General features: G+C 39.8%; 3 protein-coding genes and 1 pseudogene across 6 annotated transcripts in view; 3 read left to right on the plus strand and 1 right to left on the minus strand.

Annotated features, from left to right (window-relative positions):
• The window catches only part of NBEAL2 (neurobeachin like 2), a 21,923-nt gene extending 21,399 nt beyond the window's left edge, over nucleotides 1-524 (plus strand). For both annotated transcript variants that reach the window (XM_077777330.1, XM_077777331.1), the window contains one exon: nucleotides 29-524. In XM_077777330.1, the coding sequence (XP_077633456.1) occupies nucleotides 29-130 (102 nt within the window). In that variant the 3' untranslated portion in view covers nucleotides 131-524. The remainder of the gene's footprint in view (nucleotides 1-28) is intronic.
• Nucleotides 525-597: 73 nt separating this feature from the next.
• LOC144242399 (death domain-containing membrane protein NRADD-like) lies at nucleotides 598-4,229 on the plus strand. Of its 2 annotated transcripts, none has more exons than XM_077777325.1 (5): nucleotides 598-988; nucleotides 2,207-2,338; nucleotides 3,098-3,281; nucleotides 3,396-3,538; nucleotides 3,633-4,229. In XM_077777325.1, exons 2-5 carry the CDS (start codon nucleotides 2,248-2,250, stop codon nucleotides 3,950-3,952), a joined length of 738 nt encoding a protein of 245 aa, XP_077633451.1. In that variant the 5' UTR covers nucleotides 598-988; nucleotides 2,207-2,247; the 3' UTR covers nucleotides 3,953-4,229. The 2 variants fall into 2 exon arrangements, with proteins under 2 accessions (XP_077633451.1, XP_077633452.1); XM_077777326.1 differs by having other exon boundaries at nucleotides 2,273-2,338.
• Nucleotides 4,230-6,937: 2,708 nt separating this feature from the next.
• SETD2 (SET domain containing 2, histone lysine methyltransferase) lies at nucleotides 6,938-97,930 on the minus strand. 2 transcript variants are annotated; one of them, XM_077777316.1, is made up of 20 exons: nucleotides 97,909-97,929; nucleotides 91,762-96,128; nucleotides 88,062-88,193; nucleotides 86,073-86,201; nucleotides 83,965-84,088; nucleotides 82,967-83,044; nucleotides 81,190-81,287; nucleotides 78,501-78,627; nucleotides 69,889-70,023; nucleotides 69,532-69,651; nucleotides 66,423-67,085; nucleotides 43,149-43,197; nucleotides 40,207-40,390; nucleotides 33,739-34,408; nucleotides 26,912-27,046; nucleotides 23,895-24,034; nucleotides 21,144-21,255; nucleotides 10,029-10,109; nucleotides 8,085-8,186; nucleotides 6,938-7,759 (listed from the first exon to the last, which is right to left on the minus strand). In XM_077777316.1, exons 2-20 carry the CDS (start codon nucleotides 96,081-96,083, stop codon nucleotides 7,598-7,600), a joined length of 7,563 nt encoding a protein of 2,520 aa, XP_077633442.1. In that variant the 5' UTR covers nucleotides 96,084-96,128; nucleotides 97,909-97,929; the 3' UTR covers nucleotides 6,938-7,597. The 2 variants fall into 2 exon arrangements, with proteins under 2 accessions (XP_077633442.1, XP_077633443.1); XM_077777317.1 differs by lacking the exons at nucleotides 69,532-69,651; nucleotides 69,889-70,023 and having other exon boundaries at nucleotides 97,909-97,930.
• On the plus strand, nucleotides 58,021-58,498 carry LOC144242401 (sterol carrier protein 2 pseudogene; annotated as a pseudogene).
• Nucleotides 97,931-113,599: the final 15,669 nt, after the last annotated feature.

The raw sequence follows: 113,599 nt of genomic DNA on the forward strand, positions 1-113,599 counted from the left end.
CCACTTCTCCCCATCCTGCTCCCCTTAGGCGCGCAGCAGCCAGTTCGCGCGGAAGCTGTGGCGGTCCTCCAGGCGCATCTCCCAGGTGTCCTCGGGGGAGACAGAGTACAACCCTGGAGAGGCGCGCTGACAGCCGCCACGCCCCACAGCGCAGGCTCCTCCCCCAGAGGCTCCGCCCTTGGAGGCAAAGCCCAGGAGTCGGCGGGAACCCGGAGGAGGAGACTCAGTGGCGGAGGCCGGGGGTCGGCCCGGCTCCGGGGGTGGGCGGGACCCCACCCCCGCCCAGCTCAGGGATTGGTGGGCGGTTGACTCCAGGAAGTCCCGCCCCTCGCCGGCAGAGGGGCCGTCCGGAGTCTGGCACTGGCCTCAGCGGCAGCACTGCACTTTTTGCACAGTGTGGGGCGGGAGCCCAGGCTCCCCAGCCCCGCGTCCCGGCAGAGCACGGGGCCCGGACTGTGGCCTTAATCTCTAAAGGCGGCCCCTCGCTCTCCCGGTCTCGGCAATAAACTTGGCCTGGTTTTGTAGCTGCTTCGCCTCCTGAGTATGCGTGCGTGCGGCGTCTCCGCCTGCCTAGGCTACCGTCCCGGCCTCGCTTCCCTCTGGCCCATGAGCCCATCGGGGCGACTCGTTCCCTCCGCGTGGCCTCAGTTTCCCCAGCCGCGCCGTCCCGGTCCCCGGGGGCCTCGCCCACCGTTTCTCCCTTGCGTGTGGTTCCCAGCTCTCAGCGCGCCCACGCAACATCTCCGCACATGTGCGCGTCCCTGCGCGGGGCGGGGCCAATGACGGCCGCGCCCCCGCGCGCCCCCGCGTTCGGGCCTAGGCGGCTGCTTCGCGGGCGGCCCGGGACCGCCCGTCTCGCGCCGGAGTTGGCCTTCCCGGGGACTCCACGCACCAGTCACTGCTAGCCCACGGTAGCCTCGCGGCGCGGAGGCTGGAGCCCCGCCAGCCCGAGTGGATCCCGGGAGCCTCCGAGGGACGGCCGCTGCAGGTCAGGAGAGGGTTTGGGGACAGAGCCCTGGATCTTCCTGGACCTGGAGAGCCGAGGGCTGCTTTTCAGTCTCCCACCTCGAGGCCTGCGATCCCGCGGGTGCCGTCCATCATGCCGGCGTCCGTGTGGGCATGTGCGGGCGAGATTTGTGGCCTGGAGATGTGTGTGTGTGTGTGTGTGTGTGTGTGTGTGTGNTGTGTGTGTGTGTGCGCGTGCGGGGGTGGGGGGTAGAGGCTCCAGCGGGGTGGGTCGGGCAGAGACCGGCCTGGCTTGTCTAGGCGCTCTAGTCACAAGCCCACCTGCCAACCAGGATCCGGGAAGGGCCCCTTCTATGGTAAGCGATTCAGATGTACAAGCCCCACTCGTGGCAAGGGCCATCGCAGTCTCTGTCCCAGACCCACTTGCAGACTGGGCGGGGAAGTGAGTTTGGAGACAAGGCCGGATGTGGTGGTGGATGTCGGGGAGTTAGAGGGCCTTCCCCCAGGTTTCTTCTCCATGCCTTCCCGGCAGGATCCCTCCGCAGCCTAGACTCGGCTTCTCTTACCCAGGCCTCAGGAAGCAGGTCCCAGCAGGATCCGCTTGTAGGTCCACATGGGTCCTGGGACTGAGTAATCCTAGCCTGTAGGTTTCTGGCCTCAAGGCCGTCTCAGTTCTCAGATGAGAAAGGACCAGGAGGCCCCTTAGCCCATATATTCTCTGCCCGTGCTGAACCCACCAAGGAGCCCTCCTGTGAGGGCTAGATACCGACCCTGGAGGCAGGAGCCGGGGGGCCACGGGCACTCCAGGTAGCGCTGCCTTAGGGTGTTGGGTTCCCAGGCTCATTCTGAGAAGTCTGGGGGGGTGGGGACTGTCACTAAGCAAGCCTCTGGCCTGGCTCTGGCTGCAGTGGGGATGGGAGTCTCTGGTCCTCTCGTGCTGTCCCTGGACTCAGACCAAGGGTTTGCCAAGGTCTTTGAGATACAGGGTGGTTTCCAGCCTGCTCCCCGCCATCCTGAGCTGCACCCTGGCTTCTCCAGCTTTGGCCAGGGGGGCCAGCTCTGTCAACCCCACCCCCATCTGACCCAGGAAGAAACTGGTCCTGGTTGGTGAGTGGGGAGGAGGGCGGGTAACCAGCCCCGAGGTGAATCAGGATGGAGTGAGCCAGGGAGGGGGACAAGACTCTACCAAGGGACTCCTGACATCAGGCCTGAGGAATTTCTCCCGTCTCGCTACACTTAGCCCCTTTGGGAGTGTCCCAGCTCCTTTGCCTCAGGGTTGGAATGACACTCCAACATCTTCTTGAAGAGATGCAGTCCACGGGAGCGCTGCTGGCCAGCAGAGCCATGCTTCACAACTCCAGCCACAGGGAAGGTAAGGCGCATGTGGGTAGGAAACTGTCGATCCAGGTTTGGGGGCACTGGGTAGGTGGGTAGGTCACACACAAGTCCAGTTGCAAGCTCTGGAGTCCCTGTACCCTGCCTGCACTGGACTGTGCAAATCACTGGCTCCAGGCAGAAGTGAGCAGCAGCCTTTACTTGCCTTGCAGGTCAGCTTTATTTTGTACAAACCTACAAGGTCCGTCTCATGTGCAGAGACCCCCATGGGGACCAACATGAGTCTGTTGGCTCTCACGGACTTGGTGGGAGAGACAGGACACGCAGTTTAATGCCCCAGTAGACAGGGGAGGTACAACAGGAGCCAGGAAAGGGAGAGACTGGAAGAGATCAAGGAAGCCTTCCCAGAGTAGGTTGTNACAGTTTAATGCCCCAGTAGACGGGAGGTACAACAGGAGCCAGGAAAGGGAGAGACTGGAAGAGATCAAGGAAGCCTTCCCATAGGTTGTACCTGCCAGTTTGTCAGATGGAGAGAGTACAACCGCAGGAGCGGGCTTCTGGAAACCTGGGAGAAGGGTACACCTGGGAAGGGCTAGGGGTCCCAAGAGTGGCGAGCCCAGGGGAGGCTGTGAGAGATGAAGGCCAGCCAGCTCCTGATGCCATGCTATGCGTTTTTGACTCTACATAGTAAGGGACTGTTGTTTCAAATCTTTTTGGCAGCAAAGTCTAAGTGAGGCTACCAGGGACCTTGGCCTTGATTCCTTGCCCTTGATCCTGTTTGTCTTTTCCTGTACAGATAAGACGTGGAGGGTGCAGGACAGGGACAGGGAAGAGGTATGGGGAGGGGGAGCCCTGGCCCCCAATACCTCCTCCCCATTCCCCCCTGAGCCTCCAGGGGCCTCAGGCAGCATTATCCCTGTCTACTGTGCCCTCCTGGCCACCGTGGTCCTCGGTCTGCTCGCCTACGTGGCCTTCAAGTGGTAGGTAGTCTGGGCACTGCCCCGTGGCACACCCTCCCCAGTGGCCTCGCAGCTAGCTCCCTCTGCCTCAGTGAAGGCTGGAACAGGTTGGCAGGTGCCCCCTGCTCCCCACAGCTGGCGCTCACATAAACAAAGACAGCAGTTGGCCAAAGCTCGGACCGCAGAGCTGGGGACCTCCGACAGGGACCAGAGGCACGGAGACAGCATAGTCTTCCTGGACAGTCCTAGCAGTCGGGAGCCCTGCGCCCCCGGCCAGGGTGAGCCCCCTTTCCCAATCTATACTTTCGCACCTGGCTGTGTCATAGCACCTGGCCCACCCGACCCTCTCGTGCCCCTTGTCTCCCACCCCAGGGCCACATCCTGAACTTGGCTGCCGGCTCTACCTTCACCTCCCTCAGCAGCAGCAAGAGGAAGTGGAGCGGCTCCTGGAAGCGTCAGGAGAACCTGACAAGGGCTGGCAGGGCCTGGCGGGCCGCCTGGGCTACCAGACTGATGCTGTGGAGGTCATGGCCCGGGGCCAGGTGCCAGCCCACACCCTGCTGAGGGACTGGGCTGGCAAAGAAGGCAGTGGTGCCACCCTCGGGGTGCTAGAGGATGCCCTGGCCTCCATGGGCCGCGAAGACGTGGTCCGGGTCCTGCACCCCCCGGCTGAGGGCTGTTCTGTGGTGTGAGCGGTGCCGCCACAGCCCGGCCTCTCAGGGAATCTGCTCTGGTGCTTTTCCTTTCTTGGGCTTCCTGGCACTGGTGGCCTCAGCCTGCCTTGCTCTGGGGGGACCCAGAAGATCCAGCCGCCACTCCCCTTGCCCTGTTTTCCTCCAAGATGGGGACCAGGCTGTGGGGGGAGTTAGCAGTGAGGAGTGGTCCTGCCCTCCTCCCCGCCCCCCCCTCATTTAGCCTCAACTGGTTTTTCTATTTTTGTATCTCCTATTAAAGGCAACTTTGGACTTCTGTGCCGCCTCTGACTCTTTGGGCCTGAGAGACAGTTGGGTGGCTATGAGGCAGAGACCCAGAAAGAGAAAGAGGGTCCACGGGATGTGGGAGGAGCATGTGGGAGGAACCCATGAGCTGGCAGGCAGCATGCTCTTGGAGAAGATGTGAGCACTCTGGAGGCACAGGCCGGAGTTCGCATCCCGCACCTGCCATTTGCTGGCTGTGCGTGTCAGGGAGTGATTTTTACCTTTCTCAACTCTAGCTTTCTTAGCTGGAGAACAGTAACAGTAAATAGAATGGCGCATTTGGTAGGTTCCCCCCCACACCCCGCCCCTAGACTCTCAAACTGGCACTGAGGGGCCTTGAGTTTGAGACCATTTTTGTGACTTCTGCTGGGACCAGCACCAAGAGGAGGCTGGAGGCAGACTGGCCCTGGGAAGCCAGCTACCAAGGGCCTCAGGTCACCACTAGCTGAGATAAAGGAAGAAAGGCTCTCCTTGTAGGACTCATGCTCCAGACTCCAGAGGGTGTTCCAAACTTGCTTCCCAGCTGCTTTCGTGATTTCCACACAAGCCAAGGGCAGGCAGGTCATCCCACCCACCTGAGGAGCAGCTGAGGGCAGGCCAGCTGCGGCCAAACCGCCCGCACCCCACGCATCCCCTCCCACCCTGAAAGGAAGAGCCGGCTGGCTGGTAACGGCCTTTGGAAGGTTCCTACAGTGGACAGGCCCTGCTCAGGAAGGAGCAGTGGCTGCCATCATGGCATCAGTGAGGCTCAGGGCTCGAGCAACACAGCCACCCAAATTCAGGAGTCGTGGGATTCCATTGTGGCCCAGGGAGGCCTCAGGTGGCTCCTGTCCTCTTGCTGACAGGTGACGGGGCTGGCTGCTCTGCAAGTACCGAACAGCAGGCTGCTGCTACTGCCACACCTCCGAAACCGTTAGCCAGGACTGCTTAACCGTGGAAATCTTGTCCTTAAAATAAGGGACGCTTACAGCCACCTCCATCCTGAGACGACCCTTGGGCAATAACCCAGGAGAGAGCAGGAAAGGCTTGGCGTCCAGTCCGCTAAAGTGAGACCAGTGCACTTGACCTTGCAGCTACTTGGGCAGGGAGTTGCCAGCCCACAGGGCTCTCAAGGATTGGACAGGCGATGAATGTGGAAGCCTGTGCCGAGGGGCACCAAACAGCTTCTGGATTAGCTGGTACCCCTTCTCACAACTCGAGGGGACTGGGTCTGAAGGTGTTGTCAAGCGGTGTGTGGAAGGGGACAGAGTTTGAAAACAACAGGGAGCTAAGATAACAATTCCTCTTCAAAGGTGTCCTATCTGAAACTCGACAGCTTCCTGGTCACCACCCTTTAACATAAGGCCACCTAAATTTCCCTGGAAAATCTGACACCTAGAGCTTCGGGTCAAACCATGAGTTTGACTTGGTTGCGTGTGAGCAGCAGCAGATCACAGGGCCGCACCCCTGCACCACAAACCCACCCCAAAGAGAAACACTCCCTTTTAATGTGCACATTAACTGAAACATTTTCTGCAGTAACTTTAAAATGTTATGAGGGGAAATGTACCTTAAATAGTTTTGAAGGCTGCAGCAGCATGGGAAAACATTTTGGCTATATTGTTAAATAGTGTTTTGCTATGCTAATGATTAGGACTATAAAATAGGTGTTTTTCTCCTTCATTAACAATGAGGATCTGGGGCTCCCGGGTGGCTCAGTTAAGTGTCTGACTTCGGCTCAGGTCATGATCTCATGGTTGGTGGGTTTGAGCCCCATGTTGGGCTCTGTGCTGACTGCTAGCTCAGGGCCTGGAGCCTGCTTCAGATTCTGTATCTCCGTCTCTCTCTGACCCTCCACTGCTCTCTCTCTCTCTCTCTCTCTCAAATAAACATGAAAAAAAATGAGGATCTGAGGAACTGAATTTTCCTCATCCAAACAGCACCAACTCCTATCCTCAGGGTTCTAAGGATCGAATGAGCAGGATCTGAGCGTGAAAAGTGCCCAGTGTAACACCCAGCAGGCAGCAGGCGAGTGCTCAGCTGTCCACCCTGCCCAAGACTTCCCAAGGGCGTTGCTGCGGGAAGCAACAGCCCTGGTGAGGAAGAGATGGCCCCAGACCGGCCTGAAGCCTTGAGCCTCCAGTGCAGACCACTGGTCTGTCCAAGGGTGGTGGGGGAGAGGGGCTGCTGCTGAGCCTTGCCTCCTCCAGGAGCTGCCCACTCTCACAGCCTGTGCGCTGTGCCCCGTTATAGGGGTCCTCCCTCTAGTATCCAAGCCCAGTGTCAGGACTCATGGTGGGGGAGGTCAGAGAACCCAAACATCCAAAGAGCATTCCAGTGAGCTTGGGGAACTCAAGTTCTGGAGGGACGAGGGCTAATGCCAGCCTCAGTCAGGAGGTATAAAGGGGAATTCTCGAGCCCTTCTCCGGACCGACCTACTAACCGAAGTAAAGAAGCCCAGAGCCAGTGAGGCCCTTGCGCCCACCTCCTTTGCTCTGGAATACTTGTTAAAGCTGACTCCACCCTGCACACAGGCACAAGATTCCAGGGCCAGAAGTGTCCGTCACAGTGGGGACTGTTGGGAACAAGGCCCGTGATGAACTCCAAGCTCAAAGATAAACTCTGGACTTCACACACCTATGGCCACCGTCTCCCCTTTCTCCAGTGACATCACTATATACAAACATGCTTGACTAGCCTTTAGGGAACACGGATGCCAAGTTCTTTAATTGATTTTATTTTTTACATAAAAAGTTCAGTAAAAATTGGATAAAGTAAAGTGATTTTAAGCAGTAAATCAATCTTATCAACATAGCACAAGGCTGGCCGAAACCACAAGGCAGCCTGCTTTGGAATATTTACATGATAACAAATTAAACCTTGCAGGAAAACTTAAACTGTCCTTACAAAGTCTTTCTGTGATCTAGCACGTAGAGGCTAAAAGCAAAACGAAAAACAAACAAAACCAGGAAAAACAAATTATTTTCAATATATTCACATATACATTAAAATATAATACAGATCGTCAGGGTGAGGGGTCATGGGTGGGGGCGCGCATGGGTCTGTGCGCTGACAGCACCGCCAAGGAGGAGACCCAGGTTTGGGAGTGGGGCTAGGCCTGGCCAGGATCGTAGCGGGGTTCTTCCCTAAGCCCTTGCCTCTGATGGGGCTCCAGCCACACCCCAGGGATTACTTGTGGTAGATGGAGCTCGTTTTTCGTGGCTTTCAGTTGAAACCTGAAGGTCTGAATTCCCCAGGGCGATGCGTCACCAGGAGCCAGTAGCACGGCCCTGACAGAGGGCTGGGGCTGGGGGCCCGCAGGGTTTCTTCTCCCAAGTCTGTCCTACCTGCTCGCCTGTCCTCCCACCCTGGCCCCACCAGTCACTCTAATTCAGTGTCCTCTTTGGGTTTGTAAACAGCCCCAAACTTCTGCATGTACTTCTTAATATACTCCTTGGTTTTGTGTTTCACATTCTCATTGCACTCCAGGTCCTCAGGGTTCTTACAGTACTTCAGCTCCTTATTCATAACGCCATGGGTCAGCTGTCCAGGACACAAAAAGAGAGACCACAGCGGAAATGATTTCAGGGGGTGAAGGCCAGCCTGGTGCCTCAGGGCCCTTCTTACCAAGACTCGGGTTGATCAAGAGATGAGCTGGGGCAGCCCGGTGCTGGGGTCACCAGAAAGGGGAAGCTCAGCTCTGCAAGTCTGTTAGAGAACCACCAACCCTACCCTACCCTCTCTTCCCAGACCTCCCCACCCTCTTCCTGGGTCCCCAGCCTGGGCTTCCGGCAAGGAAAACCACTTTCTGTGGTGAAGGGTACATGGTTTGCCCAGAACACTGTCAGATCACAAGCACAGGGGATACCTTGCGAGCTAGGTGTTTGAAGTCTTCAGTTGTGGTGATTCTTCCCACTTTGCAGTCAGGTTTCCGGTAAGGGTTCAGGCACTGGACGATGAACTGGGACATCTGCAGGCACGAGAAAGTGCACACACTGCTCAAAAGTCCAGAGAGGGCAAGTGCCTGTGCTGAGGAAATAATCAGACAGCCCATCCTTCCCTTCTCGCCACTCAGGCTGGCTGGTTTAGACAGAAAGATGCTACTTGGCCCGGGGGGGAGGATGGTAGGTGGAGGTGGGGGGTAGAAGAGGATCCTAGGTTGGCCCCCTGAAGGAAAGCACTTCCTGGGAGAGACGGAGCAAGCCTGACTTCAAGCAGGAGAAGAAGAGCACGGCCAGGACTCCACTGCTGAATCTTATGGCAGCCCCAGGTTTCAGCTAATAAATTTGGTGCTTTTCTTGGCACAGAGAGAGCGGAACGGAGTTCTCTGAGCCCTGGAGGCATAGCAGAGAGTGTGCCAGTGCTACCACCAGGAGACACACAACCCCAGAAACACAGGCATTTTGTTACAGAAGGTCACTTAGATTTTGTGTGACACGTTTATTTTTTAACTAGGCTCCATGCTCAATGTGGACTTGAACTCAGGACCCTGAAATTAAGAGTCACATGCTCTAGCGACTGAGCCAGCCAGATGCCCCAGCATTACACCTCCTTTGATCCCTACCACACAATGTGAAGCATGTGGAAGCATGTGTGGTGGGACAACTGCTGGGAGAAGACCCAGGGTAGGACCCTCTTCAACACACAACTCCAGTGTCCTCCCGAGCTGTCTCTGTAGCGTCTATCCTACCCAGTAGCTCTCAAAAAGGTCAATGACAGCCATTTGGTCAGGAGGCACCCTGTACAGGGTCTACCCATCCCTGAAACTCAGGGAGGAGTCAGATGTTCAAAGGACAAGGCTTTATGATGAGGCAAGCACTAAACAAATAGTTGCTGGCTGGCTGAGCTGAAACACCAATAATTTCATACAGGGACAGCAAGAAACGAAGGTTTTTCCCTGGAAAGGGCTTTTATTCAACGTTTTTCTATGGTCTTCTGGCCTCCATACTCTCTTGGTTCAATCTACTTCCCCAAGTAGAGCCAGGGAATTCCTTCCTCCCAGTTCCAGGTCCCGCAGTGGGGCGCTGTCACTCCCATGAAGTGTATGAAGAAGCACAAGACGGTTCAGCCTCATCTTCCAACACTCCTCACATACCCTGTGCAACACCCCAGACTACTTATAATCCCTTGGGAGGGAGGAGGCTTTCTTTTGCTTCTGTATATGCTACAGCCTGAAGTTATGTGCCGCCTGGTCCATTTCTTACCCCCTACACAAGAGCCCTTCCTGACACGCTGAACAGTGACCTCTAGTCCTGTGGTGGCACACTCTTCACACAGCTGCCATTACTTATTTATTTACAGGTCTGTTTCCTCCAACAGCCAGTGAATCAAGACTGGAGTTTAAAACCTAGATGCCCTGACGCAGACCAGGCAAGTGTCCTGACAGTGGAAAACACACACTTCCAGTAGCATGAAGAAAAGCTGCTTTCTCCTAATCCTGTGAGGATAAGGCAGCCAACAAATAAGAAGTTGCAGAAACAGAACTGGACTTCGGGCCAGAGGGCCTGGATTCAGGTCTTCTATCTAGAACTTGCCTTCTCTGAACTTTAAGAGGTCCTCCACCTTGCGTAAGAAGAATGACAATTCCTGTCTTGCCTACCTCAGGAGCTGTTACGGGGATGAAATGACAATGGATATGAAAGTGCTTAATACCCACCTGTAAAGAACCACTCCACTGTGCCCTCATCACGTGACAACTATACAGTCACATCACAGAAGGGAATGCCCATTGACAGGCTAACCTAACACTTAGGACAAGAAAGGAAAGGGCTTAGGCTTAAGCCTACAAAGCTTAGTGCCCAAGAAACCTTACCTCTTTCCTGAATACTTCTTTGCTTTTCTTAGCCAGCTCACTGGAGGTGTCTGCTTCTGCTGTCTTGGGCTTTTTCGATGTCTACAAATGCAAAAGACAACACAGCAATGGTGGCGTGAGAGGTCATGTCAGTGGTGCCCTGTTGTCTGAGAACCCTCCTACTTTCCCCCAGCGGGGACACCGACTCCATGCAGGAGCCTAAGTGGGCATGGCTTGGAGTCAGCTCGGCTGCTGTCACCAGTCTTGCCACAATGTTTCAATCCTAGCATGTGGCTCTGGCCTCCCTCCTATAAACCAAGTTCTTTGCCCTAAGTCAAAGTTACATCCTTGACGCAGCTCCACATCTCATTGTTTCAGAGTCCCCTCTCCTGTGGAGGAATGTCCTGTGTGACACGACCACTCAGATCCCTGTTCTGCGCTTCAGTACCCACACTGTCAAGTGAGGCCTGGACTCGGTGAGCCCCACACCTCTCCTGGCTCTGACATTCTGGGATTCCAGGGACAAAGGAAAATGCTCTGAAGACCTTTCACCACACAACTGGAAGGTGAGACCACACCGTTGCCTTCCATTTAGGCCCTTCCCTTCCACTCCCCGTGGATACTCATCACCTCTCCTCCAAAGGCAGAACTGGCCAGACTGTAGGAAACAGTCTCAGCATGCAGGAGAGGGATGGGAGGAGGTTGGGATCTCCAGCCCAGGAATGGAGAGCTTAAAGACTTATCTCAGTACTGGGGGGGAAGGAGACAGGGTCGTCCCAATCAGTGAACAGATGAGAGGATGCTAAGACACAGAAGACACTCTGTCTGAAGCTGGGAAGATGATGACAAACTTGAAAGTGATCCTTTCCGGCTGTGCTGGAGTGAGCGGGCACTCCAAGCAGGTGAAGGGGCCGGGGTAGCTGTGGCATCTGGAGTGCCTGCCATGCCAGACCATCTCCCTCTGCCCACACCAAGTATCAAGCCCCTCACTCTTTTTTTAGAGACACACACACAGAATCTGAGGCTCTGAGCTGCCAGCACAGAACCCAATGCGGGGCTCGAACCCACAAACCGTGAGATCATGACCTGAGCTGAAGTCGGACGCTTAACCGACTAAGCCACCCAGGCGCCCCAAGCCCCTTGCTCTTAAATGTGCTTCTCCATGGAAAAGATCTATGAGCAATCCCCTTTGAAAGATTTCAGATGGACCCGGCAGCCACAGTTGCTATGACGGGTGCTTCATGTTTCTGCCAGCTGCTTAGAGCAGAGAATTTTTCTGCTCCCAAACCACCCCCAGTTTGGATTCCTCTGTTTCCATAAACAGTATGAAGGCGCTGGCGATGAAGGAGCTGTTCAGCTCACTTTGCTCTGGACCAACTCCAAAGAAAGGTGGAACTCCCTTGGCTTTGGGCTGCTACAAATCTGCTTTCTCTGATTTGTTATAAAAGCTTTACATATTTTCCATTTTTCTACTTTCTGAGGCTGTGGGAGCAGGAGGGAGAGGGCAGGGCAGAAAGAATATACAGATTCAACCTGTTTTCAGGAAACACGACTAAAAAGCACACTGTAAGTCTATTTTCAAATGTTTTGCTTTGGGATTTTGTGGTGATTTTTTCCAGTAGCAGGGAGTGTGGCTGTGCTTCACAATAAGACCTCAGGTAGCAAGGGATCAAGAATTGCCTGAATAAGCCAGGGAAACTTCAACACACCCTCAGCTGTTCTCTTGTAGCTCTTGAAAATCAGTAGCAATAGCAACGGCTACAGAAAGCCCCTGGAGGTATGACAACCATCTCAAGGCTCCTGATCCTAGAGGAGAGGCCAGGCTCTCAGTGAGGGTACTGTGTAAACAAAAATGTTCTGCTTCCTTCTGAATGGGGTATGTGTTCAGAAAGCTAAATAAATCTAGCGCACATTTAACAGCTTTCTAATTTAATCTCTGACTTGGTGAGGCAGGTAGGACTTTTTTTAAAAACAGTTACAGAGAGCACAGTCCACTGAGCTCTGTCTAGGAGCTTTCATGGTCCTTTTGAGTGCTGAGCAACTGGGACTGAGAAAGGAAACGTTCAAATGAAGGGTGCCTAACTTTACACCATGGAAATCATACACCAAAATGAAGTACTCTAGGGAGTACTGAAATTCATGTATGCCTCTTGGTCTGTGGTCTGCAAATGGCATGAGAAATTATTTCAGAAACTGGTTAACACTTACTCAATCCCAATGCCAAGCAATACCTGGAGCCAAAGTCAGAGCCAAGGATAGCACCTGATGGTCACTTACTTACTTACTTACTCCAGAAAAAACCCCCCTTACTCTAGAAAAATCTTATTTAAAATGTTAGTATCTATACAATACATAAACTTTTAAAACCAGTGTTAGTAACCTTCTCAAATGCCTAATGCCAATTAAAAATACTTTAGCACCAGAAAGACCATTAGCGGGTACCAATGGTCCCCAAAATATAATAGGCTATCTCATGGGGTTCAAGAACATCTATTTGTACTGCAAGTGGTGTTGCTGAGATTCCAGAAACCCATTAAAGAGGGGAAGGCACTCTGATGGGTGAAAAAGCAATGTTTTCTCAGGGCCTCAGCAATAATCAGGTTGCCTTTTCCATCTTTTCCATCTTTTCTCATACAGGGCATCAGCCAATGGAGAATTCTGGTGGGAATCTATGAAGAGTGGCCAGATGAGGGCACACAATCAGATGCAGGCAGAGGGCCCGGTAGATAGCCAGAATTTTCTGCCTTCAGCAGCTCACCTTACTGTCAGCCTTCATCTGGGGCACGTCTGAATTCCAGGGAAATCTGGCTGGAATATGACCAGATATGAATATGACAAGGAAGGCCCAAGTACCTTCACATGACCCAAGGTGAGGCTTCAAGTCTTTCTGGCTAGGAAGGGAATGACTTCAAGCCTATTGGTTGGCTCTGATAACCACACACTGGCTGTGTAACACGACAAAGGTGAACTCCATCCTTTATTATACAGACAGAGATGACCATGTCATGAAGCCCGTATGGCCTTGGAACTGAAGAGTGTGGGGCTGGCCGAAATGAGTCCTGCCAGAGAGAAAGCAGGATATACCCACCTAATGCTTCTCTCTGAATTTAATTTAAATGCCCTTTGGAACATGAAATGGAAGACAATGTTCAAAGAGGAACTTTATCTTTCAGGGCAGCATGAATCCGGAAGCAGAAGTTGAGCTTATCAGAAACACTACACACGATTCAACCAAATTACTGGAGTGTGTGAGCCTGTATACGTCAATTAAAAGGTTATGAAAGAAGGAGCCTTGAAAATAATAAAAGCTCAGTATATCCTGTTTTGGAGTTGACACCACCTTTGGTAGCAAAAGGAGCAAAATTATTTATTTCAGTGTTTGGCTCTAGATAAGGCATCACACCTCATTCTGTCAAGAGAAAAAAAAAAGGTAGGGGAGGGGAGGATTGGATAGGAAAAAAAGATCTTTAAAGAAGTTTCTAGAAACGGTGTTTCAAAAGTCTGACTGGATTACACACAGGCTCCATCTATTTCCCTCAGAGAAAAGCGGAGCCGAGAAACCTGGAACTAAGGTCCTGAAGGTATCTCTGCGAACCGGAAGGCCTCCTACTCTTTCCATCTGGCCCTGAGTGCAGCACAGCCCTGGGGGCTTCTCTCTGGGGCCCCAGCTAGCGAGGAGGCTGTGCTTATGGGCGACTTAACCATCTGCTCTGCAGAGATCTGGGCTCTGGTTTCTGACAAGCCTCTCTCAAATGTGATTTCCCGGTTCCCTCTCTCTTGCTGGGAAGTGATTTCATATGGCATCCTTTTGCGAACTGCCCCAATGCCAAAGATGGGACCATCAACTGAGAAAAGACTCATATCATGGCCCCCGATCCCATCCTCTTCAACTCTGTCAATCCAACAAACACTCTACAGCTACTCTTTTAACATAACATAGTTACACTCAGGACATCTACTATACTTGTGTCCAAATGTTAATTAAAAGCCAGAAGTAGATGGTAGTAAAAACTGCTGTCTCTCAATAATGCAAGCAGTCAGCAATGATTCATGTCTTGGGCCTTGGACTTGACACTCACCAAACGGCGGATGATGGAAGAGAGCACAAGATGAGCAAGAGGAAGGAACACTGGGGGAAAATAGAGAAGGAGGGCTCTCACAGACACTTAGTCTCAGCATCAAAGCTTTCAAAAACCACCCATCCAGCACCACATAGCACTCTTCAAAGAATCTCTGCCCGTTACACACTTCCCCCACATAGATACCATATACCCCTATGGTTTCAAAAAAAACCCCACCAATTTATTGATGTCTCAAACCTAGAGAGAACTGCCTACCGGTAATTCCTACCCCAAATCTTGTAAGGAGCTCAAATTCCACAATGAACTTCTTTCCAAACCTCTTGATCCTTCCTTCATTTCCTAGACTGAATTAATGGGATCTTATCCTACCAAGCAACAAATGAAGGTGGTGAGCCATCTTTGCCTCTTCTATACCCACTTGTTTGCAAAGCCTTGACCACAATGTCTCTCAAATGTCTTTGCATGAACCCCCAACATCTCCACTCTTAGTCCCTCACTTGCCTAAACTATTCTAATACTCTCCAATCTGATCTCCCTGCTACAAATCTCAACTTTTCAAATGAGCTTGTTTTGCTCAAAGGAAACAACACTTGCCTGTCCAATTCCCCTGCATTCACTGGCTCCCAAGTACCTACTGTACAATAATCACATTACTAGGACACCAAGATCTTATGACAATTTAAATAGGACCTTTCTCTATTTTTTGTCTTGCTCACTACCCCATATACACCAAACTCACCATACCCAAATACACTGTTTCCTATATACACTCTGTTTTGTCCTGACCTTATGCCTTTGCAAAAACTGCTTTCTCTACCTAGAATGCTCCTTCCTGCCCCATGCTGGCTATAAGATAAAATTATGTTTTGTGACATTTCACTGATGCATCTTCTCAAACCATTAATCACTGTGCTCCCTATAGCATTTTGTGCGTACTTTTTTTTTTTATATTTTAAGTAGGCTCCATGCTCAACATGGGGATCGAACTCACAACCCTGAGACCAAAAGTCATATGCTCTACTGACTGAGCCAGCCAGGCGCTTCTGTACATACTTCTAATATAGCAATTATCCCACTGTGTTCTTTGGTTTATATATGTGGCTATTTCTTTAGAATGAACTTCCTGAAGACCAGTATTCAGTTTTTTTTCCTATCCCTAATACCTCACACAAAACATGTAAATTAATGAAAATTCACAGTAGTACAATCTGTACCCTCCAAGAGGATTAAAATCTATACAAAAGCCCTAAAGATGAAAAACACCCCAGAGGCATCCTTCTCCTGTCTTTTGAGTTGTTAGCAAGGTGAATGCAGTTGTAAAGGTTAGGAAGGTTGGATCCAAGTAAGTCCCTAGCTATCCAAGTCAGAATACAACTTGATGTAAGACACTATGGTCTGGAAAGGGATACAAAGACTGACACCTCAAGCCTTTGACTTGTCCTTCAGGGCAAGTTTGGGTGGAAGATCAAAACTCATTTGTTCTGTTGTCTGTTATACCCAGATCAAAGGGTTAATAACAGAATAGATGCCTTTTGTTTACATTTTCTCATAGAAATACAAGAAATGGCTGACAAATCAGAGATAAAAGGCTCAGAAGCTAAGATACAGAGTAAATGTCCAATGAGATTTTTGCTGGAAGAACATGACCATTATGGGGTTTTTCTCTGGGTACTTGTTTCTATAAAAAGTCTCCTACAGAACCTTCACATACTGCTGGGGTAGAAATGTACAATGATATAGCTATTTTCGAAAACAGTTTGACAATTTCTTAAAAGTTAAACACAAATCAGTCATATGACCCTGAAATTCCACTAAGTGTCTACCCAAGAGAGCTGAAAATGCACCCGCAAAGAGATACACAGATGTCCACACAGCATTGTTCCTAACGGCCAAAGAGTGGGAATAACCCTAATGTCCATCAACTGGGGAATGGGTAAACAAAATGTGGTCCATTTATACAAAGGAATAGTGTTCAACCATAAAAATGAAATTCTGATATTTGCTACAAGGATGAAGTCTGAAAACATTACCCTATGTAAGAAACCAGTCACAAAGACCATATATTATATAATTCCACTTATATGAAATACCCAGAAAAGGCAAATCTATCCAGAAAGAAACAGATTGGGGAACCTGGGTGGCTCGATCAGTTGAGCGTCCAACTTTGGCTCAGGTCATGATCTCATGGTTTGTGAGTTCAAGCCCCGTATCAGGCTTGCTGCTGCTGTCATCCTGTTGGGGCAGACCCTGCTTTAGATACTCTGCTCCCCCTCTCTGCCCCTCTCCTGCTTACACTCTCCCCTCAAAATAAAATAAATATTTAAAGAAAAGAAAAAACAGATCTGTTGTTGAGCTGGGGGTAGGTATGGGGATTAGCTGTAAAGGGATATGAAATATCTTATGGGGGGGGCGCTAAAAAATGTTCTAAAAACAGATTATAGTAATGGTTGCATAACTTGGTAAATTAATTAATTAATATTTAACGTTTATTTATTCTTGAAAGAGAGAGACTGAGTGCGAGCAGGGGAGGGGCAAAGAGAGAAGAAGACACAGAATCTGAAGCAGGCTCCAGGCTCTGAGCTGTGAGCACAGAGCCTGATGTGGGGCTTGAACCCGTGAACTGCAAGATCATCACCTGAGCTGATGTCAGATGCTTAACCAGCTGAGCCACCCAGGCACCCCCAAGATCAATTTTCTTAAGAGCTGAGGGTGACTCAGCTCCTAACTGTATAGAAACGAATCTGACTGATTCTGTATGTGAATCGTGGACTGAAAATCCAGGACAGTTAACACAGGAGTTTCAGTGATCTCCCCATGACCAGGTAAGCTATCTGGGTGGTAGGGACTCAGGTCCCACCACTATCATCCCTTACCTTTACCCACAGCACAGTGCTTTCTGCAGGACTCCCAACAATCACTGAGCTGTTCTCCTTAAAAGAATTTCCAGATTTGACTCTTGACTTGTTTACACACAGAGAGAAGCAGAATCAGACTCTAATAATCCTGACACCATGATCTGAGCCACAGAATCTAGCCATGCCTAAAGCCAACACCACTCTTGACTTTCAAGTTACACAAGCCAGAATGTCTCTTTTTGTATTTATGCTGGTTTCAGCTACATTTTTGTTATTTACAGTTGAAAGCAAACATTCACAAATACAAAGGTGTAATATTAAATATGCCACAAACAATAAAGTGTTTTATGTGCAAGAATAAGGGAGAAAAAGTTTAGACAAAAGCAAAAAGCCACAGGAAAAAAGTTTTCTTTTCTTCTGAATTACATGGCTAGAATGTTTCGAGCCGGTTACCAAAGGTGTCATTTACATAAAATCAAACATTAGGTATAAAAAAACCTCCTCAAATTGATTTTTATCTTCTGCTCAGATACAAATGGTACAACTATTTTTTGGTTTATGATTCCATTTAGGAGAAAAGACACCTCTTAGCTTCAATTATTTGCTCACAATAAGAAGTATACTTGGCAGCCTAATTACATTGTGCACTCTCATTATTGTGATTTGAATTCCAAGAGAGTTATTTATGTATTTGTACTACCTTAAAGAATAATGGAAAAATTTCTCTCCTATTTTCTCTGACATCTTTAAATTTCCATTAGAAGTCTCACTATGTATAACCTCTCTGAGGCAATTAAGAGCTAGGAGGAATGTTTCCTCTTTATAATTTTCTACTCCTTCTCATCTTTATACATGTGCCAACCCCCATCCCAACATATAGGAGCATTGTTATATAGGAGAGTCAAATTTGAATTAAGCACTGGATTTAGATTTGCTTTTGCAGACCCTTGAATGGACTCCTTGTTGTTTGCTGTTTAACATTCCTGAAATAATTTAATGATATAACTGAAACAAATGTCAGGAAGCTAGCCTTTAAGAAATGCTAAAGAAAGGCTACACTATGTGGGTTGATTGAAGAAAATTCTGGTACTCTTATACATACATTACAGTGGAAGTCCTTCAGTCAAACACCTCTCTGCTATAAATGCAAATGTGCTGACTTCTTAGCTTTCCTAGTCTGTCCCTCTATACCAAATGAAGCACACCTTGGAGAATGTAATATATGCTCACATATTAAACAAAAAATAACAGTATATAGTTAAAATATCTTATTCTTTCAGAACCCCATTACCAGATTTAAAAAAATATATTAAAAACACATAGAGTTCTTTGTGGTCTTACTAATGGTGTTAAAGTCAAGCAGTATCTTTTAATAGTGCTAGTGAGTAGTGTGCTACAGTTATTTAGAAACAGAAAATATTCCCTCTCTTATCACTGACATTTTAGAAAAGCACCAAGGAACACTCTTCCATTAGACAGTGGAAATCCCACCATCTTAGTCACTCCCAAGTGGAATATCACCTTCAAAATCATCTCTATTATCTTGCTACACAATGAAAACAAAAACCATCATATTTTTTAGTTGGTTTAAACTCCTAAGTAGAGACCCTGTGAGAAAACACCTCTGCTGCCACAGAAAGTTCCTTAATCAGAGTCAAGTTATATCCACCATACTCTGACCAGTTTCCTGGCTGAGGTCTGGCCCTTCAAATTTCATACAGACTTTCACAATGTAAGCATGCAGCAAGAGCTTCATATTTACAATTCATGAAAGGGATAGATGATATGAATCCCTACACAGTCCACCTGTGGACTATTCTCTCCCAGCTTTCAAAGCTGATCGAACTAAATGTTTGTTATTTTGCCTTCTATTAACAAAAGTATTAATCTAATCCTAACTTGAACTCACACTCCAGTATGTTCAGACAGATTATAAAGTAGAACAGTTTTCCACTAAAACCTAATTATTATAGACTCACATATTTTTCCACAGTTGTCACTGGGAATATCATGTTAATTTAGGGCACTGCAGCTTTCTGGGATTCAGTGTATATATTTACTATAACTAATCTAGGGCAGGAGTTGAGAATCCACAGCCTTTACAGAACATGTCACTTGCCTTCTCTCCATGTTATCAGATACAACCTGCTAAAAAGACTCCCTCTGAGTGGTATGCATACAGTGAGCTTTTGCAATTATACTTCTCCTACGGTTAATCAAACAGTATTCTATACCAGACCAAAACACTGAATCATGATTAATGGCAAAGGTGCAAAAAGTAAGGTCTCTCTTGACATTCTTTATAAACTTGGTCTTAGAGCTCAGCTGTATTCCTGCACCAGTGATCTCTTCTCAAACTTTGTTTTTCAAAAGATATAACTAACATAGCTACAGAAGTCTGCAAAGAGGAGCTGTTGTGGTTTTTGTTTGTGGTGTGTTAGCTTCTGGATACTTTAAATGGCAGTTGCCTAACAATCCTGGGCATATTCCTAAATGATTCAAGAAAATGTGACAATACCACAGCTACAGTGATGTGGTTAAGTGACTCCAGTGATTCATTTGAAATTTAGCAGGCTCCACGTGGGTTTAACTGAAATGCTTGTTTTTTGGCAAATACCAAATATATGGTGAAGGAAGAAGAATGCTTCCCCTAAGTGAATAAAATGAGAGAAGGTGTGTTGTTTCCACTTTGATTCTTTCACTCCACCTCCTTCCTTTCTACCCTCTTCCCTCTCCCCTACCTCTCCACTGACTTAACTAGCTAAGTACGTCTTCTCATTAAAAAAAAGAGAAAAATTTGAATACTATTCAGATCTTAGGACACAGAAGTATGGTCTTTGGTTTCATTGAAGACACCTTAACCCCAGGAGATAGTGGGTCCTATTAGAAGTGGACAAAATGGTGGATAAAAATGGTTATAATTCAGTCACTGTGTATTTCATTTGCTTGACCTCTAATCTTAATTACTGTTTTGTCAGAGGGAAAGACCAGGAATAAGCTCTTTTTTGCCTTCTTTGTTTCTAAAATAGTATTTCCATAGTAAAATATTTGTCCCAAATCTTAAAAAAAAAAAGTGTGTGTTGGGGAGGTGGTGGAGGATACTCCTTTGGTAAGGTTTTAATGTAAACAGTTAACTTTTTCCCAGACCCATGAATCCCAAAATGGCAGGACACTTAAACACACCATCTATAGAAGATTTCAGTTAATGAGCTAAAAAACATTTAAAATGAAACATAGAGCATCAAGAAGAATGTAGCAGATCTACAAGGGAAGAGCTAAGACAGATATTTTTTAAGATTTTATTTTTAAGTAATCTCTACACTCAACATGGGGCTCAAACTCACAACCCTGAGACTGAGAGTTGCATGCTCTTACTGACCCCGCCAGGTGCCTCAAAGAGCTAAGAAATATTAAAGGAAGTTACAATGGAATACAAATACTATGATTCTATTTGTGTGTTTAAAATGAAAAGTAAGAGGCACCTGGGAATAACCAGTCAGTTAAGCGTCCGACTCTTAATTTCCACTCAGGTCATGTTCTCATGGTTTGTGGCAGTGAGCCCGATGTCTGTGCCAACACGTGGAGCCTGCTTGGGATCCTCTTTCCCTGCCCCTCCCCTACTCACATGCTCATTCTCTCTCAAAATAAATAAACTTTTAAAAATAACAACAAACAAATAAAATGAAAAGAAAAACACTTGTGTGTATACATTTCCCAGAAAGGTCTGAAAGAACACATACCAAAGTAAAGTTACACAACCCTGACATTATTGACATTTGGGGCCAGTTCTTTGTTAGAGGGGGGACTGTCCTGTACATTATAAGATATTTGGTGAATCCCTGGCCTGTAGCATTCCCTCAGCTGTAACAACCAAAAATGTCTCTAAATATTATCAAATGTCCCCCAGGGAGCAATATTACTCCCGGTTTGAGAACTCCAGCACTAGTTAACATTATCTATCTCCAGAAAGGGAAAATGATAGGAGAGCAGCTGAAAAGAAATTAAGGGCTTGTATTTTTTGTTCTACATACCATAGGTCTGTACTGTTTGGATATCCTTGGCCTCTCAAGCATTTATTACATGTGTTAATTCTCCAGAATACGGAAAATAGAATCACAAGACCACATGGTTACAGGCCCAGCAAAATAACAGGGCACAGACTCCCAGATGATCAGGAAGCATGCAGAAGCCATACTCACCTTCATGGGGTTTTCATCATATGTTGGGGTCCCCAGGTCCATCTCAGCTTCATGCTCAAGACTGGCATCATCACCTGGGCTTTCCCAAGTAGGAGGATCCCACTGAGTCTGCCTAGAAGAAGGTAAGAACAGCCATGCTGTCATGGCCAGAAAACAGAGAACTCTGGCACAGGCATCTCTGCTCATATACACATAAAATATAACATATGTAATGAGATATAGAGGAAGTCAGCTTCGTAAGATAGAAACATTCTTTTGCTATCTCCCAGCAGCCATGATTCTATCCCACAGACATACATGTTTAGCCCACTGTATTTCTCTAGCCAGTGAGGTGGCAATGTTTGCCTTGTCGAAGAGAGGAGTAAAACCAAACACCCTATTTCTCACTTGGCTCTTAATGTTCTGAAAATAGGATTCAGCAAAGCCTAAAATGCACATGGAGTCAGGCCTTGCCTATGCCTTCCCTCTGCAGGTGAAGAGATCAACAGCGATTATATCTAGGATTTACTTGGAACAAAACAAAATAAATCACAACACAGTCTTCACAATCCTTGGTCACATAGAAAATTGTTTCTTGCTTTGGGAGCCTTGTCTGTGGTTGTGCCCCTTTGCTTTAATGACTCATAGCATGGAAAAGACTTCAAGTTAAAAATTTGTGCCCCTGACCTCAAATATTCTCAATTGACTGCAAGAAGGGTTCTACCATGTCAACTCATTACATGTTATAGCTGTTTTAAAAATAAGAATGCATTGTTGGTTTTTTTGGTTTTTGGTTTTCTTTCTTTCTTTTTTTTTTTTTTACATCTAAATCTGTGAGGTAACAACTGGAAGTAAGGAAATTCAATTCAGGAGTCTGAAGTCAGCTATCACAGAGAAGTCTAGCAGCCCTCAAGCATGGTGAACACCAGCCAATGACATCAAGCCAATAATCGTAAATCTAGCTATAAGGACAATCACTTAAAATGTCAAAAGCCTCAAGAGAAGTAGCAACACATCTGGTGGGTCAATCCTGCTGCCTTTGCAGTCTGGTGCTTTCCTACCACACCAAACTTGTCAGCAACATCAGAGGCACTTGAAAAAACCATAAAGGAAAATATTTGACTATGAAATTTTTTAAACTTGTAAGACATTACAAACAAAAACATTTGCATACTCTTGATAAAGAAATCTAACAATAATGACAGAAAATGGGTAGATACCTCAAACAAGCAATTCACAAAAGATGCAAATGGCTAACAATAAAGATGGTTCATTTCAACAATAAAAGAATTGGAAATGAAAGTAAGATTTCTTACCAACTATACTTACAAGATTAAAAGAAATTACATGAAGAAAAAGGTATTATCATGCACTTTTTATGGGAGTCTACATTTGTACAATTTTTTTTAAGGTAAGCTGACAATTATCAATTTAAAGTGTCTATCTTTTTTGACCAACAATTTTACCTCCAGAAATCTATCCAAAGAAGGTAGTAAGGTTAGTGTCTACAAGGATATCCAGGGTTAGAGTTATATATAAAACAGTGAAAATCCAGGGGCGCCTGGGAGGCTCAGTCGGTTGGGTGTCTGACTTCGGCTCAGGTCATGATCTCACAGTTCATGGGTTTGAGCCCCATGTCGGGCTCTGCGCTGACAGCTAGCTCAGAGCCTGGAGCCTGCTTCAGATTCTGTGTCTCCCTCACTCTCTGACCCTCTCCTGCTCTTGCTGTCTCTGTCTCTCAGAAATAAATAAAACATTAAAAAAATTTAAAAACAAAATAGTGAAAATCCATCAATGAGGGTGGGTTAAATAAAATTTTGTATAGCCATACAAAAGAACAGGAGTTGGCAAACTTTTTTCTATAATGATTACAGAGTAAATATTTTCTACTTTGTGGGACATATGGTCTCTGTCACAACTATTCTACTCTTCCACTATGGTGTGAAAGCAGCTATAAACAACTCCTGAATAAATGCGAGTGGCTGTGTTCCCCCAAAAACTTTATTTGCAAATGCCAGTGACCTATGGGCATAGTTTGCTGATCCCTCAAAGTATAAGCACGCACTAAAAACACTGTAGTTCTATATTAATTGATAACATTCTATACAGATTGGTAGAAAGATTATAAAACATGTATCCCAACAACTCACATAAGATTGTATACCAATGAGTACACAGACACCAACACACAGAAATTACATATATTCACATAAAGCTATCTGTTGTCTAAAAGACACATGTACTTTTTAAACTTCTAAGAAAAAGATGAATTGAACTTTCTATAAACAGCAGGGGTCACCAAAGTATGGCTCAGGGACCAAATCTGACCTATTGCCTATTTTTGTAAATGAAGCTTTATTGGGCAGACATGACTACTCATTTATATATGATTTATGGCTGTCTGCACAACAATGGCAGAATTGAGTAGTTGTGTTTGGCTGGCAAAGCCTAAAGTATTCACTGTTTGGCCTTTTACAGAAAAGATTTACCCAGGACCCCTAATACCCAAAATGTTAGATAATTTTTTTTTTTTTTTTTACAAACTCTTTAATTTTCTCCAAAACAGGCCTGCAGATTAAAAATATACCAAAATTTATCTATCTAAAAGGTATGACATAACATTTAAGGTGGTATTCTGGAAATCTAGCAGCCCTCAAGCATGGTGAACACCAGCCAATGACATCAAGCCAATAATCATAAATCTCCCTTTATGATGGCACCTTCTTTGACCAACTGAAACTGATTTGGGGATACCCACATAGCACTTCTTACCTTGTGATCACATGGTAGTAATAAATCTTCCCTTCTGGATCTCGTGCTGTCTTCCAGTTGGGAGGTAAGACAATGGTTTTTGGTTTGGGAGGAGAGGGGGGTGGCAGATCCAGAAGATTATTTGTCACTACCATTTCAGGCTAAAAAGAAACACATACACAAACTCTTCATCAGTGGCATCTCTTCTAATCTAGCTAAAAAGGACAAAGTAGCCTACTTAAGCAATATGTACAAACGTATCTCTATATCTTTAAAAAAAAGATAAAAAAGGAAGGTTCAATCTGGGAAATGATCAGAGATAGAGTATACAAACAGGTTTAGGGATCTATCAGAAAACTGACAATTGGATGGGGTGCCTGGGTGGCTTAGTCGGTTAAGCGTCCGACTTTCGCTTAGGTCATGATCTCGCGGTTTGTGGGTTCGAGCCCCGCGTCGGGCTCTGTGCTGGCTGCCAGCTCAGAGCCTGGAGCCTGTTTCAGTCTGTGACTCCCTCTCTCTCTGACCCTCCCCTGCTCACGCTGTCTCTCTCTCTCTCCTAGAAATAAATAAAAACCATTTAAAAAAAAATAAAGAAAGAAAGAAAACTGACAATTGGTTCCAAGTTTACCACCCAACGTATCACATTTTAAAATATTCAGTGGCTCACTATCTAGAGCAATATCTTTCAACCTTAAAAAAAAAAAAAAATGCTCAGGGGCACCTGGTGGCTCAGTCAGTTAAGCATCCTACTTCAGCTCAAGTCGTGATCTTGTAGTTTGTGAATTCGAGCCCAGCACTGGGCTCTGTGCTGACAGCTGGGAGCCTGGAGTCTGCTTTGGATTCTGTGTCTCCCTCTCTCTGCCCCTCCCTGCTCACGCTCTCTTTCTCTTTCAAAAATAAACATTTAAAAAAAGTTTTTTTAAATGCTAAATGGCATATACTAACTTCTGGATCCTGATTAGCTGAATTAGCTTTAGACTGATCTTTTTTATTTTTATTTTTTATTTTTTTTATTTTTTATTTTATTTTATTTTATTTTTTATATTTTTATTTTATTTCTAGGATAGAGAGAGACAGCGTGAACAGGGGAGGGTCAGAGAGAGAGGGAGACACAGACTCTGAAACAGGTTCCAGGCTCCGAGCTGGCAGTCAGCACAGAGCCCGACGCGGGGCCCTAACCCACGAACCGCGAGATCATGACGTAAGCGAAAGTCGGACGCTTAACCGACTAAGCCACCCAGGCGCCCCTGACTGATCTTTTTTAAACAAAAAGGCTGACGGGAATGCAAATTGGTACAGCCACTCTGGAAAACAGTGTGGAGGTTCCTCAAAATATTAAAAATAGAACTACTCTATGACCCAGCAATTGCACTACTAGATAATTATCCAAGGGATACAGGTATGCCGTTTTGAAGGGACACAGGCTCCCCAATGTTTACAGCAGCCCTATCAACAATAGCCAAAGTATGGGAAGAGCCCAAATGTCCATCGATGGATAAATGGATAAAGAATATATGGTATATATACACGATGGAGTATTACTCGGCAATCAAAAAGAATGAAATCTTGTCATTTGCAACTATGTGGATGGCACTAGAGGCACTAGAGGGTATTATGCTAAGTGAAATTAGTCAGAGGAAGACAAATATCATGTGACTTCACTCATATGAGAACTTTAAGATACCAAGCAGATGAACATAAGGGAAGGGAAACAAAAATAATATAAAAACAGGGAGGGGGACAAAACATAAGAGACTCTTAAATATAGAGAACAAACAGAGGGTTGCTGAAGGGATTATGGGAAGGAGGGATGGGGTAAATGGGTAAGGGGCTTAAGGAATCTACTCCTGAAATGCACTGTTGCACCATGTGCTAACTAGCTTGAATATAAATTATAAAAAATAAATTATAGAATAATAAAAGAAGAAAAAGACAAAAAAGAAAAAAAGCTGAAAAGCAGTATGACAGAATGTTAACATTTAAAGCTTATCTATTTTTCTGTATGTTTGAAACTTCATATTTATATTTTTAAAAATTTAATGTCACATTTTGGAAAACATGGACTGAACTATATCCCCCAAATTCCTATGTTGGAGCCCTAACTCCCAATGTGACTATATTTGGAGACAGGGCCTCAGAACTTATTATTGATCCTTCCCACATTTGGGAATGATTCTGTGCCTCCTCCAACTTTCTGTACCTTTTATGAAACTAATCTCTACTTTTAGTATTATTCATTGTGATCCTTAACTCTCTTATTGGAATGTTAGCTTCTAAGGATAAGAATGGAGTCTTAGGTTTGTATTCAAAATTCCTAGAAGGGCCCAACTCCTTGCAAGCCCTCAAATACCTGCTGTAAGTGCACATTGTCTCATTCCCCAACTGTCTCACACCCAGTCTTTATCTCCACTTACTGTCCCACCTGTCTAAAGTCACCATCCTCACCGGCCTGCTGCAGGAGCCTTCTCTGGAGCTGTCACAACCTCAAAGTGCTCATGTGATCAAGTTATTCTGTTTAGCCTCTTGATTGCTTCCAATGCCAGGCTCCTATTTCCCACTTCATCAAGATTTCACCACATCCTTCTCCATATGTTGCAGAATACCAAAAGTTTCTCTTACTACATATCGTACAACGTGTACAGTGAAGTAGTTCATTTCTATACTCGGAGTCCATGGGTCTAGTATGGTATCATATTCTAGTACTCCACAAAGTAAAATAGCTACTCTACAAAATTGTTACTTGAGAAATTCATAGCAAAGTATAAAAATACAAGGTCAGTTTAAATTATAAATAAAAAGGATACCAGGAGCAAAATATGTATCCATCAACAGAGTTGTAAAATCTAGAGAAATTTTTTTTAATGGTTGAGTAATGCTTCCTCAGAGACACAAGCCGTTGAGTGAAAGTGGGGACGGCCAAAGTTAAAGAACAAAAAACAAAGTGAAAGAAACAAAAATAAAAACCTAAACCAAAAGTATACCTTCCTAAGATAAGGTACACAGCCAAGGAGTATTTTATCACCTGAAGGATTTCTTACCGGCTGTAAGGGCTGAGGCTGTCCTGGTGTGACTATCGCGGTCACGGCTGTGGCTGGCTGTACGACCACGCCTTGAGGGTGAGCTGTGAAAATCTGCTGTCCCTGGATATACTGAAGACTTGGTTGGGCATAGCTCTAAAAGACAAAATGAAGAAATTCATAATTTATACTCTTCTGGCTCTGCAGTAACTGACTTCTCAGCTGGCATCTTCTTATTGGAATCCATGATTTTTTTTTAACTTTTAGTAAAGAATACTTCGATTAAAATGTGTAAAACAATCTTTTACTTCAAACACAGAAGGCTTTTTTTTTTTTTTTTAGTAATTTCCTTGTCNCACTTATTTTGGTTTTACCACAACACACACACACACACACAGAAAAGGCTGGGTGGGGTGGGGTGGGGAGGCTCATAAGAGCTGTCCAGCTGTCCAGCTTCCAGGGAGACCGCAGTAATAACTGAAGGGCCGCACCTAGGATAATCAAGACACAGATCCTCAGGGCTCTTCTCAGAGAGCCTTTTTACTACCAACTCCTAAAAACTAACAGGTTGTTCTGACTGGAAAAGGTCAAAGAGAGTGAGTGATTCATAGCAGAGGAAGATGGTGATCTAATTTTAAACTAGTTGTTTAGCTTTTTGTAGTCTTCAATAATACAAGTCCCTCCGAGAAAGACAGCAGAGTTCATTCTAGATAAAATTCTTGTCAGCACTGATTTGTATAGGGCCTCATGAGGCTTAGAAAGCCCTTTCATGTGTATGATCTCATTTAGTCCTGACCACCATCAGGTGAGGATCTCCCCCACCTGAAGTCACATAAGAAATTACGTACCACGGCTAGGACTTAAACCTACGCTGGCATTAGCTCTCATCACTAGAAACACCGCTTAAAGGGGCGCCTGGGTGGCTCAGTTGGTAGGGCGGCTAACTTCTGCTCAGGGCCTGATCTCACAGTTCGTGGGTTCGAGCCCCGCGTCAGGCTCTGTGCTGACAGCTAGCTCAGAGCCTGAAGCCTGCTTCAGATTCTGTGTCTCCCTCTCTTTCTGACCTTCCCTTTCTCATGCTGTCTCTCTCTCAGAAATAAATAAAACATTAAAAAAACTTAAAAAAAAAGAAACACTGCTTAAAGAAGAGGTGACAACAAGCCCTGAAAAACATCCCTGTTGTCTCAAGAGGTGAGGAGGACTACCAAAGGGATGAACAGAGATATAGCCTGTACTTGAGGACAGAGTTTTGATCCTAGGGACTGAGATTCCACCACAGAAAATAATTTCAGAAGCAGTAATAGATAAGTACTCAAAATATAAAATAGAATCATTCCAAACGATACCAATAAAGACCCAAATAGTATGAATAGGCCCATGGAGCTACCAAGGAGATTTCTGTATGGGTAGGTACCGAGAGAACATAGAGAAAAAGAGAAGAGGAAGAATACAACATACCTGACCCTTGAACAATGTGGATTTGAACTACACAGGGCCTCTTATAACAGATTTTCTATAGTATAGTACTGTAAACGTATTTTTCTTATGATTTTCTTAATGTTCTTTTTCTCTAGCTGACTTTATTGTAAGAATACAGAATATAAAACATGTAACATACAAAGTATGGGTTCATTGACTGTTTAAGTTATTGGTAAGGTAAGTTACGTTTTGTGGGAGTTAAAAGTCATATGCAGACTTTTGACTGGGGAGGGAGGTTTGGCACTCCTAACCCCTACATAGTACAAAGGTCAACAGTACTTGATTCAGTATTCTGAAACAACTTAATCTACACAGAACATAAATCCACATTCAATGGTCAAAGCAGAATTATTATCAGAATAGTATCACAAAATAGAAATGTTTTCATATCAGTATTTGGATACAAGATGGGAAATCTGTGCAACATCAAAGATTTTGTAGGAACAAATAATATTTCCCCACCTAATTCCTGTTCCAAAGACCGAAATGTGGTTGAACCCAAACAACTTTTTTTTTTTAATTTTTTTTTTAATGTTTTATTTATTTCTAGGAGAGAGAGACAGACAGCGTGAGCAGGGGAGGGTCAGAGAGAGAGGGAGTCACAGACTGAAACAGGCTCCAGGCTCTGAGCTGGCAGTCAGCACAGAGCCTGACGCGGGGCTCGAACCCACGAACCGCGAGATCATGACCCAAGCGAAAGTCGGACGCTTAACCGACTAAGCCACCCAGGCGCCCCGAACCCAAACAACTTCTTAATACTGATACATACACATCCAGACAATAGTGAATTGTCAGAGGTCAGTACATCCAGAGGTCAGTACAAAATGAGGTATTAGCAACAAAGATGGTAAAAGAGTGTTTAAGATATTTAAAAGTGGTGTGTCTCGGTTGAGAGTTCGACTTCAACTTAGGTCTTGATCTCACAGTTCATTGAGTTTGAGCCTCCGTCAGGCTCTGTGCTGACAGCTGGAAGCCTGGAGCCTGCTTCAGAGTCTCTCTCCCTCTTTCTGCCCCTCCCCCACTCATGCTACGTCTCTCTCTCTCTCTTTCAAAAATAAACATTTTAAAAAATTTAAAAAAAGAAATTTAAAAGTATAATCTCAAAGGTAAAGTATAAATAATTCATACAAAGTTCAATTTCAACTTTGCTAAAAATAAGCTTTAAATGAAACATATCTAACTGGGCTCTAGTCTATGATCTGGCAAATGAATTTGCAAGGGCTCTGATGCCCCAAGGAAGCGTCCTGAAGAGTGGATACAAGAGGCAAGTTACTGTGCATGTAGGGGGTTAATTAAATGCACTGGTAAATGTGATTCTGAGTAAAAACAGTTTCTAGGAGGCTGAAGAAGACAGTAAACTGATAAACATGTTACCTCCAGAATGATCAGGAGGTTAAGCACCCAAATCTACAACAGAAAAATGCTAATATTTTGGAGGCTAAAAATTCTTTTGACTCTCGGTGAAACTTTGTTCATGAAGAATTTGTCAGACAAGATCAGAGATAATAAGGCTCATCTAAAGGATTTGATGACTGGGAAGTTTTAAAGCTATAGTCTCCTTGGCATGAAGACTCTGGCTCCAAATACTGGCTGTGAGAAACTTCTGACCTGAAATGGCATTATCCAGCTTGAGCACTCCCTGTATTTACTGGGTGAGGCTCCAGACAAATTTCACCTGTTTCTAAAATACAAAGATATATTTAAAGGATAATAATTTATCATCAGGAAAGAATGTGACACATATTGTAAATAACTTCCAAAGGAAATGCCAAAAATATCTGAACATCAGCCCTGCTAGACTAAAAAAAAAAAAGTCACCCAAGATAGCAATAATTATTTAGTGGTACAGTGTTTAAAACTCAATTGTCAAAAAGAAAGAGGAAAATAAAGCACTTGGGTGACTCAGTCAGTTGAGCATCTGACCCTTGATTTTGGCTCAGGTCATGATCTCATGGTTCGTGGGATCAAGCCCTGTGCTGTCAAACAGAGTCTGCTTAGGATTCTCCCTCTTCCTCGCTCTCTGCCTCTCCCTTTCCCCTCTCAAAATAAATAAACTTAAAAAAAAAAAAAGAAAAACGAACATTCCTCAGGGTTCTATTATATCTATCTAAACAAGCTAACAATCACATGGCAAAGTCAAAACTAACAACAGTAATAAAAAGGGGAAACTGGTTTGCAATCCCCCTGAAGTTAGTATGGAAGATGGAGACACTTGTGAGATATATCTAAACAGCATAAACAATCTCTCTATTTGCTGGGGGGACGTCTGTAGGAGATTGGCTCCTGTTCAAGAGACCTGAAATTACACAAAAGCTAATTTCTCAAACACAAATACAGTCTAGAAATATCTTTAAAATAGGCCTTCTAATGGGAATTACAAGAGAAATCTAAGGAGGTCCAAAATGTTATAGAAGAGAAAACATAATTATTCTGCTCCTACTTCTAGAGGGGGAAAAATCACTATTACTTATATCTGAGTCACTTCACTTTATAATGTGAAAAATTATAGTCTTAGCACTCAGTTTTTTTAGATGTGAGTTAGTATAACGTTTTAAGAATAGGTCACTAAGGGGCACCTGGGTGGCTTAGTCGGTTAAGCGTCCGACTTTCGCTTAGGTCATGATCTCGCGGTTCGTGGGTTCGAGCCCCGCGTCGGGCTCTGTGCTGACTGCCAGCTCGGAGCCTGGAGCCTGTTTCAGTCTATGACTACCTCTCTCTCTGACCCTCCCCTGCTCGCGCTGTCTCTCTCTCTCTCTCCCCTAGAAATAAAACATTAAAAAAAAAAGTTAAAAAAAAAAAAAGAATAGGTCACTAAGTAATGCCACAAAACCGCTGTAAATCAGGTGGTCTCAGTTGAAATCAAGCTTTTATGTTTAATAAGCAATTATGGGGAAAAATGAAGCTCACCTTCTGATAACATATCTGCTCCAAATGTCATAGATATTGCATGTGTACACACACACGTTTATATCATACCACATCGCATACTACCTCACTGTGAAAGCAGTCACAAATTCTCAGTAGCCCATATTGGTATGGCCAATACTACACTTGAACACCAAAGACCTCAAGGTCTCCTACTGGAGGTCAGGTCTTTAGTAGACCAGATACCAGATAGATAACCTTGACTAGGAGCATTTCACACTCCACAAATACCAATACCCTCTCAGTATCATCAAGGTAACTAAATAATAACTGTAATTAAACCTTTAAGGTAAATGATGCTTTAATTCTGTCATTCTTCCTATCCATTATCTCATGCAAACCTCAACCACTCTGGGGCATTCTGCCCATTTCATAGATAAGAAAACTAAAATTGAATGGGAGCCTAGGTGACTCAATTGAGCATCTGACTTCAGCTCAGATCATGATCTCATGGTTTATGAGTTTGAGCTCTGCATTGGGCTCTCTACTGTCAGTGCAGAGCCCACTTGGGATCCTCTGTCCCCCTCTCTCTGCCCCTCCCTCACTCATGCTCTCTCTCTCTCAAAAATGAATATTAAAAAAAAAGCAACTAAAACTTAAGAATATAAGCTAAGCACCGGTCTCCAAGACACACATTAAATGATGGACAAGGACTCAAAACACATAAACAGTAACAATGCTCTACATTTCTCATAACCCAAAGCCCAACATCATCTCTGATAACTAATCTCACAGAGAAGTAAAGGACAATCTGGACTCTCCGAGTCCATTTATCTGCCACCTAACACATACAAAATAGATTAGGGAGCCAACAAATGACTCCTTGGGTAGGAACAAAATGAAAAACTATAAGCAAGCAAAATTGTGATGCTTGAGTCTTAAGGCTATGACTAAACCTTAGAGAAATCTTTTGCTCCATGGAATGAAAAAAATCGATTTACATTTTATAAGAATGGCCAAATGACCAGCAAACTCTCTCCTGGGGAGTCTTTAATAAATATCTTGCACTGCTATTGCTTAGACTCTGAAACCTAGGTTAAGAACATACTTCAGGAATAGAAATGGGACAGAAGTAGACCATGTTTGGGGCGCCTGGGTGGCTTAGTCGGTTAAGCATCCGGCTTTCGCTTGGGTCATGATCTCGCGGTTCGTGGGTTCGAGCCCCGCGTCGGGCNTGTGATACACATTCTCAGGGAAAAAACTCAAAATAAATGGCTTGGTCCAAGAAAATGTGGCAAGACAGCAAAAGTTAGAAGAAATTGTTTAAGATACTTAAAACACACACATATATAAATACAGAGTAACTTTGAAAAATGGTTAAGAATCACTGTTAAGTAGAAACACATAGGAAAAACAGTTTCAAGCCTTCAAAATTACAAATATATAAAATATAGAAGTATGTGGCTAAAGAGATCATACAAAATGAATATAGTTAGTACACTTAAGATTTCAGGAATTAAAGCTGGACAGTTTTGCCATGGCCTTACAAACTAAATTTTGATGCAGCTTCATCGCAAAAATACTAACAGAAGTAACTGATCAGTATTAAGTAATGTGTGCAGGAAGGATCCCTGGGAGTCTATCTCATTTACACTAATTCACCTTTAAGGAGTGAGATGGAGTGATGTGAGAGACATCAGAATGTGGTGAGGATGATGCTTTACATATATTTTTGTTTAAGCTTAAAATGTATTGCTGGATTCTACAGAAAAGAAGACTGATTAAAAAACACAAATTCAGTATACTCAGCTTTTATATTTAACATTACTATTGACTACCATAGTAAATATCCTTAGGCTAAGTGTATCAGAGTCACTCTGGCAAACTTCATGATAATAAACATGTAGGGGATAAAATACACAAGCTGGGTCTAAGAAAAGGGCAAGCCATCGCCTGCTCAATTACCATGACAGAGGGTTTTCCCTTTGAGAGCATATAAAAGAATAAATTGTATATTATTCACTGCCTATAAGCAAAAATGAGAGGAGTAATCCAAAAGCCTCTCTCTGATCACTTGGCTTTGCGGGAAGTCAGCTGGAATGTGGTAAGTAGCCCTACTGAGAGGTCCACGTGATGGTAAGAAACTGAGGCCAGTTAACAACCACATGAGTGAGCTTGAAAGTCAATCTTCTATCCTCTGCTTAACCTTCAGATGACTACAGCCTTGGTTAACAGCTGGACTGTAATTTCACGAGACTCTGAGCATGAACCACCCAGCCAAACTGCTTCTGAATTCCTGACCCACAAAAACTATGAGATAATAATTACTAGTTGTCCTAAGCTGCTAAGTTTGGGAGTAATTTGTTATACAACAATAAGTAACCAGTACATACACAATTGAAGAATATATAACAGTGAGCAATGGTAGGCTTCCCCTTCACATTGGATTTAACATCTTACAAACATCCTGTAAGACAAACAAGAGAGGTTCCAAAATTAGTTACCTGTACAATTGGTGGAGTTGTCTGTGAATAGGGTGATGTCACACCATAGACAGTTGGACAAGTCTGTCCTTGATAATATATGGTTGCTTGAGACTGTGCAGGAGAATACTGCTGGGGGACACTGACAGACTGTTGGTTTGAATCCCAAACACCATAATTCTGTCCCTGAACTGGGCCTGGGGCTGGCACTGGCAAGACGGTGACGCTGGAGTCTTGGTGTACCACACCATCACTTTGGGCCACATACTGTGAACTGGAAACTTCCACAGGAGCTGCCACATGTGGCACCACTGGCACAGGTGGAGGGGCAGCAAGGGGTTCTGTTGAATGTCCCACCAAGGGCTGCGAATGATCGTAAGGAGCAGGAGAACACACGGGGTCCATGCTAGGTGTAGGGAGGAGCACCTTTCCAGCGTTAGGGTTGCTGGGATCCACATACGCCTGCATGGGATAACCTGGTGGGTAGCCAGCAAAGGGGTGATGAGGGGCATTGTAGCCCAGAGAGTCATAGGGCAGTGGAGATGTCATTCCCAGGTTCTGCATCTGCTGCTGTTGTTTCTGAGCCTCCCGCTGAGCTACCTCTTGCTCAAACAACTTCCGACGCTCCTCTGTAGAAAGTTTATTGCGGTCTTTAATTCGTACTTTCTTCTTAGAAGTTGGTGTATCATATCTAGAAAGAAAATAGTAAGAGCATCACAAACGTTTTTCCCCTAAATTAAGGGCGTAATCAAAACCCTAATAAAAGTTATGTCCCTCAATACTCAACCATTAACCACACCAACTCCAATTTGGCATTGGTTAAAAAATCAGTCAATATTACTTAAGGAGTCTTGCAGATAGGAGAGAATCCCAAAGAAACATTTAGGTGAAAATAATAACTTTACCTTTATTCTCAGGTTCTAGAATATCAAATTAAAGATACATATAATATTCTAAACAGCTTCTTCTTTACAGTTGGGGACAGTTCTAGATCTAGAAATTCTGACATTAAAGCAAAGTACACTAATAAAAGCTAAAGAATTTGATGTATGCCTGACCACATTTATGATAAATATCAACAAAGGGTGGTTAAGTGAAAGATGAGAATGCACACATAAAAATATGGGGAGTCACATACTCTTCTCTGTGCAGGATCAAGTATAATGTCTTACCGTTGAGCCTAATGCCCTGTGATGGTTCTGACAAGGCCCACTGGAAACCATCGCTCTAACATTCAAAAGAAAAAAACTGAGGGTTTAAAAGATTCTGCAGCAAAGGTCTATGGAGTGAATCAAACTTATGAGAAAGTGCTCTTGGCAAAAATTTAAAAATGACGACTAACTTCAAGAGATTCCACTGCACAGAAATATCTTAAGAACATCTTCATGGACAAGGGCATAACATTTATCCAAACAGTAAAAAAAACACATGGTCTAAAACCTCAAAGCTGACAATATCCTTTAAAGTGTTAATGGTATGATAGTAACTTTAGTTGCTGGGCAGAAACAAATGCAAATTAGGCTATAGAACAAAGCACCTTAAACCCGGGTCTCAGTGAATTCCCACAGATCAAGAACATAATGAGTTCATTAGAAAATAAAATTATTATTTTATATAACTGTAAAATTATACATGTATATATACATGTATATATATGTGTATATATGTATATATATATACATGTATATATATGTGTGTATATATATGTACACACATATAAACAAATGAGTGGACAAGACCCACAAAAACTACTAGTACTGGATTGATCCAAGACGAACTGAAGAGACATTTAATATGTTTATGAATATCAAAGAGGCAATCAAAAATATCACTAAGGAATAGGAACATAAAAAACTATCAGGTAGATTTGAAAAAGAACTCCATGAACCATCTAGAAAGGAAACAAGAGTGGAAATTAAAACTCAATTATCATATGAAATTCAGCATGCACATACCCCACAAACTGAGAAGTCTATTCATTTACCCGACATTATTGCACATGTATATCACAATAGGTAATAGCACTATACATAACAGAAGTTTTACAACAAAATGTTATACAGAGCCGTGAAAATAAAGTACCCCCAAATTAAATGCAGAATGCAGCCTTTTCATAAAGTTAAAAACTNGGAAAGCCAGGGTATAATGAATACAGGATGTGAGATGATATCAACTCAAGTAGTAAAGGCAAGGGACAGTATAGGAAGAAATGAGTTAACTAGATTTATACAATGGTTAAGACTGCAGCACAAAAGCATTAAATATATGGAGAAGTCCATGCAGGGAAATGATAAGTGTCATGAACCAAGAAATAATCCAACAATCCAATGTCCCTAAGATCTATGGTATGGTTACTGAAGAGAATCAGTAATGTGGAAGATGACCTTCAAATTCAAAAAGTTCAATGAATTTCAACCAGATAAAAGAAAAAGAAATCCTCATATGAACAGAGGATAGTGATACTGCAGAACACCAAGCAAAGAGAACATTTTAAAAGCAGACCAAGAGAAAAGCCAGATTACTTAAAGAGCAACAATTAGACCAATAAGTTTCATAACAATAAGGGAAGTCAAAGACTAAAGAATAACAGCTTCAAAGTGTTGAGAAAAACTTAGCAAAACTTCCTTTTAAAAATGAGAGTCAATGTTCACATACAGACTCATACAAATATAAATCTTGTAATACTCTCAACAGCCATCACAAATGCCTATCAACTAATGAATTTGTAAACAAACTATGGTGTGCTATCCAATGGACTACCACTCATCAATAAAAAGGAGCTACTGAGATATAACATGAATGGACAGCAATTGCAATCTGCTAAGTGAAAGACTCAAATACTATCTAGACTATGATATCATATATATGACATTCTGAAAAAGACAAAAACAGAGCATCAGAAAGCAGAGCAATGGCTGCCAGGAACCAGGGGTAAGTAAAGGGGATTGACTACAAAGAGCTCAAGAAAATTTTCTGAGATGTCAGAAGTGTCTATCTCATGACTGTGGTGGTGGTTACTTAACTGCATGCATTTGACAAAACACGTTTAATTATACACTTAAAACTGAATATTTCTGTAAATAATTTGTATCTACTGATTAAATAAAATGGGTTTTTAAAACTGAAGGTGAGCAATGAAAACAAAGATTTTTTTAGACAAAAAAATGAAACAGTATGAATAAAAACTCATTAAAGGAAATCTTCTGTTGTTTGAGAGAGAAAGAAAGAGAGAGCATGCGCACGGGTGTGCACAAGCTAGGGAGGGGAAGAGGGAGGTGAGAGGGAATCTCAAGTAGGCTCCATGCCCAGTGCAGAGCCCAACACAGGGCTCAACCTCAACTGAAATCACGAGTTGGACCCTTAACCAATTCAGCTACCCAGGCTCCCCCAAAGGAAATCTTTTAAAGGAAGGTCTAAGGAAAAAGAAAGGAGAACAAAAAAACTGATTAATATATACAAACTAAATAAGTTTGTGTACATATAAAAAAATTAACAATAACTGACAAGGAAGAAGGAGCAACAAGACTTATAATGCTGAACAATAATGGCACATAAATTGGGAGGGCTAATGATCAGAGTTAAAGCATCCTTTTTTAAAAAAAATTTTTTTTAATGTTTATTTATTTTTTGGGAGAGAGAGAGCATGAGCAGGGGAATGGCAGAGAGGGAAACACAGAATCTGAAGCTGCCTTCAGGCTCTGAGCTGTCAGCACAGAGCCCGACGAAGGGCTCGAACCTATGAACTGCGAGATCATGACTTGAGCTGATGTCAGACACTTAACCAACTGAGCCACCCAGGTGCCCCTAAAGCATCCTAAAGTACTTATGTTGTTCAGACTATTGATTAGATTTAGGTTTTATTAAAGTGAAATGAGTTAAAAGACCAATCAGCTATAAACTATGTATCAGACACAGAAAAGTTGAAAGTAAAAAGGAAAGAAAAAATATCAGTTAAATCCTATCAATAGGAAGATAGCATACTTCTATTAATATCAAACAAAACAGACTATAAAGGAAGTCTCTAAAATTCTAAGAACTGGTAATATACAAACCAATTAATGGCAATTAAATTTGAAACTTAACAAAAATGGGGGTGCCTGGTAACTCAGTCAGTTAAGTGACTTTGGTTCAGGTCATGATCTCACGGTCCATGGGTTCGAGCCCTGCAGCTCTGTGCTGAGAGCTCAGAATCTGGAGCCTGTTTTAGGTTCTGTGTCTCCCTATCTCTCTCTTCCCTTCCTCCACTTGTGTTCATTCTCTCTCTCTCTCTCTCTCTCAAAATAAAAAAAAAAATGAAAGAAATTTAAACACACTGTAAAGCATAATAGTATTTAAAACTAAATTATGACAAAGCTGTACTATCAAAAGAGTACTTCAATGGTACTTATGAAGAAACTAAAGTCCTCAAACACTTTCATTTGAAGAGAAAAAATGCTAAAAATTAAGGAGCTGAGAGCCCCAATTATTCCAATTAAAAATTTTATACACACACACACACCCCAAAGAGTAGAAAAATGTGTAGCAATCAATTACCAAAATAAAAAATGCTGTTATTCTGTGATTTGTATTGGAGGTATTGCTAGTAAAATAACAAGAATAGGCAAAAGGATTAGAAAGGAAAAAACAAATTCATAGGATATGGACTGTTGGCAAAGACAAAAGAAAAAAAAGGGCAAAACCTCCAACACTTTGAAATATCACTGAGAGTTTTGTATGGTTGCCAAACATGAGATCAATATACAAAAGTCAACTGCATATGTAAACACCAGCAACAAACTGAAAATGTAACAAAAAAGTCAAGGTTTTCAGAAATGAATATACCAAGATACGCAAGTCTTTCTAGAGAAAATGTAAACAGTTAAGGAGATTAATGAAGAACTTAATCTTTATTTAAAGTTTTAAAGAAGACCTAATTAAACAGAAAATATCTGAATACTCAATCTGAATATAGGAATAGGACCACTCAAAACTGTAAAGATGTCAAGTCTCCTAAGAATCATCTTTTGGGGGATGGGTGGAGGGACTCTGACAAGCAGATTCGAAGGAAAAAAAAATTGAGAAAAGACATGACATCTCACAAGATCAAGTAGGGATATGCCCTACTTGCTATCAAGACTTAATATAAGCTACAGACACATTATCAGCCTCAAACCAGATGCTAACTTGTGGGAGAGAGAGCACACTGAAGATCAAGGAGAAAGGATAGGCTTTCAAGTAAATGGTGCAGAGACTGGGTACTCACTTAGAAAAAAAAGAAACCATATCCTGAGGCTTCACAACATATACAAAAATTAATCCCCAATAAATTAAGGACAAGAAAGAAAGAGTATCATCACCTCAAGAGTAGGGAAGGATTTTTTTTTTTAATTAAAATTTTTTTTAAAGTTTATTTATTTACTTTGAGAGACAGAGATCATGCGAGCAGGGGAGGGGCAGAGAGGGAGAATCCCAAGCAGGCTCCCTGCTGTCAGTGCAGAGCCCAACGTGGGGCCTGATCCCACGAACTGTGAGATCATGACCTGAGCCGAAATCAAGAGTCAGATGCTTAACTGACTGAGCATCCAGAAAGAATTTCTTAAAATACAGTAAAAGCACTAACCATGAAGGAAACATACAATATTTGTGATATATTCAATTACACCATAATTAATAAATCCTGTATATCAAAAGACAGAAAAGTCAAAACACAAGCCACAAACTGGGAAAAAATATTTGCAAAAATTTGCCCAGGCAGAATTATATTTAGAATATAAAGAATCCTTAAAAAAAAAAAATAGAATTCCTAAAACTCAAAAAGACAAATACTAAATGAACAGTACATATGAAAAGACATTTTACAGAAGAAGAAACAAGAATGGCTAATAAACATATGACAAGATATTCAATCTATTTAGTAATTAGGATAATGCAAATTAAAATCATGATGGATTTACTATTATAAACCCTGACAACCCAAAATTAAAAATTCGACAATTACATTATATGAATGCTATATCTCATTTTTTCAAAAAAATAAATTTAATTTAAAAAGAACATCTCTGAAATAAATGTTTTCTAGTCCCCAGTAAGCGGTCATGTGGTTTGTTATTCTACAAGCATGACAAAGATAGCCTCTAACACAGAGATCAACCAGCATTTTGACTGGTAAGGCACAAGATTCACTAAAAAACAAAGTTCTGGCTTTAGAAGATTTACCATTACCTATGAAGAGTCATCTCCCACCCACCTCCACTCCCTTGAAAAAACAAGTCTCTGTGGTTCCTCAAATAACATTTAAATGTTTTCAAGTAGAAACCATCCAAGTACTGAAATTCCACTGTCTTTACTGTCAAAAGAGACTCTAATTCCCTGTTTATCAGTAAAGTTTTATACTCATTCATCAAGAGAATATACTTATTCCAAAATCCCTTGGTGCCCCAAATCAGAAGTACTGACTTGGGAACTTTCTGACTGGCTCAGAAAAGAGAGTAACTCACAAAGGCCACTTACCTGTCATCTGGCCTTTTTGTTCCCCGCTCATAGGCAGAAGAAGGTGGTGAGAGAGAGCCCCTTCGTTTCCTTTTCTCTTTATTCTGAGTTTGCTTGTCTGGGTCTCTCTCTCTTGACCTGTTAGGAGTCTTTGGGGCAGCTGTTTGATCTCTGAAGCCAACAGCATCCCTTCCTCGTTCAGTTACTAAGGGAAAAGGGTTTTTAAAAATTTACTTGGTAGACTTATCTCCATCATGATAGCACATCAACCGTATCACACAATTTCTATCCAACAAATGGATCTATGGACTCCTCCCTCATATGCCCATCCTGAATTTGGATAAGACACAAGGTGTTGTGTGTGTGTGTGCACTCTATTTCCTGAAAGCCTCTGCCATGAATTCTCTTTTCCACCTTTCCTAAACTCTCAGTCCAAGCTTTCAACTTTTCTAACATTCTGTGGAACACGTGCATGCAAGATGTTCCTGTTACCTTTAACAAGGCAGTCTGCTCGCAGTTCAAAATGTAAAAGCGTTCTACTGTCCCTGTAACTCTGCATATTTACAATTTGTAGAGGAGCAGCCTGGCATGCTAAGCATAAAAACCTAAAAGGGAAAAGTCTCTTTAATTAAAAAAAAAAAAATGTTTCAAACACAAATAGTAATAGTTGATAACTCAGGAAGTTATCAAAGCCAGAGAATTACATCTTCAAAATAAGAATGCCATCTTCCTACTGAAAGATGATACTATTAAACTTTTCCACTCAGCCTCTTTATCTAGAATGGTCCTCTGCCAATTCTATTGTCTAAAGCTGTGCTAACTGCTACTTTTCACTGACCACACCTCTTAGTTTCTCAACCCCCATAAGAAGTCTAAATCCCACCATTGAATGTTTCAATATAAATTAACTGGTATTATATGCTGCTGCTTCGTGTATGTTAGCACTGCTACCTGATTAATCAGATTGTTTTTGTCATGTGGAAAGAACTTCTTATAAAATATTTCTCATAGCACAAAGTAGATTCTCAATAAACATTAAATGGTTTTTCTTCTTCTCACCTCAGGAAAACATGCTATCACTTGTTTTCTTCCCTAGCATCACGGTTAGGTTTACATATGCCATTCTTGCAGTTCTCCTTTTAGTGGGCCCAAAACTCCATTTCTTTGCAAAAACAGTTACTAATCAATGGCCACATATGAGCATTTATCAGTGAGAAGATCACAGAACTCCTCTACACCACACACTGGTAGAAAATGCTACACAATTAAAACAATTGTTCCAGCTCAAAAGGTATTAGCACAATATCCTTCTGTGAAGTACCTAGTTTCATCTGGACCTGCCCACAACTCTCTATTTCACTGTTAAAACAAGGTTCCATGTGCTGGTGTTAACTTCCTTAAAATGTGGTTATTTCTTCACTATATCCTGGTAAAATGAGAAAAGGAATCATACTAACAGTTCATATTCTGACTCTGCATCTTCGAATATGTGAGACAGAAGTCATTCCATTTATTCAGGCTGATCTTTTCATATTATAAAATGAAAGTAAAGCTAAGCTACATATTTCCCAAAATATTTTACAGTTCTTAGGAATTTCACAGGTTCTAAGCTTTTTAATTTCTTGACATTGAGGAGTAACATAGAAGCCAGGCTTGAATTATAAGTATTTCTTATAAACAAGACTGAGACTGGTTGGGGCGGGGGCACATATGTGAAGAAGAAACTAAAGCTGGTGCACAAAAGGCTGCTTCCTGGAAAGATTATAATCTTTCATTACAGAGGAATCTCAAAACGCATCTCTCTCAGAGGGCACCTCAGAGTAGATATTTGCAAAATATTGGGGGGAAACCCTCATAGGTATTTAAGCTTTATCCATCTTGCTATTGATTTCAACTCAGTGAGCCCAGAGAAGCCAGCCTCTGATATCAAGTTTACAGTGGTGCCACTGGTTTTGCCAACCAGCACTATACAACTCTGCCTTCTTTCCTATGGGAGGAATCCTTTCCAGCCCTAACTAGGATGTTTGGCTATGAAGAGACTAAACCAACAGTTAAAAATATTCAAACCAAAAACAAAACCCCAACAATGATGCAAAGTACACCTCACAGGGTGTTAACCTATATGATTATTTAACCAATAAGATTTAAGATTATAGAAAGCTCTTCATTTCAAAAATAAACAAACAAACAAGCAAAAAACAAAAAGAAAAAGACCAAAAATATGATCACACTGGTCCTTCACTCTATGTTGGGTCAATACTGGAAGGCTCAAGAGATCAATAACAGCCACTATAAGATCCATTGCTTTCATCTTTAAAGGAGTATGTTGGAAACACACCTAAGTAGTAAAACCCAGAAACCAGACTACCATGGCCTTCCTGTTACCTTTTCCGAAATGATTATTTTTGTTTGTCTGAGATTTTATTTTTAATTAATCTCAAAACCCAACATGGGGCTCGTACCCACAACCCCGAGATCAAGAATCACATGTTCCACTGACTGAACCAGCCAGGTACCCCTGTGATGACTCTTAACCTTTTGAGGAATCACTGACTCCCTGAGAACCTGATGAAAGTTTTGATTTTTCCCTAGAAAAGTGAATGTAAATAAAGGATTTTACATTTAAATATCTATGGGTAAAGACTTATACAGACATTTAGGAGTACAGGTTTAACAATGTCTGTTCTAGAGGAACAAATAAATGGAAGAAAAGCTACTAAAAGCAATGACTTCAAGGAAAGCAACAACAAAGGTAGTATAAAGAGACATCTCTTTTGTCAAAAATTCACTAAGAAAAAATAAAAAGACAAGTTTACAAACTTTTACACCAAATACTTCATTCACCTAATTACATACTGTTGGGTTCCAAAAACAAAATAGCTAAAATTCTTATCGTTTACCTCTGCATATTTCCAAAACAGTATTTGTAAAGCCATATATACAGAGTACCTCTGAATACCTACTTGTGCTCTCCTTTTCAGTTTGACTTTTCTTTGGAATTCGATATACCTCCTGCAAAAATAAACCAAAAGAAGGGTTATTAGTGGGGAATGGAAGTGGTGATTTTTTTGAAGCTGATTGATTTCACGTGGCAAGAAACAAATAGGAAGGAACTGGCTGGTATTTAATTATTCTCCAAAATCTGACTTACATCTAGCTTTAAGAATAGATCCTAGGGGCACCTGGGTGGCTCAGTCAGTTAAGCGTCCAACTTTGGCTCAAGTTATGATCTCATGGTTCATGAGTTCGAGCCCTGTGTCAGGCTCTGTGCTGACAGCTCAGAGCCAGAGCCTACTTCAAATTCTGTGTCTCCCTCCCTCTCTGCTCCTCCCCAACTCACAATCTGCCTCTCTCTCTCTCAAAAATAAATATTTAAAATTAAAAAAAAAAAAAAGATCCTAGTCCCTTAAAAATAAGTAAAAACTTATATAAACTACATGTACATACACACACATACACACATCTATTATGTGTATGTATATGTATGTTTTGTTTTGTTTTCTAAACACCTATCCAGGCTTGTCTGATCTCATTAGCCAAGTAGGAGACTAAGTAACTTGGACATTACATTTCTGGCAGGAATATACTTCCTGATAATCTTCATTTCTGTAAAGCTTCTACATATAAAATGAAGTCATCTATAGTTCCTTCACTGAGAGTACTCATAAGAAAAAGTCTAACCTCTCACTTGCCATCTCTACTTAAGGGAAGAAAGGTTAGTAATTACTCAGCTATATAAAAACACCTCAAAAAACTGTATGTCTAAAGACAATGCCCGTTATTTATATTTTTCTATAAATGCAAAACCAACTTGGCTAATAGCCAAATGTAATACCTACTTTCACATTGTTGTTATTTAAAAAAAAAAAGGTAAATATTAGATCATTGTCTAATACTGCACCAAAATTGTTCTTTACAAATGTAAACTGCTTTTCAGCCCTGAATACTTTTTCTTGCTGTATGAATCTAAGGCCTAGAACATGTTCTGTTCCCTGACAATCCCTCACTGTTCTAGTCCATCAAGTAGCTCCTGGGCACAACATTTCCTTATCCAGTCACCTTGGTAAGTGGGCAAATGGCAAATCTACACATCCTCAATGGCACATCACATGATAACCCCACTTTAGAGTAACCTCATAATATTGACCATACCTATATGAGCTGGCAATTCCATTGTTTTAAGCAACTGTAATCCAAGAAAATCAAAGAACTCCTCTTTCCACATGACTGTCAGTTCTAGCAGTATTTGTGAAAAATGAGAATTAACCCATATGCTATACAACTGAAAAAGTGTCAAGATTTAATATTCAGCTGCGATTAAAAATGACAAATACAGATCACAAAGATACATTCATCTATACGAATGTAGAGTTTTGTTGTTGTTTTTAAAAAATTTTTTTAATGTTTTATATACTTCTGTGAGAGAGAGAGGAAGATGGAGGCAGCATGAATAGGGGAGAGTCAGAGAGAGAGAGGGAGATACAGAATCCGAAGCAGGCTCCAGGCTCTGAGCTAGCTGTCAGCAGAGCCCGATGCGGGGCTTGAACCCACGAACCATGAGATCATGACCTGAGCTGAAGTCGGACGCTTAACCAACTGAGCCATCCAGGCGCCCCGAATGTAGAGTTTTTAGAAAAAATTCAACACCCCATGCACACTGACAAATTATTTAATAAAGATGAAAACTGTCCTATTAGATGTGCACCCATCCTGTGTGTCACGTATCACACTAGGCATTTCAAACACATTACTTTATTTGAGCTTCAAAACAACTCTATGAATTGAGTACTATCATCTCCATTTTAAGGTTATGATGCTTTCAGATGGTCTGACTCCAGAGCAATTTAATCTTCTGTACTAGACAACACAGGATATGGCAAACGGTGGCATTATTTGGGAAGGAGTACCACTTTAGGGACTTATGCATAAATGCAGGTGGCATCTTCTATTCCCCCAGCCCCTCTTTCCTGTGTAGGACTTCCATTAGAGCTGTGATTATCAACTCTGGCTGCACAATTAGACTGCTCCAGGAAACTTTTATAGAAATAGTGTCCCAGTCAAATTAAACCTAAATTCCAGGCAATGGTCCCAAGCATCTGTATTTTTTTTTTAAGTTTATTTATTTTGAGAGTGCGAGTGAGCGTGAGAGAGCGTGCAGGCACGAGTGGGGGAGGGACAGGGAGAGAATCCCAAGCAGGCTCTGCACTTGACAGCACAGAGCCTGATGTGGGGTTCAGTCCAACAAACCATGAGATCATTACTTCAGCTGAAATCAAAAGTCGGACACCCAACCACTGAGACACCCAGGGGCCCCTGTATTTTTTTTTTTTTAAAGCTCTCTAGATGACTCTGATGCCTACAGAAAGTTGGGAAGCACTGAACTACTAGCTTCTCGTAGCAGCCCTCACAAGGGAGAATTTGAGATAAAGAACTGTAGATGCCTGTCCTCAGCTCAAAGCCACCTGGGGGGGATCCTCTGAAGGATGCTTGGAATGGTCAAGCTGTCAGTGTCCAGCTATAATGGCGAATCAGGGATAAAGACAGTACAAAGCTGACACTCAGCTCTGTCCACTCCTCTGTCCACTCCTCAGAGGGGTTATCAAATCTGGGGAAAAATAAGAATGCCACTTATCACCACCTACCCACAGGATAAGGAAAAACACATATTCTACTCATTTTTAAAGGCTTCAAAATGACTGTTGCATTAGGTACTCTGTAAATCTAAGTACTCCAAAAGATAACATGTTCATTCACAAAGGGTGCTTAGAACAGACACAGAGATACATAAGTCTGCGTCAACTAAGGACTACAAAATGTTTACCTATTTAGTTTCTTTTGCCTAAGGTCTTGAGCATTACAAGTATTCATTACAAACGATTATAATAATTTATTACACAGACCCTGGGTTGGGACCCATTCTACGGTGGCAGTTAATGTACCAGAGAAAATGTTTCTCAAAAATATATTCTTAACTTCATTCAAAGGTTTAGAGCAACTGCTGAAGTAGAAAATGTATTCCAATGTTCACAAAATGGATGATTATTACTGACTCATGATCACAAGCTATTGACTTTCACAGTGTGTCTCACACTATGGGGAATAAGCTCCACTAACATGCACCCAAGCACTTGAGAGATACTAACTGGATCCTCGTCTTCATATAGTTAAAGCTGTAGTATATAAAATTAAACTGGAAACTGAGATTACTATTTTGAGGCCCTGAATTTTTCCAAAGCCCCACAATAATGTAAACTGAGAAGGAAGCAGTCATGTGAAGATTACTATACTATTTCTTAAAATCATTCTGTCTTAAGAATAAACAATGGTAGCTTACATGATATGGAACTTGAGAATAAGGTCATACCTGCAGGCCACAGAATCTACTGCAGAAAATGTTTACCTTCATTCACATTAACGCTCCATGTAAAATTACTTTCTATTCAAGAGACTACCATGTTATGAAAGAACACTAAACTGGGAGTCAGGAGACCTGGGTTCTGGGACTAACCCTGCCTTCAGTGGGGCCTAAAAGAATCTAGTTCCCCACTCTACCTAATATTCTTTACCTATCATCCTGCTATACTTCTTTGGTGTCTAGGTGCTGCTTCTCTCTCTCTCTCTCTCTCATACACTCAAAGCTGTAATTCTTAAGGGCCAAGACTGTCTTACTCTTTGCTATATCTCTAGCATCAAGAAAATGCCTGGCACAAAGGCAACACTCAACTGCTTGCTGAATGGACCCGTAAGCGAAATTCTACTCATAATTTGTAGAAATCAACCACAGAGTGCTAAATAAATTCAAAGTAGTGCATAGCTCTTTTTTTTTTTTTTAAACCACTAAATCTATACCATCATCCCTGGTAAGAATGCTACTTACAGGCCTCACATATAACCACAGACATTGCATATTTCCAGGGTCAGACTAATAAGTATGCCTCTATAACATTTTGAACTCTTTCCAATGCTTATTAGAACAGCTTACCCTTAGCCAATCAATCATTCCTCTTCAGTCAAAGGCTCTAAATCAATCTTCAGAAATTGTCTGATAAACACTGAATCGCTGATAAATTCATGCGCAAGCAATGCATCCAACATCCCTTATAAAAGTCTATAAATGTGCGTGGAGTTGTTTTTAATTTATAGACAAAGACAGCACAAGTTTTTTGGTGGCTATTTGTGGAATTCTAGTTTGTTCATTTTAGGTAATAACTAGGTGTTAAAAGCACATATTAAAGGTCTCCTATGTTTAAAGGACACTGGAGATACACAGTAGCAGCCACCAAGGAGTTCACAGGCTAACAATCATGGCTGACAATTCTTACTGTGTGCCATGTCCTTTAACTACATTCTCATATACTTTTACATTGTTATAGGTGAGAAGTATTTTTATTTTATCTACAGTACATATGAAACAGACTCAGAGAGGTTAAATAACTACACTAGGATCATACAGTGCCATAGTGGGCTATATATTGGACCCAGGATCTAATCATAGATTTGTCTCTGTCCAAAGCATACACTTTTTACCACTACTACTACTACCTCATAGGCACTCAAGGAAGAGAGAAAGTAAACATACACTATCTTGTACTAAAACTGGCCATAGGAGAGAGGACTGGAAAAACCATCCTGAAGGAAATAAATATTTGAATTGTCTTAAAGGGTGACTAGGAGTTATACATAGAAAGAAAGAGGCAGAAAATAAAAACATGGAGACCGACACGTGTTTATTCCAGCTCCATCCTGAAGTCCTATAAAACGGCAATGAAGAACAAAAAAAGTACAAACTCCTTAGTATTATCTTTTCTTCCTAAGAAAGGAGTACTGAATGTACATGAATAGTTAAATATCTTATTCGATTCTGTGTACTGTATTCTTTCATGTGCTTTCGTTTGATGATTCATAAAGAAAAAAAATACTATCAATGAAATAAGATGCTATTAAAAAAAAGACAGCAAGAATTAAGAACAAATAAGAACTATGATAGAAAAAAGAGTTGAATGTCACCCAGAGAGCAGAACAAGAAGAAAATGAAAGATCAAAAAATAAGATTAGAGGATAAGTGCTAGATGACCTACATCTAACACATATATGCCAGAAAGCAATGAGAGAGAAAACTGAGGCAAGTAGGAAAAACAACAACACACACACACACCAAAAGTTTTTAGAACTTAAAGACATGAGTCACCAGATGGGGGAATCAGAGCACCTACCACAACAAAGGAATCGAAATGGCATCAGACTTCAATAGACAGCAACACTGTAAGCTAGAAAATGATACAATGTCTTGAACATTTTAAAGTAAAATTTATTTTCAAATGATAATTATGATCTAACAAGCAAGAATAAAATAGAGGCATTTTTCAGATCTACAAGATTTCAAAATTTTATCTACCAGAAGAGAATGCTGAAAACCAAGTCTACTGAGGGTCTAAGATTCAAGATTCTCAATTCTGTGTCAAACATCTCATAAATTATCTACAGTGTAAACAGTACCATACTAGATACTTTAAAACAAAAGAAAGCAAAACAACTAGCAATTTCTGAGAGAGTGATGGGAAAATGCTGAAAAGCAGTGTAAATGATTTACTTAGCATTTAGAATATGACACAGGGGTATATTAATATATATTTGTATATAAATTCAACAAGTGGGCATTAAATACAGATCAAGTATCCAAGCTCTACTTTTGTGTAAATAACCAGGAAGTGGTGGCTGCTTAACACTTGCAAAAGATATAAGTGTCATTCAAACCTGTCATAATTTTGAAAAAAGTTATCTTCTAACAATACTGTCCCTTACAGGGGCGCCTGGGTGGCTTAGTCGGTTAAGCCTCCGACTTTCGCTTAGGTCATGATCTCGCGGTTCGTGGGTTCGGGCCCCGCGTCGGGCTCTCTGCTGACTGCCAGCTCGGAGCCTGGAGCCTGTTTCAGTCTGTGAGTCCCTCTCTCTCTGACCCTCCCCTGTTCACGCTGTCTCTCTCTCTCCTAGAAATAAATAAAACACTTAAAAAAAAAAAATACTGTCCCTTACAAAAATCTTAGTTATCTAGAAACAGTACTTTTAGTGTGACTGCTATATTTAGAAATAGCAATTTTTTAATTTAAAAAAGAAACGGATGTTTTGAACATGGGTTACTAAGAAAATGATGATGCTTTAATAAAAATGTCCCTCAGAGAATGATGATGCAGCCTGTAGGAGAAGATTAGGAACTTGCATCTAAAAGGCAAGTGGAGGAGTCAAAGCAAGCTGAAAGTATAGATCTGAAATTCAGAAAACAGGCTAAGGAAAGAGATCCACAATTTGGGAAAGACTTAGGAGACCATAACTTATATTGTGGTACTTAGGAGAATGCCAAGAGAAAAAGCACATGGAGAAAAATAGGCTGCTTTGAAAGAAAATAAAATTTAAAGGTGTATGGTCTTTATTCATAGAGTATGTTTTCTTTCCTTTTTTTTTTTTTTTTTTTTTTAATAAACATCTGCCAGCCATTCCACTTCCGGGTATATATCCAAAGGGAATGAAAACAGGATCTCAAAGAGAGCTGCAGGCCCACATTCACTATAGCATCATTCACACTAGCCACAATATGGAAACAACCTAAGTGTCCATCAACAGATGAATGGAAAAGATGTAGTGTACATATACATGATGCGATATTGTTCAGACATGAGAAAAAAGGATATATTGTCATTGATGACAACATGGATGATCCTTGACGATATTATGCTAAGTGAAATAGTGAGGATATGGAGAAATTAAAAACCTTACACCTTGGGGGGGTGTGACGTAAATGGTACAGCTATTGGGGAAAGAGTCTGGCAGTTCCTCAGAAGTTAAATACAGAGTCACTATGACACATAAGTTCCACTCATAGGTATATACCCAAGAGAAATGAAAACCAGTGTTCACACAAAAATGTGCACATAATTATTCACAGTAACTGTATTCCTAACACTCAAAAAGTAGAAAGACAAATGCCATCAGTTGATAAATGAGTAACAAAATTGGGTATATCCATATAAGGGAATACTATTCAGCTCTAAAATGGAATTAAGTACTGATACATGCTACAACATGGATGAATCATGTTGCTGAAAACATTATGCGAAGTAAAAACCAGATACAAAAGCTATACTGTATTTCATCTGTCCTTATCCACAGATTATGCAAATTTACCATCCCACTAAAATTTATTTGTAATCTCCACTATAAGCTAGAGAAAACTTTTCCAATTCTTCCCCTCAAAAGATGAGCCAACCACTATTTTTTGGTATACTTTTTCCAAATAATGGACTGATAACACGATGCCACTCTTTGCCCAACTCTCTCAGAATCCTTTCATTACTATTTCTAAAAATGCTTCTAGCACACAACTACTCTTGTATTCTTCCTTTCCAACTTCTTCAGTATCATTTTCACTGACTTTATGAGATCAATGGATTTTTATTTTTACACAACAATCCTTTAGACAAAGATAGATGCTAATGTTAACAGAGAAGGGATATTTGGATGACAATTTTTTTAATGTTCAGCTCATCAATGTTTTATGTCATAATAGTTGTTTACTAAACAATTTTAAAACCGTGAAAATTAAGATACTGAGAACAACATGTATTTGTATTCCTGTGTGTATGTAGAGATGACTGTGGATTTATGTATTTAATTACATATGAGACACAATATTTTTTTAATATTTATTTTGGGGAGAGCACAAGCAGGGAACGGGCAAAGAAAAGGGGGCAGAGGATCCAAAGCAGGCTCTGTGCTGACAGCAGAGAGCCTGATATGGGGCTCAAACTCACAAATCATGAGATCATGACCTGAGACAAAGTCGGATGCTAATGACTGAGCCATCCAGGTGTCCCAAGAGAGAAGTTTTTCCAGATATCTGAATGTATCTGAAAATGATTTCAAAATATCCCACCATATTCCCAAGATTTTCAGGCATCTATGAAGTTTTAGTGTCAAAAGCAAATATACCAAATATTTACCTGGAATTACTGAACACTGAAAATTTAGAAAAAGAGGTAAGAACTTAGAGAAACATACAACTTTGGGTAAGACAGGACCATGGAACCTGATCCACAATTCTATACACTAGCTTAAAGATTAAAAATTCTTTTTCTCAATTAACAAAGTCAAAAAATGAACAAACAACATATAACACCTCAGTGTCTATGGCCCTACACCACCTCATGGCCCAATCAAAGGAAAAAAACCTACTGGACAAATAGTGCTATGTACCCTAGCTCCTTTCCCGTCAGCATATATTCTGTAAAATACCTTCAGTGTAAGGACTCTATAACCAGGATTTAGTCTCCTTTAATAGAAGGAAGAACTGTTTCATTCCTGTCATCATGCCCCTGTAGAGCTTAAGAGTCTGGTTTTATCTCATAAACCATATTACAAATGATAGTCGCCAGGTCTCCATTAGGTCACAGAGATCTTGAAATCTGACTACAAATTCTATCTTCTAAATTCAGACAACTGGGCTCCTGTGAAATGGAAGGTAGTGAGATTCGATTTCAGTTTTCAACCATTCAGAAAAATGGACAAAACATATAGTCAAAGTTCTTAAAACAGGAAACAAAGATATTCAATACTTCATGCATAAGTGACATGCAAATTAACACTACAATAATCTTCTGTCTGTGCCAATCAGTCTGACCAAAGTAAAGTTACAGAGTACTCGTGCTGCCTAGAGTGTAGGGAGATAGACACCTTTGTGTACATACACTGCTGGTAAGAGTTAAACTGGTACAGAAACTATAAAGACCCATCTGGCAAGACCTAAGAATATGACAGATGACACAGACCAGGACTCAGATATACCACTTATAGTCATTTATCAAACATGTATATTCCCACATATGTGAATGTGTTCAAAATGACATATAAAAGCTATGTGCTAAGCTAAAAGGAATCAACCAAAATGGCAAAAATAGGGGACTGATTAATAGGATTCCAAGGAGGCTGATTATAAAGGGTGCCAGGGTGGCTCAGTCAGTTGAGCATTCGACTCTTGATTTCGCCACAGTTCATGATCTCAGGGTCACAGAATTGAGCCCTGCATTGGGCTCTGTGCAGAGTGTGGAGCCTGGTGGGGATTCTCATTCTCTCATTCTCTCATTCATTCATTCTCTCTCTCTCTGTCCCCTCCCCCGTCACACATGCTCTCTCAAAAAAATAAATAAAAATTTTTAAAAAGGGGACTGATGGGTGGTATATCTTTACAATAAAACACCATGCAGTTATGAAAACTGAATTCTTTATAAACTGGCACAAAACAAGTTTTATAATATATTAACTAAAAACTAGGAGCTAAAGAGTGCTGCCAACTTTATTTAAAAAAAAAAATACACACACGTAGTATGCACAAATTATCTCTGGAAGGATATACAAGAAGCTGGTTGTGCTAGCTGCCTTCAGGGAATAGGACATGGGTCTGGGTTAGGAGCAAAACATTGCACTGTATGCCTCTTGAACTTTGAATCATGTGCAGAAATGGCCTATTTAAAAACTAAAATAAAGAGAAAAAGATAACACCCCTCAGAAGAAGCTCTTGACGAAGCACCAAAAGATTTTTGGGTATAATGGCTGTATTCAAGGTAAAAGCCACCATCCACCTGAGGGCTGAGGCGTCTCAGGCTGAGGCCTCAGGAACCCGAGAAGTCTCAAGGCAACTTCTAAATGCAGCTCTTCAGCAAATGCCATACCTTAAAAACATCTCCCAATTCACTGCTATTCACTTTAAACTTGTCGCCTGGCCCTTCCTTCTGCCCCAGTCTTACCCAGCCTGACTCTAATTCAAAGTATCTACCTTAGTTTTATTCAACACACAGCTAAATTGTGCTGGGCTTATGCTAAGTACTGAAGCACAAGGTGAACAGCTGACAGGAGTCCCTGCTTTCAAGGCCTCTCTACCCAGTAGTAAACATGTGTAGAAAAATAAAATTGTTTTCATGCTATTAAGTAATCACTTAGGTATAATCAAGATTATGATGATTAAGTGTGTCTCAATTTCCAAGTTCTGTTTTCTATGCAAGTTAATTCCAAATCTAAGATTTTTCCTTACATTTTTCAAATGTAATTATCTCTTTTAATTAAAACTTTTCAAATTTTAAAACCACCACAGCCCTCCAAGTGATTGCACTGAAGTTATAGGTTGTACTGGTCAACCTGATGCTGCAGTGAAGAGTAGATGGTCATTATTTAACATAGTACTGGAAGTTCTAGTCACAGCAATCAGACAAGAGTAAGGAATAAAAATCCAAATTAGTTAGTGAAAGTTTTATTTCTTCCTACTTGTAGATGATATGTTACTACATAGAGAAAACTCTGAGGACTCTACCAAGAAACTACTAGACTGATAAAGGAATTCGGTAAGGTTGCTGGATACAAAATCAACATACAGAAATTTGTGGCATTTTTATACACTAATAATGAAGCAACAGAAAGAGAAATTAAGAGAGCAGTCCCATTTACAATTGAACCAAAGATAATAAAATACCTAGGGATAAACTTAACCAAGGAAGTGAAAGACCTATACTCTGAAAACTATAAAACACCAATGAAAGAAAGTGAAGATGACACAAATGGAAAAGTATTCCACGCTCATGGATTGGGAAAACATACATTGTTAAAATGTCCACACTACCCAAAGCAATCTACAGATTTAATGCAATCCATATCAAAATACCAACAACATTTTTCACAGAAAACAAACAATTCTAAACTTTTTATGGAACCACAGAAGACCCAGGATAGCTAAAATAATCTTGAAAAAGAACAGCACTTGAGATATCACAATTCCAGATTTCCAGCTATACTACAAGGCTGTAGTAATCAAAACAGTATGGTATTGGCACAAAAATGGCACATAGATCAATGGAATAGGATAAAAATCACAGAAACAAATCCACATTTATATAGTCAATTTATCTATGACAAAGGAGGAAAGAATATGCAACAGGAAAAAGCCTCTTGAACAAATGCTATTGAGAGAACTGGATGGCTAAATGCAAAATATTAAAACCGGACCACTGGCTTACACTATACATAAAGATAAATTCAAAATGGATTAAGGACCAAAATGTGAGACCTGAAACCATAAAAATCCTAGGAGAGCACAGGCAGTAATTTCTCTGACATTGGCTATAGCAACATTTTTCTAAATAGGTCTCCTGAGGCAAGGGAAACAAAAGCAAAAATAAACTATTGGAACCTGATCAAAATAAAAAGCTTCTGCACAGTAAAGGAAACAATCCACAAGACTAAAGGGCAGCCTACTGAATGGAGGGAGATATTTGCAAATTATATATCTGACAAAGGGTTAATATCCAAAATATATGAAAAACTTATACAACTCAACACTGAAAAAAACAAATAATCCAGTTAAGAAACGGGAAGAAGACATGAAAGACATTTCTCCAAAGATCCAGATGGCCAAGAGAGACATGAAAAGATGCTCAACATCACTCATCATCAGGCAAATACAAATCAAAACCACAATGAGATATCACTTCACACCTGTAAAAATGGCTAAAATCAAAAACATAAAAAACAACAGTGTTGGTGAAGATATGGAGAAATGGGAATCCTCCTGTACTATTGGCAAGACTGCAAACTGGTGCAGCCACTGTGGAAAACAGTTTGGAGGTTCCTCCAAAAGTTAAAAATGGAATTACCCTATAATCCAGCAATCATGCTATTGGGTATTTACGCAAAGAATCCAAAAACACCAATTCGAAGATATATAGGCACCTCTAAGTTTATTGCAGCATTGTTTCCAATAGCCAAATTATGGAAGCATCCTAGTATCCACTGATAGATGAAAGGATAAGGAAGACATGGTATACATTTACAACAGAATATTATTCAGCCAAAAAATGAAATCTTGCCATCTGCAACAACATGGATGGAGTTAGAGAGTATCATGCTAAGTGAAATAAGCCAGAGAAAACTAAGCACCATAGGATTTCACTCATATGTGGAATTTAGAAAACAAATGAGCAAAGGAGGAAAAAAAAAAAAAGGAGAAAGACAAACCAAGAAATAGGCTTTTAATTATTGAGAACTGATGGATTCCAGAAGAGAAGTAGGTAGGAGGATGGGTGAAATAGCTGCTGGGGATTAAAGAGTACACTTATCATGATGAGCACCAACTAATGTGGACAATTGTCAAATCATGCTACTGTAAACCAGCAATGAACATAACACTGTATGTCAACTATACTGGAATTAAAATTAAAAACTTAATTAAAAAAAAAAGGGATTAGGTGGTCAAGCCAGTACTCCAGTTAAGCGTAGGAACCCTTCTTGTTGTCCAGATCATCCAGAAAATACTTTTTGGACGTTGTAAAGATTATATGACACTCATTCAAATATTTTCTGACAAGCTATCAAATAAAATATACACACCACAGATTCCAGAAGCAGTGTGATACCATGAGAAAAGATGAACCTTTTTTTTTTTATTAAATGTTTTATTTATTAATTGAGACAGAGAGAAACAGAGCATGAGCAGGGAAGGGGCAAAGAGAGACACACACAGAATCTGAAGCAGGCTCCAGGCTCTGAGCTGTCAGCATAGAGCCCAACATGAGGCTCGATCTCATGAACCGTGAGATCATGACCTGAGCCAAAGTCGGACACTTAACTTACTGAGCTAGCCAGGCGCCCCAAGATGAACTTTCTTCTCGTCTTTATTCAAATATTTATGAAGTGCCAAACAACATATCCTGGGGAAACTCAAATGACCAAGACATAAGCATTCTTTGCCCCCACACTCCGTGCAAGTACCAAAGAAATATTATATGCTATGACTGGAAAGTATGTTATGAGAGCATACAGAAAGGGCAGGATACTCTCAGAGGAATGGGAATGGTTCTCCTGGAGAAAGGATAAAACTTAAGAAGAGACATCTAAACAAAATAAAGTGTTTTCAGGAAGGAGTGAATATGTGTTCATGTGTGTATGAACATTAGTAGCAGAGACCCCTTGGGGGGCCAGAATGACTTGAGGTGGGACTGCATACATAAATGAGGACCAGACTATATCATGGTATGCAAGCCTCATGAAGAAAAATGTATTTCATTGTAACAGTGTAATAAGGAACCATATAAAAGTTTTAAAAACTTAAAAAGTTTAAAAACCATATAAAAAATTTTATAAACATGATCAGGTCTGCATCTCCAAAACAGCTCTCTGGCTACTGACTATAGAGCACACATAGTAGTAATTCACTATTATTAAGGGGTAACTTATTATTATTATAACCACTATTTAAATGATACCATAATAAAAGTAACCCTTACTATAAAAATCAAGAAATAATCCTTGCCCTTGAAGATCTCATGGTCTAGTGAGGAGAAATAAATATCTGAGCAACTAATTTTAGTAATCTGTTAAGATTACTACCACTGTCTAGAAATACAGAAAAGGACAAAGCATCACAAAGGATGAGCTGCAACTGTAACTCTAAATAAAAGAAGATTTAAAATTAAGGGGGGGGTGGGGCAGAAAGAAAAAAACAAAAGATACTGCAAGCAAAAAGAACAGCATGTACAAGGCCATGGAAGGGTGAGTCTGTATGAACAGCCTGATGTGACTCATGCATTGAATGTGTAAGAAACTCTGTTTGGCAAGAAAGGAAGATAAACACAGAAGTACCTCTCATGCCATACCCTAAAGGCTCTGTTCTTGAATTAATGGAACTCTCTGTGATGCTACTAGAGGTTCCTGTTGATCACATCTATGTTTTTTTTCACTTTTTCATTTTTATTATTTTTATTTTTGAAAGAGAGAGATAGGGAATGAGCAGGGGAGGGGCAGAAACAAAGGGAGGCAGAGAATCCCAAGCAAGTTCCACACGTTCAGTGTGGAGCCCAACATGGGGCTCGAACTCAAGAACCATGAGAGCATGACCTGAGCCGAAATCAAGAGTCGGATGTTTAACCAACTGAGCCAACTAGGTGCCCCAGATCACATCTATGTTTTAAAAGATAACACCATAGCATATAAAGAACAATATGAGGAGGGGAGGAGTGGGAGCAAGAAGGACAAACAGGAGGCTGTTCCAACAGTCCAAGCAAGAAATGACAGGAGCCAAAACTAAAAACGGCAATGAGAAGTCAATGTGACCTATTTAACATGTGGGACAAAAAAATCTCAGGTGATCGAAATACCACCCTTTAAGGGATAGGCAAGATATGAACAACCAGAATCACAAGGAAATTCAAAAGATTCAGACAAGGGTATGGTCTCAGATTAACAGAAGTAAGACAAGACAAATGATAGGTCAAGTACATCATGTTCACACATTTACTCATACACATACAGAAATACATATATGCATAAATATGTATAGATATGGTCTGCTGACAGCCCCTACAAGCAATGCCCAGTAGCAATGACTTCATCTAGAGCCCAGATCTTGGTTTCTTAAGGTTTTTTTTTGTTGGTTTTTTTGGTCTTTTTTTTTTTTTTTTTGAGAAAAAGAGAGCAAGCAAGCATGNTTGATCTGACAAACCATGAGATCATGACCTGAGCTAAAATCAAGAGTCAGACAGGTAACCAACTGAGCCACCCAGGCGTCCCCAGATCTTGGTTTCTAAATTTCATTTCCCAGCACAGAAAGCAGAGTTTATTGGACAAATGGCCGATTCCAGGGCTGGGTAAGGGGAAGTACAAGATAAGGCTGGAATAGCATGCTGTACCAGGTTAAAATCACACATAAGGGAACGTAAAGGGTCTCTCACACTGGCCAAACAAGGGACAATAAAATTAATGGATCATAATTCACTGAACAAAACAAGAACCCATGAGGCTCTACAGCATAATTTAGGCACTGCAGGAGTTGTGGTTCTCACAATGTACCAGATGGGTTTTCCTGAAGCTGCTGGTCCTTTTAGAACTCATCAAATTGAGGCTGCTCCAACTGGCTCTGCAGTTGGTAGATTTAAGGTAAATCTTGTCTTTGAGGAGACTGAGAAGAAGCTTGAAGAGGAAGGGGTTTGTGAAGAAATTGGTAGTATTTTTGCCTTCAAGGTAAAGGACAGCCCTGGAGGTAAAGAAGCCATCAGGGTGGTCCATGTGAAGAATGGCAAAGGTTCAGTGCTTCCTAACTCAGATAAGAAGGCTGACTGCATGCAGAGTCACAATGGCTAGCCTGCACTTGCTGGCTTCAATGACTGGTAAAATGAATCCTCAGTTGGCCTTCTTTCAAGGCAAATTGAAAATCACTGGCAACATGAGTCTGGCTATGAAGTTACAAAGTCTTCAGCTTCAGTCGAGCAAAACTAAACTGTGAAGAATTCCCTCTACCTACATTTGAAAATTAAAGATGAAATATAAAGATTCCATGTATTTCATTGTCAGAAACTACACAATGACAAGTAGTGTGAGATTTGTTCTATTTTTAATTTTTTTTTAAGTATGCTCCACACCCAACATAGGGCTTGAACATACAACTCTTGAGTTTAAAAGCCACATGCTCCACCAACTCAACCAGCCCGGTGCCCTTAGATTTGTTTTTGGTGGCTGTGACCCAGGGGCCTGGGTGGCTCAGTCAGTTAAGTGCCAGACTCCTGATTTCAGATCAGGCCGTGATCCCAAGTGTCGTGGAATCAGGCCCTACATCGGGCTCTGCACTGAGCTCTGTGCTGAGAATGGAGCCTGTTTAACATTTTCTCTCTCTCCCCCTCTGAACTTCTCCCTCTCACACAGGTGTGTACACACACACTCTCTCTCTCAAAATAAATAAATAAATGCCTGTGACCAATTCTGTTTTTCCTAAACTTTGGGGGAACAGAGCGTGAGATATACTACTGCTTTGCAGAACCACATACAAATATACATTACAAAGCTAATACGGTTTGGCATAAAATTGAGTTTCAGAATAAAATTAGGAAGAGCAAAATCTAAGAGTTATAGAAACAAAAGCTCTCATTTTGCTTATAAAGTATATTTAAGGATCATTCTGCTGAAGATTCAATTTAAGGTTTCCCTGGGAGAACTAGGGAGGAAACAGAATACTAACAGCTGACCAGTAATTAGTCTTGTGCACTTAATGTTCTTCATCTATTTTTCATTAATAGTTTTAAAAGTTCTATACCAGGATGTTTAAAAGAAAGCTTTTAACTTTTGCATTTCATGCCATCAAAAATTTCTTCCCAAATCAAAACAAATCTGATCAGAACTTAGGGGGAAAAAAACTATAGCTGATTGCAGGACTGTTTTTAAAATAAAAAATTTTACTGGGTTTCCTTCTCGAAAAGTATTTTTGTTAAAAAATAATTGAACAGGGGTGTGTGGGTGGGTCAACTGGTTGAGCGTCCAACTCGATTTTGGCTCAGATCATGATCTCACAGTTTCATGAGATCAAGCCCTACAATGGGCTCTGGGCTGACAGCACGAAGTCTTCTCTCCCTCTCTCCTCCACCCCCATTCCCTGTTCTCTAACAAAAAAAATAAAAGTAACAACTAAACAAATACAGCTTGCTCTGAGATGCAGTTTTCAATTAGAATCTCATATTTAATCAAATGTGTAAAACTCTTAGTCCTTTGTTATAATTTCCTTCTTCACAGAAGTTTAGTTTAATTATCCACATTTATCATTCTTTGTAGTTTTTCTAACGCTAATGTTATTTCTTATAACTATAATGGGATAAAATAATGCTTTTGGAAGAATGTTTCATAGAAAATTAAAATAAACTACAAAAAAACCAAGAATGCAGGAGTCTAAACTGATAAAAGTCAATGAATACAGAACTACCTAGGAGAGCAGGGAAAGCTCTTGCTTATGAGAGGGCCACAACCAAAACAGAGGGGAGCAAAAGGAATTGAAGGGTTTGAATATCACCACTTGGCAACCATCACAGCTGTTAAGTGATTTGGGCAAATTCACTGGATGTTGAAACTAATGAATAAATCTGATAAAAACAGATTATTTACAACTTCCAAAGGTGTTCCTATAGGATACTTTTTAATGATAAGGATCAAACAGTACCTTTATGTTAGAAAACCTAGCAGACACCACTTTAGCCAAGGGATCAGAGCTGACAGTTGCCAGTAATGGAACAAACCAACATCATATGAAGGATACCACTTACTATTCTGGACAAAAATGTATAACCTGAATCCAAAAGAAAACTTCAGACAAGCTCAAAATGAGGAATATTTTTAAAAATTCAAAAATATTTTAAAAACTTGAAATTTATGAAAAGCAAAGACAGACTTAGGAACTATTCCAGATTAAAGGATACTAAAGAGATACAACTCAATGTAACACTTTAGCTCAGATTCTGAATCAGATTTTTTCCCCTCCTGCTATAGACAACATTATGGGTACAACTGGTAAAATGTGAATGAGATCTGCTACTCAGACAAGAGTGTTTTGTCACTGTAATTTGCTAATTTTGACCAATATACTGTAGTCATATAGAGTAATATCCTTGTTTTTACAAAATATACACTAAAATATCTAGGGGTAAATGGGTGTCAGATCTGTAACTTTATTTTTTAAAAATGAAAAAAAATTAAGAGAAAATGATAAAGCATATCTGGTAAAATGTTAACATTGGGGAATCAAAGTGAAGGGATAAGACCGATTTTTAGCTGACTTTTTCCCTACATTTGTCACTAGAATATGTATTACATGCAGAATACACAGAACAGTATTCTTGTAGTTTTCCCGTAAGTCTGAAATCACATCAGAAAAGTTAGGAATATTAAGAAGGAAAATTTATACACTTTTATTATGGTTACATATAAGACTAAATTGCACCAACTTATCTACACTCAAAACCTCCCTTAAGTTTCCACCTAACCTGATCATGGTCCTGAGGGAAAAACAACATTGCATAAAGGTCTCTTCTCTACCACTTCTCAGACAGCCTTACATCCAAAGTATTTAAAGTAACTTTTCCTAAATAGAGGTAAGATTTTTTTTTTTTTCAAACCAACTTTATGAGCTATAGAACCATGACCATCACGTCTTTAGGGAAACAGAATTAAGAGCTCATCCAAAAAACTAAAGTATCAAAATGACTTCACTCAAAATCAGAATGTTTCAAGCAGCCAGACTCTGAACATTACCACAGTTGGTGGTAATGCAAAATGGTAAATGCAAAAGCAGCCATAGATAGTACGTAAATGAATGAGCATGACTGTGTCCCAAAAATCTTTACAAAACAAGCAGTGGGGCCAATATGGCCAACTCATGGTTTAGATTAAAGGATTTATCCAGTAGCAACAAAATGGACTACTAATAAGCTGTAGACCATGTTTGCCTTTTACCAAGTCTGATACTTGTGCAAAAGTTTTGGGGTGCTTGGGGCACCTGGGTGGCTTAGTCGGCTAACCGTCCGACTTTCGCTTAGGTCATGATCTCGCGGTTTGTGGGTTCGAGCCCTGCGTCGGGCTTTGTGCTGACTGCCAGCTCAGAGCCTGGAGCTTGTTTCAGAGTCTGTGTCTCCCTCTCTCTCTGACCCTCCCCTGCTCACGCTGTCTCTCTCTCTCTCCTAGAAATAAATAAAAATATTAAAAAAAAATTTTTTTGGGGGGTGCCTGGGTGTCCCAGTTGATTGAGTGGCCAACTCTTGATTTTGGCTCAGGTCATGATCTTACAGTTTGTGGGTTCAAGCCACACATGTGGCTCCCCGCTGGCAGTGTAGAGCCTGCTTAGGATTCTCTCTCTCCCCCTCTGCGCATGCTCTCTCTCAAAATAAATAAATTTTTAAAAACCCTTCAACATAGCAGTATCTAAGACTGCATTCTTGGGGGGTAATTCTAAACTTCAAAGGAGGAGCATCTGGGTGGCTCAGTCGGTTAAGTGCCTGACTTCAGCTCAGGCCATGATCTCATGGTTCATGGGTTGGGGCCTGCGTCGGGCTCTGTGCTGACAGCTCCCTCCCTGCTTGTGCTCTGTCTCTGTCTCTCACAAATAAATGTTACAAAAATTATATTTTAAAGGAAATGATAATATTGATCCTTGTGGGTATAGAACAATCTCTAGAAAAGATTCTGAAAATTATTACAGAAACCCAGGGCACATAATTTCATTTTGAAATGTTGCATAGCAGATTCTACTACGATATCCATTACAGGCCGAAATTCCAAGCAGTGACTCAAACTTTTTCAGTTGAGTAAACCTATGTTTTTTTTTTAAACTTTCTGTAAAGAGTTTAATGCTTAGCTTTCGGGGCGCCTGGGTGGCTTAGTCGGTTAAGCGTCTGACTTTCGCTTAGGTCATGATCTCGCGGTTCGTGGGTTCGGGCCCCGCGTCGGGCTCTCTGCTGACTGCCAGCTCGGAGCCTGGAGCCTGTTTTCAGTCTGTGACTCCCTCTCTCTCTGACCCTCCCCTGTTCATGCTGTCTCTCTCTCTCTCTTAGAAATAAATAAAACATTAAAAAAAAAAATTTAAAAAAAATGCTTAGCTTTCTAGGCAAATAATATGTTTGTTGAATTAAAGATACTCTTGAGATAAACATGAAGAAGAGTATTAAGAATAGTCCAGCTTATCACATGTACAGAATGTTGCCCTAAATCATCTAATCCAAGTGTTAACCGTAACTACCCAGATTTCATTATAAGGAGAGATACATATCCTATAATCTAAGTGTTTATAAGAGAGGCTCTGGAATCACTAGCCATCATACTCTACTGGGTGTTTAATTGAAACGAAACTGCCAAATTCACAGGAACCTTACCTCTTGTTCTCATGATCCAAATGAATGAGGATTTTCCAGTCAAGTTATAATTAATCACCACTTATAATCAACTGTTTTACCCTGTGAAGTCTAGGGTATATTTTCAGCATGAGGGGTGATGTACAATAATTCTTTTTGCAAACAGAAATATATGCACATGTCCCTGCTGAAAATGTAGCCTGATAAATTTGCATGTGAAAATACATGCTCATGTGTAGTAGCAATGTGTTAGGTGATGTTTCTTGTTGAGGTCTACTTTAGGAGTCAAAATGTGCAAGCCCTGTGGAGCCAAGGCAGCAGTCCTGTGTATAGAGGTATAGAAAAAGTAGCTCACTTAATCCTTTCTCGCCAGGAGTCGGGATTTTCCCGGAACGACATCCATTGTCGGCAATGGACGCACCAAAATAACGCCGGCGCCAGTGAGTTAACCACCTCTGTCCTCTTTTCACCTATTATATTTTTCATGCATCATCCAACTTCCCAACCATCTTCCTGTTTCTTCACAGAATGCACGCTAGGTTCTCGTTTTTCTTCAGCACGAAGTTGAAAATGGAGTTGAGAAAAGGAGACACATGGTCAGCTGGTGATGTTAACAAGCTCCTTGCTGCCCTGAGAAGCTAGATGGAAATGGTTCAAGTTACAAGGGGGATCATCATCAGATCTGGGAGGACAAAGAGTAATTCATGAAGCTTCATTCCCTTCCCTCCCACCCTCTTTCATTTACTGATGATCCCTATGGTCTGCCTTCACAGCATAATCAAGATTAAGGATCTGAAGCAACCTCTTTCAGTTCTTCACTCCATCTAGTATGTAGAAAGGCCAAGTGGAACACATGTCCATCAATGTTACAGTGGCCCCAGAAGGTCAGGGAAGCTTGGAGTGGCTAACATAACCACAATCTTAGAGTAATGCTTTTTAGTATGATCTTGGAATTAACATCATCAACTAACCCAGTGCTTGGCAACAGGTGCTTAATAAAGGATGGCTGAATAAGACATTTTCTTTTCTGCCAGTGTCTACTTGAATACATAGGTGGAAGTCAGACAGAAGTAGTTAACTCTTTCAATGCCGGGATACTATGGGTATAGTGTAATCACATCAAGTCCATGTGTTTATCTAAAACATGTTCAAATTATGGCTTTCTGATTTCAATGTTCTGGGTTAAATGCTGGCTAAAGTTTTTTTTTGTTGTTTTCTTTTTTTTTTCTTTAGGACAACCATAATCAGAGTTTTGGAATTAGAACCATGGTAATGTTAATCAGAATGATAGATGAATTAAGAGCCCCAGCACCAATGTGTAACAAAACATCACAGTTCAGTCAAGTGACAACATTTCTCAGTAACGCAATTCTAGGTGGGTAATGATTCCAGAGCAAACTAAAGTCTGAAGAAGGAAAATCTAATTCAGTGGTTTCCTTGATGCTAAGAATCAGGATAAACCCAAAGTATGAAGGTTAAGAAGGATATATTTTAAGTATGAATAAAATTTTAAGCTTCAAGTCAAGAGGATCATCAAGCTACATAGTGCTATGCAACTGCTTTGATCTTTCAGACAGGAGGTGGGAGGACAACAAGCAGGGGAAGAAATAATTTGGTAGGACTCAAAAACGTCTAGAGTATGGGTTTAAACGACCAGTTATAGCTAACTTAGTTAAGGATATCCCAGAGAGTAATTCATACCACTATCATTACAATAAAAAACTACCATATAGAGAAATGAAAGTATTTATTTTTTCCAGGTTTTAAGAAGAGGCAGATTTTTAAGAAATGAGGCTTAAGTCTCATTTTTTAAACTTACGTCAACCAGAGATTTATTAGGCAAAATGAACTACTGGGTCTGCCACCCCACTCTTGCTCTGTAAAACTATGTCTATGCCTGTAAGGTCTTTTCTATGTCCACTTGTGTACAGGTCTCCATTTCCACCTTCTTTATGAAGCCAGTCACACCACAGGCTCTCCTAGCAGCCTCTAAATACAAGAGGGACTTCTTCCACACTCCTTTGCCCTCACAAAGCAGGCCTTAAATGAAGGTCCACCCAAGTGACCATCCCAGCATCTCTTTCTTTTAACTGCAACTCTGGTTCCTGCAGTTCACATGTCATATCATAAACAGATTTACTATGAATTCTTCCTTTTATAAAAAGGAAGGATTTCACAAGGTTTAATAAAGTTGAGTAATGAACTCTACGTGGTGCAAGAGTAGCAAATAGGTCAACGAGCGCTGAAACCACACCATACTTAAAGAAGGGTCTCAACACAGCAAATTACAAATGCCAGGAGTAAGCATAATGCACAATCAACTACTCCTTTTGCTCAGTGTGAGGTCAGTTCCATATGGGTCAAATCACCAGACCTAATGGGTGAGCTTTGTAGTCATAACTGGGGACAGGGAGGATTTGGGTGTCCATCCTGCTGCAAATAAAACTGTACTGCTGGTTTATCTGGGTGCTTCACTTATGACAGAAAAGTGGAACAGAAAAATAGAAGCTAGGAAGTAACTTGTTCCCATAGGGTCCTCAAGACCTGAATTCCAGATTCAGATCACTTACAATCAAGATGTATTACATCTCTCCTAGGCTCATCCTGTTATTCACTTCTGTGTTTATCCAAGACTCAGACTGCATTTTCTGCAAAGCAAACCCTGCACATCTTGCTACGTTCTTTAATAAGAGATTATGTACATATTACGCATAAGGGTTCCAGACCTCTCTATTTTTCCTCTAGATAACCTCTTTTGACCAAATAGGCATTTAAAGGCTGGCCTATTTCAGAAACAATAACGAAACTGAATACCAACTAGCTCCATATAAAGTTGTTTTACTAGAATAGAAATTTATGTTCAATCATTTTTTATGAGAACCTACTGAATTACCTTGGTTTTCCTGTTATTTTTAAATTAATTTCTAGTTAATCCAATACGTTAATTTCCAATTACTTTAAACACTGATTTTTCTTCTTACATTACTCTTGCAAAGAATTTTCAAATGCAGAATCACAGTTGTTACTCAAAGTATTTTTTAGTTTTAATGTAAAGTGCACTTAAGTAAATGAAGTCACTGGGGTGCCTTGGTGGCTCAGTCGGTTAAGTATCCAACTTCGGCTCAGGTCATGATCTCACTGTTTGTGAGTTTGAGCCTCGCGTCGGGCTCTGTGCTGACAGCTGGGAGCTTGGAGCTTGTTTCAGATTCTGTGTCTCCCTCTCCCTCTCTGTCCTTCCCACGCTTGCACTGTCTCCCTCAAAAAATGAATAAATGTTAAAAAAAATTACAAAAATTTAAAAAATAAGTGAAGTCTCTGCTGTGAAATGCTTTTCTAAATGAAGAAAAGGGAATATCTGTATATTAGTTAGGCTGTTGTATCCCTTGCCAAGGTTTAAAAGATTTGAAACATTTATAATTAGCTGTAAGAGAGATGGTGTTCCATTTTTTCAAATATATGTATAGCTAGAAAGGTAATTCAACTTAAGATCTGTGGAACTCTACACCTGAGTATTCCAGGTTAAAATAAACAAAAATGTTTTCTTACCTTTAGGTCTTTCCAACTATCCAGGAGCTTGGTGGCCAAATCACTTATATCTACTGTTTTATCTGGCTGTTCCTGGCTCCTCTCACTCTCCACATCAGATACACCCTCCTCTTCATCTTGAGATGGTGTTTCCTCAGCAATAGTTTCTTCCAGTTTTGTGACACTGCCCTCTTTAGGCTCTATTTCAGCATCAGCCTCTGGTTCAGATATAGGTAGTTTACTGGCTTCCACGATGATTTCACTCTCAACTTTAGATTCAGGCAGCTGTTGTGTGAGTAGCTGTTGTGACTGTAACTCTTCTTCTTCTTCTACAGGGACATGTTCTAACTGGTCAAGGTCCTCTTTGCCATCCTTGCCTTCCAGCTCACTGGTAGCATCAGAGATCGCACTGTCCATGCTATTTTCACTTATAATTTTAAGTCTGCGAAACATGAGCTTCTTGGGGGTATCTGTGTCAGCTTCTGTGCTTAGCTTGGTGGAAGGATCAGGAGTGTTGAGTGGTGTGTGAGCACGTGACGTATTCTCACTTGAATACCCATCTCCTTCACTCAACTGAGGAATGGCAGTTTTGGTCTGAGACCAGCGTTGAATAATTGGAAGTACTTTGCTTTCCTCCAACATATTTTTAGTAGGAATGGGTAAGTGTTCCAGAGTCTTTATAATCTGATTAAACACAATAAAAATAAAAATCACATCACTTTGCAGTTAACTTTTCAAACCTAAGGATGGGACTCAGATCATTTCTGCAAGAGCAGTGAGGTTTCTTTACTGTCTTAAGACTAAAGTCTCTCTAAATACAGAAGGATTTAAATGTCATAATATTATTTCCTCCAGAAAGGAAAGAAAACTTTTGAGACTGACCAGCAGAAATAAAAATGTGAAGCAGGTAACTGCTCACAATATCAAACAGGACCAATTAATATCCTCCCCCGTGCTTCTCATACCTGTGTAGATTAAAAAAAAAAAAATGTACACACACACACACACACACACACACGGACCTCATCCTGGGTATCTTTTTCTAAAAAGTTTCCCAAATGACTATGATATAGGCTTGGGAACTATGCAACATATATTTATATGATGTCTTACATACACACACAAAAAATTCAGAGATTTCTTACCTCTTTTAACTTTTGAAAAATAGCTATCTAACAAAGTGAACTCTCTCTTCAGAGATAATCATCGCCTCCATCCTGAAATCCAAGAATTTCTTCTAAAGTATTCCCTAATATAGTTCTACAGAAACCCCAAGAATAGGAAGTTCCCCTCCACTTGCTAGATCAGATGTGGCCCAATTCATGAACTGTTCAATAAAGTCAACTAGATCTTGAAGGAAGGAGGGTAAGAAAGGAGAGAGGGAGGGAGAAAGGGAGGGAGAGAAAAAGAAACCAACCAACCAACCCACCCACCTACCCCAAGTCTTCCTCAACTTCTACTGATTGCCAAATCTCCTGGGAGAAGAATGAAAGCAAGACAACCACTTATTTGCCCATTCCTGTTGTTTTAAAAAATGCATTATTATCTCTCTACATCTATATCTATCTATATCTATATATGTAACATGTAACACTTTGGTATTATACTAGAAATTATGATTAAAAAGAATTACACTTAAACTAAGTTAAAAAGTATTGTTTATTTCACGGGAAGGGATAAACATCACAGCATCACTGTCAATACTGCCAATGAACATTTATTTAGATCCTTAAAACACTGCCTCCTCAAAATGTTCCTACTCGTCATCTAGAATTCAGCTCTTTACTAATTTTTAGAACACCAGAATTTAAGTTTCATATGGTTTCCTATCTGTTTAAAACTATGTCCTTAGCCACAAACTAGATTTTTCACTCAACTATGATATTATATCTTACTCTTACAGTTTCCAGCTATACAGTATCAACTATAGGGAGACAATAGGAAAAACCATGGGGCAAACTCACTAGTATCAAGTTTTAAGTAAAGGTTATAGTTACAAGAATGATTGATAAAATTATTAAAAAAAATTTTTAATGTTTATTTTGAGAGAGACACACACAGAGCATGAGCAGGGGAGGGGCAGAGAGAGAGAGACACACACAGAATCTGAAGCAGGCTCCAGGCTCTGAGCCATCAGCACAGAGCCTGATGTGGGGCTCCAACCCACAAACTGCAAGATCATGACCTGAGCCGAAGATGGACACTTAACCAACTCAGCCACCCAGGTGCCCCTGATAAAATTATTTAATACCAGTAGAAAATATAGTGCTAAATTCATTATCATTGATATTAACGCTCAACCTAAGCAATCTATACAGTGGTTTTAAAAAACAAACAAACCGGGGCACCTGGGTGGCTTAGTCGGTTAAGCGTCCGACTTTTGCCTAGGTCATGATCTCGCGGTTCNTAAATAAAAAATAAAAAAATAAAAAACAAGCAAACCAATGTGGAGAAACGGGCACCCTCCTACACTGTTGGTGGGAATGTAAACTGGTACAGCCCCTCTGGAAAACAGTGTGGAGGTTCCTCAGGAAACTAACAATAGAACTCCCCTGTGACCCAGCAATAGCACTGCTAGGAATTTACCCAAGGGATACAGAAATGCTGATGCATAGGAGCACATGTACCCCAATGTTCATAGCAGCACTCTCAACAATAGCCAAAACATGGAAAGAGCCTAAGTGTCCATCCACGGACAAATGGATCAAGAAGATGTGGTTTATCTATACCATGGAATACTACATGGCAATGAGAAACAATGAAATCTGGCCATGTGTAGCAACATGGATGGACCTTGAGGGTGTTATGCTGAGCGAACTAAGTCAGGCAGAGAAGGACAAATACCATATGTTTGCACGTATAGGAGGATTAGGAGGAACTTAACGGAGGAACAAGGGGGAGAAGAAGGGGGGAAATGGTGGGGGAAAGGGAGAGAGGCAAACCATGAGAGACTCTTGAATGCTGACAAAAACTGAGGACTGATGGATGTGGGGGGGAGGGGGGATGGGCATGGAGGAGGGCACTTGTGGGGATGAGCACTGGGTGTTATGTGGAAACCAATTTGACAATAAACTATTTGAAGAAAAAAAACAAAAAAACAAAAAAACAAGCAAACTGAATGTGAACTGACCTCTTCTTGAAGCTTCTGGTTACTTTCCCGGCCATCACCTAGCTCTGCCATCCAGATCCACAACAAAGACAGCCCATGACGTTCCAAAAAGGACTTCAGGCAAGACTGTGAATGCGTGTTCTGCCATGAGGGAAGGGAAAAAAGGGTATTGGGATGGGGTTGGGGTGGGGTGGGAAATATCAAACAGAGCATTAAAAAGGGTCCACAAAGGGAATAAAAAGTTTGTTTATATTTACAAAACACCTAGAAACTCTATTTTGATTGATGCAAAATAAAAGTGTACAAATAATAAATGCTTTAAAGTTAGATACCTCACCACAAATTCAGAAATTTAAAAAAATATATCAAAGAGCTCACCTGTATGAGCTCAAGACAGGTAAGTTTCTGCTCCAAAGTTTCAATTCTAACCATCAGCCGGGATAAGCTGAGCACCTGGTTTTTATCAGAGAGACCCTCACCATTCTCCATTAGAGCTTCTAGCTCTCCATCCACCTGCCATAGCAAAGAAAAATAACTGGTTATAAAAATAATAACAAATCTCACTAATCTAAGAATCAAACAGCCTAAAAAGATGCTCAACTTTGCCAGTAATAGGGAAAACATGTTAAATATACCAGATTAACCTAGGAAAAAAAAATTAAGTCTGTTATATACTGTTATATAACACTCTGTTATATAACAGTCTGTTTATACACTGTTGATGAAAGTATAAATTAGTATGATCAATTTGAAAACTATTTCATTCTCTCATCAAATATTTACCAACTACTTATTATACATCAAATATAATCCTAGGTGCTAAAGACATTGCAACAAACCAAAACAAACAAAAGTCTGCCCTTTTTAGGAGACAAAAAACAAATTATTGTTAGGTGAAACGTTTGCCAGAAAAAATAAAGCACTGGCTTCAAAAATAAAATACTTGTATCTCCTATGTCTAGCACTGCACACCTAAGAATAAACCCTAGAGAAACTTCTCCACATGTGTACTCACAGTATCAAAAGAACGCTCACTGCACAGCCCTTATAATAGCAAAAAACTACCAACAACGCAAACATCTATGGCCAGGTTATATAAACCAGTATGTGCATACAATGGATTACTATACCACAGTGAAAGGAATCAAGTGCAGTTAAACGCAACAACATTCATCAATCTTATAACGCTGTATGAAAAAAGTTCCAGGAGATTACATGCTGTATGAATCTGTTCTTATAAGCCTCAGAAACAAAATTTTTATAGATGCATATCTGCAAAATTGATTTTAAAAAGGCAATGGAGGTAAGACACGATTCAAAACACTGGTATCCTCTAGGGGCTAAGCAGGGAACATTAAACAGAGATGTGCTGTTAAGTGGTTCTTTTATAATTATGCAATGTAACTTACATCCATTCTCTGGATGTTTCAAATATTACATTTAAATAATGGGGGAACAACAACAAAAAAACCGACCTACCAAGGGTTGTTTTACAGCTGTGTTATAAAAGATAAAAAGGTGACTTATAGAACATACAAGGGGGAGATAAAATTAATTCATGTGAAAACAAACAATGAAGCATTAAATATAAGTGTTAAAAAAAACTAGAGGCCTAAGAAGGAAGGGAGCAGTTATACCAAGAGTCACCAGAAGGGAACTCACAGAAGCAGGGTTAGCAGGAGGTTAAGATAAAGGGGGTAGTGAAGTAGAGGGAAAATCATGAATACAGGGAAATGGAAAATTAGGATACTGCATAGCTCGGCCTAGCTGGAGTAGACAATGTGTGGTGAGGAAGTGACAAAAATCTCATTTAAAGGAAAGCTTGTTAGATGAGAAGATCTCAGGTGTGATGTAAAAGAATCTAAATTTGATGTAACTGAGCAAGAGAGCTTTATTACTGAATCCAGAAAAGGGGAATAATCTGATTGAAATGCAATTTGAGAATAATTAGTGTAGCAATAACAGAATAAAATCTACACAGGATAGCAACTGATAAAGAAAAGATACAAAGATGGCATTAAACTGACATGGCATAAAATGATAAAGGTCCAGAACATGCGGATAATAAATTAAGAGGAAAGCAAATCTGAAGAAAAAGAATCTTAAGGAAATTTTCTATTACTTAGCTTTCATCATCTCAATATAATTTTAGGCAAGGCACTGAACATTTCTATTTTATATGATACTACAAACTTCATGTAAAATAATGGTGAACAAAAATATGAAAACATGAAATGCTATCTCCGAGAAGATGAAGAAATAAATTTTTTCCCTTCCAAATGTACATTAAAAAGCTCATTTTTTTCATTTCCAGTATCATTTCTTATGTTTTGAACAGATTAAGCGTATACACAGAAAAATCAATTTACAGTTAAAGATTAATCCACGACAATTTCCTTGATAATGTTTTTCCTCTGTATATCCTAAATGTAAAAGTTCCTGTGTCCCGAACTCTAGAGGATTAGAGCAGGAAAGACAAAGAGCTTTAAAATTCCATTTTCCAGGGTGCTTAGGTGGCAAGGCATCCAACTCTTGGTTTAGTCTCAGGTCATGATCTCAGTTTGTGAGTCTAAGACTGCATCGGGCTCCACACTGATGGCATGGAGCCTGCTTGGAATTCTCTCTCTGCCCCTCCTCTGCTCGCTCCACCCCCCCCCAAATAAACTTAAAAAAATAATAATAAAATAATAAAATAAAATTCCACTTCCTCCCCAAATGCAAAAACCAGACCTCACTTTGGACAGAGTTTTCAAATGTAAAAACTACAAGGCTGAAAGATGAGGTTTTCTTTTCATAATTAGGCATGAAAAGATTCTAGAACTCTGAACATTTAAGAGACAAAATGGAGTTAAGTTTTTCATTTAATAAACATTTAGTGAATAGATACTATTCTATATAAAGCTCCACTGGGATATAAAAACAGTAGCAGTCTGAAGGAAGTAAACAGTAAACATGTAGAGAGTGAAGTAAAAATAACAAAATTTTGCAAACATACAGAAGGTGAACAGCCTTTGAACATTCCCACTACAATCATAAGCTTAATAGTCATATTGACGTGCCTAAAAGTTATCATGCCAATCCCATTAATATGCTACAGCTTCCATGATATTGGGTACTCAAGTGGACAATCAATGTGGAATTGATAACTTTTAGGATACCTGGGAGAAAAAGAGCCAGGGGACTAACTGACTGTTCTCATTCATTTACATTTACTACCAATATTTATTTTTAATTTATAGGTCACCACCTGAAAGGATTTGAAGTAAATACAAATTAACATAAAAGTATGTAAATGATTAAGGTGTATTTTAATAAATTACTGATAATTGAACATTTAAACTTATGTGCACAGTTCTATAGCACTTAAAAATTCATTCTGTTGAATACTTAATCAATCCAAGAAATTATTTACTCTTTTTTAATACTTCGAGTACTTTTGGCCATGAACTATCTTTAATGGCTCTAAGCAGATTTTTTTTAATACTTTCTGATGAAATACAACACACATAAAGTACATAAATGATTTGTAAATGAACAGGTTTAATAAACAAATAGGTGAGCAATATCCATGCAACCAACCTGTGGGTTAAAAGCGAGGTGAGGGGACAACACTGTCAGCATTCCTGAAGGGCTCCATGGGCCCTTCCCTTGTTCTAACATAACACCTCCTCTTCTCCGCTCTCAAGGTAACATCTCCTAACTTTTTAGGAAATCATTCTCTGATTTTTTACAACAGATCTACATCTGTGTATAAATCCCTAAATAATTTTGTCTATTTTTCATTTTTATGGAAATCATACTGGACAAAACTTTTGTGTCATGCTCATTCGTCATTCATCCTTAAATTTTAGGAGTCCTCCATGCTGTTGCACGCAGCCACAGTGCCTGCGCTTTCATGACCAGTTTTTTTATTATTTTTTATTTTTTACAAATAGTTTATTGTCAAATTAGTTTCCACATAACACCCAGTGCTCATCCCCACAAGTGCCCTCCTCCATGCCCATCCCCCCTCCCCCCCACATCCATCAGTCCTCAGTTTTTGTCAGCATTCAAGAGTCTCTCATGGTTTGCCTCTCTCCCTTTCCCCCACCATTTCCGCCCTTCTTCTCCCCCTTGTTCCTCCGTTAAGTTCCTCCTAATCCTCCTATACGTGCAAACATATGATATTTGTCTTTCTCTGCCTGACTTATTTCACTCAGCATAACACCCTCAAGGTCCATCCATGTTGCTACACATGGCCAGATTTCATTGTTTCTCATTGCCATGTAGTATTCCATGGTATAGATAAACCACATCTTCTTGATCCATTTGTCCGTGGATGGACACTTAGGCTCTTTCCATGTTTTGGCTATTGTTGAGAGTGCTGCTATGAACATTGGGGTACATGTGCTCCTATGCATCAGCATTTCTGTATCCCTTGGGCAAATTCCTAACAGTGCTATTGCTGGGTCACAGGGGAGTTCTAGTGTTAGTTTCCTGAGGAACCTCCACACTGTTTTCCAGAGGGGCTGCACCAGTTTACATTCCTACCAACAGTGTAGGAGGGTGCCCGTTTCTCCACATCCTCACCAGCACCTAGAGTTCTCTGATTTGCTCATTCATGACCAGTTTTTAATTCTAGGATTACCGCATAGCTTGTTCATATTAGTGTTAATAGATATTTGAGTTGTTTCTACTTTTGCTAATACAAGCAGATGCTGCTGTGACTCCTGATACACATACATTCACTTTTAGTAATCAATTCCAAAGTATTTTCAAAAGTGGTTGTACCCATTTACACCCCCCACTGGCAGTGTAGATCTCCTATTGTTCTTATGAGCCATCAGAGTTTTTACCAGTCTGACGAGTATGTAAATGTAAATTTGCATACACATAAATGTATGTAAATTGATACTCCTCTGATTACTAATAAGGTTGAACCATTTCTTTATGTTTATTGGCTATTTGGATTAGTGAAGTGTCTGAGTGTGGTCTGTTTATTTTTCTTTTGTACTGGCTTTTTTCTTATTGATTAGAAGTAGCTCTCTATATATTCTGGTTATTAGTACTTGTTTGTTACGTGTTGAAAGCAAATATTTCCTCTTAGGTGTCTTTTCACTCTCTTTATCGTGTAAATTAGTTACAATCGATTTGTTTCACCAACTCAAACAAAAGAGACTAAGGGGAGTTTCAGACTATTTTCTCTTTGTACTTTACAAACTACAAACATCATCAGGTAACAAGGCAATTATTATACCTCCATCAGTTAAGTATTTTATTACCTGATTTGTGACATCCCCAAAAAAGACCTTTGATTGGAAGAGCTTATAGTTTTGTTAAGGAGATAACTTGTATACAGATGTAGTCATAAGAGCAAGAAATAGAAAAACATTTACCAATCAAGGGCTAATATGGGGATGCAGACGATAGTGCTATTAACATATTCTTGTTAATAGTTACAATAATCAAAACTATATTTTAAACTGTGCTATCTTATCCTCTCCATGGCCGCCTCTACCCAAAAGAATTGCCAAAACTTTTAATTGTAGCTGACTAGAATTCAGAATCTAGGCACACAGAAGGTATTTTTAGTAGGAGACAACGTAAGTAATACTAACTTGAGTTCAGCTCTTCATTACAGCCAGGGCAAATAACCTTTCTAGGAACCTAGACTCATTCTGGGTCATTCCTCTATCTGGGCAAAATTTTATCCAAATCATTCTCATTCCAGAGTAACTTCAAATTCATAGCTAGAACAACCCTTGACAACTGGATTCATGCTACAGCAAATTCCGTCTAGAATACCAAGGCCTATACTGATATGGACACAGCATTACCAGAATAAAAACAAGCAAAGAAAAGGAATGTCTACACTTTGGTGCCTTGGGATTGTTCTTGAATTTAAGTTTATTCTGTAAGTTTTGAGAACAGGAAATAGCCAAAGGGAAGTTTTTATGGAGATTTTATTTTAGCATAGCACGTTTAATGACTATTTTGTAGCTGTTCTGACAAACTATCAATTATAAGAAAATAAGAGTTAAAAATAAAAGCAGCCTTAACAAAGTTGAGAGAAAAGTTTCCTGCAATACTCAAGTCAAGAAGGCTAACAGGCTATGACCCAGTGACATCACTTCATGGATATACCTTAAAGAGACATGTGAAGAGACACCATAGATACAAATGGTGACATTAAGAGCAAAAGCTTAAAAACACGAGTGTCTATTAGTAAGGCTCTATGTAAATAAACTGTTACACGATGAAAAACTTTACAGCAGTTAAAAACATGTTTATATATAGGGACACCTGGGTGGCTCAGTCAGTAAGCATCCGACTTTGGCTCAGGTCATGATCTCAATATCCAGGAGTTCAAGCCCCACATTGGGCTCTGTCTGTGCTGACAACTCAGCCTGGAGCCTGCTTTGGATTCTGTGTCTCCCTCTCTCTAGTGCTCTGTCTCCCTCCCTCAGCTAGTGCTCTGTCTCTCTCTCAGAAATAAGTAAACGTTACATTTTTAAAATATGTTTCTATATAAGTCAACGTGGATCAAATTTTAAAATAAGAGTAAAAAAAACTAATTGCAGAAATATACATATTATACCATTTCTAAAATCCTACACAAAACAACTTCGAACAAACTTTAAAATGCAGAAATGTTGGCTGTTATGACCACAACGGTCTTCAAGTTGGGGGAGGATGGAATTTTTCTCTAAAACTTGCAGTGCAACATAAAGATCAAGAGCAGAGGCAAGAGCAAGTTCATTTCCATCACCTACTGGGTGCCTTAGTGTTCTCATCTGTAAAATCCTTGTGTCTAATTTCAAGGCTTGCTATGAAAATTAAATGAGTTGTGTGTCAAATGCTGAGCAGAGTGCCTGGCACACCACTACAGAATATATGCTCTCCAAAAACAGAGGTGAAACACACACAATACTCAAAAGAACATGTGTTCATCTTGGGTGTTCTACCAACATGGCCATTTGTTGAAGCTTTCCTTTTTGGTACTTTTTAAATGGACTTTTTTATTTTTCAACTGCCCTTTCCAATGCTTTTTGCTTCTTGCAGAATTTAATTTGGGCTTACTGACATCACCTTTTAGCCATTATACTTTTATCCCCTTGTCCTATTACATCTTCTATCTCATCATCTAAACAATATTTTTAAAAAACTGTTAAATGTTTTATTTATTTCTGAGAGAGAGAGAGAGAGAGAGAGAGAGCACGTGCACGCAAAGGAGGTTCAGAGAGAGAAGGAGATACAGAACCTGAAAGAGGCTCCAGGCTCTGATCTAGCTGTCAGCACAGAGCCCAACGTGGGGCTCAAACCCACGAACCGCGAGACCATGACCTGAGCTGAAGTTGGATGCTTAACTGACTGAACCACGCAGGCACCCCTAAACACTAATTTATATGTAATTTATGCTGTCATTTATAATTCTTAACGTATTGGTTCCTGAAAAGCTCAGGCATGAGCTAACTGCTAACAAATCATAGGGGAATTTGCTGACTAACCCCCTCAGCTCTCTAGCCCCCCATTAAGAATCACAGGTCTGAGGATGGACCTAGAAATGTGCATTTTCACTATGGACCCTGCCAGGTGGTTCTGAGGCTGAGAAACACCGTTCTGGTGAAGGGATCCTCAGAAAAAGGGAGGAAGGTTTTATTTTATTTTTCTTAAATAGCTTATTGTCAAGTTGGTTTACATATAACACCCAGTGCTCATCCCCACAAGTGCCCTCCTCCATGCCCATCACCCTCCTTCCCCTCGCCCCCACCCCTATCAACCCTGTTTGTTCTCAGCATTCAAGAGTCTCTCATGGTTTGCCTCCCTTCCTCTCCCCAACTATTTTTCCCCTTCTTCTCCCACATCGTCCTCCGTTAACTTCCTCTTAATCCACCTATATGTGCAAACATATGGTATTTGTCCTTCTCTGCCTGCCTTATTTTGCTCAGCATAACACCCTCTAGTTCCATCCATGTTGCTACAAATGGCCAGATTTCATTCTTTCTCATTGCCAAGTAGTATTCCATTGTATAAATATATCACATCTTCTTGATCCATTCATCAGTTGATGGACACTTAGGTTCTTTCCATGTTTCGGCTATTGTTGAGAGTGCTGCTATGCACACTGGGGTACGTGTGCCCCTATGCATCAGCACTCCTGTATGGGAGGGGGATTTTAAAAAATGTGAAGCTTCTGTCCCAAGTAAGAGTCCCTTGATTAACAAGACAGCTCTTTCCTCCAGTAGTAACTAAAGTGAGCTGAGGTAGAAAAAAGGTTATCAATTACCATTCTAAAAAAAGACCATTTTCACTATTCCATTTTTATTCCTGGCTTGCCTGTTACCTTTCAAAACTCACTTTATATTCCCAAAGATGGTTTTCAGAGACTGTAAGAATACATGCAAACTTTAAGAGTTCCAAACAAATAGCAAAACAATATTAAAAGACTAGGAATATATATCAGACTTAAGTAAATTAATAGATAAACATCTTATTTGTACTTAGGATGAGGAGTTTTACAGGCTCCAGAAAAACAATTAGCCCATGTGTTTTCAAGATGACTTCAGGAGTTCTCAGCAACATCTAATTCTAATCTTTATGAACCTGAATAAAAACAGCAACCAGGGGCACCTGGGTGGTTCAATGGGCTAAGCATCCAACTTTTGATTTCGGCTCAGGTCATGATCTCACAGTTCAGAGGACTGAACCCCTTTGTCGAGCTCTGCACTGGCAGCACAGAACCTGCTTGGGATTCTCTCTCCCCCTCTCTCTGCCCCCTCATGCTTGTACTTGCTCGCATTCTCTCTCTCTCAAAAATAAACACTAAAAAACCCAAAAAAACAAAAACAATTAATAAAACCCACCATACTTCTTTTCCTCCTTGTCTCCTCTGACCCTGAATTTCTTTGATTATAGTTTGACTTTTCAAATTTTAATCAGAAAAACTACCTCCCTCCTTAAAAGGTATATGGTAAAAGTTGAAGAAAAAAAAAAAAGGATGAAACACTTACTGAATCCTTCTTACGAGATCGCTCCTTCTTCATTTTTCCTCCTGCTGCTCTGATACTGACTCTGTTCTCCCCTCCCAGGTAACCTCGGCAATTAGCTGACCCACAGAAACATTTCTGAGCTTCTTTTCTGTTCAAGGAACACAGGAAAGATGTCAGTTATGTGAAAGTACACCATATAAAAATGTCAACAACCTAACAATCACATACAAGAAGTCAATTCAGCCTAAAAACAATTATTTTAAAAGGCTCTAACAAACCTAATACTATTTAATAGGAATGCCTGCAAATTGCTCTTAAAAATATTTTTTCTAATCCTCCTTTATTAGCTAGACAAAATTAGCCAAGAAGTTAGTAAGTAATTTCTCCATTTTATGAGTACCTACTCATGTATAAAACTTAAGGATTTTTACACTTATATGTGTATAAAGAGATGTATAAATGTAGACATGTATAAAATGTATAAAAATAAGATCGTACATATATTTGAGCTAAGAACAAAACTGCTTATTTTAAATAGTTCAATACCTCTCATATGTAAATATTTAACTGGCACCAAGAACAAATATATTCTTACAAATAGATGTATACAGATAATAAAATTCAATACATACAGGATACTTAAAAGGAAACACATGATTATTAAAAGTTATCACCATTGGGGTGCCTGGGTGGCTCAGTCGGTTAAGCATCCGACTTCAGTTCAGGTCATGATCTCGTGGTTCATGGGTTCGACCCTCGCATCGAGCTCTGTGCTGACAGCCAGCTCAGAGCCTGGAGCCTGTTTCAGATTCTGTGTCTCTCTCTCTCTCTCTGACCCTCCCCTGCTCACGCTCTCTCTCTCTCAGAAATAAAACATTTAAAAATAAATAAAAATAAAAGTTATCACCATTAAGGATGAGACACTAATAAAAAATATAGTAATAAGTAAATATAACGAAGCAATTCAGGAAAAGTGGTAGAAACAACACAGACCTAATTCTACAGGCCTGGGTACAAATCACCATGGCCATTTATTTATTCTGGAGCCACAGCCACCTGAAAAAAGCATGAAGAACTACACCAAAAGTAAACTGATAGATTTATGACAGTAGTGATCAGAGAGATAAAAAAATAAAATTTTCAATAAATAGAGCAGGGAATCACAAACAGCACTTGATTTCCAGTTTCCCTTCCTTCGAATAGGACAGTGCAAAAGCTAAGAGAAAAAGAATATGGAGCTGTATGCAGAACCCGGTCTGCACTCATACCGGGAATACTAGACCACTGCTTAGATATATTAGTTCACGAAGTTTTACAAAATGGGTGATACTGTCGCTACTTCATTCATTAGCTGAAATAACCTCCAAAAGAACTTCCTCTCATCATCTATTTGGTTTAGCTGAAATAACCTCCAAAAGAACTTCCTCTCATCATCTATTTGGTTTAACCTAAAGTAGAATTCACTTCGGGAAAGCAGGATAAATGTTTGATTTTTTCCCCCTTTTTTTAACTTTTAAGCTATTTTATAAAAATCATGAATTAGTTCCCTTTTTTTATGACTAATGCAGTTTTATTTTTAAAGCATCATTAAATCTCATGGGTTTTAAATCTTGTTTCAAACCACCACAGTTATTATCCTTATCAATGCTTAAGTGTTTAAAAAAAAAAAAAGTCGGAGAGTTTTCATTAAATGTTTATTTTTGAGAGAGAAAGAGAGAGAGAGCACAAGCAGGGAAGGGGCAGAGAAAGAAAGGGATAGAGGATCCAAAACAGGCTCAAAGCTGACAGCAGGGAGCCCAATATGGGGCTCGAACTCACAAACCACGAGATCATGACCTGAGCCAAAATCAACAGACTGAACCACCCAGGCACCCCTCTCCTACTGTTTTGAAGACCTATTCAAGCTAGCTCCTGAGTCCCTGTGACAAGAATCTCCTAATCTTTTATAACTGGTTTTCTGGTATGACAAAATAATCCAATATCACCTTGTCTACTTCTTGTCTTAACCTGAAATCAGATACTTCTCCAAGGAACACTGTTCCTTTTAGTGGGGTTTGGTGAAACTATAATATAGATGCTAGGGGTATTCATTGCTATTGTATCAGGTATAATTTTGGTTCGAAAGAACTAGTAAATTATTTTTCATAGTACAATGTTGTACAGATAAGATTAGTCATGAGTCGATAACTGACAGATAAAGGATACACAAAGATTTACTATTCTCTTTATGTATACACTTTCCATAATAGAAAGGTTTTTCTAATTACATAAGAAACAGAAGTAGATAAATAAGACATCATGAAATTCAGAAGAAAATTATGTAGTTCCTGTACAAATCCTTTAATGGCTGAAATGTCATACAGTAGGAAAAAACACGGAAAACTGAAAAAGAGCTGGTGGTACATATAAGTTTATTTTTTTAACGTTTATTCATTTTTGAGAGACAGAGCGAGAGCAGGGGAGGGGCAGAGAGAGAGCGAAACACAGACTCCGAAACAGGCTCCAGGCTGTGAGCTGTCAGCATAGAGCCAGAGATAGGGCTTGAACTTACAGACCACAAGATCATGACCTGTGCTGAAGTCAGATGCTTAACCACCCAGGCACCCCCATATAACTTCTTAGTAATTCACATTAAAGTTTTATATCTCTATATCTGAACAGTTCATTTCTCCATCAGAAGCAGCAAAACAAGAATAAAAACAATACTCACCCATATCTTTGGAACTGATAGTCAAATGTTAACTCTGAGCCTGAAGGAACTAGTTTGGTGGTAAAAAACCCGACCCTCAGTTGTCCGTTCACAGTCCACTGAGAAGTTGGTTTTAAAAGAAAAGAAATTAGTAACTGATTAATCTGTTTTTCTTTAAAGATCATCATCTGGTTTAATCATGCATGAGCCTTTTTCGATAACTATGACTTTACCAAATAGTATACAGCAAACTAACATATTTAAGTGTTACTCTTGCTTAATAAACTACCAAGTTGAGGATCATCTATAATTTGTCTCTAATAAAAGTAACTGCTACTTATAACCTGTTTTAATACACATTTCTACAGTTAATATTCACTTGTTCTAAAAACAGGCAAATAGGAAATGCTTGATGTCATTGACTATTACAGGCAAATTCCTATTACCTTATATTATGTTAAAAGTAACTGTATTCATAAGATGAGATGGGGCATGAACCAGGGGAAAATGATGCCAAATGTTTAATTTCATAAAGCAATGGCCGTATGACTGAGTGCAGTGAAAGGAAAGGAAGGCATGACAACTGCATATAACTCATAAAAGGGAAGTAAATACACAGGGGTTAGAACCTGTGGTTCCAGACATGTAAGATGTAACTGTAGAGCTCCTGTCCAGACCTTTAGAGCATGTTACTGATTAAAAACAAAACAAAACAAAAAACAAAAAACAAAAAACAAAAAACAAAAAAACCCACACTTAAAAAAGATGAAGGGACATAGTACAAGTGGAGCCTCACAGCTAAACAGGTGGCCACCAGCTGCAGGCAAAACTAGAACCAGAACTTATATTGAATGATTATGGACTGTGTTCTCCTATTCGTTATACAGCGTGGCTCTCAGAAAAGCCATATCTAAGATCTATTAGTACACAGATCAAAGGACAAAAAATATCCAGAAGTTGAAAGCACTATTTTAATATGAGAGGGAACTACTGATACTACTTTTCTAGGGAGTGGGTCCATAGCTTTCTTAGCCTAAGAACCAAAGTTCTAACACACACACACACACACACTTTTTAATCTAAGCTCAAAACACAAATTAGAGTACTAAAATTATTATCTCAAAATGTTTTACCAAATTCAATAAATGAATTTATCAAGCATCAACTATGTGCCAGGCACAGGGACAAAGAGAGATGCACGACCCAGAGCCGGCCTTGTTGAGGAGAAGCAGTGTAAGTCCATGTACATGATATACAATCCCTCTTATCTGTGGTCACTCAGCCCCTCATGTTATTAAAACAGCCAAATTTGGCACCTGGATTAAGAGCAGATAAAAATCTGAAGACAATAGTACCAGACTTCATCAGAATTCAATTTTAGTTTTGTATTTTGGCACCTGTAAAACAGTAGTTAAAACTTATGGGCAAAGAGAGGTGACAATTAAATGCAATGGGAGTTCCTTGATTGGATTCTAGTCCAGAAAAATGACAGATGGCAAAATCTGAAGACTTTAAATTAGTTAACAGTATTTCCTGGACTAGGTAACTGTATAATGGTTATTTACAATGCGAGCATTGAGGAAGCTAGGTGAAGGATGATATATGGAACTCTGTACTGCTGCAGCATTATTATTCTAAAAATCTAAACTTAATTCAAAATAAGATTTTGAACAATAAACGAGTAAAAAACAATTAAAATGATTTAAAAATAAAATCCATGGGAACCCTTGATACAGAATCTAAAATTAGTACATAAATCTTGAACAAATACCCAAACTCTACATCTACCTCAACTTACTTTTTGAGTCTCACAGTTTGGTTCACAGCTGTGATTCATGAAACGAGAGCAGTTTCCTTTCTGAGTGGCATCTATTATCTAGGGAAAAGGATCATTTAAGAGATAAAAATGAGACCTTAAAAAAAAAAATATATATATATATATAGCAAAGGAAAGGCTAATGTACGGTCTGCATGCCCAACCCCCCTTCCTCTTTCACATACAGACACATCCAAGTGACAAATATCTAACTGCTTCCTCTGGGACATCTGCTAACTATAAACATCTTACTTACAGGCAAAATTATCTCCAGATATATCAATGTCTCTTCCATTTACTTTTAGCTACTTCTAACATCCTCTTATATTCCAATATCACTTCATGGGTATAAAAACTCCATTTTAAAGTGCATATTACACCACAATGCAGGAGCTCTCGAACTTGAGTGTGTATACGAATTCCCTGAAAAGCACGTTAAAACTCCCACTCCCTCAGTAAGATCCAGCAGGTCCTGGGGTAGGATCTAGAATTAGGTTTTCCAGGACTGAATGTAGAGACAGATATGAGAATCTAACTAAAATTTATCACACCAGACATTAAAGTGATTTGTAGAAATGTAAAACAGTTGCACGCCTCACTAAAACAAAGATATTTTGAAAATTATTTTCATAAAAATATGTTGTTTATGTCAATAGATAATGGACTTGTTACTTTTTAAGTTAATAGTTTTCAATTTCTCAGCTTTAATTTTTATGTAAATATTGACAAATATAACCCACATTAAAAAAACTCTTCTAAGTGTACCAGTAATTTTTAAGAGTTGTAGTAGGAAGCTCATAGGTTTACATTTACATGTATATGTAAATATCTCCCTCTCTTCTTTTTGTAAAGAAAAACTATGTATGTTATTCTGCCCCTCTTTTTTGTCACTTATTTGCAAGATCAGTCAGTATCAATGATCCTTTCAAACTCAACAATTTCCAAATCTATGTCAAAGCAAACACATTCGTGCTGCTCACCTCATCATTCTTCAGGGCCATGAAATAGTAGTGGATGTTTTTGTTTCGTGCATACTCCTTTACCCGGGCTTTAAACTCTTTATGATCAAGTACCTCTCCACAATATTCTAGGACAAAGGTGTTCCTGGCAAAACAAAAGGGGAACAATAGCACTTCCTGCCTAGGAGCTATCTGGAAAACATACACTTTTATGCAAAAAAGCAATAGATTTAAGAAAATATTGAAAAGTGAATAAATTTGGTCTTATACAAGATATAATTAAAATATTTGTAAAGTACCTAACATCTGAGGTTTTCTCCTTCCAAATACTTTTCAAAAAATGTTGATTCTAAGACGTTTTTACATTTATACATACTATCAAAATGTGCATCCCTGCACTAGATATTAAAACAAACACTCAAATGATTCACAGCTGAGAAACAGCTCTGAAGAAATCAGGAGGCACTGAAATATTAAAGGCTTTATGTTCTAAGAAAAAAGAAGGCAATTTAAATACAACAGCCCTTCTACTGCCTTTACTCAAAGACCTGTAATGATGTCAAAGGTCAAGCAGACCTTTTCTCCTGGGGTGCGTGGATGGCTCTGTTGGTTAAGCGTCCAACTCTTGATTTTGGCCTAGGTCACGATCTCATAGGTTCAGGAGTTCAAGCCCAACATTGGGTTCCATACTGACAGTGCGGAGCCTGCTTAGGATTCTGTTTCTCTTCCTTTCTCTCTGCTCATTCTCTCTCTCTCAAAATAAATAAATAAATAAATTTATAAACCCATCTTTTCTCCGATTGTATTCTCTGAGTTTTTTCTAGCATTTATCAATAATTATGATTAATCTCTCTCCTTGGCTTCTTTCAAGTTACATTCCACCACTGACTGGTCTTTCCTTGGTTATTTAGTATCTTCAGGAGAGAAGAAATAGGTATAATATAGAGAATGTCATGTACTTAACACTAACTAGATTAGTTCCAAAGACCTCCTCATCCTGTGTATATTGGACAATGTTCAATGGGAACGAATACTCTATTCATGAACGTCTACATAGTTTGAAACTAAAAATTTATGAAACCAGTACTACTATTAGCATATGGAAATTAAAGAAGGAAAATATGGGATACAAGGAAATATCCAGTCTAGGGTATTTTACTAAAGCAGGGTTCTTTGTGAGGAGCTTAGGAAAGCTAAAGAGCTTTAAGAAACAGTTTTATTTTCCTCCTTTACTCCTTTTACATATTTAAAAGATTTTTTCAATCATAAACACATGTAATCTGTATATATTTAAAGAAAAAGTTACTCATCTTTCATGATACTTAAATCTGCTTTACATAAAAAAAAAACTTACTGTTTAAAGGAAACACTGAATATGGTAGAAAATAAAGTGAACCTTTTATTGCATTATGTATAAAAAAGTTACAGGAGTTAGGTGGAAAGCAATATTTATTCATTCAATAAATGTTTATTGTTTTTATTCCCTACCTCAATAATCTCAGATACTCTCTTCCACTTACTCTAAGGTTTATCTATTTTTTTAATTTTTAATTTTAAAGAGAAAAAAAAAGAGAGCATAAGAAGAGGAGAGGGAGAGAGGGAGAAAGACTCCCCTGCAGGCTCCACACTCAGTGCAGAACCCAATACAGAGCTCAGTCCCACGACCCTGGGATCATGACCGAGCCAAATCAAGAGTCAGACACTCAATCGACTGAGTTACCCAGAGACACCCCCCACCAATTCAGTTTTATATAGACTAATTGATTCTGTCCCAAATCCTTACAGCTTCATAGTTACAGCTTCATAGTGATTCTGGGGATCTACAGCAAACATTGGTAATTGCTTGGAATTAAAGGAAAAGTAGCTGTCATTCAAAGAAGGACCTGTCTGGTCCAAATGACACAAATGACAAAACACTCTTCATATATAAAGAGAGAGACAAAGAAGATTTTTTTTTAATTTCCTAAAAGAAATGGAAATTATTAAAAAACTAGCTACCAGTGGTCATTTTTCACCATAATCCATTTTTAAACTAAAGTGTAATAGACATAATTTTTCCTTCCTACAAAGTAGCTAACCAACTTCAACAACACAAAAACAAAATGAAAGACGATTAAAACATAACTTACGAAGGAAGGTCTTTCGCAGCTCTCAACCCCCAGCCTTTCTTTTCTGTGAGTATGACTTCCACATCTGCGTGCTGTTTTCTCTGAAACCGTCTATTGGAACAGTAATCCCCATTCGGACACCGAGAAGAACTGAAATGAGAAATAGAGAAAATTAATTCTTCAAAGCAGAATCTCTAATGACAAATAGGATGTAGATTAAAAAAAAGTAAGAGATACAACAACAGAGCCTGCCTGTGTGCAGAAATAGGAAACAAGGCCCACTTGAAAAAAGGAGAATAAAACAGCTGAGCATGACTGATTGCTGGAAGATGGAAAGGCAAGTTGTTGATATGCAATGAAAAGCTCTGAATACCAGACTAAATCTGAACCTAATCCTGACAACTACTAGAAGTTTAAGTGTGGGAAACATGTGAAGAAAGATACCCTATACTTCCTATCTCTTTGGCAAGGTTGGCAGGAAAAGTCAGAAGAATGCAGAGACCAGAGAGCAACACTGTCGACTTCAGAGAATAGGGCTAAGTCTCGTGTCTCCTCTTCTTACATGTGTACGGTCATCTCTACTTTCAGTTTAGATACAGGAATTACCCAAAATGCTTTGTCTTTAATTTCTTAAGGTATAGGTTTTATTCTCAAAATACTAGAACATGAGGGAAACCAAAATCTGAGCTTTGAAAGAAACGAGTTCATCAACACTAAAAACAAGGTATCTACACTATAAATCACTTTAATATTCTTTCCATGTTAAAAAATAAGGATACGGGGTGCCTGGATGGCTCAGTTGGTTAAGTGTCCAACTCTTGAGCTGGACTTAGATAATGATGTCACGGTTTGTGGGATTGACCCCTGCACCAGGCTTATACACTGACAGCTCAGAGCCTGTTTGGAATTCTCTCTTTCCCTCTCTCAGCCCCTCCCCACACCCCTCACATGCTACCTCTCCCAAAACAAACATTAAAAGAAACAGTAAGGATACAAATTTTTCATCAAGTTGGTAAAAATTTTAATCACACATTTTTCAATGTAAAGACGTTTACTGTTTATAAGAAAAATAAAGAAGCAGGTGTGCCTGAGTGGCTCAGTCAGTTAAACGTCCAGCTTCGGCTCAGGTCATGATCTCTCAGTTCACGAGCTCAAGCCCCGCATCAGGCTCTGTGCTGACAGCTCAGAGCCTGGAGCCTGCCTCAGATTCTGTCTCCCTCTCTCTCTGCCCCTCCCTTGCTCACACTCTCTCTCTCTCAAAAATAAACAGACATTAAAAAAATGTTCTTTTCAAAAAGGAAGAAAAATACAGAAGCAAATATCTATCAATAGAAGATTAATAATTATGAGTAAACTAAGGACTATATAAAGCAGCCAAGGGAAAGATTTAGGTAGGTCTGCACATGTAGCACTGAACAGGTCTTCAAAACTTACTAAGACTATGTGAGAGGTGTGTGTGTGTGTGTGTGTGTGTGTGTGTGAGAGAGAGAAAGAGTGTGTGTGTGTGTACTCGTGTGTGTGTGTTGTGGGCCAAGGTGAGGAAATAAAATTAAAAAAAGTATGTATAAAAAGATTTCATTTCTATACACAAAATGAGGATCTATCTATGAATATTGGTAATGGCATAAAAATTATCTAGAAAGACTACAAATAGAGGGATTGAGGTTTGGAAGTAGAAGACATTTTACCTTATACACTTTTGAAATGCTAGGGTTTTATCTTATTTGATAATAAAAGCTAAGAAATACCAACATTTGCCTCTATGGACATAAACATTATAAAAGATAAAAAGTTAAGGGCTACTTTACAAAGCACTCAAAATGTTTACTATAATGGATATTGCAAGGGTAATTTGTCTCCTTATAAACACCATTATACATTGGAGATTTTACTGTTTATAAACAATAATAGGTAAAAGAAGAAAGGTTAAATTTTATTCATTACTAATTCTTTTTAATATTTTGCGACATTTAAAGAATGAGCAAAATCAGAGCATTTTAATTTACTTACCATTCAATCATGAGGAGACGATTAAGACAATCTTCCCCACATGCTATTTCACCTTGCGCTCTTTCATCTTTAGAAAGAGGTGCACACTCACACTGCATTCGCTTAATATCACGATGAGATTTATTCTTCTTTCTATTAGATAAAATTTTATAAGAACTTGTTTAAGAAATCTCCTGGTAATGATACAATGTACACAATCAAATATGCTGAATTTCTTTAGTTTCACATTTAATGATTCTGGTTAAGTTAAACATTCAAAAGGAAGAAAACATCTCATCACTAGCATTTGTGAAACTGAAAATACTAAGAATTATGTTGCAAAAACGAGAGGCAACCTGAGCCCTGGCAAGTGGGAGGACAAGGTAAATTCAAATCTATCATTTTGGACTGAGCCTTCGTTTCTTAGTCCAAGTAGTCAGTTAAGCCTCACATTCTGAGCAATTTCAAGGGTCAACTGTCATACTGGGCTCAGGAAAAATAAAACACAGGAAAACTTGTGAGGATCAGAAAGCAACACAGCTGATATAAGTGAAGTTTAAGAATGAGTCCTCCTGGGGGTACCTGGGTGGCTCAGTCAGTTAAGCATCCAACTCTTGATTTTGACTCAGGTTATGATCTCAGTCATGAGACTGAGCCCCGCTCAACACAGAGCCTGCTTGGGATTCTCGCTTCCTCCCTCTCTCTGCCCTTCGCTTGCTCTCTCTCTCTAAGTAAACAAACAAACAAACAAAAAACATATAAGAATTAGTTCTCCTGGATAGACAAAAAGAGTTGAGACACAGCAAAGGAAGGAAGGCAGAGGAAGAAAAGGAGTTGCTAAAAAAATAAACAGGGAGTTTTTAATTAAGAGTTTAACTCAATCTTTCAGAGAGAATCTTTCAGTAACACTGTATTTCTAAAAATCTTGTTTAAAAGAAAACTGAATGATTAAGTAAAGAATGAAGTAGGGGCGCCTGGGTGGCTTAGTTGGTTAAGCGTCCGACTTTCGCTTAGGTCATGATCTCGCGGTTTGTGGGTTTGAGCCCCGCGTCGGGCTCTGTGCTGACTGCCAGCTCAGAGCCTGGAGCCTGTTTCACAGTCTGTGTCTCCCTCTCTCTCTGACCCTCCCCTGTTCACGCTGTCTCTCTCTCTCTCCTAGAAATAAATAAAAATATTAAAAAAAAAAAGAAAAGAAAAGAATGAAGTACAATTTACAGAGTCTATTACAGAATAATCAAAGGACTAAACTTTCCCAATAGACTGCTTTGGGGGTAAAAAGGGAAACTGCTCAAAATGAGTTAGGTTCATAAATACCTATGCCAGAGTCTGCAAAGAAAAAGTGAAAATGTGATTCTTTCCTGGCCTTTGTGTTGCACTTTCTTTTGTCAAGAAGAAAAAAAAACCAGAGATGCTTGAAGAAGATCTCTTAAGATTAGGGCAGTCTGATTTACTCTCCAACTATCAGACAGTGAAGAGCACAGCTGTTCTATGTGGCTGACTTAATCTCCTAACTAATCTGCCTTCATCTTCAACATATGTTCAATTACAGTCCCAGTTTATAAAGTACCTGAAGAGTGTCCTGATGGTTTCAACTATGGTTGAGTCAAACAAGAATGACTCAGCTGGATCAATTCAAGACATAATTCACTAATGAGTATATGAATATTCTCAGCCTGAAGAAACAGAACTAAACATAAACAAAATATCTGTTGACAAGTACTTTACCAATTGTAATTGTGAAGAATCAGCAGCATTATTTTGTATTGCTTGGTAAGGCCAGATTAGGACTAATGGGCACAGATTCAGGTAACTCTATTTTCCTTAGACCTAAGAAAAATGTTTTCACTATCTCCATTACTATTTTACAATAATTAGTCTTCTTGGTGGCTCCTAAAGGCCCAGCATAGAACAACAGACCCTTTAACAATGCTCCCCACTCCAAAAAAGGCTCTCCGATGTTTCCACCAGCCAGATTTTTTTTTAATGTTTATTTTTGAGAGAGTGTGTGTGTGTGTGAGAGAGCAGGGGAGGGCAGACAGAGAGGGGAGACACAGAACCTGAAGCAAGCTCCAGGCTCTGAGCTGTCAGCACAGAGCCCAATGTGGGGTTCCAACTCACAAACTGTGAGGTCAATGACCTGAGCCAAAGTAGGATGCTTAACTCGCTGAGCCACCCAGGCAACCCTCCACTAACCAGATCTATATGCATGTGTTACACATATCTGGATCTCAGTGCTGAGTAAATCCCAGAGGGTTGGGTTGATTAGTTTTACTTCTATTCTTTTACAAAGACCCTGGAAGCTGCATCAATGTACTCACAATTCCTAAAAACTACTACTTAACAGATTCAATATTTTAAATTTAAGCTAATTTACTAGGAATAAGAGGCTCTCACGGGGCGCCTGGGTGGCTCAGTCGGTTGAGCGTCTGACTTCAGATATGATCTCACGGTTCATGGGTTTGAGCCCCACGTCGGGCTCTGTGCTGACAGCCAGCTCAGAGCCTGGAGCCTGCTTCCGATTCTGTGTCTCCCTCTCCCTCTGACCCTCCCCTGTTCACACTGCCTCTCTCTCTCTCAGAAATAAATAAAACATTAAAAAAATTTTTAAAAAGAGGCTCTCTAGATCATAAAAAGGTTTTTTGTTAAAACATGAAAATCTTTGGGGCGCCTGGATGGCTTAGTCGGTTAAGCGTCCGACTTTCGCTTAGGTCATGATCTCGCGGTTCATGGGTTCGAGCCCCGCGTCGGGCTCTGTGCTGACTGCCAGCTCAGAGCCTGGAGCCTATTTCAGAGTCTGTATCTCCCTCTCTCTCTGACCCTCCCCTGCTAACGCTCTCTCTCTCTCTCCTAGAAATAAATAAAAATATTTAAAAAAAAAAAAACATGAAAATCTTCTCATGAGACCTAACTTTACCTTAACCAGTGAAAAAATTTCATTAAAAATTTAACACTTAAAGGGATGATGGTTAAGTAGATTTTCAAATAGAGGAGAAATTTCCAAAAGGAGAATGGTTGGAAGACAGATTTTTTTCAGAAAGGCATATTCCACATATATTCCTACTAGGAAAATAAAAAGATCATCGAGGAAGGGTGACAGAAAGCAGGCTGAGAGGTTCTGCTCTAGGAGTCTGGCTTTATTACTCCTATTCTCATTATCCCTTGTTTCAGGTTAGGGATCTGTAGGAAACCACTATACTGTTTATTTCTAAAATATTCGTTATGCTCTTGCCAAGTATAATCCATTAGCAATAGACTAAAAAAAATAGACAGAAAATGAAGTTCTCATGTGGTTCCATCTTTATAAAGTACCTTTCAAAGATACTTCATTATGGACATTTTTGAAAAGGAAAAAAATCCAGCATAACTACTTTTTTCATCTCTAAGAGGAGACTGTTTTGCTGAGACATTGTTTTGTGTTTCACACATAAAAGGAACTTGAGAAAAATAAGACTGGCCTAAATCATACTTTCAGAACCAAAGCAATAATGAGACCAAAAAAAAAAGTTTTTTTTAAGACATCCCGTTCCTGTGGGGGGTGGAGGAAGGGACACTGAGGGAAGGACTCTAACTAGGTAAATAGGCTTTTTAGATTTTTTAACTTATATCCTATTACACAACTATATTTCATACAGTTGACCTCAATATGTTCTAAACTGGTGAAAGCTAATTTTTTCAACAAAGACGTTAAAAATTTTGTTGGACAGGTATTAATTAAGCTTACCTTTCTGTTAAATAAACATTTTCTTCAATCAGATCAAAGTAACAGGGCATCTTCCCTTGCTTGGCACATTCTTTCCATCGCTGTGGGTCCCTGAAATCCTCCATGACACAGGAAGGCCCAACCAGTGCTGAGCCTGAGGGTACTGCTGTTTCTCCCTGCTCTACTGCCACTCGAACTTTCTTTCTGTCCTGAAGTTCGCCATCACTTTCAGAATCACTCTCCAATTCCGGTCTCCTTTTTTTAGGAGGTCCTCTATCTTTCATATCATTTTTTTCTAAGTTTTTTGAAAGATCTTTCTTTTCATTTACAGCTAAAGAGTCCTTAATGGAATTGCTGCTTATTTCAGGTGCTTGCACGGACCCCTTGTCCTTCTGAATGGATAGAAAAAATTTATTGGACTGGCTTGAAAAGTGAGATCCTCCACGTTGATCCCAATTTTCCTCCTCTTCACGGTCGTCTGTCAAGGAATCTGGTACCTGCCCTTGAATTCGATCATACACAACCCCAGTTCCAGGAGGTCTACCTGCTGATCTTGGATCCCAGTAGCCATTGCCTTGCCAGTAGTTACGTGTCCCACCATAATGTTCTGCACTTTGCTGATACTTGTGTCCACCACAGGCTCCATAGCTGCTGTCAGGTTGCTGATATGTGGTAGTTGGCTTTTCTTGTTGAGAGAATTCCCACCCTAGGTTTCTGAGCTCCTCTGAGGAGCGGAAGCCATCCACTCGGGAGATCTCACAAGAGGAAGAAAAATTCAACTCTGTTTTTCCTAGTCTACTATCTGGCCTGTTAGGGAAAATGGTTTGTTGCCGAGACTTATTCGGGACATCTTCAAAATCATCAGAAGAATAAACTGGCAGCTCTTCTTGCTGCCTAGAAGGTATTTTGGCTTTTGCTGTTTCCTCAGAATTTGGATGACCTAGAAAGTCAGATTTCACTTCTGTATGACTTGTACTATCAACCCCATCACTCTGAGGATGAACAATTTCAGACAGGTGGTTATCTATCTGTTTTCTGCTGGGCTGTATAAAAGAAATGTCCGGATTCTTCTCTGTTCCTTTATGGTGAAAGAACTTGTCAGTCTGAGAACAGGGTTTACTTGCTACACTCTCAAACTTTTCCTCATATGAATGTCTCCTTGACTCCAATCTCTCATCTTCCCAGTGATCAGAATAGTGTCTATAACTTTGACTGCTCCGAGAAGAACATGGACTGGTTTCTTCCGTGGGCAAAGTAGAATTCTTTGGCACGACCACAACAGACTGAAGACGGTTTCTTGGAATACTGCTATCATCAGAATCTGTATCTTCGGAGTCACTTTCATCACTTGAACTTTCAGAAGAACCAGAATAATCTTCGTGGACAGTGGATACAATCTCTGAGGTATGACCACTACTGTCACATTTTAAGGCATATGTTATGCTGTCACTGTCCTCCATAGTTAAATTCAAGTCACAAGAAGAAAATACAACTTCTGAGTCATCAGAAGTATGAGCATGTCCTCTTCTTCCTTCTTCATCTAAAGAGATTTCTGACCTTCCTCTTCTATCAGGCAATATGGAATTCCCTTCCTCTTGAGCCTCTTGTGCACATTTCCCAGACAGCCCATTATTATGCCTGTTTTCCCAAGCAGCAAATCCCCTTCCTGAATCAGGAAGGCCGCTACCTACTTCTACAATGGTTTCTTTCTCTGCATGCTTTAAAAACTCTGTGCTTTTACTCTTCAGTACGGCATCCAAAACTGGAGATGTGTTCTCTCCACATTGTAAGAGATTTAAACTGTCCACTTTTACTCCGGGTGGAAGACTCTGAAGAGATGAAGCAATGCCTGAACTCTCTATGGGTTGATATATATCATCAAAATGATTCACGGAAGCTGAACTGGTGCTACCAACACTCTGCTTATATTCTTCACATGCAAATTTTGAGTGCTGATCTGTCAGATTTCTGTTATCACATATAACTGGTTTTGATTTCAAATGCACATTCATAAAGCTATTTGAAGAAATCTTCGTAGCCGAAGGTTCAATCTTTTCAGCTTCAGAATGATGCAAAGAAGGGTTGTTGTCATTTGAAGTACAGTATAGATCTGAATCTTTGGTTTTACAGCAAGAAACTGTCATATCAACTGGTTCTTTAATTACAGTTTTGGAATAATCTATAGTCATAACTGGCAAAGACATGAGTTTATCTTGGTGTGGCGACACTGGAGGTTCTGTTTCTCTAAATGGGCTTCCTGACTTACTATGCACCATGCACGTATCGTCCAAGTCTTTCTCTTTACATCTATTAATATTCTGAAATCCATTTGATGAAAGCATGCATGCTTTGACCAAAGGGGATACCTCCGAGCCGGTCACACTATCATCAGAAGACATCAAAATAGTGTCAGCTTTAGAAGTGCAAAATGTTGCCAAATCAGATTCTGCCCCAGGAGATCCATTTACATTTAATTCTATGGGACAATAACTTCTTAATTGATCATTCTTCACTTTAGATAAAGAGTCTAATTCCTTAATACTATCATGGCTATCACGTCCTATAAATTCAGATTTAAAAATAAGTGATTCATCTAGCTTTTTAAAAGTAGGTGAATCATTTAACCGATTTGATGGCGATGGAGATCCAGTCTTTTCTCTTTCAGGAATTTTACTAGTCATTCTTAATTCACTACCTTTTGAACAAGGAGACTGTAAATTAAAAGAATGAGACGATCTGATTTCCTCATTTAATTCTGTACAACAGAAAGAATTCTTAAATTTATCTGACTTGGATACAGACTTTGAAAGGGCAGATTTGTAACGAGAAGCACTGTTATCATGCTTGGAATAGGATGAGCCTCGTCGGAATCCCAATTCATTAGGGGGAGAACATCTTTTCATTGCTTCATTTTCTGAAGTCCTTTTGGATTCTCTTTCTACTTTTGAAGAATACTTTCCTCTTTTCTCCATCTCTAAGTAAGAGGACTCAGTTTTGCAGTCCCGATCAGATTTAGAATAGGATGATGATGTTCTTAGGTCTCTGTAAGAGAAAGAATGGGATGAAGTGCGCCTTGAGTAGGTCTTCTTATACTCCTCTTCTGAGTCTGAACTCTCCCGAGCTCTGTTATCTGTATATGGCCGAGAATAGCGAGCTCTCTCTCGATAAGGGGAGCTCCGATGGTAGCGACGATCAGAGTCATAATAATGGGATCTTTCTGACCGGGAATAGGATAAACTAGTTCTAGAGCCTCGGTCAGATCTTGAACGAGATCTGCTCCGCCTTCGCTCTCTCTCTGATCTACATCGAGAAGATATATATCGAGTATCTCTTTCAAGTTTTGAGTAGCTAAAGTATTTATCATCTCTCTCTGTTTTAGATCGTGAAGATTTCCCTAAATCCTCACTTTTTAAAGGTGCTAAGCTCTTCTTTGAATCTCTTTCCTTTTCAATGCTTGCTGAAAATTTTAAATCATGTGATCTTTGACTTGAGGAAGTCCGCACAGAATCTTCATCAGATTCTGAAGCAAGAAAGGTGCCTTCAGATTGTGAGGATTTCTTCTTAGAACCTGTTTTTTTAGAGCCCAGATTACTCTTATTAGAACTATCTGGAATTTCTTCTTCCTTCCCAATATGGGAATCTTCTTTCTGTGAGGGAACATCTGCTTGCTCATTCAAATTCCGAGTTATGTATTCTTCTGAACTATTAGATACAGTGTCCTGCTTAGTGTCCACTTCTGAAGATTCTGGTACAGTCGTAACTGGTGGTTCCTTCAGTGTTCTAACTGCTACATCTACTGGTGCTGTCATGAGAACTGGGATTGGTGTGTGTGGCAAGGCCACTGGCTCTGTTACTGGTGCTGGTGGTGAGGGCGCTGCGGCCTGGGGAGGTGGAGGTGGTGGAGGTGGAGATGAGGGTGGCGAATCTACAGTTGTTGATTCTGCTATGACTGCTGGTAATGGTACAACAGGAGGAGGCGGAGACACCACTGCTGTGGCTGTGGTCAGCAGTGGCCTGGATGTCACATGAAGCAGATGTTTCTTAAAATGAATTTTTCCCAATTCTACCCTTGATTTTGGTGGGGAAGATTCTTCTGTAGTAGATAAGGTATCTCCAATGTCCATTTTAATTTTAGGAGTCAAGTCTACTTGAAGAGGTCCAGCTGGGGAGTTTGGAGTATCATTTTGTTTTTCATTTCCAAGTGCAGTCAGAAACCTGTTCTGCAAAGTTTTCTTTGTAAGGCTGAAGCTGAAAGAGACCTTCTGTCGTCCCTGTTCCTCCAAATTAACTTTTGTCTTGGTGCCTTTAGGTAAAAATCGACTAGAAGCAACACCTTTGAACATTGGTCCTTTGAAGAAACCTGTTTTCTGCACATTTTCAATCTTTGCCTATAAATGAACAAAACAAGCAGTTACTACAACAATAAAGTTATTTTCAAATGGCTAGCATTACAATTTAAAATGTCAGGAAAATGAAAAAGTCCTTTTTAAGAATAGTATTAATTTCACTAAGCTAGATAAGCACTTCTTTATTATAGAACATTTCAAACATACTCAAAAGTACAGAGAATAGTATAATAAACCACTAAGTACCCACCACAAGTTTCAACAATTATCTGTATTTTTCTATTCTTGTCTCTTACATAAAGAATTTATCTATTTTTATATAATTTTCCAGGCAGAATTTTTAACGAGAATAAAAAAATAATCCAACATGTACTTCAATATAGAACACAAAAAGATATGTAGATAGAGAGCAATAACTAACATCTCGGTGTGGAAAATAGTTTGTTCCTGTGTTCTATCTAGAAGGAACATCAGAAGTCATTATAGTGGTCTCCTGGCATCCCAAAGAATCACTTAGGGGCTTCATAAAATACAGATCTGCAACAAAACTCCAGGGAATAGTGATTCACTAGATCTAAGGCAAGAAATTGTGTTTTGTTTGGGTTTTTGGAAAACAAGCACGTGAGGCAATTCTGATGGACCTTCCAGATCTGAAAAACCACTAGTCTAGAGCAGACTCCCATCTCATTTTATAGATGAAGTAGGCAATGAGGCCCAGACCTTTCTGCTTTCCTGTAAATTACTCTGCCCTGGCACAATACCAGTGTCTCTGCCTGGGCCTCACACACTCAGGCCATGCTGATTTATCATCCAACCCTACTCTAGAAGCAACAACTACAAAGTATGTGTCTAAGAAGACTTTTCCCTCCACCATTTGCCAAACCACCAAAGGAAATGGTAGGCTTTAGAAGTTAAAGGCAAAACCTAGGTGGTAGAAAGAACATCAGAAAAATCTATAGGAACAAACTCAAGCCTAAATTAAAGATGGCACACTGGCCATCCGCAATATTTTTCTAATTGATGTTCTTTAATCAACTCTGGCTATTTAATAGTTTTCTCTTTCAATATGGTAAAGTCTGAAGTTTCAACATTATACACTAATCCTTCAAGTGAGAAAGAAAATGTTCTCTCATGCATTATCATAAAGCGGTGGTCTTCAAGTATTTTTAAGAAACAGAATGAATTTGTCAAATGAAATCTTACATGGTAGCTCAATACATAAAAACAGGTAAATGCTGTCTCCAGAGCTCCCAGCTTCTTCTACCTTTCCTAAAGCTTTTGAAGCTCCAAAGTTTAAAAACCATTTCCTTGAGATATACAACATTCCTCCTTGGAATGGCGTTATTATAAATCTAAAAATTTAGCAAAAACTATTTATTCATTTCACATTCAAATTGACAGCTAGAGGGGCGCCTGGGTGGCTCAGTTGGTTGAGCGTCCGACTTCGGCTCAGGTCTTGATCTCATAGTTTGTGTGTTCGAGCCCCGCATCGGGCTCTGTGCTGACAGCTAGCTCAGAGCCTGGAGCCTGTCTTCGGATTTTTTGTCTCCCTCTCTCTCTGATCCTCCCCTGCTCATGCTGCCTCTCTTTCACTCTCTCAGAAATAAATAAAACATTAAAAAAAAAACAACAACCCAAAATGACAGCTAGAGGCACCTGGCTGGCTCAGTCAGTTGGTGAAGCATGCAACACTTGGTCCTGGAGTTGTTGAGTTTGAGCCTCAAGCTGGGGGTTGAAAGTACTTAAAAATAAAACCTCAAAAAAATAGCTAAATTCTGAGTTATTCCAATAATCACTGAATAACTAGTTAAATTATACTTACCTCATTTTCTTCTTCTCTATTGCCATCCAACCAAGAGAGCATGCAAAAAAAAACAAAAAAAATCATAAATACTAAAACCAACTAAATCAAAGTTTTTATTAAAATCGAGGATACCTACAACCTATAGGTATTCGACATGGGCTGTTCATTCCTTCAAAGTTTCAATTACATTTGAAACATCAGATATTTATTGAAGATAGTACCATGCACTGTGAAATAGAAGGTGAACAAAGCAGGGTCCCTGCCCTTAAAAAGCTTAATGTCCTGTAAATACAAAATACAATTTTGTTACAAACTAATTCCAACACAATGAAATAAAAAGATAGAAATACACACAGAGTCAACAGCAAAGAGGGAGAGCAAGCAGTTTATTAATTCAGTTTAGTAGAAGAATAGGAGGTAAAAAAAAAAACTTTCCTAAAAGAAGAGTAGTTTCTGAAGAATGTATTTGTAGGGAGATCCTAGGAAGAGGAAGATTCCCCACAAAGACAAAGAGATTAGAACATAGAACAACATGTGCAAGAAAACTATAAACAGTTCAGTATTACCAGAGTATAAAGCGTAAGACAGGAAGTAGCCAAGATGGGGGACAGTAGCCAAGTCCACAGCCAGGTTTCTCATGAGGAAAAACTATTTCATCTTACAGATTAGGGGCTCTCAATCCTTTGTGGTGTCCATTCAACAGTCCCTTTGCTGAATACAAGGCATACACTCTGCTCCACATCACAGCATGTGACTCTCTGAGCTCACAGTTATGTTCTAAAAAAGGTAACCACACTATGTCCTGAATCTGAAGAATCAAAAGCCAAAAGTCGGGTGTATACCAGTGTGCCAAAGCATACTGGGGAAAAGGAAACTACAAAGGGTTTTAGATTATGACAGCCAGATTGAGATTTTAAGCAGACCACTCTGCAGGCTATATGGCAAGACTATAGTAATAATAATCTGTTTGAAATGTCCCTTAAAAGAAATGTACAAAAACCCAGTCTCCAAATGTAGGCTTGACTCCATCATAATTCGGTCCATTCACCAGAGTCTATATCCCATACAAAACCAAGTAATGAAGGGGTGCGGGAAGACGGCAATACAAGAATGAGATGTGAAGCAAGGTCCAGGTTAAACACTTTTCTATTACAAAACCGCTAAACACTTCACAGATGCAATCTTAGAACAACTGTATTTCATTAATTAATTCTGTGATGTGCATTTTCCCCACATATAACACCTCTGCATCATATTATCAATAACATTATAGTCTGATTGGCAAAATGTTTTCCTTTCTAGCAGTTCATAAAATAGTTGTGTTTTACAATCTATGACCTACTGGATTTGATTTAAATTAGTACCATGTGGAATTTTTTCAAGAACATAAAAGGTACCTGGACACGTCCAAGCATTTGGAATATAATTTCTATTTGACTCCCCTTTTCAGTGGATATTCAGAGAACTGCTCGACAGAGGTGGCAAGACATTTCCCAGAACTTGATAAGGTGTTTGTAATAAAAAGAATATAAGCACATACAAAAAATATGGGGGGAAATATAAATTTCCTTTTAGTTTTCTCATTGCAAAAGCATTTCATGTTAATAGTGAAAATCCAAATTACAAAACAAACAAAAGGAAAAGTCCACAATCCAACATCCAGAGATAACTGCTGTTAACATCTTGGTCTACAGAGCCTCCTAATGCCTCTTTTGTGTACATGGAGGGGGAGGGAGGGGCGGGACACCTAAACACAGATCTTTCTTTTTAAGTAAAGCAATCATACCATACAAGCCATTCTGTATCTTGCTTCTCTCCCTCATCATAAATAGAGCAGGTGAGCAAACAAGGTGTTTAGATCACAAAAAGTATGGAATCACTACAACAGACTGAAGGGAATGATCTTAAAAGAAGGGGATACAGGTGTGCCTGGGTGGCTCAGCCAGTTAAGCGTCCCACCCTTGGTTTTGGTTCAGGTCATGACCTCACAGTTTCAATGGGTTCAAGCCCCACATCAGGTTCTGTGCTGGCAGCATAGAGCCTGCTTGGGATTCATTCATTCATATTCATATTCATTCTCTCCCTCTCACCCTTGCTGCCCCTCCTCCACTCACGAGGTCTGTTGCTCGCAAAATGAATAAATTAAAAAAAAGAAAGGGAATATAGGCAAGACATAGTTAAGTTTCAAAATAAAGCAAGCATTTCTCTCTTCCATTCTCAACTGAAAGCTGAGAACAGGGAAAAATACTTAAGCAAAATTCAAGTGTAAGAAACAGAAATGGAAGTGGACTATATTACTAATTTATAATGGAGCTTATCAGCATACTTGCTCTACTTTTGCTGGCAGCATTAAACTATCTAGAAACAACCAGAGGAAACAACTGATGAACTCCAGGAAGCTGGGTGGGACAAGCGAGGTAGAAAGCAAGGAGATGAGACGACTGAGGGCATTCCCAAGAATACTGAAATGACTGACCTAGTAATCCATAGATAACAGAGAAGAGAGAAATCTGAAAGAAGCTGATAAACTGAAGGAACAGGGTAGGGGCAAGATACTAGAAGCTTCAAAGAGTAAATGTGCTGGAAACCAGAACATGAGGTAAAGGGTGAGGTGAAAGAACTGGAAATTCTGGTCAGAGTAAAAGAGTTAGGGTACATCTCCCAGAAATGACAATACCTTGCTGTGGCCATGGAAGCAGACTGCCACTGCAATAAGAGGACAAGACCTTTTTGAAGAAATGAAATTGTGAGGCCACAATTAATAGCAAGAATCAGCCACAAATGTTTAATGAAAGGAAACTTGTTTAAGTAAATAACATAATATCATGTTGAAGGAAGGCTGATGGAACAAAGGTATGAAGCCAGGGCTAGGAGTAGAGTCCCCGGTATCTCTACCATGAAAAATAATGAGGCATGTGCAAACAGGCATTTAACTCTTTAGCATTAAGACTGTGCTAGAATGGCCCTATTTCTTCTTTTGAAAAGCTACTGAAAAAGAAACACCAGGAATACTGAAGCCAGCTGTCTGTCAAAAATGTACAGGACAAATATCTGCAGCTTGCTGAAGAACTGTTTCAAGAATGTTGATTAATCTGGGTCAACATGCTGACAAATCTCAACGAGGTCACAGAGCACATGTGGAAAAGGACTTAAGAGATTTCATCATGACAAGTTCAAAGATCCAAAGAAACGGCATGATTATTAAAATCAACCCAGTAACTACCCAATCTTTTCGGCTAGGACACAAAAACTGAAGTTTCCAAAGGGAAGCCTGGTAAGAGAGATTTGGCCATATCAAGAATATTCATAAATATAAACAAGTTGGATAGTAAGGTATTCTGGGGTCACATAAGAAATGGTTACAGTTAATTTTTTTTTGTTTTATTTATTTCTGAGAGACAGACAGACAGACAGCATGAGCAGGGGAGGGTCAGAGAGAGAGGGAGACACAGAATCTGAAACAGGCTCCAGGCTCTGAGCTAGCTGTCAGCACAGAGCCCAATGCGTTAGCTACACTGGGAAAAAGACCACTTACAAGACCATAGTGATTTATTTATAAAACATCAAAAAACTTAGAAGATAAAATAGTCTTATTTTACACAATTTCAAAAGTTGGACCTGCGACCAACAGAAGTACAGAATGACAGATTTTAGCTCATTTTAAATTTGAATATTTTAAATTCATTTTCTTTATTTGAAAAATACACACACCCACAGGGGAAAAATTCATAATACAAAAAGATATACAACTAAAATTAGATCTCCAGTGGCAACTATTGTTAAGTTTTATATATCCTTCCAGAAATTGTGTGCATATATGAGCATATGTATCTTTTTAAAGAGAAAAAACACAAAAGGATACATACCTCTCTATACCTTGTTTTTGTCCATTTAAAGCCTTAGATATCATTATCTATATATACGGACATAGCTTCATTTTTAGTTCTACCATCATAATAGCTTTACATGCTTTTATAGTCATTGGTATCTCCTTTTTGCTGGGAAGTGCTTTTTCAGGTCCTTGGCCAATAAACTGAGTTGCTGGTCTTTCTTACTGATTTATAAAAATCAGATGTGGGGCACCTGGGTGGCTCAGTCAGTTAAGCGTCTGACTTCAGCTCAGGTCATGCTCTCACAGTTCATGGGTTTGAGCCCCGTGTCGGTCTCTGTGCTGACAGCTAGCTCAGAGCCTGGAGCCTGCCTCTGATTCCGTGTCTCCCTCTCTCTCTCTCACCCTCCCCTGCTCACGCGGTCTGTCTCTCTCAAAAATAAATAAATAAATAAATAAATAAATAAATAAATAATCAGATGTGATACACCTGCAGCTAGAATGTGTCACTGTATGGAGGACTTACGTTTCCTTGTCATCAGAAATGTTTACAAAGAATCTGGATGAGGACTTACCTCANATAAATAAATAAATAAATAAATAAATAAATAATCAGATGTGATACACCTGCAGCTAGAATGTGTCACTGTATGGAGGACTTACGTTTCCTTGTCATCAGAAATGTTTACAAAGAATCTGGATGAGGACTTACCTCAAATGAGATAGAACTCCTACCCTAGATGAAAAGCTAAAAGTGTGGTCCTAGAAGGTCTCACCCCAGCCCTTCATTCACTGAATTTCCTGAACTACAAACCAGAAGCAGCACTTATTACTTTACTTGGATTTTGGTAACAATGTAAAGATTCACTCTTAGGGCGCCTGGGTGGCTTAGTCGGTTAAGCGTCCGACTTTCGCTTAGGTCATGATCTCGCGGTTTGTGGGTTCGAGCCCCGCGTCGGGCTCTGTGCTGACTGCCAGCTCAGAGCCTGGAGCCTGTTTCAGTCTGTGACTCCCTCTCTCTCTGACCCTCTCCTGCTCACGCTGTCTCTCTCTCTCTCTCTCTCCTAGAAATAAATAAAACATTAAAAATAAATAAATAAAGACTCACTCCTATATCATCCTTAAAGACTTCTTACTAAAACTCATATAATCCTGGGATGCCTGGGTGGCTCAGTCATTGAGCACTAACCTTGAGTTTTGACTCAGGTCATGATCCCACAGTTGTGGGATCAAACCCCATGTCCACATTCAACATGCAGCCTACTTAAGATTCTTTCTCTCTTTCCCTTTGCCCCCTCCCCAACTAGTGGTAGCTTGCTCTTTCTCTCTCTCTCTGTAAAAATAAAAAACAAAAAATAAAAATAAAACTCAGACACTCCTCAAATGCTCAAAGTCAGTGTTTCTTAATTTGAGTGATATATAGGCCTTTTTTTAAGAAGACAAGAATTTGTCAGATATCTAAGGCTAGATCTCAACTTATGAACACTGACCTAAGAAAATTAGTATACTAAAATAAAATATTAAATCCTTTAAAATTAAGATTCATATATTAAAATTTATTTTACTTGAGGGGCGCCTGGGTGGCTTAGTTGGTTAAGCGTCCGACTTTCGCTTAGGTCATGATCTCGCGGTTCGTGGGTTCGAGCCCCGCGTCGGGCTCTGTGCTGACTGCCAGCTCAGAGCCTGGAGCCTGTTTCAGAGTCTGTGACTCCCTCTCTCTCTGACCCTCCCCTGCTCACGCTGTCTCTCTCTCTCTCTCCTAGAAATAAATAAAACAATTAAAAAAAAATTTATTTTACTTGAAAATTACCACTGAAAGATGGTAGTTTTCAAGAAAAATAAATTTTAAGATTTTAAACTGGTCAAAGTAATTTTTAAGGTCTATAGGGTTTTTTTTAGTTTTTAATGTTAAGTTATTTTTGAAAGAGACACACAGAGTGTGAGTGACAGAGGGGCAGAAATAGAGGGAGACACAGAATCTGAAGCAAGATCCAGGCTCTGAGCTGTCAGCACAGAGCCCAACAAGGGGCTTGAACCCACAGACCACAAGATCATGACCCGAGCCAAAGTCAGATGTTTAACCAACTAGGCCACCAAGGAGCCCCTAAAGTCTGTAGTTAGAAAACAGAATTGTATTGATGTTAATTTCTCAAAATTGATAGTGATTGATAATGATTATATTAAGAGAGTATCTTTGTTTTTACCAAGTACACACTGGAGGATATGTAAAAAGGCAACATGACTATAACTATCAAACATTTCAGAAAAAAAAAGTAATGTGTGTGTATAGAAAGAATGATAAATGATAAAATGTTCACAAATGGGTGAAGGGTATACAGGAAATCTATTATTTTTGACCATTCTGTCAATTTGAAATTATTCCAAAACTAAAAATTATTTTTTCAACTTAAGATAATCAAATATGAAAAACTTTTAAATACCTTGACAAAATCTATACCCCTTAAGAATTTTTAAGAAAAACACTGTATGGACTCTTCAAGATCCTAGAGCCTCAGCTAGAGAAACACTACCTCAACTGTTCCAAATTCATATTCTGGAAAGCAGTGATGAGAATAAGCTTCATCAAAACTAGACCCTATACTAGACTGAAATTGCAGATGCAGGGTATTGTGAAGAACTAAAAACTCAAGAGGTAAGAGAAGCGTTGGTAACAAAAGGAAGGAAGCCACCAATGAAAAACTAAAGACTATTTCCCAACACTGCTAGTAACACATCCCAGCCCTGAGGTACACTCTAGTAGTACTCTGAGCTCTCTCTCTGGAAGAAAGATAGCTTGCTGTATACACCCAGGCCCGAGCCCTTCTCAAGTACTAAAGTGACTATCTCCACCATTAGGAAAGAAAGAATTTCACAGCTTCAGTCCCTCTCCTTCCCCTTCCCTTAGTTTCCATTTCAGGTTTCTAAATCTATGACCTGCTCCCCAACAAGTACAAACAAAAACATTTGTCGTGGAAAAAGAAGTCTGAATGCACTGAAGTCAGGCATGTTTTGACATTTACACAGTTTAGGCACTTGCAGTGTTATATATTTAAGACTTTAAATGCCTCAGATATTCAATGATATGGAAAAGTAGAACATCAGAGAAGAAGTCTTCATAAGTTAAATTCTATTACAAAAGATCACATCTACCTAGTTCACAGCCATAGCCTCACCTATGATCACACACATTTGTAAACCTCTCCTCAACAAACTGAGTTAATCCTTCTGTAGGCCAATGTTTTCATACCATGAGCTAACTAGGCTTAAGGCAAATTTGGAGACAACATCACAAACTGTCTTTCCACAGCATACAACCCACACTGATTGTCCAACGACTTATTTGAGAAAGGCAACACTATTAACTACAAGTATCAATACTCATCAATCACAAGACTGTTCAACAATTATTTAAGAATCTGTCCTTCTGAAGGCAGTGTTAACTCTGTTAGGACAAGATATCAAGTTCATACGCAGTTCCTACCCAGAATTTCATCCTTTACTTGAAGTAGTATGGCACAGAGGTATACCAAATAACTACAATACAAGGTAATAATTAATAATTGCCAGAAATGAGAAAGCTAATGAGAGGGGCTTCCTTTTTAATTTTCCTTTTTCAGCTCAACCTCATCTTGTTTTCCTGATTATCCTTCATGAAAGCACAAGTTCTTTAGTATTTATTACTTTGCTTACTAGGATGGCAATGTAACACAGCAAAAAGATCAAACTTTGATGATTCCTAGGTTGGAATCCTGTCTCTACCATTTACTAACTCTGTGACTTGTGCCACTCAATTCCCTTTCTTACTCTCCTAGATGCCTGCTTCATACATCCCCTTACCACAAATCTCCAGCAATACCATCACCCTGACCACTCTCAAATCAGGATCCCATCACTTTACTCTATGCCCATCCTCTTAGCTTCTCAAAGACTTCTATTTCCTACTTATTTCCTTTCCTCTATCTTTTTCTTTTTCTTTATTCTCATTAGTCAAATAGCTTTAAAGATACCTTACCTTTAAAAAGGGGCAGGAGGCTGGGTTGTCACTAGAGACCAACATCCTAAAAGCCAATGGTCAATTTTTCTTCAAGGGACCCATTCTCCTCTTTTCCTCCTACTCTCACTGGCTACTCCCTCCGTAATCTTATTTGCTGGCTCTTCAGATTCTACTAGATTTCTTCAAGTTGGAGTACCTAAGAATTTAGCTGGCCTTCCTTCTTCTCTTCTCTATCTATTCTTTTCCCTCCTACCTCATCCCATATAGATTCATGGCTTTTAGTTATCATCTATATATTGGTGACTCCCCCATCTCCAAACCCAACCACTCTCTGCACTTATTTGCCTAAGTGCTCACTGAATATCTCTACTTGGATCTCTCAAAAGTATGTCAAATGTAACATGGTCAAAATGGAGCTAATGATGATTATTCTACACATGTATGCACCAATCATAATTATTATTATACACACACATACATTATAAATTTACACACACAACAGCCAGATGATCTTTCAAAAGCCTAAATCAGACCCTGGCATATCCCTGCTTACACTCTGACCTTACCTCTTCACAATCTTTCCTCATTCCCTAGTTCTAGCCACATAAGCCCTCTTTCTGTACCTCAAACATTCCAAACTAATTTCTGGTCTTTTCACCTGAAGATGCCTTCTTAGAATACTATTCCTCGTAGATATTCAACAGACTGCTCCTTCTCAAGAAGATGACAGCTCAAATGTTATCTGAGATTCTCCTATCACTCTATCATATTTTAATCTAACATTTATCAATGTGAGATTTTTTCATTGTAGTGCCTGTTTCCTTCCACTAGAACACAAGCTCCTTTGGGACAGGAGCTTGGTTTTATCTTGTTGACAGCTGCATTTAAATGCCAAAAACACTACTTGGAATCTAGGAATTAATAAGTATCTGACAACATCATTCCCACTTTCCTATCTGGCTAAGCTTGCTTTATACTACTCCCTAGAAGGAATTTCAATAGGTGAGATGGTCTCCAAATTCATAGAGATCAGTCCTGACTTCAAGTAATTTGCTCTTCATTCTATCATTCTTCTCCCTCTCTCCTAGCCTCCACACTCTATCACCCCTCAAATCCGTATTATTCATCCTCTCAGCCACTTCAGTCTCACTTTCATTCACTTGTCAATTACCGAGTATGTACTCAGTACTGTATGCCAGTTTCCTATCCCTTTCCTTACCACTCCAGACACTACTACTACACTCAACCCCTACACCATGTACTTTGCAGAGTGACAGTCACATACAACCTTGACTTTCTATTTACTATTTTTGCCTTCCCAACTAGGGTTTAAGTTACAAAGAGACAAATGCAAGATCTTATCCTTAGTGTATAATCTCCCCTGAGGTTTACCATTCCCATTCCTGGCATAAATTCTCATTACTTTTTGAATCAAAGAAATTCCTTAACAAGAGTACCATGTTTTAACTTTCTCATTTCAAGCAATTCTCAGAGGAAAAGAGGGAAACACCTTAAAAATGACCGTAGAAAAAAAATAAGCCATATAGGCCATAAATTAATTCATAACATCTGCCCTACTCTCTCATCTGAAAAACAGGACTCAAGAGGACAAGTGAATTAAAACATTGATGAGAAATATATGTGACTTATATAAACAATAAAGCCATGAATACCACACTGCTTTTTATGAAAGGCCTAGAAACTTTAGGCAAAGCACTTTGGGATAAATATGCTAGCCTGAATTAGTGCCAATGGACCTGATAAACAGAAGCACTATTTCTCACTTATTTTAAGTCCTCATCTTCAACTAACATAGTATCTCAAACATACGGAGAGCTCCAGATAGAGGCTCGTGTATACAGATTAAACCTAGAAAAAAATTAATGAAATGTTATTAAAGTTACAGGCAAGAAGATTCTCACAGGAAATAATCTGATCAAAACAGAGATATATATATAGATCAAAACAGCAGTTCTCTCCCCCAATGTCATACCCCTCAACTATTCTCATATCCCAAAAGTTTAAACTTTAATATAGAGTGCCTACAGGGGTGCCTGGGTGGCTCAGTTGGTTAAGCATCTGACTTCTGATTTCAGCTCAAGTCACGATCTTGCGGTTTGTGGGTTTGAGCCCCGCGTCAGGCTCTGTGCTGATAGTATGGAGCCTGCTTGGGATTCCCATTCCACCCTCTGCCCCTTCCCCACTCATGCTGTTTAAATAAATAAGCTTTAAAAAGTAGAGCGAGTGCCTATATATTATGGTGAGTAAAGCTAATAACTTATTTTCTTTAAACAAGCAATCACTTTGTAAACAAACACAGCTGATCTTTAGAGTTCCATAGTCGCTGAGAGAAGGTAAGAATATCATCCCAAATGTTAACAATTATATATTTACCTGAAATGTTTCTAAATTTGTCTTCCAAATTAGTTTGCAGAAACACCTGCATTAAGTGAATTATGTTCTCTTCTTTAAGCAATCTTTTTCCAAAACCCAGAAATTGGGGCATATGACTTAATTTGAACATTTTAAGGCTTGTTATATACAAATGAGTTTCAAAGGGCACCGGGTGGCTCAGCCAGTTAAGTGGCCAACTCTATTTCGGCTCAGGTCATGATCTCACATTTCATGGGACTGAGCCCCATGTAGGGCTCTGCACTCACTGTGCAGAGCCTGCTTGGGATTCTGTCCCCTCCCCTCACTGCATTTGCATTCCCTCTCTCTCTTCCTCTCCTTCTCAAAATAAACATTTTTTTTATTAAATAAACAAAGATGAGTTTCACTACCTTTATTCACTGCTTGGGGTAAAATCTCTTAAATTACCTGTTTTATTTTCCTCAGTGAGCAAATGCGGGAGGGGATATCCATTACCAAACAACCTTTAAAAGATAGAAATGCATAAATGCTAAAATTCAATTTTAGGCCAGCCAATGAACCACAACAGAAAGAGTTGAGGACAAGTCCTTAGTGAGCTGGTCACATTACACTACTGTCTTAACCCCCATTCTTAGACCACCATCACCACTATAAGCAGCTAACAATGTTTCCTATTTTGAGGGTACTAGATTTAATGCTTTACATACATCTAGCTCATCTGATCCTCAAACCTGTGAAGGGTGTACTACTTGTATTCCCATTTTGCAAATGAAGAAATCTAACATCATAGCTAGCAAAGTGACAAAGCCAAGTATCCAGGCTTTTTTGACTGCAGAGACCTTGCTCTTTAACAAATATTTATTAGCTATTACACTGAACTGGGAGCAAAGGGCAACAAGTTTCAGAGAAACATATTTTGATTCAGTGTACTAGTAATTTATCTACCTAGCAACAGAAAGGGCTGCATTGTGAAACAGAGTTAAGAGTCCTGATGGTCATGTGTCTATAACAATTCCTAAACTAGATGCAAGAAATCATTAGGCTCCCTCCCACCCCCTGTCCCCAGATCCTTAACTTCAGACTAGATTCTTCAATGAAGAGCTACTGTACTGAAAGCAGTGTGGAATACCAAGAGTCTGAGGGAACGGCTTACTACAGACAGACTGTAGGATATAAACTAGTTAATGTTTAAAAGGCTGTAACTGTCCTATATTTTAGCACGGTGACTACTTAATGCCAGCCTTTCAGTCCTACTCTTGCTCACCCACATTGAACAGAAACATGAAAATAGATGGTGGTCAGTTCCTTCATGTGGTTATAGACTCTAATGCAAATTAGCTCTTTAAAATCCACTTTAAAAATTAAAACAATGAAAGTAAAACATGTGATGTGATCAAACCTGCACACATGAGATGTAAGAGGTTTCTCTTTTTATACACAAAAATAATTCAGGATCTACTTCATAAATATCTGCTTTCTTTTGTATTAATATTAAAAATGCTTCTGAAAATAATTTCATTCTTTCATGTTTCACAAGTCTTTTTGTTATAAATCTTAAACAAAAATATACATGGCTGTGTTTTGGTAACACAATGAATACAGCAACTCAGAAAGTTCCTAGAATAAATAAATTACCACCAGACCAAAATCAAAACACACTGAAAAGGAATAAAAGTCAGTTTTCTTCAGGAACAACACCTTAAACATAATAAAATAGCCACCATTTATTTATTTTCTGGTTGTTGTGAAGTTTAAGTATTTTCCCCAAAATAGCAAATTAATGTTTGAGGTGTGAAAGAGAAAGGTTTCAAGTCAGCTATGTGCAAGTATGGCAAAAACACCCATGCCTAAAAACAAACCCTGAAACACTTATTCTTATAAGGCAAAGCCAATGATAATGTAAGATCATTGTGAATTAAATGCACTGAACACACCACCCTCATGCTTTCATGCATGGAAAATGAAGGTTAAGATAAAATGCAAAGGTTATCCATGTGATAGCAAAAGACTGGAATTTGCCTAAATGTTCATCAAAAGAGTAACTCTGCCACATCCATTCAATGGAGCAATACACAGCATTAAAAGCAGTGATGAAGAGCTCTGCATCCTGCTCTGGTATGATCTCCAGAATATACTGTTAGGTGAACAGCAAGACACAAAAAAAGCATGTTTTGTATACTTCTATTTTCAAAATAGAAAATGCAAGACTCAACCAAAATTAAACATAATTATCACTATTAAAGGAAATGGTAAATGGAGAATAGGAATGAAAGCTATTCCTCTTTGAACATTCTTTCACTGCAGTAAGTTTGAAATCATGTAAAATGATGCATTTTTTTCAATAAGAAAGTAAAAAAAATATTTCTAGAAATTCAAACCTTTAAAGCTATACCAAATTGATGATTGGCACAATCATGAAGAGAAGTTAAACTATTTTGACGACAAATACCTTCCTGGAATATATCCTGAGGGTAAAAAAAAAAAGTCATAAAGAAATCTTACACTGTTAGTAGTCTTACTGTTATAACAATACTGGTATTATTACTGAAACTGTCACATAATAAATGAATACAGCAAATTAAGTTATTCCATTAATGTCATTAGGAACTAAGATTTTCAACATAAAAATGGTATGTTTTAAAATAAAAACTTTAGGGGTGCCTGAGTTGCTCAGTTGGCTGAGCAACCAACTTTGGCTCAGGTCATGATCTAACTAATGGTTCATGGGTTCGAGCCCCGCATGGGCCTCTGTGCTGACAGCTACCTCAGAGCCTAGAGCCTGTTTCAGATTCTGTGTCTCCCTCTCTCTGACCCTCCCCTGCTCATGCTCGCTCGCGCTCTCTCTCAGAAATAAATAAAACAGGGCGCCTGGGTGGCTCAGTCGGTTAAGCATCTGACTTCAGCTCTCAGGTCATGATCTCGCATTTCATGGGTTCAAGTCCCGCATCGGATTCTGTGCTGATAGCTCAGAGCCTGGACTCTTGTTTCAGATTCTGTGTCTCCCTCTCTCTCTGCCCATCCCCCACTCGTGTTCTGTCTCTGTTTCAAAAATAAGTAAAAAAAAAAAAAGAAAGAAAGAAAACATTTAAAAAATGTTTTTAAATAAATAAATAAAAAATAAAAACTTTAGGGCACCTGGGTGGCTCAGTCTCCACTCGGGTCATGATCTCATGGTTTAGGAATTTGAGCCCTGTGTTGAGCTCTACAGTGACAGTGCAGAGCCTGCTTGGGACTGTCTCTCTCTAAATAAAAAAAACTTAAAGCTGAAAGAGTACTACTTACTTCAAAGAGAGGATCAAAGGAAAACATTTAAAATTCTCCATATTTTGGGTCACCTGGCTGGCTCAGTCGGTGGCGCATGCAATTTTTTTTTTAATCTTTAGTGTTTTATTTATTTCTGAGAGAGAGAGAGAGAGAGAGCACGTGCACACGAGCACGTGAGCAGGAGAGGGTCAGAGAGAGAGGGAGACACAGAATCGGAAACAGGCTCCAGGCTCTGAGCTGGCAGCACAGAGCCCGATGCAGGGCTCGAACCCACGAACCGCAAGATCATGCCCTGAGCCAAAGTCGGACGCTCAACCGACTGAGCCACCCAGGCGCCCTGGAGCATGCAATTTTTGATCTCAGGGTTGTGAGTTGGGATCTCCACATTGGGTGTGGGGATTACTTAAAAATAAAATCTTTTAAAAAAATAAAACCATCTAGTGCCTGGCACTATTATTTTGAGTTAATACTCAAAATAAATTGGAATGGTTAGTAATTTGAATTACATATTTGTAAGATTCTTTAACAAGTCTTTACTCATAATGCATAAAAACATAAATTACTATATGATGTACACCTGACACTAATAATATACTGATGTCAAGCATAGTTCAGTTAAAAAAAAAATAGTTCCAGAGCATCTGAGCAGCTCCGTCAGTTAAGTGTCTGACTCTTGATTTCAGCTCAGGTCATCTCATAGTCTGTGGGTTCAGGCACTGCACTGGGCTCTGTGTGGACAGTACAGAACCTGCTTGGGATTCTCTTTCTCTGCCCCTTCCCCCACCCCACCCCATGCTTGCTCACTGGCACACTCTTTCTAAATAAAAATTAATAAATTAAAAAAAATAGTCTTGTGGCACCTGGGTGGCTCAGTCAGTTAAGCAGCCTACTTATCGGCTCAGGTCAAGATCTCATGGTTTATGAGTCCGAGCCCTGCATTGGGCTCTGTGCTGACAGCTCAGAGCCTGGGACCTGCTTGGGATTCTGTATCTCCCTTTCCCTCTGCCACTACCTCGCTCACACTCTGTCTCTCTCTCTCTCTCAAATATTAAAAAAAAAAATTTTTTTTAATAGTCTCCGGGCACTTGGGTGGCTCAGTTATACTTCTGGTTCTTGATTTCAGCTCAGGTCATGATCTCTCAGTTCACAGGATTGAGCCCCAGGTCAGGTTCCACACAGCATAGATTCTGCTCAGATGCTCTCTCCCTCTCTCTGTCCCTACCCCACTTTCTTGCATGCTCTCGCTCTCAAAATAAACTTAAAAAAATAGTTTCCACTTTTACAAAATAAGCATAAATATTAAGGACCTTGCTCATTTCTATATCCCCGGGTCTTGTCATTAAAAACGTGCACAGTAAATAATTTTAAACAAATGAATAGAGAAGTAGAAGTAGGAGGTGAAAAGTAGAGACTGGTAAAAATACAGACTAGCTACAAGAGGAAAAGCTACACTTAACTGTAGTCTTTAGACCAGTGCCAACTGGTTTGTTTGTTACATATCTACAAGTACAGAAATTGAGACTAGAGTTTGGAAACTTTTATAGCAATGTGACCTTGACCAGTGATCAGTAGACTTATACTCTTTTAAGCTTTTTATTTTGAAATAATTATAGATTGACAGGAAGTTACAAAAATAGTACAAAGAGTCTCTGTACATTTTACCCAGCCCCCTCCAATGGTGACATCTTATGTAGCTGGGGTCCAATATCAAAACCAGGAAATTTACACTGGTACATTACTGTTTACCAGACTAGACCTCATTTAGTTTTCACCATTCTTTCTAACCTGTGTTCATATTCATGCATGCATGTAGCACTATGCAAAATTATTCATGTAACCACCACCACAATGAAGACAGAAAACTATTCAACCAGTGGTGTTAGATTCTGAATGTCTTAATTTTTCACTTAATTTTTCTAGGACTTCATTTTTATTGTATGTTTAAAGTATACCAATGCATGACAAACTACAGGTAGTTTGAGAAACACTAACTAGATAATGTGCAAATTGGCTTTATCCTATTTGGAACCCCTTATTTCCTAATAATTGATAACTGGACTTATTCTTCTGTTAGGTAATAGAAAATCCAAAACTGAAGCATATACAAAAACTCTCCATTTTTTTTATATGTTAGGGTTTTACTGCTATCTAAGTTCAGATATTCTTCATTCTTATTGTACCCAACTACCCAACTGACCAAGGTAAAGCAAGGCCTCCAAAAGAATGCAATGTGTGAAGAATAGATAGAG

The sequence above is a fragment of the Crocuta crocuta genome, unplaced genomic scaffold, assembly GCF_008692635.1.
Source record: "Crocuta crocuta isolate KB4526 unplaced genomic scaffold, BGI_CrCroc_1.0 scaffold77, whole genome shotgun sequence".
Lineage (NCBI taxonomy): Eukaryota > Metazoa > Chordata > Mammalia > Carnivora > Hyaenidae > Crocuta > Crocuta crocuta.

Coding starts and splice junctions, on each gene's coding strand:
- LOC144242399 (XM_077777325.1), top strand. CDS start 2,248: ATGACACTCCAACATCTTCTTGAAGAGATGCAGTCCACGGGAGCGCTG. Junction 2,339..3,097: donor CAACTCCAGCCACAGGGAAG/GTAAGGCGCATG, acceptor TTTCCTGTACAG/ATAAGACGTGGAGGGTGCAG. Junction 3,282..3,395: donor GCCTACGTGGCCTTCAAGTG/GTAGGTAGTCTG, acceptor TGCTCCCCACAG/CTGGCGCTCACATAAACAAA.
- SETD2 (XM_077777316.1), bottom strand. CDS start 96,083: ATGTTCAAAGGTGTTGCTTCTAGTCGATTTTTACCTAAAGGCACCAAG. Junction 70,024..78,500: donor GATCTCGTAAGAAGGATTCA/GTAAGTGTTTCA, acceptor TTGCTATGGCAG/GTGGATGGAGAGCTAGAAGC. Junction 40,391..43,148: donor AACTGAAAAGGAGAGCACAA/GTAGGTATTCAG, acceptor CTTTTCCCTTAG/TAACTGAACGAGGAAGGGAT.